Raw genomic sequence first — 106314 nt, 5'->3', positions numbered from 1 at the left:
TCACGCGCCAGCACAAATGAGACAGGATCGTGTCAGCAGAGAGAGACCAGCAGCTTCCAGGCAGAAGGTCTCAAACTGAGAGGCTGCTGAGTCCACAGGAGGCAACACCGTCACTCGGTTATGCAATTATGTAACGGCCATATATCAGCATGTTTCACAAGTCGGAGTGGGGTCAAAGTAGTGTCACTGGGTCTTTTTGTTTGTCTTATTAGTCATGATAAAGGTTAAAGACAAAAGGAGAAATATGGTATTACCCTGGATTTTGCTCCTGTTCAAACGAGCTAGAAAAATACTTAAATTAAAATGACTACAACCATATACTCGGCTTATGTCATCGCTGATTAGCCTTCAGTAGAATCACATCACATTTCTAATGTATTACCTTTTGTACTGTCACAAATCCCACTTACAATTGCTGATATGGATTATAAATTGAAAGAACAATGGCAGTTTAGTCTGGTACAGTAAGAAGATGGCTTTTGTGTCACTGTGAGTTTGAGGCTTGTTGAACATTTCCATCAACACAACAAGCAAACATGCCTTTCACATCAAGTGTGTGGGTACCTGTGTGAGTCCACAGAGATGTGTAAGAGTATATCAAGGTCAGTCCCAGTGTATCGAGAATCACACAGGCCACGTCCTCAGGTCTCACCTAATAGGTTGTAAGCAACTGATATGAAGCCCATGGTTGTTTTCAGACAAAGGTCCACTTCATGGGGAACGGTAGTCTGAGCCAGCATTCAGCACTTTCCTATCATGCTTCTGCAGAGGAAACTAACTCATGAATGGCAACAACTTTAAACAACACCTTTTTATAAAGTCAAATGGTAACATCTAACTGGCAAAAAAACTATCTATTTTGCAGTAAAGGAATTAATGCTAGAAATAAATATAGTACTGCACACCATTTCCCCTTTAGTTAAAATGTAAGTTGCTTTGAAGATGGTATTGTTGTTCTGATCTTATGTGCATTACATGTGTTGTTGTTATTGTGTGTCATAGTGGCTGACATTGCCTGTTTTTACAGATTATTTGACATTCAGAGAAAGCACACAAATTAAAATGCAGATGGGATGAGGAGGGTTGGGGGGGGGTGATCAAGCTCTATGTTCTGAAAAGATGGCTTAGTGGGGATTTTGTTTCAGGGGACTGAAGCTGAGTAAAATATGATAAGTAGCTCTATATCCACACATTCCTTGCTGAATATCACTGTTGCAGTTCCTGTTGCGCAGCAACTTGTCGGGCCAGCAGAAATTTCCCCTTACATGAATGTGATTAAAGCATCATGGTTTATGGAGATGCCAAGAGCCCGCTAAAATGCCCTGTCTGTAATTCTATGGTGACTTACAGAGTTTCTGTGTTTTAGGGCCGTCTGTCCTGTCGTCTGTTCCTCCAGTGTGTTACTTGTGTTTAGACAGTAAATCGTGCAGAGGAGGAAAAAAACAAGAGAGAACTCCATGACAGTATTCACTACATGTCGACACTTTGTGCTTTGGCTGGTCTACGCAGTCATACGCTGACACCAACCAGCTCAGATGACTTGAAAAGGATTAAATACCATGTGAGAGAACAAGGACAGTGCTCCAAGGCTAGTGCAGATGTTTGTTTTACTGTGGTCTGGAAGGAGCAGACAGACTGGGAGGCAGTGGTGCCTCCAGCTCACACTGTCTGGTTCTCAATGTCAGCAGTGTCATGATAACTGCAAACCATGCAAACAAAAAATCCAGTCATTCAGGGTACACAAGTCATCTAGTATGTTTTGTGTGCTAATAATGACCAAAGATTTGGCGTTGCATTGTTTGAGTTAATGAATGGTCAAGATGCTCACTCACAGGATATTCCCCATACTTAATGAGGCTTTTAAAGCAATGGCAGCCTTGATGCAGGAACAAAGCAGGAGACAATCCCCCATCTACATATTAAAAATGGATGTAAGGTAGGCCGGCAAGTTAAATGAATGTCCCCCATAAGAATACAGCTCTGATGATTCCACTGGCGGAAGTGCATGTGCATCCAGGCATGATGGAATGGCTGCAGTAGAGGACAGGGTATTGGTGAATCCCGATGTCTTGATAGATGTGGCAGTGAGAGCGAGAAAGACCTTTGAACAACTGGGGAAGTGGGCCATTGTTCCACAGGCGAGTCAATACGAGTTAATTCAAACAGGGAATGCATACGGTCTGACAAGTTCCAAGTAAGCTCTGCATTGGCGCATTATTACTGCCCACAGATGATCGCACCGCTTACTGTGATATTTATATGTATCTTTTATGTGTTGAGTAATGTATGTCTGTCAAAATAATGTTTCTCAGCCACGAAATACAAAATATAATATGTACACAGAGAGATGTATCTTATTGTAACAACCATAAATATGTTTAGTCTCACACACAACACACCTTTACTTAAGTCTATGTAACATCAGACAGTCTGCCAGTTAAAAAGCAAAGATAAAGGCTTACATTCCAGGCTTGCCTGATGTAGCCAAATAATAAATGAATGGAAAACAGAGGTCAAAGCTACAGAAGAAAAAAAACACTTCAGCTGCTTTGCACTATTAATAAACTGCTGGAAATGAATAAGTATCACTGTTGTTCAAAAAGATGAAAAGAAACCAAGTGAGCTGCCAGTCTAACATGTTTAAAAGGAGTATGAGCCATGAAGTCAATGTTGCTAAGCAGCTGAACAAAGTACATTGGGCAGCTGCATCCATCTTGGATGGTTTGGCTGCCGACCAGCTGCTGCTGAAATAAGGTTAAAGAGCCTCCACGGATGTACTGTCAGACATTTCTATCATGTATCCCTTCCAGCGAGGCTGGCTTTCTAACAAGCAATGACTCAAGGGTTTTCATGTCATCTAGTATGACTCGACAGGAGGATCATGCTAACGGTTGCGTGTGCGCGTGAGTCTGTGTGTAAGTGAGTGTCCATTGCTAATCTTGCATTCTGCTGTAGAAAACTGCAAACTATTTTGGGTTTACTGTCATGGCTGCATGCTCAAGGCCCTCTTGTGGCTGCAGTGGCTCACACTTTCTCAGAAATAACCTTTTATTGCCTATTTTCTACTGCCAGTGGCCGCCTGCTGAGTCCTTACCCACTAGTCCTAACCAGCCCCTGTAGGGGCTGCTAATGATAACACTATGTGTGTGGTGTGTTTGATAAACGGCTAACGGAACCAGCAGCACACACACTGCTGTGCCTCTGCTTGCAGCTTTTAGGCAAGATTGTGTTCTACTGAGTGCACCTTTCTAGTTACAATATGAGTTTTAAACTGCCCACTCTTTACTGAGTTTTATCAAAAAGGTTTTAGCTGAAAAAGCATCGAACAGTAGATGTTCTGCAGAGGAAGCTATTTCTATTTACACACATCAATGTCTTTTGATATTATGTGTTTAGAAACTGAGAAACATGCAGAATTGAATATAAATAGCAGAAGGAAAATGGCACACAAACTCTTTTCACATGGTGCGTTTTAAAATGAATAGGCAGTTATTCAGTTAGCCAGAGCACAGTGACCTCCGACAGTGACCCCTGTGTGGGTGCTGAGAAGAGGACAGATATAAGTGCTTTCATAACAGTTCTAAAACTTTAAACCTGACTCGACCCCTGTTCTCTTCTGGCTTGGCAAGGACAGTCAGAACTAAAGTTGTTCGTTTTTTATGATTATCGTAATATATCACAAGTCTTAACATGATTCATAATGCTGAGCTCTAGCATGTTCGATCTGTTTATATGAATTCATTTATGAGAAACTTTTGAAATATCACAACAAATAATTACATTTGCATTGAAGAATACTATTGCCATAGCTATTTCTGTCCATTGAGTGAAAACATGTGCAGCGCACTTCAGATGGAAGAATAACCAATACCAGCCACTGCTCATAGCCTATTTCCCTCTTCCTGACCTAAAGAAAGCAGAGCCCTATTAAGGACAACTGATGACAACCAGTAATAGACACCGACAGGAGTCAGCAATAAGATGCACCACAAACACGGTGCATATTGTAAAACTAAATCCTGTTCACCAAGGTACCACAGAAATAAAAGATTGATAAATGATGAGTTCATTCTTGACCCAGGACCCAAGGGGTGATACAACAAATGCATATCTCTGAGCCTTTTATATCAATAGAAAGCTCCAGAACAGCTATTAAATGCACCTTGTGTTGAGATTGTTTCGTCAACTGCTGATTCCAAGGACAGGAATTCATTTTTAATCTCGATTTTTAAAACATGGATGAGAAACGCTCAGGAACCATCTACAATTCCATGACAACTGGGCAACTTCATCTGTCGAGGAAGATCATATGATACGATTTTCAGCTCCAGAAAAGCTACTAAATCTACTTTTTGTTTTGACTGTTATATCTGACAAAATCATGAATAATCCATTTGTTAAATAAGTTTGAAATAATATTATTTAAAGACTACATTGTAGATATGACAAATTAATAAATGAGAGAAATGTCTCAAATTGTTAGTATTATTCTTTAACTCTCGTAAATATAGTTAAAAATGCTCACACACAAAACATTTACCAAGCAAACCTGCAATAAAGATGCAAAAAGAAGACAATTTATTCTTTAATGTCAAAGGCCATGGTTTGTTTTATTTTTTACAGCATTACTCCTTTTTTCTGTTTCTTTAATAATCTAGACGAAAGTAGGAGAAGGGGTTAAAGTCTCGCTGGAAGACAAAGGGGTAACGATAAAAAGAAATCCTCTGTGAAATAAAGAAATATATATATATATACACATTACATTATATGATAATATCAACCGCTTGAAACAATAATCGTTAAAACTGAACATACAAGCGGATAAAGGGGGGCATTTAAGGCCACTGCCAGATAGCTGAGTTTGCACAGAAATAGTCTCAGTCATTCCCCTTGATAAAGTCAATGCAGTGGGCGATAGTTACTGTCCGCTATGTAATGAGATGCCTTGATACACTAGACCTGTGAATGGAGGGGTGGTATGGTGGAATAGATACACCAGCTCAGGTACATAGGGAACAAGGACGGCCTACTAGTAAATATTACAGGGACTGGGCAGTTGGCTTGACAGAAGAGAAATGGAGCAGGTGTCTTGTTGCGTTCACTTTCTCCTGTTTCATTTTGGGGAAGTGGCAAGTAGTGTTTTGTAAAAGAGGCTTGTTAATATCAAAGACATTTTTGTTAGTAAAAAACAGGGGAACCTGCAGTGGTCTTGGGACAGAGAAATGCGTGGAGTTATAATGTCTGTTTCTGTCTTCTGAATTTAGCTTTTGTCCATTTTTGGTGCATCAAGGAAGTACTGATGACATAATTGTTATGTTTGAATTTTAACCTAACCGACCAATCATCCGACCAGAGTTGATAATGATATTTTGCAAGCTAGTTTGAAATTTTTTACAAGTTTGTTCAAAGATTGTGTAACTTTATAGGTTGAATGAAAAGTCGCTCAGGTGAAACCAGCACCCCCTTCTGGCCAAACAGAGCAGAACATTTTTTTAGACAGTAGCTTAATAAATACAGTAATATGTTTGTGATAAAAGGGAGAAAGAAAAAGGAAAGGGGAGGCAAAAATCTCATTATTCCACATTCATATTTCAACAATTTTTTCATTTATAATTTTCAAGGAAATAAAGTTCATCTTTGCAGCCGTCACCACAATATAACAGAGCAATGTATACCCTTTTTAGTCATTTATAAACTACATCAACTGTTCAAGCTGCTTAAGAGAGTAAAATAAAACTTAAACTATTCACAGAAATAAAAGGGGAGACTAAATAAAATAATTCAGCGACATGTACATATCAACAAATGTATATATTACAGTACAGAATAAGGATGTAGTTCAGTGGAAATATTGGGACACAGAATATTGGTGGTAGGAGCTTTAAAAAAAAAGAAAAGAAAAAAGAAAGACAACCAGAGAGTAAAGCTCTTACAGTCTGCTGTTTTTTGAGATAAATTAAGAAGCGGTTTGACAATCTGTGGACATCCACGTTGAGTGGTGCTGGATCAGAGAGTAATTTCCCCCGTGATCTTTTTTGTTCTCTTTTTACCTCTCCACTCAAGTCTGTCATGTCTTTCCGGTGAAGACGCGTCAACCTGAGTGTCCTGTAACCCCCTTTTAGTGTCTCTACACACCAGTCTCGGCAGCGCAGTTCTGCCTTTTTCCAGGTACAGTATAACCTCTGGAGAGTCCAAGCAGTGTGTGTAAGCATCCTTCTGAAAACAGCAAGGGCAGGCCAGCCCAGTGACTCACCATGTCCCATCATGTTCTTCATAACAATCTGACCCGAGACCAATACTGGCCTCTGCACTCATGGGCCCTGAGTTGGCTCGCCTCTATTCACCAAGAGGTTGCATTCATAAAGAACGTCCTTTCGGGTTTGGAAAGGAAAGGAAAGAAGAGAAGAAGAGAGAAGTTGTGGTCCGGTGGTTTGTTTGTCTCGCTGTCTATCAGGAGCTCCATCTGTTTATATTCCCGATGTGGCTAAATGTTGGTGAATGACATATTATTACCCTGCATGGCAGAGAGAACATTTCCCGGGCTTTGGTTTGGATTTGTCAAAGCGTGTGTGTGTGTGTGTGTGTGTGTGTGTGTGTGTGTGTGTGTGTGTGTGTGTGTGTGTGTGTTTGCATCTGCATGCGTCTGTATATGCATGCGTGTCTGTAAATTGTGTGCACATAGATATATGTGTGTCTGTGTCTCTGCATCTACTGGAAGTGTCTTACTAATTGTGTGTCATTCTTGCAGCCTGTTACAGTACTCCCAGCTGTTTGGAGAGACATTTGATGTTCAACACCGCTCTTTAAAAATAAAAATAAACGTCATCCTGTGCAGTATCCTGAGAACCCCACCCCCATTTAAAAAAAGAAAAGAATAAAATCTTAAGTGTGAACGTCCACAGCCAACACACGACACATCCACCTATACTGACAGCAGTCGCTGATGTTAGGACAATAGCAGCCACTGCTACACACATTGTTCCACACTTGTCCAGAAAATAAATAACACTGCAGTCACAAACAAGATCTCCAAGCTCACACACCACCTGAGAGACAGAGGGAGAGAGAGGGGGGACACAGAGAGTTAGGAGTCAAAATTACTGGGACAAAGAAAATGTAACACTGCACATTTTATAAGATTGTATTATTCTAGTATTTAGCAATGTTCCAGCAAATCTGTCAGCAATCCACACTCATTAAAACAACTGTAAGTTAATTGGTACAGTATACTCTTAGGTATAGACTGTTTTCATATTTTGCAGGAGTGGTATAGTGGCAAAATGCTGACATGGCTAAATGCTAAAGCACCAGATATTTTTCTCAGATGTAGTTGGAGACCAAACTTTGCCAAAAAAGGTGAAAACAAGTAGTCTTCTGTAGCTGGTAGAACAGCTACAGCTGTGCAACAAATTAGCAATAACAGCTTCCCCAAGTGATAATATGTCCCTGTTGTTCTCAAAGCTTGTTGCGCTGCCACAAAGTGGCTGAAAAAACAACAACGAAATGTTTCTGCAAGACCATTTGCAATCACCCAAAGACTGTATGCATCATTTAAAAAACACATGTAGAAACATGGGTTAAAAGTCAAGAAATGTCAACAAACAATTGCACAATGGAGAGGGAGAGATGATGATGTTGATGGCACTGTTTGCTTTCCGAGCTGCCTGGAAACCTTTCAAGAAGCCAAAAATTATATACTGAAGAAATATAGAAAAATAAAACATGAACGTTAACAGCAATGCCTCAGTGGAAAGATGTTGAGAGTGCAACGATAAAGAAGGAATGACAGTTGAGTATTTCAAAGTGAGGCAAGGTGAAGCTACTAAATGTGGAGGAGGGAGAGTGAACAGACCAGGGTCAAATTAAGTGTGCTTCTGGAAAGCACTGGTCCTCCCAGTGGTCACATTGTGATAACAGCAAAAGAGCAGCCTGTTCCAAATGTCGCCGTTCCACGTTCTTTTTTCTTTTTTTTTCAATATTAATCTGAGGATTAAGTGCAGTCCAAGATAAGTATTTTGACTTTATTGTACAATGTATACTGCTCTCAATGTATAGATAAATAATGGCATTATTTTTGTTGAAATGTAGTTTCCTTATATTGGCATAATAAGTAAATACCTAATTTAATTATTTTAAAACTATTTTTCTAAATAAAAATAAATGACCACCTTTTATTCTGTAGGTCGTAAGCACATATCAGAAAGTCTTAATAATGCAACAGAAATGCATTGGTGCGTGCTTTTCAAGGCCAAGTCAGTATTCCCAGTTTGTACTGTGGCGGCTGCACAAAGCCAAAACACTTGCTATTCAGGTTTTGCTTTAATGGAAAAGTATTTGACCGAGGTCCAGAAGAGAGTCGGTGGTGGAGTGAACTTTCTACTCAAAGCCCTCAGGACTCACCTCTGCTACAGGACACGCCAAAGACTTCAAGGCCAAAGGATAAAGGCAAGAGAAAAGAACAAGAACAGAAACAGAAACTGGAGGGAGAAAGAAAGAAGAGATGAAGAAGGGACAAAGAAAGTGAGAGGATTAGAGGCATACTCAGGATATGTTAGTCACAGCAGAGACAGAAACACAAGTTCACTGTACAGGGAATCTAATAATCTAATTTTATTTTGAGAGTAATTTCATTCACATAATGTGAAAAGAAATAGAATAGAAATACACCCAAAATTCAATTTGATATTCATTCCACAGGCTTGAGATGAACAAGTCTATGATCTTGGCTGCCTATCCGCAAAGATATTTAAAAGTATCAACTTGGTAGTATTTCAGTTTGTAGTCAAGCTTAGTTAGTGAACGTATTTATTGTTTTAGAGAAAGACATGAAACATGGTTTACCTTTTCCTCCAGGTCTTTAATCTGCCTCCTCTGGATTTCCGTCTTGTCTTCAAGGTCACGAATCCTCTGCAAATATCCACAGAGAAAACTGTCAGGATTTGTAATTGTCTCAAATGAAACGCACAAAACACACAGAGCTCACACACACAGAGCTCACACACACACACACACACACACACACACACACACACACACCTGGTGTGCCTGGTGCAGCAGCTCCATCCTCTCCTGGAGGATCTGGCAGTCGTACTCCCGACTCTTCCTCAGCATCTGCCTCCTCAGCTTCTCCACCGCCGTGCGCAGCTCGTCCTTCTGAAGTTCATCCAGAGGCTCGCCGTACTTTATCACCTGGAGGAAGAAGACGGGCATCAGACACAGTATATCACCCTTTTACCCTATTAGACATGTATGTGACATTGTCAGAAATAGCATCTGTATTCTTGAATTATGGTAAAAAGAGAAGAAGTGTTTTGTGAGGTCACGGTGACCTTTGACCTCAAAATTCTCATCAATTAATTTGCATATCATGGTGGACGTTTGAGCCAAACTTGAAGAAATTCCCTTCAGGCTTTCTTGAGATCTAGTGTTTACAAGAATGTAACGGACGACCTAAAAAAATAATGCCTGTGGCTGTCTGTGGCGTAAAAAAACCCACTTAATTTAACACACTTTTCTAATCCTAAATCCTAATGGTTTTATGTGAACACTCTTATGTTATGTTTCCTGGAAGCCATAGTTTTTATGGTGTGTATTTATAATCACAAAGTTTCTATAGTTGTTAGAGAATGAATCTGCAAGTAACCTTATAAAATGCTCATGTGGACTCAATGTTCCAGATTAGTGGGATGTGCATGATCACAAGGTTGTACGTCAAAGTTACATGAATAAAAAAGAATTGTGACGCATTTCTTGACATTTAAATTGATGTCTTAATTTCATAAACTTCACCCCTTTAGTATGAGATACCAGCATTGATGTTTTACAAAGTAAAAACTGTTTTGTTTGAAATTTACAATAGTTTTCGTTACGATAAGTCTGTAGTGTGTTGTGACAGGAAGCACCTTGTCCTGCTGTAGGGCGTTGTATAACGTTGCTTCCAACTCCTGGATTTGCTGTAGAGAGGAAAACACAGGATTGCTTTTTAGGTCAGACACACAAAAATATGTACAACTTCATATTAACTTACCTACATTGCCTGCAGGCTCAACCCATGCATAACCCCAAACCTTCATCTGAAGCTAGTCACGATTCTAACAAAAACCTAAAAACCAAGTTTAACTCGGAAAATAAAAATGAAATCTTGTGAGAACCTGAATATGAGTCTCCATAGGGGAATTGAGCTCCAACTGTGAATAGATTCTGGCCCCACAAAGTGATGCATACATGACACACAAACACACATGTACCATGTAGGCCTGGTCCATGGCCTGTTTTCTGTAGTCCAGCTCCTCTTCTAGATATCCTTTCTGTTTACAGAACATCTCCTGAACAGAACAAGCAGGTCAGAGACATTAGTTACTGAATTATATTTACTGTGGTGTAATTGTTGTGTCTTTTTAACATCTGTTTAATTGATTGTTTTTATCGTTTTATTTGATTGTTTTCTTCTTTTTAATAATATCTAATTTGTGTAAAGCACTTTCTAAATTGTGTACTATGAAAGGTGCTATACCAAATAAACTTCTTATAATTATCTTATATTAAACCAATATTTTACAACTATGGTCTAAGTGCTCTAACATTAAAAGACACAGGATTGTTTTGACTCACCATCTCTATCTCCAGGTCCATCATCTTCTGGTGCAGCGATGCCTCCGTTCCCTCAATCTGTTGAATCCACTAGAGGGCAAGAAACAGCAAAACGTCAGCACCAACTAATCTGTGTGTGAATTGTTTTCATGTTATAAGAAGAACCATGATGTGGTTTCAAAACGTACCTTTTCTGCTAACGACAAAACAGTGCTGGCCTGAATAATGGCCACTTGCTCTTCATTTCTTAAATTCTATTCAAAAAGGAAGAAAAAAATGTTTTAATAACGGGTCTGTTTTGGCATCATATGTTGATTTGTTAATTCAATCTGAATTACCCCATTGTCTCCCAGGATATCTAGAAGTTTGATGAGATCTGGTATGCACACGTCCTGTAAAGAAAACAGAATAATCAGGAGCATACAAAAAAGACATTTACATTTAATTTGTACTTGTTTCCACTATAAATGTTCAGAGTCCGTTGACATTAAAATTGGACTAAAAACAAAAGTCCAATTTTGCGCTTAAAAATGTAATTTAAAAAAAAGGCTCTTCACAGGCCCTACTTTGATGTGGTCATAATAATTGTTGTATATGACACAGCGGCATCGCTTGCTTTTATGATTAATTACTCAAATGAAAGCAGACGAGTCCTCTCACTGTGTACCTTGACCCCCTCCTTCATACAGTAGATCTGCAGAGCACTGACTCCCTCAGAGAAAGGATGCATCCTCAGGTGGTTGAATGGAGGAGACTTCCTCTCGCGCTCCTACGACAACAAAAGCAAAACATTTGATGGTACAAAGTATGATCTATAACTGAAACGTTCATCACAAGCCTCTCTTGACTGCGTTTTTAAACCTGGATGAAACAGCTTAAAATCAATGTTGACATTCAGAGCAAAACACAGTTCTGTGAACCAATCCTTGTTTCCACTTGTGCACTTTTATATTTTTTAATGATGTTGTTTAAGTCTCAGTAAGTGCTGCTCTTTGCTTTGTTTAACCTTGAAAGTGCTGTCTCCCCATATTTCAGACAAATTGCTACACTGAAGGAACATCAAACAAATGTCTGATAGCAACAATGAAAGCCTTTAATATCATTTAGGGATGAATCACTGTGAACCAGTGTACTGAGCACAAACTGTTCTCCTCTCTGATCACTAGATGGCAGCTTTGGCCGTCCCAAGCTACCGTCAGTATCTGCACTGCAGCACAGATGAATCACAAAGACCACTGTCAGTGAATAATCAGCCTGACTGACGGACTAGCGGGCATCCTGTCTCCATGGCTGAATGGCTAACTTGGTAGGATTTCCACTTAGTTACTTATACAAAGGAAAGGTCACTCACCTCCAGCTCCAGTATCCTAAACTCCAACAGTTCATTCTGATCTTTGGAGTCTTGCAGCTCCTGCTGCAGTCGACTGCAGTCTGACTCCATCTTTTCCAGCTGGATACCAAAGAGAGACAGAATTAATTAGACGAGGCAGTTGTCCACTACTTTAGACTGTTGTTACAGTCAGTATGTTATGTAATATGGTGGTGATACAGTGGCAATTAGGCAAGTCATAACTGTAGGAAAGTACCTAAAAGTTGTGAGGCTTTAAACGATAAATACCAAATGTACCACCTGTGACAGATGTAATCAAACTGATAACAAAACACATTGTTTTTCAGACAATTATAATGCTATTTTTAAATAATTCTGCACAGAAGAAAGTAACTAATCGTGAGAGAAAACATTAATATAAATCAAGATTCTTTAAATTATACTTTTTTCACACAAACATCTTAAGAAAGACTGACACTGTTTGATTATTGCAAATAAAACTCAGGTTAAAGTCCAACCTTATCATACAGCTCCTGATTCCTTCGTAAGAAGAGCTGCTTCTCATCCACCCATCTGGAGTCCTGATAAGAGGACAGAAACACCTAGTGCATTAAACCAAAGCTATGGAAAGACAGTAGAAATGTAATTTAACACATTTTGTTTCAAGAGATATCCCCTGTTAAGCAAAACAATAAGCTAAACTTGTCCAGTGATGGCCTGAAAATGAAACAGCTTGCTACTTTGATTGGAGGACAAGAGGAATCACAAGACATTGATGAAGAGACATTGAATGTTGTTATATTTTAATTAAATCTTTTTATTGTTGTATAAGTTGCCCTTAATGAGGAAATGAAATACAGCACATACAACGTATGTCATATAACTAGTCCTCTGTATCAACACTGTAAACAGTAAACATTGTAATTCTGCCCTCTTCTGTTAAGCTGCCTTCTATAATACAAGTACATGTTTTGAGTGTGTGTGCTGCTAATAATTACATATTGTGTGGTATTCCTATTGTTTTGTCCACCACCCTACATGTAATTTACCTTCATTCACGCGCGTGCCTGTGTGTCCTACCTGTCCCTTCAGGGTCAGTTCCTTCTCCAAGTCCTCTATTTTGGCTTTATACCTGAGGGTGTCTGCTTGGAGCTGCTCCTGAGCCTGAAACATAAGCAAAAAGAACTTTCATTAGCTTTAGGGGGCTGTTTCTCAAGTGGCGGTCCATGAACTTCAATGTCCTGGTATTGCAGGGGACATTTTATTTAAAATAAATCATTATCAGATCACAAAAGACACTCAATTTGTGTCTAATTTCAATTTCTTGGAAAGTAACCTTTCATGTACTTGTTTGTCATTGGGTCCTTGAGACGGATTGTTATTTCCATGTCCATACAGGTCGCTGTGTTTGTGAACTACTCATCCAGGAAGAATCTTTTTTGAACTGACATGTACATTACTTTTACAGATATTGTCATAGGTGTTGCAGCTGCAGATGTTGGCGGGCAAAATTGACCACCAGCAGATTTACTTTATTTTATGTAAAATTCCACTCTGGTGACCTTTATTAGAAAGGTGACACATGGTTAACTAACATTTTCCTGAAATTATCAGTCTAACAGAGTAAATGAATAAAAATCACATGCTAGCATCAATGTATAGAGTATAGAGATAACCAAATTGTGGTTAACTAAATTACCGGTATACACCCCTAAAGCAGCCATATGACCTGACCATGAATGTGCCATCAACCTACCCGAAACATTAGATTTTTTTATGCATTTTCTTCGAATGGATTGCAAAACAGAATGATATTGATCAAATCCTTTATAAAGTCTAATTTAAAATGTGTTTATCACGGTAACCTTTGGGGCTGCAAACTTGTACTTAATCAATTCTTAATGTATCTTTCTGAGGACAAAACACATAACAAACACAAACAACCGCTTCCAATTGCTTGATTGAAAATATCAAGCAAATCGAGCGATTTCACTAAAGTTCAATGTTGTCAGATGATAAATCCTGTAAGTTTTGTATTGATTGGACACACTGTTTTTGATCTATAGTATTTGAATGAAACTTTTGTGTACATATCCTGTAGGTTTTTTCAATGATTGGTCAAATGGTTGTTGACTTTGTTTTAGTTATGTGCTGATGAGCCAGCTCTTATTTTCCTGTCTTCTTCTGTTCAGCCTTCAGCCTAGCTGGTTTGAAGGAGAAGCTTTCATCCAATCAGATTTTTTTCTCCGGTCTCTCTATGTCAGCAAAGCAGTTTAAGCAGGCCTTTGCAGATTAAAGTACACAGGGAGTGGATGCTGTGGTTGATTGTCATGGACTTCAACAAATCAGATCTTTAGTTTTACAAGCTATTCTATGACTGCTATGACTCCTGTTGGCCACATATTTCTTGAGTTTCTAGCTTGCTCCAGCTCACAGGAAATTGAGAGGCAGTAGAAGACGACTAATAATATCAATAACAAACTGACACAAACTCGATAGGAGTTAATTAGGGTACACAAATAGATTGGATAGGAATAAAAGAAAAAAACACTGTATGTACCCTGGCCTCCATCTCAGCATCCAGAATGCCTCCTTTCTGTTCCTGCAGCAGGGCGTAAGCTCGCTGTAAAGCCTGATACTCCCTGGTCAGCTGACGGAAACGCAGTTCAGACTCCTCGTTGGCCAGACCCTTGTTTGACACACACAGGTGAGAGGTCAAAGTCTATGGCTGAATTGTTTGACAGGATTTCCTTCTGCAGATGTAGCTGAATGGGTATTGAATCAAAACAATTCGCTGTGACTAATATGAAGTTCTCACCTCCTCCAGGTCTTCGTCTGGTGTCGCAGGAGTTCTGTCCATTCGGAACGAAGCCACGGAAGATGTCTCCGAGTCCATAGACTCGTCATCGTACCCAAAGAAGGTGTCCACTACGATATGCCTCTGCAGAAGAAGAAGTTGAAAGATTTACAGGTCTAGAAATCTCTGATGATAAATGTCTAACAATCAATATGCCTCGTTAACATCAGATCAAAGTCCTCTGTGTTTTTTCACCGTTCCTTTCCTTTTATATTATTGTTTTCAGCTAGATACACCTTTATGGCACTATCAGAGCCTAGAAATGATATCATCAAATCAACAAAGTTTGAATAGAGTTGTTTTAACATAGACCAATATTGTTGGAAGCTTTTGAAGAATTACTTTTCCCAAAAGTGGTGAAAGATTTAATTCCGTCACAAAATGTGTCTCCTGGTATTAAATAATATCAGCCACACAAAGTACACTTCAAGATAATTAGATAGAACCACATTTAATTATTTATACCTTTATTGGCCTCGAACTTCTTTTATGCCTTTTCTTTCTCAGTAGTTTTTCTCGGTCCTAGAAAAAGAAGATAACACAACACTGTAAGATGATCCTTTTTTATTCCCTTCTTTTTTTAAGTAAATAACATAATAGAAGAAGAAAAAATGACAACACAACAGTGAAATAAACCTCACAAATTACAAAATGTAATCATACCAATTTTAAGATGGTTAATCATCTGAAAACTTAAATTCTTACACTTTTCTTATGTCTCACGCTATAGTGTGTATGTTTTACTCCAGTTTCTTAAGAAGGGTACAAAAGCATCCAATGTCCACATGAGCTCAGGATCGAACACCTTGATCCCAACTGCCTTAACAAAAATCTGATAGCTTTTCCTCTCATTATATCAAAAACAACATACTCTCGTCAGCTCATCAATCATGCTTTGTTGCTCAAGGACTTGAAGCTTGAAAAAGGCTATTTCCTGGTCATCATGTGCTTGGTCCAGGTCATTCAGAGACTTCAGCTTCTTCAGTGGAGGATGGGAACTGATCTTATCCTTCTGCAGACAAACAGCACACAGGGAGGAAAGTCCTCTAAAGTCACAATATCACACCTATAAATCAGTCTGTCCCTCAAAACTAAATGTATTTATGATGACAATGTGACTTTGTGCTGACCATCTCGTGGTTCTCCTTGGCCAAGTGCTTGAGTTTGTCCTCCAGCTTCTGGATAGTCAGAGTCAAATCATCATTCCTCTTACTGAGCAGCTTGTTCTTGTCCAGCAGCGGCTTACACTGCTTCTCTGACTCCCGAACTCGCTTCAGCTAGTGGGGAGAAAAGCCCACAGGGATATATTGTTACTGACATAAGGATAGTGGACAGGGAGACACAGAGTCTGGGAGATTTGAAGAAAAGATAAGTGGCAGAAAGAAGAGAGAGAAGGAGATCCATCTTTAACTAAATGATTTTGTCGTACCAGTTCATTCCTCTCATCGACCAGCAGTGAGTTGCGGTCCTCTAATTTGCGTATGGTCGAGTTGAGTTCAGCAAGACGCCTCTGGTTTCTCCTCAAGTCCTGAAAACAAACAAATGAAACAAAAAAACTGTTAATCATTTCAATCAAAAACCAGGGGAAATTGTTCTGTCAGGGCCTGCTAAGCCTTCTCTGCTGGCCTAAACAGAATCACAAAGTTATAGCTTTTTCATAATTTATTAGTTGTTGTAACAAAACTACCACATGAAGTTGGAGTTCAGCATTGCTAATAAGAAGTGGACTTCACACAAAAATATAAATGAGAAGCCAACAGGACTGTAATGTGCTCACATCTCATGGACGTTATAACTTAATCCCATTAGTGGTCACGTTAACAGTGGGTGAGCTCATGACGCTTTAATCAAACTTTGATCAGCAGAATTGCATTTGAGCGTGCGATCCAGACCACTCGATTCGGAGTTCTCTCCGGCTGTCCACACAAGCACACAGCTTGTATATATGGCTCCTCTGTAGGGACACAATATGACTACTGAGATGGAGCTGTGCTTTCATGGTTTAGTTTAAGCTCGGGGAGACAGACATAAGTCAGCATGAGCAGCTTTGATAATTACAAGTGGCGGCTTAAATGTTGTTATACAAGTCTTGTTGTATGCTCAAATCATGCATTACAAAACTAGTCGCGGCGAGTAAAGAGCAAAAAAATGGGGCTCAAGAGGTATGAAATGAATATATTGATTGATTTGAGTGGATCTTCTCCTTACTATGCCTCTATACTTACTGGGCTACCACAGTGCTCAGCTCCATCTCCAGCTCTGCCTGGAATCTCTCTCTTTGGGCTCCCCATGCCACACTCCGCCTCCTTGACGAGGAACAGTTGTTCGTCAAGGGCGTCCTTCTGAAGCTGCAGCTTCTGTAGGAAACCCGCCGTTGACTCCAGTTCCTTCTCCAGGCCAAAGATGGTGCGTTCTTTAGATTTGATTTCATCCACCTATCGTAAAGGAGAAGGAAATGATGGTGTTTCAGAAATTGCTGAAAGGACAATACTTACTTTTTTTGAACAGTGTGTTTCTTTTTCACAGTGAAACAGTGAAAAAAAAGAGGGATTTAAATCAACTATTTTGCATTTAATTGGGACGTGAAAAAGTGGGTGGCCTTAAACTGTAGCGTAATTTGAAGGTACAGAGGACTGAAAAAAAAATATCTTTTTTTATATAAAATAGGAATAAATAAATTGTTTTGGAAAACATTTTGAATATATTGTTAAGTAGATGCACAAAAGGACCAGGGATGTGATCTTACATTTTTTTTAATTCCATCTCAAATCTAACTGAAAACGTGCGATACATGCAGGACACCTAAATATAAGCATGTCATAATATGGTGTCACGTCAAGATGTACTTGGACCTCTTAGACCAGGGGTGTCAAACTAATTTTAGTTAAGGAGCCACATACTGCCCATTTTGATCTCAAGTGGGCCAAACCAGTAAAGTCATAGCATAATAACGCATACATAACGACAATATTTCTCTATGTTTAAATCATTGGTGAAGGTTTTTGGATGATAAACCTTATTTTAAGGTCTTTCTACAATAAACTAGAAACATAAAGACCAAAAATTCAGACATCAGCCTACACTCTGCAGATTCCCTCGCTTTGTGACGCGTTTGTGACGCCACTTTCATGACTTCATGACTTTCTGCCTGAATTTTGTCACAACGCCTGTTTTTCTCTCGATCATTTATGGTGCACCGTCTGTAGCCCCACTGACAGCACGGGTCCAGTCCACTCAGGTCCGGTCCAGTGCTTCAACGAGTGCGCTAAAAATGTAATTAGCTGTAGTGGTGTCTGTCATGGGTACCAACTCAAGGAACTCCTCGGTGACCGCCAAAGTCTCATCAACACCACGAATGAATACGGCCAGTTGAGCAACATCTTTAGTAATGTCTGTGTTCTCATTGATTGCAACTGAAAATGCTACAAATTACTTTACTTTATGCTTCTTTTGGCTATCCAAATCTGCTGAAAGATCGGAAATCCTATCCATCACAGTATTCCTTGTTAGGTTAATGTTGGCAAAAGCCGGTCACTTTTCTTCTTCTTTTTTTTTTCTTACAGTTATCCGGCGGGTCGTATGTTTGACACCTCTGTCTTAGGCTCTGGTTAACCCTGTGTACCTTGTAGTATCCAAAGGTTGCTGTAAATATTCTATTTTAAAAAAGGAACAGCATATATGATTCAGGGGTTATTATATCATATGATACTCATATGACTGAGTGGAGGGGTGTTCAGTTGGATGCAATCTAAAATCTCACCACTAGATGCAACTAAATCCTACACACAGCTCCTCTAAAATTACATAGAGTTGGGGACCTACATTTTATTGAGGTTGTGTAAAGTAGACTCTTTTTTTTAAGAGTAAATGATTCATTCATTCTCTGGATTTGCTCAAATAATTCATGACTGAATTAATACTAGCTGACTAAAAATAAAATTCCACACCTGTAGCTGCACAGACTTGGTTAGGCTCCAAGAACCAGCTAAAGCCACCACTTGCACTCAGTATGTTTAATTTGTAAATGTGCCCCTGTAGCTTGCCAACAAATTTCAACAGATCGCATGAAACAGAAATGTATCAGGAAAACAATCTACAGCACTATGCTCCAGCTCACATCACATGCTGCGTAGATAACCAACATCAGCAGTGTGCCTTGCTAATATTTTGAACAATGTTCTTAATCATGTCAGTTGTAATGAATTTAGTAGCAGTGACTGTGCCTACCAGTCTGCGGATGTCTTTCTCACTGTCCCACTTGATCTTTGAGATCTGCTCCTGGTGGTGCTGGTGCTCCACCCGCAGGTCGCCGGCCTTCATCTTGTCGGACTGGATCATGTTGCTGAGAGCCTCGTCGGTCTGCTTCTTCGTACTCTTCAGCTCCACTATCTCCTGCAGGAGCTTCACTCTTTCCTGGTCAAAGAAGCGGCGCGCGTCCTCCTTGGCTTCCAGGGTCAAAGCTGTGCGCACCTGAAGAAGCAGGATGAAGAGAGAGGAAGGGTTTTTAAGAAGCTTGTCAGGATTTCCATTGTTGTTTTTTATTATTATTATTATCTGGGGAGAAGAAAGGGGCCGTTCTGTCATGGTTTACTTTCACAGTTGCTGTTTGGGGATTTAATTTGGGTGAAAAGTATCCACTTATTACTGTATGTCTGTGCTATGACTGCAAAAGCATACACAAGCTTCACTGCCCTTTGTCAACCTCACCTTCTCTCCGCTGCCATCACGCATGGCGCTAAGTGCGGCTTTGAGCCTCTGGTTCTCCTGGTCCTTGATTTTGGCATGGCGGGCCAGTTCCTGCTCATGCTGCCGTGTTAGGTTTTCCCTCAGAGTCTGGAGCTCCTTTTGCTTTTCCTCGTGCCACTTTGCCCGCTGCTCTGTCAGCATGGCAGTGTGCCGGTGCTGCTCCTGCTCTCGCACCCGCTTCACCTCCTGAAGCTTGTCGCGTTCCAGCTTGCTCACCTTTGAGAGAAGTGGCAGAGGAGGATGAGAGAGGAATTATCTTATTTTATGTCACTGGCATATTACTACTGTACTCCAAGTTTGCATCAGTCATTGTTTTTGAAGATTTGACTCTCTGTTTTATCTTTATTTTCATCTTCCTGGATTGTAGTGTACCTGATTTAGTTGAGGTTAAAAGTTTATTAATAATTTTGTATTTTTGACAACCAACTTTCACATGAATTCCAGGACAAAGTAATAACATGCTTGTATATGAATTTGGGAAATATCAAATTATTGGTATAACAATATTTAATTTCACACAGACACGTGCACGCTCACAGGTGAGCACACACAGGTGAGCAGCGAGAGAGACAGAGAGCGGTGACAAATATGTTGTGTGCTTTTCACAATGGGATTTGCTGCTTTAAGCTATCACTATTTTAAACTATCAGCTATCACGTTTAAAGCCTAATAATTAATGTATTTGCAGGTCAAGACAAACAGCCTGCGGAGCTCCATAAATTACGTTTCTGACTTATCGAGAGGCTTTGGAAATATTCTTCCAAAAGCCCGACAAATACACTGCAGTGACAAAGCCTGCACACTTTGTGGTTGTCATTAAAATAAATGAACACCATGTTTCCTTTAAGTTAGTATATATCAAACTGGGGCGGTATTTATTGCAGGTGGGGCGCAAGAGGAAATGCTGATTTTTAAATGTTTACCGTACGGCGTTAATAGGTTGCGCATGCGCGACGTGACGATTCTTGGCATTTTGCCACAAGCCGATCTTTATGAGATCTCCGTGAGGTCGTCTTTTCTGTTGTTTTGTCTCTCATTAGAAAACAGATTTAAGCTCAACATTGAGCATGAATTGAGAGTGGCCGTATCCAATCTACAACCCCGTTGTAAAAATATTTGTAGAGGAAAGCAGCTCACTGCAGCCACTAATACTGAAACGTGATGCTCACACATCTACACTCATTCGGTTTTGTTTTGCAAAAAAATAGCTTATTGTGTTCCACAATAAGATATTTAGTAGTAACTCAATATTAGTTTGTTTTTTTCATAACTTTATTTTAATTTGTCTAACAAAGTGATAACACATTTATTTATTTTTGTCTGATGCAGCAATCTGGTTTACTTGAAACACTGAATACTGAATACCAGGCATCCAATAATTAGTATGCATTAACACTTCCATGCCAGTAGGTAGCGCAATAATTACCTACCATACAGTGACTTGCAAAAGTATTCATACCCCTTGAATGTTTCCACATTTTGTCACATTACACGCCACAAACATAAATATATTTTATTGGAATTATATGTGAAAGACCAACACAAAGTGTCACACAATTGTGAAGTACAAAGAAAATTATACATGTTTTTAAAAAAAATTCACAAATAAAAAACTGAAAAGTGCAGTATGCAAAATTATTCAGCCCCCTTGAGTCAATACTTTGTGGAACCGCCTTTTGCTGCAATTACAGCTGCAAGTCTTTTGGGGTATGTCTCTACCAGCTTTGCACATCTAGAGACTGAGATTTTTGCCCATTATTCTTTGCAAAACAGCTCAAGGTCAGTCAGACTAGATGGAGAGCGTTTGTGAACGGCGGTTTTCAGATCTTCCCACAGATTCTCGATTCTCGATTTAGGTCTGGACTTTGACTGGGCCATTCTAACACATGAATACGTTTTGTTTTAAACCATTCCATTGTAGCCCTGGCTTTATGTTTAGGGTCGTTGTCCTGCTGGAAGTCTTTTGCAGACTCCAACAGGTTTTCTTCCAAGATTGCCCTGTATTTGGCTCCATCCATCGTCCCATCAACTCTCTGCTGAAGAGAAGCACTCCCAGAGCATCATGCTACCACCACCATATTTGACAGTGGGGATGGTGTGTTCAGGGTGACGTGCAGTGTTAGGTTTCCGCCACACATAACGTTTTGCATTTAGGCCAAAAAGTTTAATTTTGGTCTCATCTGACCAGAGCACCTTCTTCTACATGTTTGCTGTGTCCCCCACATGGTTTCTGGCAAACTGCAAACGGGACTTTTCTTTTAACAATGGCTTTCTTATTGCCACTCTTCCATAAAGGCCAGATTTGTGGAGTGCACGCCCAATAGTTGTCCTTTGGACAGATTCCCCCACCTGAGCTGTGGATCTCTGCAGTTCGTCCAGAGTCACCATGGGCCTCTTGCATCTCTTGTCAGTGCTCTCCTTGTTCGGCCTGTAAGTTTAGGCGGACAGCCATGTCTTGGTAGGTTTGCATTTGTCGCATACTCTTTCCATTTCCGGATAATGGATTGAACAGTGCTCCGTGACATGTTCAAAGCTTGGGAAATCTTTTTATAGCCTAACCCTGCTTTAAACTTCTCCACAACTTTATCTCTGACCTGTCTGGTGTGTTCCTTGGACTTCATGGTCCTGTTTGCTCCCCAATATTCTCTTAACAAACCTCTGAGGCCGTCACAGAACAGCTGTATTTGTACTGAGATTAGATTACACACAGGTGGACTCTATTTAGTCATTCGGTCAACATTCAATCATTTAGCAGTCATCAGGCAACTTCTGAAGGCAATTGAAAAGAAAAGGAAAAGGGGGCTGAATAATTTTGCACACTGCACTTTTCAGTTTTTTATTTGTGAAAAAAAATGTAAAATCATGTATACTTTTCTATGTACTTCACAATTGTGTGACACTTTGTGTTGGTCTTTCACATAAAATTCCAATAAAATATATTTATGTTTGTGGCGTGTAATGTGACAAAATGTGGAAACTTTCAAGGGGTATGAATACTTTTGCCAGCCACTGTATATGCTCTATTATGCTACAATGTGACATTTTGTAATGTTTTGGGGGGATTCTTTTATTGTAGAAAATGTGCCGCAGCTCAAAAAAGGTTGATAAACACTGCTTTGACTGACCAAATGATTGTTTTAAGACAAAAAAAACATTCTTTAATCAGCCCTGAGTAATGCCTGCTGTATTCCTCTCAGGCCATGTTCTCCTCCAACAACCTCTACAAGTAAGGCTTTATCCAAACATTAACCCTGCGAACTTGTGGACTGAACCCTTCTGTTGTTCATAACGTAGCATGTTCAGTGGCATCGTGTCGGGTCAGTGAGTGCACTGTCTTCTTGTGACACGTGTCCTCACTGACATGTTCACAGTTTTCTAAATGTGACGGCAAAGTGAGCCAAAACTGCTGTTCTATACAACATGTGTTTTACTGTCTGTGCAACATCAGTATTTAACTTGGACTGCATACTGTAATTTGGGGAAAGCTGTATATTAACAAGTGCATTGTGAGTGTTATTTGGTGTGGCTGTGTATTAACTCTTTTGGCAACGTGATATAGTTTACTGTATGACTGCACAGTGTACGGTGTAGTACACTGTGCAGTAAAGTAGTACGCAGAGCTTTACCATTAACTGTATTAATGACGGATGCCTAAACATAAGCATGTCATATATGGTATCCTGTCACAAGATAATTGTTCACCTCGAAGACCCAGGTTAACTCTGTGCAACATGTAGTGTCCAAAGGCTGTCATAGTTTTTTGTGACCTCAAGTTATTGAGTGGCTTTCTTAAAAAAGATTATAATTTAAACTTTGTTGATGTATCAAAGTTTAAATCTACTGAGCTTAAATTGTAATTGAGCTCCAGCATTTGAAATATTATGGGCAAATGTATGTATGTTGATGTTATACAGTACCTTGCATTTTTCTTGGTGTAGCTCTATTTGAATGTCAGTCAACTTGGACCTGAGATCTTCATTGGCTGCCTGTAGGGCAGAGATGAGCGCTTCGGGCTTCTCGCTCTTCGTACGCCCTTTCTTGGCCATTGAGTCAAATACTAGAGAGGCTCTTCTAATGCTTTCATTGAGACTTCACAGAAACTTTCCAAGGCGCTCCCAGTGGTTTCCAGTTCCTCCTCTTCCTCATTCTCCTATCAGAAGAAAAGGGCTTGGGTGTGGAGGAGAGACAAAGAAAGACAGAATGAAACATAATACTTTCAATTGAGACTTTTGGTATGTGCGGACAAGCTTCCACGCATGTGTGTGTGTTTGTCAGGGTGAGTTGAGAAGGAGCGATAGTGAAAAGTTACTTATGCGACTAATGACAAGCAGATTGCCGGTTATAATTGTAAATTTCTAAGCGACTAAATCAAAGAGCCTGCAGCCAGCATGGCTCTAGAAGGCTGTACTTTGACACAGAGGTGTTTTGAGCTAGATGCTAATATCAGCTCAAGGCTACATTAACCGCTGCTAGCATAATACAGCTGAATACACCTCTGACTGAACTGTTAGCATTCAAGTTACATTTTGGGGAATGTGGGCACCAGGATTTGACAAGGAAGAAGAATGCATGGAATGTGAAATACATTGTCTCTAGTTCTGCTGCATCAATTAATATACTTTTTCTTTTTTTAAGTATCCATTGTAAGTTTGACAATGTTATAAGACAATGCTTAATTAGTGGAACCCTCTTTTAAGGGATCACCAAAGTAATTACAATCTGTTCTGTGGTGAACACAACTGTCTGAACCACATTTAATAGTAATCAATCTAATAGTTGTACTGACAGCTCACTCAACACCACAAATGTCAACCTCATGGTGTTGCCAGAGGACAAGTCAGGGGATCACCAAAGTGCCCTCTGAAGACCATGAACCCAATCTCATCCCAATTTCACAGCAATTCAGCAAACAGTTGGACCAAAGTGCTGGACCAACCGATTGACAAACATCGCCAAATCTAGAACCATTTCACTATCTTGACCAATAAAACTGTGGGTGAAGTAAGTGAAGCTCTTCAATGGAAAATAAAATACTAAATATAAATATATTCAGAAAGATATTAAGGCTCAAACTGGTCATCTGAACAGTGAATACTGGACATACAAGTCTTAATGACTTAGCTTCCAGTAACTGTCTATTTCCAAACCACTTGAAGGTCTAACACGGTAAAAAGGGCATTGGTTTGAAGAATCTGCACACATAACAAATACCGTGTGTGCTCATTGACTTCGGGTGCCTATTTGATTGTATACTATGCATTTTCTAAATTTCAACATGAAACTGCTGTAATATTTAAAAGCAGATGTTGATACAGAAATGATTTTGCATGCTAATCGTTTCCCAAAGTTTGGTCGGATGGTGTCTGTCATAATCTAGAGATGAAGCAGTCGCGAACATCACATATAGTATACACAGGACCAGTCACTGCAAACAGACTATTGTGTATATGTCAACACATCATGCGAAAAAAAGAACAAAGTAACAATGTTGAATGTTAATGACGTTCAAACACTTTGGTAATGTAAAAGGCTAAGACTTATGCCTGTCATCAATAACTATATTATGAATATGCAACGTTTTGTGGACCTTTCGGTTAACTTGACTTAGTGTGTTACCTACAATGTGTACACTATAACAGTATAATGTCCATTGTCACAAATAAACATAAGGGAATGATATACCTTGAATGCTTTCTCAAATTTAAGCATAACATTGTGGCACATTATATAGCATTTTGGCAACAACTAATATTTTGTCAGGTCATCTTTCAAATTAATGAATTCATCATTTAGCCTACTGTATAAACTGTCTGCCATAGTGACAAGTTACAGTGAGTATAGATAAGTGAAAAACTGAAATGTATTCAATTTACAATGGTATTAAAGAATTAAAGAGCAAGCACGGCTTTGAATTTGAGCAGCTTTTACCTGTTAATTGTATAGTATTTTTCTATGATCAAAAGGTTAAGTTTTAGATGTTTGCAACTTTGGCATTTTATCTTATTCCATGTGAACTTTTGGAGGGTTAGACTTTACGGGATGTGTGTGCTGATAAGAGGATGTACATTATTGGTGTGCTGATTATGGGACCATAATACCCTGAGGCTGTCCTTTCTCTGAAGGCACAATTATCTTTAAGTAAAACTAAGTGGAAAGTCCGTCCTGTGCGATCAAATTATTAAATATTATAGGATTACAGTACAGGCATGTACTAGGACTTGGATTTAAAGATTAGTTTGAGTCACCCTCCTGACAGATATAGTTTGTTTGCATTAGATCACCTGACTGTATGAGTGTGTGCGCAGAGCAATGGTTGTTAGCTAACAAGTGGGGCACGCTCTCATGCACAAACATGCACTAAAAAGAATCCATGGCACACAGTGGGTAAGCGACTTCATTCTCTACTCAGGAAAACATTACACCACTATATCTTTATGTTGCAAATAGTTGTTTGACGCATGTATTAATGCTCTGAATCTGCTATATTGCACCTTTATTCTCTCCTGATGCTGTAGTATATTTGCATAGCATGATAGCTAAGAAAGACTGTCAAAGTTGTAGATTCTTAATGGAACAAATGTTTTTTTTCATAATAACGTTTGTGGTTGAATACAATATGGGCTCATTATTTACCAGGACACAAAACACGTCAGCCTCACAAAGGCCAATGTAGTGAAGAGGAAATCATATCGAAAAAGCTACATGGAACAAGCGGGAAAGGGAATAAATCTAGACAGGATGCTGCCAGGAAAGGGATAGCCAGGCCTTTCTAAATAATTAATATGGTGACAATATTGGCATGAGCCCAAAGAGAAGTGCTTTGATTATGTGTTATCCTCACTCAGCACTATCTTCTCCATCGGACTGCCTGTAAATATAAAGTTGGTTCCATATTAACGCAAAAAGATAAATCAGGAGATTCCTCTCCCATGAAGGAGAGATTTAGCTAATAAAGCTATCATACAGGATAGTTACTTTAGTTACTCTTCCAATCTATATACTGGTGCTGATGTAGTACCATAATCCTGTGTTTTGTATTCTAGATCTTCCAATTACATTTTTTATAGATAAAATATACAACTATTTAATTCTAAAAATGCGTAATCAGCTTTTAAGAATTATTATTTGGTCCCACTTTCTGACATACGGTGCCTTTTATCAAGAGTGTAAAAGATATACCTAATGTTTTTTTTTAAATGGTTGCGAATTCATCTTATAATTCTGGAAACATTTAGGTTTCCAGGCTGTGAAAAGGCCCGTTGGCTGGTGTTTACCCTTTCTTATTTGGAACAAGTGTTTTACAAATGTTGAAAATCCATTAACTACTGCTCAAAGTCCTCGTGAAATGAATATTAGAGCGTGTTCAACTTCTGTACTCTGACCTATTTCACAGTGAAATGGAATATTTCAGCTCTGTACAGTTTTGAGACTAATAGAGACTACTAGAACTGCTAGAAAAAAAATTAATGAATGAATATATACTTTAATTAATCCCCAAGGGGAAATTTTGTGTCGCGTAGCAGCCATTTACACATAAAATGAGATAGGATATAAAAACAACAGGGATGAAAGATATATGCAATAATAATACTAATAGAATGAAGATAAAAATAACAACAACAATAAAAATAAAATAGCTGGATGAAAGAAAGAATAACAGAGTATTAATTTAGGAATTAAATTAAATTAAACTTAAACAGTAGAAGTGCAAGAGTGCAAGTATGTATGTGCATATTAAGTGTGTGAGGTGTAAATAAAAATTAAAGCTGCGAGCAGCTGTGACTGGGCCCTCGCTTCAAGCACGTCGGGGTAAGCCGAAGGGTCGCCGGCTCGTCCGTCCGAGAATGTTCGCCTGCCAGGCGGATGTTCGAGGCCGGGAGAGTCGGCGACCCGCCGGCGTCCCCGACGTGCTACAGCTTTAATTTAGAGGAAGATTATATATATATATATACATACACATATATATATATATATACACACACACACACACACACACACACATATATATACATATATATACACACACACATATATATTATATATATATATACATATATATCAGGGGTGTCAAAGCGTTTTTCACCGAGGGCCACAAACAGAAAAATATATGAAAGTCTGGGCTACTCAGGTAAGGTATATGGCCAAATGAATCAAATGAGGTCAATTATATATATATATATATATATATATATATATATATATATATATATATATATATATATATATAAAAATCACATCAGAGGAAATTTGGCCTTTTCCAAGCTCCAGTAGAAGTCGGTCGGGAGAGAAACTGAAGCTGGTTCTTCAGAGATTCATCACTGCATCTCCATCAGTTCTAGTTCAGACTCTCTTCACTTCTTCTGCATCATCAAGAAGGGAGTCGAGAACAGCTTGAATTCGTTCTCAATGGCAGAAAGATCTGGGAAGCGCAGACTGAGTTCTGTCATTTGATGTGATGACAGACACATATTTCCTCTTTTTCGCAGAAAGGTTGACCTCTGGAAAATGGAATATATGTATATATATTTTGTACATGTAAGTATATATATAAAAGATAAAAATATGTATTAAAAGTGATCAAAAGCTTGAGGTTTCATGGAACGGCGTGGAAGTGGTGTGACGACTATTGCATATGGTTCGTGATCATGCAGCAAGCTGTTGTAACTTCACTGTACTTTGTCAAAACTGTTCCAAAGTTAACATGCTTTATGAGAGGCATGGCTGGAAGACTTCTACATGCCAATATGAACTCATAGTCAGAGCGCCACTTACTGGGAAACTATGGCAATTTGAACTAGAAATGAAGGACGAAAATGAAAATGGCCGACTTCTGGTACGGTTTAGAGCATGGTCCCAAGAGAGTTATTTTTAAGTTTCTATGTGGTACATACGCCTATCAAATATTGTATATCTATGTTGAACGTACTGCAAGGGCTGCTTTGTTGAATTTAGTTGAATTTACCCCTAAGAAGTTAATGGGTCCTTTTCTTTTGAACACAATGAGATACAAACAAGCTTTTGATATATTTTTATGAAATTGAACCTTTAATTATCCACAGAGAATTTTGTAAAAATCGAAGCCAGCGTTTAAGATTTGAGGAAAAAATTGTTTTTATCAAAATTCAAAATGGTGGAAATTCTAAGTAGGCGAACTATAGTGCGACCACGTACTTTTTTGTAGAGCAGACACAACCGGACATGTGTGCCAAATTTCAGGTAAATTGTTGATAGGGGGCAAAAACTGTGGGCTTTCACAACTCACAGGTTGTCAAAAAAAACATGTTTTTTTAGGGGGCGCTATCTGACTTCCTGTACGGTTTAGAGCATGGTCCCAAGAGAGTTATTTCTAAGTTTACATGTGTTACATATTCCTAGCAAGTTTCATACATGTAGGTCAACCGTAGCGCTGGGGCTGATTAATTGAATATTTGTAGGGGGCGCTATCGAGCCGAAGTTCCAGTTTTGAGTCATTCAAGTCATATCAGGCAACTACATCTTTGCCTTTAAATGTGTGTGCCAAGTTTAGTTACGTTTCGAGCATGCTTAGTCCCTCAAAAGTACCTTCGTTGTTGACCGCGAAGGATGGGGCACCACGGCAACAGCGTTACACAAAAAATCAAAAGCTTTAGGGGCTGACATCAAGAAAGTCTTATGTTTGTCTAGAAGTAATTGGAAGTTGATCTGATTGACCGACTAAGAGAAGCAAGCCAAAGTATAGAAATATTTACTTCATGTTGCCATTAGGTGGCGCTATGACTCTAATTAAAAATTAGACTGCACATGTCTTCAGGCCTGGAGGCTGATCAAACATGTGAAACCTGGAAAGGATCTTATCATGTGGAGTCGAGTTACATCGGTTTATTCGGTCATGGCGAAGGATCGAACTTCTGCGATGGACCGACGCTATGCCGTTCAACGGATCCTTACAATCTTCAAGGTGATGCATCATCAATGTCTTAAGTCTGTTCCGACGCATTTTGAGAGGGATCTGAATAATCTGTGAGGAGCACGGTGTACAAGTAGAAAACATGTAACTTCCTGTTGCCTCTAGGTGGCGCTATGACTAGGATGAAAATTGATCATATGGATGTCTTCAGGGTCAGGAGGTCATGGCATATGAGAAATATGGAGTAGATTCCATCATGTACGGCCGAGTTAAAGCAACTTCCATTTTCATGGAAAATGGTGTCTCTTTGTGAGCTACGGCCCAATCTGACAAACTGTGGTCTGCCTGTGAGGTAGTCAGTGATCCAGGAGATGGTGGACGAGTCTACCCCCACCACCCGCAGCTTCTCACCCAGTAGCAGTGGTTGGATGGTGTTAAATGCACTGGAGAAGTCAAAGAAAGTGACTCTCACAGAGACACCAGTACCATCCAGGTGCGACTGAGCTCGTTGCAGCAAGTAGACGATGGCGTCGTCCACACCCACATGAGGCTGGTAAGCAAATTGTAGAGGGTCCAGCGACGATTTCACCTGCAGTCGGAGGTGGGCCAAGACCAGCCTCTCCAGCACCTTCATCACATGGGAGGTGAGGGCTACCGGTCGGTAGTCATTGAGGATGGATGGAATCGACTTCTTCGGGACAGGGACCAGGCACGACGTCTTCCACAGCACCGGAACCTCCTCCTGCCTCAGGCTCAGGTTGTAGAGGTGCTGCAGGACACCAGACAGCTGGGTGGCGCAGGTCTTTAGGACTCTGGGGCTGATGCCATCAGGTCCTTCAGCTTTGCCTTGGTGGAGTTTCTCCAGCTGTCTTCTCACCTGGTCAGTCGTCACAGAGAGAGGGGGTAGGGTGGAGGAGCCCATTGTTGTTGAGGGCTCATTGGAAGAGCCATTGGGTGTTGAGGGCTCAGTGATTGTGCAGCTCAACAGGGGGGGCAGAGGGGGAGGTGTGGAGGTGTGGTGAGAGGAGGAGACGGATGAGGGCTGTGAACTAAACCTATTGAAGAAGCAGTTCAGCTCGTTGGCCCTCTCCAGGGAGCCCCCTGGTTGTCTCCCTCCAACCTTGAAGCCGGTAATCTGCTTCATCCCGGTCCACACCTCCCTTGTGTTGTTCTGCTGGAGTTTGGCCTCCAGCTTCCTCCTGTAGGTGTCCTTGCCCTCCCTGAGCTTCACCTTCAGGTCGCGCTGGACTCTCCTTAGCTCATCTCTGTTTCCAGACCTGAAAGCGTCTTTCTTCTTATTAAGAAGAGCCTTCAGGTCCCTGGTGATCCAGGGCTTGTTGTTGGGGAAGCAGCGCACAGTCCGGGATGGTATGGTGGTGTGTTCACAGAACTTGATGTATTCTGTGATGCAGTCGGTCATACTGTTGATGTCCTCCCCATGTGGTCCACACAGCACATCCCAGTTCGTCGACTCAAAGCAGTCCTGCAGGGCGTTGTTAGCCTCCTGAGACCACCTCCTAAAGCCTAGTTTATGGTTCTCCGTCAGGTCGACGGCGTACCTTCGCCGTAGCTACGCCGTCGACGCAGACCCCTACGCCGTAGCCTGACGCGCACCTCCAAAAAATCCTAACTACGCGTCGCGTTGACGCGGACCGTAAGCGCTGTGATTGGTCCGCTCAGAACGTAATCTTCGGCAGTTGCTTTTTCCCAGCCTCGACAGGTTTAGTGGTCTTACAGACCACCTCCGCAAACGTCTTCTCTGTCGCCTGCGCTTCAACATTTGCAATACAAGCATTTGCTCTTCAATATTGATGAGCTCCAACTTTAATGCAGCCGCTCCAACTTAGTCGCCATTGTTTACTGTGACCGGAATTCGGCTATAACCCCTGTAACCACACAGACACACCCCCCTGGCGGCATGGTGGTTAATTGCAGGCAACGCGTTCCCTCGACGCAGAACTTCGAATGGTCAACGTGACGGAGAACCATAAACTAGGCTTAACAGTCCTGGAGGTCGCGGGCAGCCTCTGCACCAGAGGAACATACCTGGGTGTCAGCAGGACCAGGTCGTGATCAGACCTGCCAAGGGGGGGTGGGGGGGGGGGCAGTGGTCCTGAATGCATCCTTAGTATTTGCATACAGGAGGTCCAGAGTTTTATTGTTAAAATAGTGGGCGGGCTTCGAGTTTAGTGCCATACTGAACTACAGAGGACTGTTGCATCCACACTGACTTCCTCACCTGTTGTTAAATCAGGAGGAGGCCGAGGGAGAAATGAAGGAGAAACTTTCATTTCATCGCCAATTTTCAAGCAGCAAAGTTTCCCTTGAATGAATTAGACCACAACCACATTATTTTAGAAATTAGGTTTTTGCCCACTGATATCTAAACATAAATCTCTTCTTATCACTCCATAATTCAAATTTAAACGGTGAAGAGGGGTTTCATAATGCTGCTGTTGAAGTCTCGTTTCATTGGATATGTTTTTCCTAAACGCTCCTAATGCAGGATAAGTCATCCAACATTTGATTTTGTGTTAATTAGATGTTGTGTTTTACAGAGGAGAAAAGACAGGGACATATTCTGACATATACAGTATGTGGCATATAACAAGATATAAATGAACAATTGATACAGGGACACAGGATTCAAACTGGGAATTTTTCATTTCACTGAGTCTTAACAAGTTGTTCAGAAATGGATTTTGGTTGAGATTCTCTGTGGAAGATATAATCAATCAAAAGGACCTAATAACCCAAATGTCAATGGCTGCTCTATAAAGCTTCAGTAAATGGTTTATTAACCATTATCAAAGACAATAATTACATTTTAAAAAAAATGACACAGTGCGGCAAAGAAAAGTTTATTAAAAAAAACTGCAATTATTTTGATCGTCAATTAATTAATTAATAATTAATTTAAGCAAAAATGGCAATCATTCTCTTGTTTTCCTACGAATCTACGAAGTAATATGTGCATAAAGCTTTAAAAACTGATGATTCACGGATACACCAAAATCTGAATATACCACCATCAAGCGAAGCCAACCACAAGTCAGATGACTACTAATACTGTATTAACCTACAAACTATCCGCAGCAGCCTGCAGGTACTGCTCTGAAAGGGGAGACCAGACATGAATTTGCTGTGAGCCCAAGTCAATCCTATTACTGTCATATTCCATTTTCAGCCTGCACTGTGAAGTAATCCGCTGGCTAGTCAAATGAGCGTAACACAGTCACAGACAGGCATTGTGGGCAATACTGGGCGATGCAACAAATGTTGCTTCAATTTTCAGTCTAACCTATTTTGACTTCCATTTCTATTTCAAATGTCTTACTTTCAGCATTCATCACTCAGCTCTGTGGACACAGATTGCAGGGTTGTTGCTTTTAACAAACAGCAGGAATCCTTCTTCCTTTCTATTTCTCCCAAGTATATACAAACAATATTCTTACCCAGTGCTCCCCTCTATTCACTCATCGGGCTATGCATGGCAATAGCTTTAACCTCTACACAGGAAGTTATAGCAGGAGATATCTCTTTTTCTAAATAATGAATTGAAAGCATCTTAGGCACACTGCAATAATGTTCTTTGCTATTTTCATCTCTCAACTCACAATCTATTTCAATAGACCTTATCTTCCTCTAAAGTTTAGATATAGCCAAGAGGTGACAAACCATTTAGCAACTAAACATTTGCCGCAAACATAGCAATAATAATGAATTGCTGATTGCAATAATATATTTTTTGAAATGCCACAACACCAATCATCTCTCTAGCATCTCTCCAAAAGCAACATCATGGGTCAACATCAGTGCAGGACCTTGTCAAAAAGAAGAAACATGTCTTAAAGACATAAAAACCTGGATGACCTGCAACTTCGTGCTACTGAACTCGGACAAGACTGAAGTCATTTTACTCGGCCCAGAACACCTCAGAAATCAATTATCTGATGATATGGTTTCTCTGGATGGCTTCGCTCTGGCATCCACCACCACCATAGGGAATCTCTGAGTTATTTTTTGGCTCCCACGTGAACCAAATCTCAAGGACTGCATTTTTTCACCTACGGAAGAACTAAAAAAATCCAGCACATCCTGTCTCAAAGCAATGCAGAAACGTTGATCCACGCATTGTTTACTTCAAGACTGGATTACTGTAACTCCTTATTATCAGGCTGCTCCGGTAAGTCGGTAAGGAATCAAGACAAATTTATATGGACTTCAAAGAAATCTTAAAGACTGACATTAGTTAATGAAATAGCTATTGTGATGCCAGAGAGGGTATCAAGAAGTTGATCTTGCAAAAGCTGGTTACGTCATTCCTCTTAGAACTAGCGAACCGGTCAAGTAGATAATGCATAACACTGTCAACCCTAGAAATAATTGAAATTTCCCAAAAATGGAAACTTTTGCAAAACAATGCATTCATTACCTGCATGGTTTTCCAAAATCATAAAGAGAAAAATAACAATAGAAAAATGAAATGTGCAATGAGCAACATGTCCTTCCACTTATGCTAAAACAAGCGGTCCAACAACAAGGATTTCCAAACACAACATGTTGCTAACTCACCAAGCACCACTTAGCTGTAGCTGAGCAGAACACTGTAAGGTGATTATTTAAAGCTAAATTCACTATATGGTTTGCCGGTGGTTCTTAAAAAGTTGACATGTTCCTATCTGAAAACATTGTTAGCCTACACATCCATCAGACACAGAGCAACATCAGCATTCATTTGGAGTAATATTAATACTGATAAAAGTTCAATAACAACCAGGCCTTTTAGTTCTTTTTTGGTCTGAACCAACTCCTGAGAGAAATGGCTGTATCTTTCAGCTGCTTAACGCTCGGCGCATACTTTCTCTGTCTGCCATTTGGTGGCTTCTTTGTACTGAAAACAGTTGCAAATCACCACCTTGTTAAATTGATATGTCTAACGTGATGACAAACAGTTGCCTACTTATACAACCAGCTGGCACTGGGGACTAGGGGTGGGGGAAAAAATCGATTCAGCATAGTATCGCGATGGTTTGCGTGGCGATATTGTATCGATACACGGAAGCCAAGTATCGATCTTTTTCTTATGTAATCAATTATGGGAGGCATCGGAGAAAGAAATGAGTAATGCGCCGTCCGCGTGTAAATCAAACGTCTGGACTTCCTGTCACTTGTAGCGGCGCTGCTGCACAGCTGTTGCACGTCGCACTGGACAAAGTCCGCGACACGGCGCTGTTCAAAGACGTTAACTCAAGCATGAATCAAACTGGCTGCTGGTGCTCTCGTAGCGCTAGAGGCGGCCGGTGTTGCTGATTAACAGGCGGCCGTGTTAACTGCCGACTTTTGGCCGGAAGTCACCAGTTAACATGGCTGGTAGCCGGCCGTTTGATTCATGCTTGAGTTAACGTCTTTGAACAGCGCCGTGTCGCGGACTTTGTCACCGTCATCCTGACGCAGTTCCTGGAGAAGTAATATTATGAACCCAGACACAGCGGCGTTTGATGCTCCGACCTCTTTGGGATTTCCACAACAAGTATAACGCAGAAATAGTAGTTATTTTCATGGTTGAGGCAGAAATGGAAACTCTTTGAGATAAACCACAAAGATAAGCCCTGCCCCCTCTCTGGCGTCCAGCTCGAATGACGCGACAATGCAGACTGTAATACAAGCAGTTCAGTTTGTCAGGTGCAACATTTATGAAAGTGTTGGTCAGTTTGTCTGCTTGACAATCACATTTCGCTTCAATAAAACTGATTGAAGTGAGATGAACAGACTGAAAACGTTATCTTCTTAGATACAATATGTTGACAAAGTTTTCCTTTGGGGACAATTTGCGGTGAAAAAAAGGGAATAAAATCGCAATATTCAATATATCACAGAATCGTGATAGTATCGAATCGGGACCCAAGTACCGTGATAAATTTGAATCGTGGGACCTCTGGTGATTCCCACCCCTACTGGGGACCATTATCATTCACATTGGGTCATGCGTTTGGCCCCCTGAACAATGCAAGACTAATACTCATTCTCAATTTGAATAACTAAGTTATTAACTAAGTTATATCAATAAAATAACTAATTGGGTCTTGAGCTGCTAGATATGTAACATTCCTCAGCAGCAGGTAGTGTTGGTTGGATTTATCAGAGTGATTTTTCACTGAAAACAGCTACTTACTGCTGCTAGTAACTAGAAAGTAGGTTGATTAGAGCACGGATACATTGAAATTGCAGCCTGTGAAATAAAAATAAAAAGAGCATTGGCACTGCAGAGTTGAATGATAATTATCTTTCACATGAAACAGAACTGGCACCATGACACACATTTTGGGTATTGGCGATGGAGTGAACCAGGATACTCTCAGAACAGCAAGCCTTGCTGCTGCCTGTCGGCTTTAATCTGATGGCCCTCTAGTAGGGCTGTGCGGTATACCAGTTAAACCCGTTTCAGTTTTCCGTATGATATGAATTTTTCATATACTGTCATAGCGGTAGCTGCTGTTTGGCAGGCTAAACATTTAATGTTCTTAGCTTGAAGCTGAAGGAGCAGCGGACCGAGCTACTTATGTCTCATGTTAACTCACTTGACTCAGGGTGTGCAAGAAATGACATCGCCAAAATGCATGATGGGTAAATGACACCGCCCACACAGGAAGACTTTTCTTGTGCAGGAAGAAGTATTTTCCTGTGCAGCAAAGTGGGCGGGCTTTACCCATCATGCATTTTAGCGATGTCATGTCTTGCACACTCTGAGTCAACCTCTATCCGTGAGACGTAAGTAGCTCAGACCGCTGTACACGTGACTGTAAACATTAAATGTTCCTGCCTGCTGAAGAATGACAATAGTTGTTATGGCTGTGCATGCGCCACTAGTATCAAGGAATTCCCCATGGTCCTAAATCCCTCCAAGTTTAGCTCCCTATGTACCAATCTAAACAGCTGTTGGCCAGTTGCGAGCAAGTGGTGAATAACGATGGCGGTGGCGGTCCTTTTCGTCAATAAATGAATGTGTTTATTTGGGAAAAAAAAATACCGTGATACTGCCAGAATCTTACAAAATACCGTGATATGAATTTTTGGCCATACTGCACAGCCCTACCTAGGATCTTACGGTTAAAGCCATGTAAGCTTTTATGTTGGGTTTTAATGACATATTTTTTCTCTTTTTGGAAGACTCCCAATCTTTTATTATGATAATTTGGACTTCATGCCAATGCTACATTTAGCAATATCAGTTTTGATAGTTTTGCCAAATTGGGCTTGTTCACTACTATTCAATTTTTCTTGTCACGAAAAAAGGCAAGAGACAGCTACTGTGTTGTACTAAGAAATGACCACTTCAGTATGTAATAGTCTAGATTATACATAAGTGGACATCTTCCTTTCTCTTCATAAACAAGAGGCTTAAAAAAAATCCATTTTTATAAATGTTTTATAATCCTTTATTAATCTCACAGTGGGGAAATTATTTTCTGCATTTTAACCATCCTTAGTAATTAAGGACCAGTGTGCTGCTGTGAAACACTTGGGGGTTCAGTGTCTTGCTCAAGGACACTTTGGCATGCAAACTACGGGGAGAACAGGGATCGAACCGGCTACCTTGTGGTTTCAGGACGACCACTCTCCCCATGAACATGATATTGACATACAACGTCATTAATAAATACATGGAGAAATGCCTGTACTTTATGTAATTTTTACGTTACGCCGTTAACAGGTTACGCTTGCGCGACTCGACGATTTGCTGCTGTTGCATCTCTCAAAACAGAATATAGATCTAAGCTCAACATTGAGCATTAATTGAGAGTGGCCTTATCAAATCTACAACCCTGTTTTAAAAATATTTGTAGAGGAAAGCAGCTCACTGCAGCCACTGATAAAACGTGATGGCTCACAAATCTGCACTCATTTTGTTTTGCACAGGTTGAACTATTTGTTATTATCTTGAGAAGATATTTAGTGCAAAACAGGTTATTTGCAGCCACAATAGGTATTTCTTTTGCCAAATATTAATTATTTTTTGTACAGATAGAACTTCATTTGCATTGTTCTAACAAAGTGATTGCACATATTATTAGTTTTTGTCTGATGGAGCAATCTGGTTTACTTGAAAGGGATTTCAATTTTCTTTATTCTATCATTTGAAAAAGTTGGACCATTTTGTTACAATTTTGTTGGGGCGGTGGGGCACGAACATTGTTCTTCCTCCAAAGTGGGGCGTGACAGAAAAAGTTTGAGAACCACTGGGTTAGTATCAAAGGTTAAATATAAGCTTTGGTTGCTTTTGGGGATCATATTTGGAGCTTACATAAGCCTTCTAGAACTGTGTTGAGGCAGGAGTCAATCATCACTCTCCAGCTTGTTTTGGGATAATGTTTGTCTGCTTTTCAGCCGAGCCAAAAATGACTTCTAATCCATCTGTATAAAGCCAAAATACCAACACAATGTATGAACAGAACTCTACTATTGCTCCAAAATGCAGGAAAGTGCAAAACAAATGTTAAGGTTGGCATGTGGCTTGAAGTATTTAATTTAGATAGTACTTTTATAGTATAGTTCTCAAACAATCAATAGAATGAAAATTCACTGTGTTGGTGGTCATAACCAAACACTGTATGATGCAACAGAGTGATGTTGAGACTGTTTTGACTAGTCAGATTGTTGCCAGCGCTGCCTCTGTCAATGAACCACTTCAGTTTAATGAGTCTGGTGTTGGTTCAAAGAGTCATCAAACAGATCTCTCCCTCTTGTTTTTAAGATCACATTTGACTGCTTTTTGGTTCATTACATTACATTTAGCTGACGATTTGAAAGACAATGGAGCAGTCCTGGCGCCATCACCCACAGCTCCATCAACCAGCCCCAGACCATCAGCCCCCCTCAAGATCCTGTTTGTGGACTTCAGCTCTGCTTTCAACACCATCATCACATCTCTGCTGCATGAGAAGCTCTCCCAGCTGCATATGCCCGACTCCAGCTGCAGGTGGATCACAGACTTCCTGTCTGACAGGAAGCAGCACGTGAGGCTGGGGAAACATGTCTCAGGCTCTCGGACCATCAGCACCGGTTACCCCCAAGGCTGAGTTCTTTCCCCTCTGCTCTTCTCCTAACAGTTACCACCTCCAGTCACCAGTCTGTTAAGCTCCTAAAGTTCGCGGATGACACCACCCTCATTGGACTCATCTCTGGTGGGGACGAGTCGGCCTACAGGTGGGAGTCTGACCACCTGGTGCAGCCAAAACAACCTGGAGCTCAACGCTCTGAAGACAGTGGAGGTGGTTGTGGATTTCAGGAAAAACACAGTGTACCAGGGTCATTATTGTGATAATTGAGCTCACGTTCCAGTTCAAAATGATTCATCCAAATCAATCCCAGTCATTTTTTGTATTGTATCCTCTTGTTTCACATTGCTCCATCGGTGTGCTATTGAATGGCCCCCTCTTTTCCAAGTCCAATCTGTAAACTATTACCTTGGGGGCAGTCCCCAGCCTGCATCTGTGCTGACCCCAAACCTGTAGTGTGCCAAATGCCTTCCCAGCAGGGGTGGTGTGTGATCAATCAGGCCAGTGTAACACCCTCCGGCAGTTACAGGCTGCAGACCTTGTGCCTCGTCTGGAGGCCCTGTCAGCCCACCAGTGGACTAGCATGCTCATCACTGCAGCATCCCTTCAAAAGCACGGCCAGTAATGCGTGATGACCTGTCAAGCAGGGGGGAAATGCACCTTCAGCAAACCACACCGCGCGCGTACAGGCCTAATTATGTCGATCAGGATTCACCTGGAGCGCAATCACCAAACAGCTGAAAGCTTCCTCTGCACAACAAGTAGCCGGCCCACGGCTCCCAAAAGCCCACCGGCCGCAGAAATACAAACACGGAGATGATGCTCGAGGTGCGTCGTGAGCATGCGTCGTAAGAAAAAGAAAAGAAGGACAATGCCCACACAAGCTCTGTCCTCGTCGGAAGGCTTGCTAGTGCAGGCCGAGCTCGGCCGCTTCCGACATGCAGGCTGAGCCGATGCTACGCGCTCAAGAACGACCCATGTTTTGTGCTTGTGCTATTTAACACGGTGAATGCACGTGTTACTGCAGTGCTACCTGTTTTCGGGGTGGTGTTAAGCGGAATTTTAAAAAACGAGCCCAATATGTATCTCGCACAGCTGCTGGGATGACCAACCTCAGGCCTGCTAGTCCCAGTAACTCCCAATTCAGACGGTGTTAAACCTAACAACGGCCGTATTTACAAAACACCTTGCGTTACCTCAAAATCGAGTCTCGTCGCGCGTGGAGTCCTAATCTTCGTGAAATCGTGTCCATGGCATTTTTTTTTTAAAGGTGGGAAGAGAAAAAAATAAACGTCCCGTCCGCTATGGTCGCAGCATCAGCAGCAGCCTCGTACAATGAAGCAGCGATGGCCGGTGGTGATGATGCTGGGAGCCCCGCCCTCTTCCCTGAGCAGTCAGAATGAGCTCACTGGTTTCCAGCTCAGCCGGCTCCTGTGCCGCCGCAGTCCATCAGCGCGCGGCACAGACTCTCCATAACGTGTCTTAAAGGTTCTGCATATGAAAGGGAAACATTGCAACGTGTCTATTACTACAAAACTGTGTAACGTTATATGTTGTGTTGTCGTCGGTTCTCTTTTTTTGTTCTTCATATTTTCCTTTGGAGAACGCCTCTGCAACGTTTAATTAATTAGTTTTCTTCAATTTGCATTCAGTACAATGGTATAGTTGCCCGATGTAGTTTTAGGAAAATAAATCACCAAAGTTTTAGTTTTTTTTCCTTTTTCCTTCAATAATCTCAACTTTTTTTATGACGTGGTATTTAAAACGGATAAGCGGTTCGGATAATGGAATGTAAAATGTAAAACTAAATGTAATTCTTACATGTGAAATAGTGTTGGTCCCAAAAGAAGAATTACATTATTTAGCCTTCCATTTAGTTGATGTGTTACATGATAGGGGAGGATACTGTTGGAACTTGGAGTTTCAATTGGATTTCGAGTCCACAGAAGTGTAAGTGACTCTGATACCATTACTGAACCACAAAAGTGCAGCTGGGCTCTGAATCATTTTAAGGAATCCATTTATCATGGCTAACCCTAGACTACACCCTTTTATTTATATTGTGAAGTTTGAAGAATAGCGTTGGTAAAGCAACACGCCTGTTAATACCAGCTTGTTAGGCATTATTGTGCATGTTACGCCCCCTGATTTAACTCCGCCCTCTTGCTGTGTAATTGTTGCAGATCTGGTGCACCTGGAGCAGCGGGAGACCACCTGAGAGACATCAGGCAATCAGTGGGCTGGAGATATATAGACCCAGCTGCAGTGCTCTCTCTCTCTCTCGTCATCGCTGAGCGGTCGGACTGGAGCTTGGATGGCGCCTGAGTGCAGGCTACCATTTATGACATTTTGTGGGAAGCTGTGTAGGGGGTTCTCTGCCATTTTTGTTGTCACTTCTGTTTTCTCCTGTTTTGTGGCTAGCCAGGGAGGTCAGTATTGTTGTTCCACGATAGGCAAGAAATACTTTGTGTTCTAGCTAGTATGGGATTTTTTGTTTGTTTTGGCCTTTGAGACCCTGGGGCCTATTGCTTCCATTTGAGTTATTTTACCTTTTTGTTGGCAGTCAAAAATATATATTTATTGCCGCTTATCTCACCTGCCTTGTTGTTTCCTTTCCTGGTTCCACCTTTGCCGACACTGTTTTCCCTTTGTGTGTTGTGTTAGGCCTGTGTACCCCTAGGCACACTAGGCAGGCCGTAACAGTGCATAAGGCACTGAAACAGGAAACCTGTTCTATGCACGTTTTGATGCTAAAACACAGGTGATTTACTATTATTATTGAAATTTTGCTCTGAGGGATCCTTGTATCTTACTGCCCTTTCAATTGTCAGGTTGAACTTATTTTGCAAACCCTTCATTAAAGTATGTGTGAACAATGACTTTCTGCAGCCTAAGCATGAAAGACAACTCAAAAATATAGTATAGTCCTCTCAGACAACTGTCTGTCTTGATTATTCAAATGTAAAAAAAAAACCGATGCCAATCCATTTGTTCCCATAACATTATAGCATTGTTTTCTGTCTTGTTTTAATGCATGCTTTTGTACTGGGCTTCTGGAGGACCGCATCGATTCCACCTTTTTATAGTTTAAAAAGATTAAACCATTTGAGTTACTGTTTGTCATCGGTCCTAATGTAATGGGGGTATATGAGTGTAGGGCAGTTTGAAGAAAACAGACACAAATGTATTGGTGTTGTCTGCCTAAATGATCTGTAACTTTCATAAAATAATGTTTCAGATGGCATTGATTACATATTTTTTTGTTTAACAAATTAAGCTAAAAATGTACCATTTCATATGTATTCAGTTACAATGTATTCTCATTGCTACATGTTTTGCATTACAGAAGGTGTAATTGACTTAAAATTACTATATAATGTAATTTGTAACTGTTTGTTTGTGCTTTCTGTGCTGTGCAATAATGTGTTGCACTATACACTGCCACCTAACGGTCAGTTCCAACATTGTTGGTGTTTTCTCTTTTAGTTGATTTCTCCAGACAAACAAATCAAAGATTAATATATACTATTAGAATGTTATAGTGCATGCGTCATTACTTGTGTCATCCTTAAAGCTTGATTCTCATCACATTGTTATTATACTGAACTGAATCATGTGTAGTGCTGTCTGAGTTAAAGAACCAAGGAAGGCAAACAACTCCCCGATGACGTTTGGATAGGGATCCATACGTATGCCCCCTTTAACACCCTCCCCTATTGCCCATACGTATCTGCAACGTATAGTGTTTAAATAAAGTGAAAAGACAAAGCCGGCGCAACGGCGGATCGTCTTTCTGGCAGTATTGCGCATTCTCCGTGCCAGCATTCTCACTTCAGCTGTGCATTCACGCGGTGCAGTTATCTGAAAGTGCGGTAGGTAGGTAGAACCGTCAAACCGTCAAAGCCTAAAGTCTTGGGTACGAGGCAAAGTGGGCGCTGCCAAGTAATTCTAGGAAACTAACGCGGTTAAGGGATTTAATGGAGGGAAAGACTGTCATGAACGGAAAGGATGCCACCTGCACAGTTTCTGTGGCAAACAAACATCCACAGAAGACAGAGGTTCCGACCGAATTAGAGGGACGGGGTCATTGGGGGAATAAAGCCGAATTCATCCTGACTGTGATGGGCGCAATCATCGGACCTGGCAATGTATGGAGGTTCCCATACCTGTGCTACAGAAACGGCGGAGGCGAGTGATTTTAAGAAGCTGTTGCTGCATATGTATATATATATGTATATGTGTATATATATATATATATATATATATATATATATATATATATATATATATATATATATATACGTGTATATATATATACGTGTATATATATATACGTGTATATATATATATACGTGTATATATATATATATATATATATATATATATATATATATATATATATATATATATATATATTGTTTGGTGCATTAGGAAGTAAAACAATCATTTTGTTGCAGGTGTGTTCTTCATACCATACATCTTGTTCATGTTTACATGCGGAATCCCCTTATTCTTCCTTGAGACTTCCTTAGGACAATACACCAGCCAGGGAAGTGTCACGTGCTGGAGAAAGATTTGTCCACTTTTCCAAGGTAAATAAAGTGGCTTATGTGTCTTTGCAAACATTGTTGCTAAATTTTTAAGTGGCTTGTCATATTTTTAAGCGGACATGGATGTAAATGGTGCCCGTAATTAGGCACGAAGTCCTTTTGACCATATCCTTTTTCACCCGATTGTCTTGGAGCGAATACAGTAATTTGTGCTTTTTCTTTAATCATATTATAATGTTTATGTTCTACGTTATTTACGTGTTGCACAGGTCACTCTGTAACCAAAAGACAGCAGTTGAAGCGAATATTATCTGTGCGCAAAAACTCACTTGTATTTATTTTTTTTCTTCTTTTTTTCAGGCATGGGCTATGCCAGTCAATTAATCATCACATTCAGTGCCACCTCATATATTATCATTATTGCATGGGCGTTCTTTTACCTGTTCTCATCCTTCAGCGCGGATTTGCCTTGGGCCACATGCGGACACGACTGGAACACAGGTACGCTGTCCTCCAGCTTTTGGCGAGGGCTTCAGACACCCGTAGGTGAAAAATATAGTTCATAAAAGTACCCCAATAATTTGTATGAAGACGTTCCTCTTAGCGGTGATGTTGGAAGTACAGATTTGATAACACGTTTTACTGCAATGTTGTTGGGGGGCAGTGGTTGTTATATACAATGCTGGGGATGTAATGTGTAACTCTTGCAGTAATAGTTTAAGAGCAACACCGATCATTTTTTTGGTGCTTTTTCAGGGTAATACAATTGTTTTCATGATTAGCATGTCATTATCTCGGGACACAACAGAACATGTTTTAAGTTCACCTTTATTTTGAAAATGAGCCTTTGTTTACTCCCAGCATGTTGTTTTCTTATATTAGACTCATGTCTGGACATCCACCATCCAAATCTGAGCCTCAGCATGACATCCAGACTGAATACCACTCTTCCTGTTGTGGAGTTCTGGGAGTAAGCATGTCAAACAAGTTGAATTGAATGCTAATTTTTCTTTCAATCCCTTTCCTTTCTCCTCCACTCCCTTTCTCTTTTCTCAACAGTCAGACAGCCTGACTGGGTCTGCCACTGCCCAGGAGGGACAGGGGGGGTGCACCAGCTGCATGCAACAGCTTGCCGAAAGTGTTCAAACATGTAGTGCAGCTTATATCATTGTTCCGACTCACCCACCATCTCATGCTGATGCTCAGTTTTCCAGTCTCCCTCTAACCCTTCCCTTACACCTATAATTATATGTTTTGCTCTCCCTCTCACCCACATCATTGCTCCCCCTGTACCTTCTCTGTCCAGGCGCCGGGTTTTGAAACTCTCTAGTGGTATTGAGGAGGTCGGTAGCTTGAGGTGGGAGCTGGTCTTTTGTCTTATCCTGACCTGGGTCATCTGCTACTTCTGCATTTGGAAGGGCATCAAGTCAACAGGAAAGGTTGGTTATTTTAAGACTGAACAACGTTCATACATGTTTTACATATTTTTGTACAAATTTCCCCTACTCGTATGAATTAAGTATTATTTTCATGAATGTCAAGTTATTTAAATCAAAGTCAAGTTATTTTAAAATGATTATTAAACCTAACATCTGCCCATCTAGTTCAATAGGACATTATCTCTCACTGGCTTAGTGGCTTCCCAACATAAATAGTTATGTTGTTTACAATGCCCTTCACATGCTGGCGCCCCCACTGCCAGCAACTGTTACCAGGTCTCTGCAGGTTATTACATCAGCAGTTTTGTATTACCCACTACTCACAGTTGTTACATTATCCCCCTTTGTATGGTGGAGGGATTTGTGTGTATACCTGTGAATCTGGGAGCTCTGTCGTGGGGGGGTAACGAGCCCCTGGTAAGGTCGTCCAAGCAAAATGTGTGCCTGGTGAGGTGTCAGACTAAGAGTGAATTTTGAACCCCAAACTGCAAATTACAAATGGGACCAAGTGAGCTATGTTTTGGCCTGAGGCTACAGGAGTTTGGATCAGATCTGATACTTAACTTATGATCCTGCAACTGTCAGCACTACGGAAATATGTGATGTCCAACAGAACAGTTTTGAATTGACCATACAAGTGGCAAAGAGTTGGTTGGGGGAATATCAAGGATTAGGGTTAGGGAAGCGATCATGCTAGGTAAGAGGAGTTTGGTGTGTCTTTAAGGCCAGAATAAATATTCACAATATCACAATCCAATACACTCAGACAGATAGTTTCATGTAAGCCTGACCAGTGTTGCCTAACACACGTGAATTAAAACAGTACAGTGGCTGAAGCTAATGTACGGTGCAGTCATCCAATTGGTGCAAGTTTAACATGTCTTACTAAATAATGTATTGGTTTAAAATCAGATGCTACAGAATTAACTACAATATTTAGCTGCCCACTACCTAATTAACCATCTACACTCATATGTTGAGAAGTTATTGTTTCAAGATCAATACACCCCAGGAGTGCTGAAAAAAATAGTTGATTAGTGGGTTGGTGAGAAATTGATCGGCAACTACTTTGATAACCAAAGTAAAAGCAAGTATTAAGCAAATATGTCTATCATATTGCTGACCTGTTACACCGTAGGTTGGTGCAAACTGGCTAAAACTGTCTTTGTTTCTTTTTTCCTTTCAGGCAGCTTTCTTTACAGCCACCTTCCCCTTTGTTATGCTGTTTGTTTTGCTCATACGTGGTGTAACCCTACCGGGGGCAATCGACGGGATCACTTACTACCTCTACCCTGATATCTCCCGCCTTTCAGATCCCCAGGTAAGTACACACATAGGATCTTTGGTGCAGAACCACTGGAGTGTTTTTTCCTACAGAGAGTCATCATGCACATAAACACACTTGTTTGTTTGACATTTTCAGGTCTGGATGGATGCTGGCACTCAGATCTTCTTCTCCTATGCCATCGGCCTTGGATTCCTCACCTCTCTTGGGAGTTACAACACCTACAATAATGACTGTTACAGGTAAGCACAGGCTAATCTGTCCAAACTGTCCAGCTGGAAATATGTCCCTGTAGAAAAAGTGAGTGTTTCTTGTTCTTTATATAATTTTTATGGCAACATTGCCCGATTACAATATTCTCTAGTCAGAAATATGGTATATTTCATCTGACTGACTGAAGGAATGTATGCCTCCACACTAGGCATTTGGACATATACAATGAATTGTACATTGAATTGTATTGACATGAAAAATGACAGCCCATGGGGAATTAATATGTAAGCCCCACATTTACATCTGCTCGTTGAACATAATGTTCAATGAGCAGATGTAAATGTGGGGCTTACATATTCATGTGGGGGATTACATATTAACACCCAACACTCCCCACACCTGTTTTAGGTAGATTCTATTTTTTTTAATATAAATGTTAATTTAGAAATAGTCTGTTATGATTGTCCTTTAAAGTCCTTTCATATCAGTAGTTTGATTTTCAGTCTTAACTTTAGTCAAAATAATAGGTGAATTGTATTTCTTATACTGAAAGACAAGCGGTATTATTTCAGGTCTATACATCCGAAATCCCCAAAATAAGTGTAGAACTTGTAATAATGAAGTTTGTTAAAGATGTCCCACATCATCTGGAAATAATTTATGCTCTATGTTTGCTTTATGAACACTTAAAACCGACACCAGAAAAGGAACAAACATAACATGAGGATTATGGGAAATGTCATGCAAGACAAACTTTTCTTCCAACGGATATAAAAGATCTGATGATCACGTTTAACACAAGCTAGTAAAATGAGAACTCCTTACACCTTTCTGGAACTGTTTTCATTTTTCTTCCAGGGACTGTTTCTACTTGTGTCTCCTGAACAGTGCCACCAGCATTGTGTCAGGCTTTGCCATTTTCTCCGTTTTGGGTTTCATGACCAACGAACAAGGGGTGGATATTTCTGAAGTAGCTCAATCAGGCAAGTACTGACCGAGCAAAACTCAACTAAAGAGTGAGCAGAGAAGAGTGAAAGAGTGATACATTTTCTGTGCAGCTTTTTCGGGGAGCTTGTATTATAAATTGCCAGACACCGTTGTTCCCTGACACTACCTGTTGAAACGTGGAAACTGTGCCAAGTTATGCCCTGTTTCTTTATCCTTATCCCTTCTATCTTATCTTCTCAAGCTAAGAAGCTTACTGACAGGCGCATACCTTATTCTGTCATCTTTTTTTCTCCTTTGATTTGTCTTTTTTTCTTGTATTACATTACTCATACCAAGTGAGCATGATTCATGTTAACTAGCAAGCAAAGTTAAAGGCAAAAAAAGAAGAAGATGAATGAGTCAGTTTTCTTATTAATCATGACCTTCATTTTATCAATCATAAATTAATTAATGATTTATGTTGTTATTTTGGCAACCGCTCAGAACTATAACTGCATCAACAGATCTGCTACTCGCATTGTAGCTGAATCAAAGCGTCAACCATCAATCATGATTCCCATTTGAAACAAACGTAAAACACTGAACACACAGTTTAGCTTCATTGACTCCTGTGACTGCTTTGCTGCTGGCAGCCAGAAAATCTGGACCTTCCAACAGCGACGACACCTCCCATTTGGGGAAAAGAACGTAATTAAATCTGATATTAACACTAATGCCAACAATTCAGCTAGTTTCATAGTAGATGGACAGAGTTTGTTATCTCCTGCGGGTGTAAACCTTGGGAGAGGTTATGTGTTCTGCGTGTGTCATCAGGTCAAAATTTGTCTTCAAATTCCATCATATGAAAAACATTCAAATGACAGTATTTTGACTTTTAATTTATTTTTGTGTAGGTCCAGGCTTGGCATTCATTGTCTACCCACGTGCTGTAGCCATGATGCCCCTGCCTCAGGTGTGGTCGGTGTGTTTCTTCCTCATGATTATTCTGCTGGGATTGGACAGTCAGGTACCGGCCGAACATCTCTAAATGAATAAACAGAGGAATTAATGAATGAACGCATGAATAAACGAAGCACTGATCATCTTTCCTCCCACTGGTTCCTTCCAGTTTGTTGGTCTGGAGTGTCTCATGACATCACTGACAGATTTGTTCCCGACTTACCTGCGCCAAGGTTTTAGACGCGAGCTGGTTCTACTGGCTATCTGCAGTGTCTGCTGTTTGCTGGGACTCTCTCTGGTCACTGAGGTGTGTACAGTTCTTCGAGCTAGACAGTTGGAAAAATCCTTTCTCAATGTTTTCTAATATATTATTTATGACGCACTTCATGTGCTTTATAAACTTGTAAATTATTACACAAAGCAGAGAAAGTAAATGCAAAAAAAAGACTAGAACCCCAAAATAAATCAGTCAATTTAAATAACACACAAAGTAAATGAAAAGAGGATAAAAACAAAGGGCTCTGTCTGATAATAAAATATTCACCAGCACCTCTAACGTGCACAATTCAACATATTGTATTTCACATGCGTATAAACACAAATTTGTCGGGGGGGGGGGGTTACGGGGGATTATGTGCTGAACTATTTCGTGGCCAGGAGGCAGTGGCTGCATACTTTATGCTAAGCTAAACTAACCGACTACTGGCTCAAGCTTCAGATTTAAGCATCGCACATATCGCTCTTAGCAAGAAAGCTAATAAGCGTGAATTTCTTTCTACTCCTTTGAATCTATATTCTTTCCTCCAGTGAAATAGCACTGCTTCACTGCTGTTGTAGCGGTTACCTTTGCCCTTGTGTTCAGGGAGGGATGTACCTGCTCCACCTGTTGGACCATCATGTCTGCAGCGGAACCACCCTGCTCATCCTCTCCCTCTTCCAGTCTGTCAGCATTGCCTGGGTCTATGGTAAGTCAGAGACAACACAACCAACCACACAACGTCTTTATCCTCTTGACCAAAATCGAATGATGAGAAACTTGTCTAACAATTTATTTCAACAAGGCAAAAACCACGGTATGGACATTTTTATATGCTGAGAAATTCCTCTAAAGTCTAGATTAACCTAATATCTTTTCTTTTCCCCAAGGTGCTGAGCGCTTTTATGGCAACATCACTGACATGATTGGTTATCGTCCATACCCTTTGATGAAGTACTGCTGGCGCTACATCACTCCCTCCTTCTGTTTTGTAAGAGTCGTTTCGTTCACTGACATTTCTTCCATGTATGTTTCTATCTGTCTACTGACTGTTCCAGAAAAGGAGGACCAACCACACTGAGAATTGCAGATAAATCTCCGGTAATGTACACAGCCGAGAATAGAGACATGAATAATAACTGGAGAATCTATATGTAAAGCACCCGTCTTACTTCATCCCCTTTTGAATCTTTAGTTTAATTTGCAATTCCTCCTAGCATAACTTCACAGGTTTGAGGTTAGAGTTATTTAAGTAGGTGTCTTGTCTTTTGAGTTCCACAGTTATGTTAGTACAGGCTGTAACATTTCACGCTAATCCACTTTGTCTCCTCTAATCCCAGGGCACTTTCATCTTCTCCATCGTCAAATACACCCCGCTGAAGTTCAGTAGCAGCTATGTTTATCCACTCTGGGCTAACATCTTGGGTTGGTTCATAGCATCTGTCTCCCTCTCCCTCATCCCTCTGTTTATGGTCTACAAAATAAATCAGGAAAAAGGCCCTCTTCGACAGGTGAATATACTCCTCTTGCTTCCCTCTGATTTGCTTTAGCCATTTCTTTTCACTGATGTTTGGTAAAACTTTTAACCTCTGATAAAGATTATGGTTATTTTGTGTTTGTTGGCAGTTAAAGAAGAGGTTCTGAGCATTATTGGAGGTTCTTGTATTTTAAGAGCAGTTTGCAGAAAACATCTGTGGGATTATATTACTTGAAAAACACATGTTGCAATTGCAATAGTTACTTTTAATTGAGTAATGTTTGCTTAAAACAACAGTGCCCAGCTGCTTTCGGAAATTATTGCACTTTAAAACATGTTTTAATGATTTTCTGAAAACATCTGCAGGTGGAATTAATGGTTTGAGGCTGATATCCATCGAGTTGGAAAGTAATGAAAAGATGGACACACATTGTTGGTTTGGGGCTTTTCATATGGGTTTGTCGACAATAGCAAAAATATAGAATCTCACCTCATTCTTCCCTTATTGCACAGATGCACAAAGAGCAGCTTTTTACTTAAGCAATAAGGTAAACTCGAGGCAGTACTGTATCGTCAATAATGTACAGTTCAAGGGTGTTGTTAGCAAACCTTTGAACAGTACATTATTGTTGATACGGTACTGCCTCGAGTTTACCTTATTGCTTTTATAATACGGTTACCTGCGACATTATTAATAGTAAGTAAATATTAAGCTGCCTTTCAGCACAAAATAGTTGTAGCCACTAAACGTTGTGTATCGCATTTCAGTGATAGAGAAAATAGTCCCGTATGTGTGGCGGTTGCTAGGGAAAGACACACACACACACACACACACACACACACACACACACACACACACACACACACACACACACACACACACACACACACGAGAAAGAGAGAGTCTGTGATTTACTGACCAGGCCGGTTGAAAGGCCTCGCGTCGGGAAATTACCGACGGTGATTATCTCTCACTGGGAATCATCACGCTTTTGTGATCAAACCCTTTTCATTCCTCATCTTAGTTTCTGGTTTTAACTACGACTAATTAGTCTGCTCGCTCAGAGCGGTATCTGCTCTCCTCGCCCCCATTATTCACCGCTGCCATTCTCATCAAAAGTCATTCCCCCCAAAATATCAAAGTTTACACGAAACATGTTGTTTGAAATGACAACTAACGGTCGTGCAAAATCTACCTGTTATTTTGAGTGCGCAATGATATGGAACGCTCTGGTAAATGTAAACAGGCGTACAGTACATTATGGCTCAATTAACGTACACCCTGTGATTCCTTCTCAACCAATCAGAATGCTTGATTTCATCTACCCGTATTATAATGGACCTTTTAGTATATCGCATCGGTTGGGTGCAAGAATATCACTGTTTTTTAATGTTTCATATGATTAAATTATACTTGAGTGCTGCAAAGCAGTCCTTTCATTCCAAGGTGGAACTTAATTATACAATCTTAAAACATCGATGCAAAATATAATTATGTGAAAAATACTTTTAAAAGGCAGAATAATTGTACCGTACACTATCATCATGCAGACATAAAGGAGTAATGGTGCAAAGCATCACTCCTGGTTATGCACAAAGTAATGAAAAATGCAATGTGTTTCATCCTCAGCTCAACTGAATTTCACATCACTTTTGAATCTTTTTTTCCCCTCAGCGATTCTTGTTGCTCTGCCAGCCTGTGGACTTTGCCTTGGATCAAAAACGTTTTCCCACAATGGGGGCCACTGCCCTTACAGAGCTCAAACCTTTATTCCAAAATGGAGAACTCACTCAGGGAGCACAAACCGTAGTAGTCAATCATGAGTAATACGACATTGAGAAGTCATTCCAAAACATTTATTTTGTTTCTGTACTGTAGCCAGCAAAGATAGTTACAGACTATTCTTCTTTCATGTAATTTTTTTTTCCATATCATTTGGCAGAAATCATGAAACTGTCACATTTGGTAAAGATGTATTTTGTTTCAAAAGAACATGTCTTTGCTTCATTCTGAGGTACAATACATGCACAATTTAAAGCTTACACATATGCTTAGATCTCAAAGGTCAGTTTGTTGATCACTGACTGACATGTTGCATTTGAATGTGTTTTTTTATGATTTCCCTCCTTTTTGTTGTAACTTGAGCTGTTTGATTGTACATGATACATTCTGTATTCTAAAACACATACTGGCTATGTTCTTTTAAGCTTTTCATTCAGTGAAGTTGGTAACCTCATCTTGTGTGTGGAAGATGTGTGTGTGTGTGTGTGTATATATATATATATATATATATATATATATATATATATATATATATATATATATATATATATATATATATATGTGTGTGTACCGTACTTGGGAGCGTTTTAGTGAAACGTTATAATCGCAGTGATATCACTGGCCATAAAAACCTGCCTATATAGTGTGACAAAAAATCCAGGGCAAACAAATAACTCAAAACTGATTAAAGTTTTGGACTGAGTTCAGTTTAGCTCCAGGGGACAAGCGGATGTGTGAGATCCACACCCTTTTGAAAGGGTGTGTGTGAGAACTACAACAAAACATGCATGAAGAATGTTTTTTAGTTTGAGAATACTTCCCACCTCAATGAATCAGTGTGTTAATTGGAACAGCAGTGCTCTTCCTTTCTGTTGCCCCCCCCAATATGTTCATGGTGCCAAGTTACCCAGTCAATCGTGTCCCCATGTGATCCAGTACATATTCCAGCTCCAGTAGGTCTGCTTGTTTTGTAAACCTACCCACATTCCTTTTGGGTGTGAACAATGCAGTCACATCAACAGCAATCACATTAGATAGGCTATACTGTTCTAAAACTAAAACTGTGCACAGTAAGTGTGAGTGAGATGAGTGTGGAGTTTATATTAAAACAAAAAAAAATGTGACCTTAAGAATAATGTTGGTGTAGCGTTAAAAAAAGAGCTGAATTTTCAAACTGAACTGTGAGTTTAACTGATTGCAAGGTGAAAACCTGGCCCAAACTGTGTAGGTGTGAAGAAATGTGAGTGAAATGAGTCTGGAGTTTATACCAAAACTGAAGAAATGTGACCCCTAGAATAACTCAAAACATGTTCAAGTTTGCCAATGTTGGTATATAAGCGTAAAAAAGAGCAGATATTTTTTAACTGAACTAAAGTTGACCTTGTGAGTTTAGCAGAGAGCCAGGAGGCCTTAGAAGGGCTGTTTGTTCAGTGTGAATATAGCTTTACATGTGCATATCCACATGAAAACGCTCAAAATGTTCCAGTGGTTTTGAAAACAAAATCATTCTTTGTGGATCTGGCAGAAGGCCCGAGGGACGAAATGTCCTCATAATAAAGAGATACATATGGAGCCAGAGAATGTAACACTTTTTTCCTGCTTGCAAAGAAATCAGTAGTGATGGCGAGATGAAGCTTCCTGAAGCATTGAAGCTTTCCATCCAATTGGTTCGCTCATGTACCGGAGCTTCATGGAGCTTCATTTGCTCTACTGCGCCACCAAGTGGACAATAGATGTAAAACAGGCAGAGTGATCATAACGACACCATGGCTTTGGTGTGTGAAGCTTTAAATGGAATAAATTATGTTTGTGACGCCAATACATCAATTATTAACGTATTAATATTGTGTCTATCTTTATGATATATTGGCGGGGTCAAAATCAAAACTCGAAACAAATTGGGAGAGGGTTGTGATGTGACTGTGGGTCAGTGGTTAGAATATCTGACTTTCAGTCAGAGGATTGGTGTTTCAAGCCTCAGCTCCGCTTGTTGATGTGTCCAATTGTTTTAAATTAAAAATAAGAACTTTTCCACTGTGCTGGGCTTTTTGAGACTATTTCGCCTGCTTTATAAAATACCCTTTCACAGGCACACATGAAGCTGGTACAGAGAGGAAGGGGGGAAATCCATTGAGTTTCTCTGCCTCTTATATTTCAAAACGCACGGCAAACCCACAAACTATTTTCTGAATCAGTCACGTGGTACGGCCGGCTCGCGAGGCTTCGAACGTCACCGCATACGTCATCGACACAAGCCTCGCTACGCGCTTCACCAAAATCTATCTGGATTACTCGACACGCGCATCGAAGCCTCGACACGAAAGGACACATCACTAGAAATCAGAGCCTTGAACCCACCAAACCGCTAATCTATTTTTTTATTCTTTTAAATGCACATTTCAGCTCTGGCCATTATTGTGTTTAAGTGAGGTGCTGGAAAAGAATTTGCCTGCAAATACTCTCCATTGGCTGAATATAAGTTCAAGACATTTGGCATTTGGTCAAATAATAGAAAAGGATCTCCACCGAGTCTTGATGACATCGTTACATTAAACGTGACAAACATTTTTGGCCTTTAAAAAAAATTGAAATCCCATTTGATTGTGTCAGTCATCACTTATTATTATCATCAATCATTTCATCTCTCGTGACCTGTCAGTATCAGTTATAATTTGCTGCAGAGAAATTAATCAAATAACAGCATTGTGTTGACATCCAATGTGCAAGTGAGAAGGAACATGTACAGACAAATGCTAGGTTAAAGAGGACCTGGCTGCCTGACAGCTACAGATGTTATTGAGGGATTGTGTTGCAGCAACACGGCAGAGTCAACAGGATTGTGCCTGAAAGTTGTTAGGGAAATAATATAATTACATTTGTGGAGAGTCTGATGCGCAATAATTTGTAAATAAGATGTGAACTTAACATTGAACAGGCGCGTCAGGCATTTGGGTTGAAGATAGGACAGAACGAACGTTTCAGGCAGATTGAAGGTTGTTTTAAAAAAAGCTCCAACACATACTGTCTTTACAGAGAAAGACATGCAGGTGAATGACCAAAGAATTTGTTAGATTGCACGACCCAAGTGAACACGCAAAGTACATGGAAATAACAGCATAAAACAGCCTCATGACAGAAAGATCAAGACTAAAATATGGAGAGCTTTAAGTCAACATGGAGATTTCAGTGAAGGAAGGGGGAGGAAGTAAAAAAGCTAAAATTGGTAAAGTTAGGAACAAAGGATTTGACAAAGGCCATAAGACCGTGATTAATATTGGACCTTATTTTTTGTATAAAAAGTCTCAGGATCAACTAACTTTACCACAGGACGACACATCCCTGTATACCTTTGCCTCGGCGGAGCTCTGTGTGACGTACCTGACCTAAACCTCGAGAGCCTCGAGTTCAAGCATCCCTGCTGAATTATGCACGAAGGGTATCTGATTAATCACCGGCCTTCTTTTCAACTCTTTCTCTGATTTACGCCGCCGGTCATGTGCACACATTTCTTACACATTCGAAATCCTACACCGACACACATCTGCTCCTTTAGCTATCCTCCCGCTGCTTCCACCCAGGCGCCTGTGCTTCCTATGCTGCAGTCTCATCCCAAGTAAGCCACAAAACGACTGAGACGAAACACAATACTGTCATTCTTTCACAACATGGGATGAGTTGTGCATGAGAACAGGCTACAAACTTTCTGTTCCAGTATGATAATATATATTTTAGCCCCTCCATCAGACATCCCTTTATACTATATGTGAGACCATCATCATTTGAGACTCCATATGATGTTTTCTGACCGCTCCCTACCTCATGCACACTCTGTTCCCACGATAAAGCTGTTCTCTCTACAAAGTGTGAACTTTTCTTTCCCTGCTATTTAAAGGACAAAATGATTCGCATTAACCTAGTATCGGTGACTGGATAACACATTTGATCAGATTATTGATATGAATACTGTAATGGAAAATGTAACTTGTCAAAATTCCTTCAGTGGAAAGCAAATGCGATGTGAAACACTTAAATGTCTTTAAGTATTTATTAAACAGAAACTAGTAAAACATTCAGCTGAATGGGCAGAGCTCTTCCCCACAAAATGGTTCAGAGGTCTGACCCGGAAAAATGGTTCACATAAGTTTTATACATCAACAATTATTTTTGAAATGGTTGCCCTCTCCCCTTTCCCCTCCCCACACTGCCATCCGCGTGTAGATAGGAGAGAGTCCACGTGCAGACAGGGGACCGTCCACTAGTGATGGCGAGATGAAGCTTCCTGAAGCATTAAAGCTTTCCATCCAATTGGTTCGCTCATGTGCCGAAGCTTCATAGAGCTTCATCTGCTCTACTGCGCCACCAAGTGGACAATACATGTAAAACAAGCAGAGTGATCATAACGACACCATGGCTTTGGTGTGTGAAGCTTTAAATTGAATAAATTATGTTTGTGACGCCAATACATCAATTATTAACTTATTATTATTGTGTCTATCTTTATGATATAATGGCGGGGTCAAAATCAAAACTCGAAACAAATTGGGAGAGGGTTGTGATGTGACTGTGGGTGAGTGGTTAGAATATCCGACTTTCAGTCAGAGCATTGGTGTTTCGAGCCTCGGCTCTGCTAGTCCATGTTGATGAGTACAATTCTTTAAGTGAAAATAAGAACTTTTCCACAGTGCTGGGCTTTTTGAGACTATTTAGCCTGCTTTATAAAATACCCTTTCACGGACACACATGAAGCTGGTACAGAGAGGAAGGGGGAAATCCATTGAGTTTCGCTGTCCCTTATATTTCAATTCGCACGGCAAACACACAAACCATTTTCTGAATCAGTCACGTGGTGCGGGCGGCTCGCGAGGCTTCGAACGTCACCACATACGTCATCGAGACAAGCCTCGATACGCGCTTCACCAAAATCTACCTGGATTACTCGACACGCGCATCGAAGCCTCGACACGAAAGGACACATCACTACCGTCCACGTCACCCAGCTGGCGCCTGCCACTTTGTCGCGGCCCTGAGAAAGGAAAAGTGATAGCCAAAAGGAAGAAAACAAGAAAACAGAGGAATCCAAAACAATAGGAAGATACCCTTGCTATCATCCCAAGGATGGCTCGGTTCAGTCTGGGCGAACTGACCTCACCAAATGGTCCACATGTTTAAGAATAATACCTTCTAAATAAAATCTCCACCACAAATACGTTACATTCAATTACCAGTTGCATTTTCCTACCACACAAGACTAATTAAATTACAAGTGTTTGTATTGTAATTGATATGTAATTTCATTAGGGGAAACATTTTTATAATTATTGCTATTGATGAGTGGTATGTGATTTAAATAGCAAGCTCCTTTGAGCTAACTGAGGCATACGGTCTGAAATGTTTTGATATAACAATTTAACAGTTTTATTTTATTTCTGACTTGTTTATATAAGATAAGTTACATTTATGATATAGATCAAGGACGTCCTGAAGCACTTCCACATCATGTATGAAGAGAGACAATAAACAATTCCAAGTCCGTATTTGCACAACCCAGTGTGAGTAAAGGTAAAATAAAGAGCGGCCTCTAATAGCATATTAATGGAGGATGGCGAACAAAACTCACAACAATATTATGTCCAAGAAATCCTTCTTCGGGATTTGTCTCCAAAGTTTCTCAGTCATCCAGCAAGCAGCTGCCAGCTAGCTACCCAGCAATGTAATTACATTAATGCTTGTATGACACAAGTTACATTTGTCACCTAAGTTAAAAATACAACTTCAAACATAATGCACATAATAACTCAAACATAAGATAAAGCACTTAATAATTGTCTTAGAAGATGTATTAATCATAAAGTCAGTTAATTATGTCAGGGGTATCCAGAGATGACATGGCCATTCATCATTTGCTGTCATTTTGTGTATTCTACCCCACAGGTCCATTATGCAAGAATAAATGGTGATTTAGAAATATTTGGATAGATGGATCCCAGATGTAACGCACATGAAACACACACAGGGAACACAGCTTGGATCTATATAGTGTAAAGGTCACAGACTATTTAAAAGATGGATAGTTAATCAGTTTACAGCAGGGAAATGCAGGCGAGATATACAGCTGTTTGACAAGCAGACCAGATATGTTGCTAGAATAAAAACAGACATTATACAAGATAACAACTGAGTGTGATATTTTATGGATACTAGCACATACAGGAAGTAAGGAGATGAATGAGCAGATCAATTTGCAATAGAAGACACAAAAAATAACCACACTTACATAACAGTTACCTTTAGTAACACAGAAGTGGAGAGTGCAATCAAGCACAGATAAAGGAAAGGTGGCAGAGGTAGGGGAAGGAAGAGACAACGAGGTAATGCTTTTTAAGGAATTTCAATAAAAGGTCAGAAAAATGAGCGGTACAGGAAGAAGTAGGAGAGAGGAGGCAGTAATATTCATATGAGGATTTAGACCAGGGGTGTCAAACATACGGCCCGCTAGGGGGTCCAGTCCGGCCCGCGGGATAATTGTTAACATTTACCATCTTAGAGTGTAAAAGTTAAGTTTGGACACATGAAGGCAAGAAAGATAATATTATGGTATAAGCTATTCAATTCAAGACGACATTGTGGCTATAATGTTTTTTTTATTTTTATATATTTTTAAAAACAAATATAAAAAGGTTAAGTTGTGTTGGTGGGATAGTATAATCATAATGGACTCCTCATAATAATAGAGTAGGCCTATCGGACACTGGACTTGAACATAAACAAAAGCTAACACATTCATTTACAGTGATCTTAATACAACTTCACCCTGTGGACCCATCACTCTCAAGGAGAATTATCGGGGTCGGGTGCTATGTAGACCAGGCGGCGGGCCAGGCAGGAGGCCTGGGTGAGCCGATCGCCGGCAGCATAGACTAGCTCTAGGGACGTGGAACGTCACCTCGCTAGCGGGGAAAGAGCCGGAGTTGGCGCAGGAGGTGGAGCGGTACCAGCTAGATATAGTTGGGCTCACCTCCACGCACAGCATGGGCTCTGGAACCAGGCTACTGGAGAAGGGTTGGACTTTGTCTTTTTCTGGAGTTGCCCAGGGTGAGAGGCGCCGGGCGGGAGTGGGCATACTCACGAGCCCCCAGCTAGCCACAGTTTGTCCATAACGAGCACCATGTTTGAGCATAAGGTGGCTCATAAGTGTGCCTGGTACCAAAACACCTTAGGCCGGAGATCAATGATCGACTTTGTAATCGTATCATCTGATCTGCGGCCGTATGTTTGGACACTCGGGTGAAGAGAGGAGCAGAGCTGTCAACTGATCACCACCTGGTGGTGAGTTGGATCAGATGGCGGGGGAACCGACTAGAAAGACCTGGCAAGCCCAAACGTGTAGTGAGGGTGAACTGGGAACGTCTGGCAGAAGATCCTGTCCGGGAGGTCTTCAACTCCCACCTCCGGAAGAGCTTCTCACACATCCCAAGGGAGGCTGGGGACATGGTATCCGAGTGGACCATGTTCAAAGCCTCTATTGTGGACGCGGCTGCTCGGAGCTGTGGTCGGAAGGTCATCGGTGCCTGTCGTGGCGGAAACCCGAGAACCCGGTGGTGGACACCAGGGGTGAGGGAAGCCGTCAAACTGAAGAAGGAGGCCTTTCGGGCCTGGCTGGCCCAGGCGTCTCCTGAAGCAGCTGAGAGGTACCGGCAGGCCAGAAGGACTGCAGCTACGGTGGTCGCGGATGCTAAAACTCGGGCATGGGAGGAGTTCGGGGAAGCCATGGAGAAGGACTTTCGGTTGGCCTTTCGGTTGGACTTTCGGTAAGGAGGGTAAGGAGGTTCTGGCAAACCATCCGACGGCTCAGCAAGGGAACTGGCCAAAATATGTGCTAATTGTCAGCCATTTTGCATTGGGCCGAGTGCTAATTGTGAAAAATGTGACACGGTGTCTTCGATATTTGACAATTGGGAAAATATGACAAATGGAACACATTTACATGGCGCCGATCGGGAACAAAACTGACAATTGGCTACACGAATGACAAATGGGGCATGAAGGTGTGTTGAACTACGAAATCCTGCGGGGGGCGACATTTTACAACTAATTGATCCTGTGACAGATTGGAACTATACTGACAATAGGACTAAAGTATTTTGTTTCATGCAAATGTGGGAGTGTATTGTGACGTTTAGGGCCATTTGTGCCAATTGGAACAAATATTCCTCAAATCATCTGAAAGTCCTTGAAAGTCCTTGAATGACCTTGAAAAGCTTGAAAAGGTTGGAAATTTGTTATTATTCCAAACTAATATTTTAAATCAGGTACGGTGGACAACAGAGGACTCTCTTCAAGCATCAGTTGGTTTTAACTAGCTAGCATGCTGATACCGGAAGTTAGCTTTCTAGAGGGTCTACAGACTTGTGCTTTTAGTATGTCATTTAGGGCATCCAGGGCAATGGTTCCACCAAGTTTCAAGCACTTTGGAACTTTTTCTAAGGGAGCTTTTGACCTTTGAATGTGTGAGTTTGGGTGTTTTGGTTTTTTTTAAACCACTCCCACGCATCGATGCTAAGGGCTAGCGTGGTATAAATGACATGGTTGGGCCCCATTTGGGAGTGGCTACAACGTGAAAAAGAAAACTAAGCTCTGACCTGTTTAGAAAAAAATGACCTTCAAACTGAACAATATCAACCCCACGACCTCATTGTAGGCCCCTTGCAGAGTGTCTGTGCAAAATCTGGAGTCTTTAGAACAAATCTGTGAGATATTATGACCATTCTTAAAATTGACTGCCGTATGGGACCATTTGTGACGATTGAGCTCATTTTGAGTAAGGAATCAAGAATCCTTGTAATTCAAAAATGACAATTTGACTACATTAACATGGGCAAAATAGTTAGTCTTATTGTCCCTGTCTGTGACAATTGGGTCATTTTCAAAAGTGCATTTTTTGAAAAAGGCCTTTCAGAGGCCTTTCTCGACTCGAGTGAGATTTTGCTGGGTGCACTTGAAAACACTTTTTTGTGCAAAAACACTTTTTTGCACAAAACTAGAGTATGGTGGACAACAGAGGACGCTCTACTAGGGCCAGTTAGTTTTAAGTAGCTAGCATGCTGCTACCGGAAGTTAGCTTTCTAGAGGGTCTAGAGACTTGTGCTTTTAGTATGTCATTTAAGGCTTCCGGAGCAATGTTCCCACCAAGTTTCAAGCAGTTTGGACCTTTTTCTAGGTGAGTTTTTCACCTTTGAAAGTGTGAATTTGGGTGTTTTTTGGGTTTTTAAACCACTCCCACGCAGCGTGGCTAAGGGCTAGAGTGGTATAAAGTACATGGTTGGAACCCATTTGATAGTGGCCACACCTTTAAAGAAGAAAGCTAAGCTCTGACATGTTTAGAAAAAAATGACCTTCAATCTGAACAATATTAACCCAATTACCTCATTGTAGGCACTGTCCTGAGTGTCTGTGAGAAAAATGGGAGTTTAAAAATGAATATTTAGGAAATTATTGCAATTTTTACACTTGTCAAAAAAACAGAAGGAATTGGGGTCAAAGGTTACACGTGACTGTTTTGGAGGCCTTAACTTGCAGCTTTTGGCCCCAGATTTGAGGGTATGTATGTTGAGAAGCCCCTCTTAATTTAGGAAAAGAATCCACATCTCTAAGTGGTTTTAAAGTAATTAATTTGAATTAAAAGACTGTTGAATTGTCTTTTTTACGAATTATAAGGATTACTGATTTCTTACAAAATGACAATTCGACTACATTAACATGGGCCAAATACTTAGTCTAATTGTCAATTGCCACTGACAATTAGACTAAGTATTTGGCCCATGTTAATGTAGTCGAATTGTCATTTTTTGAATTATAAGGATCATTGATTCCTTATTGAAAATTCAGCCACACGTGGCAAAGTCCAAGTGTGTGTTTTAAGATGGTTCCTGAGGTATTGGATCCAAAATGTTCGCCATTTAATGCTGATTCGAGATATCTATGTCTCATTGTGTAGCTTTTCCAGATGTCAACTACAGCTATCGGTCCCAGATTGGATGCTATCTATGTTGAGAAGCCCCCCTATCGCTACCAGACTGAATGGTATCCTTGGCTGGGTACAGCTGAGTCAATGAGACCCCCCCCCCCCCCCCCCTGGAGGTCCAAGACCTTTATAACGGACTTAGTAGACCTGGTCCGGGTCCCACCAAAGTGATAAGGACCCCCGTGCAGGTCCAGACCTGTACCCAGACCAAGTCCTCCTTGGCTGGGTGCAGCTGAGTCATCAGGAGCCCCTGTAGGACCAAGACCTTTATGAGGGACTTAGCAGACCTGGTCCGGGTCCCACCAAAGTGAACAGGACTCCCATGCAGGTCTCAGACCTGTACCCAGACTTAGTGCTCCTTGGCTGGGTGCAGCTGAGTCATCAGGAGCCCCTGTAGGACCAAGACCTTTATGAGGGACTTAGCAGACCTGGTCCAGGTCCCACCAAAGTGAACAGGACTCCCATGCATGTCTCAGACCTGTACCCAGACTTAGTGCTCCTTGTCTGGGTACAGCTGAGTCATCAGGAGCCCCTGTAGGACCAGACTTAGCAGACCTGGTCTGGGTCTTAGATAACCAGGGGCCTGGGACTTAGATCACCAGGGCTCTGAGGGTCTTAGATAACCAGGGGCCTGGGACTTAGATCACCAGGGCTCTGAGGGTCTTAGATAACCAGGGGCCTCGGACTTAGATCACCAGGGCTCTGGGCACTTAGAAAAAGCAGGGGCCTGTGACTTAGATTACCAGGGCTCTGGGCACTTAGAAAAAAAACAGGGGCTTGGGACTTAGATCACCAGGGCTCTGGGGTTCTTAGATAACCAGGGGCCTGGGACTTAGAGAACCAGGGCTCTGGAAATGGAAAAAAGTTGTAAATCAGACAATACTTAGTCTAATTGTCACTGACTGACAATTAGACTAAGTATTTTGCCCATGTTAATGTAGTCGAATTGTCATTTTTTGAATTATAAGGAGCATTGATTCCTTACAAAATGACAATTAGACTAACTATTTTGCCCATGTTAATGTAGTCGAATTGTCATTTTTTGAATTATAAGGATCATCGATTCCTTACAAAATGACAATTAGACTAACTATTTTGCCCATGTTAATGTCGTCGAATTGTCATTTTTTGAATTATAAGGAGCATCGATTCCTTACAAAATGACAATTAGACTAACTATTTTGCCCATGTTAATGTAGTCGAATTGTCATTTTTTGAATTATAAGGATCATCGATTCCTTACAAAATGACAATTAGACTAACTATTTTACCCATGTTAATGTAGTCAAATTGTCATTTTTTGAATTATAAGGAGCATCGATTCCTAACAAAATGACAATTAGACTAAGTATTTTGCCCATGTTAATGTAGTTGAATTGTCATTTTTTGAATTATAAGGATCATTGATTCCTTATTGAAAATTCGGCCACACGTGGCAAAGTCCAAGTGTATGTTTTTTAGATGGTTCCTGAGGTATTGGGTCCAAAATGGTCTCCATTTAACGCTGATTCGAGATATCTATGTCTATGTCTCTATGTTGTGTAACTTTTCCAGATGTCAACTACAGCTATCGGTCCCAGATTGGATGCTATCTATGTTGAGAAGCCCCTCTTAATTTAGGAAAAGAATCCACATCTCTAAGTTGTTTTAAAGTAATTAATTTGAATTAAAAGACTTTTTTTAAAGATTCTGCCAGTGACAATTCGGGTAAATTTGGGAGTTTGGCACTCAGCCAATTCCCTCTTGTGAATGATTTGGAGGGAATTTCACCTCATGACCTCATTGTAGGTCATGTCCAGAGTGTCTGTGCAAAATCTGGAGTCTTTAGCACTTACCTTTGAGATATTATGGACATTCTTACATTGGTAAAAAAAAAAAACACAAATATGAGGTTATTTTCGTCACTTTTTACACTTTGGACCCGTGTTTGGACCCTTTGACTTGCAGCTTTTGGCCCCAGATTTCAGGTTATGTATGTTGAGAAGCCCCTCGTGGGTTAGGAAAAGACTGCACATCTCTAAGTGGTTTTAAAGTAATTAATTTGAATTAAAATACTGTTGAATTGTCATTTTTTGATTTGTAAGGATCACTGACTGTGACAATTAGACTAACTATTGAGCCCATGTTAATGTAGTCGAATTGTCATTTTCTGAATTATAAGGAGCATCGATTCCTTACAAAATGACAATTCGACTACATTAACATGGGCCGAATACTTAGTCTAATTGTCACTGACTGTGACAATTACACTAACTATTGAGCCCATGTCAATGTAGTCGAATTGTCATTTTTTGAATTATAAGGATCATCGATTCCTTACAAAATGACAATTAGACTACATTAATGTGGGCCGAATTTTATGCTAATTGTCCAATGCATTTTTTTTTATCCATTTTTTACAATTTAACGCTGGTCCGAGATATCTACGTCTGGACGCTGTACGAGGAACGGCGGAGGAGATACGGCACTTTAAAATGTTTACGCGCGACCCGCCGGCCACTGCCATCGATTGTCACTTTTGTGCCCATTTGTCATTCCCATTTGTCATAAGACAAATGGGAACAAAAGTGACAATTAAGGGCAGGCTACCCCGAATGTCACTTTTTTTCCCAATTGTCAGAGCCCATTTGTCACTATTGTTCCCATTAGTCTTGTGACAAATTGGAACAGAAGTGACAATTAAGGGCAGGCTACCCCGAGCGTCATTTTTGTTGCCAATTGTCACGGCCCGATTGTCACTTTTGTTCCCAATCGTCTTTGAGCCCTCGCCCCCTGGTGGCGGGGTGCGAGATTGCAATTTTCCGACCGCACTTTCAAAAATCGCCACGCGCTCTCCGTCGGTCCGATTTGCCCGGCGTTTGCCCGTCCCGAAGTCGAAGGGTCGAACTGGCCCTCCGCGAAACCCGCTTATTTTTAAAGGGTTCCTACACGTTCGTTAGGAAGCCCCGAAACGAGGCCACTTTTTCCAGTTCTCCGTAATGTTAATGTGTGCCAATCGTCACGGAGGGTCCTAAGGAAGGGAAAGCAGGGCTTACCCCAGGCTGTTCTCAGCACGGAGGTGGGGGGGACTACTGACCCGGACTGGGGACATCGTCGGGCGGTGGAAAGAGCACTTTGAGGAACTCCTAAACTTGGCCAACATGTGGAGAGGGGGGCAGCGCCTGAAGACTTTGAGGTGGTCGCACCCATATCCCTGGCAGAGGTCGCTAAGGTAGTCAAAAAGCTCCTTGGTGGCAAGGCGCTAGGGGTGGATGAGATCCGCCCTGAGATGCTGAAAGCGCTGGACATTGTTGGGCTGTCTTAGCTGACACTCCTTTTCAGTGTTGCATGGGGGTCGGGAACAGTGCTCATGGACTGGCAGACCGGGGTGGTGGCTCCCATCTTCGAGAAGGGGGACCGGAGAGTGTGCTCGAACTATCGTGGTATCACACTGCTCAGCCTCCCGGGAAAAGCTTATGCCAGGGTGCTGGAAAGGAGGCTCCGACCGCTTGTCGAACCTCAGATTCAAGACGAACAGTGCGGGTTCCGTCCCGGTCGTGGAACAGTGGACCAACTCTTTACCCTCGCAAGACTACTTTAGGGATTCTGGGAGTTCGCCCAACCAGTCTACATGTGCTTTGTAGACTTGGAGAAGACCTTCGACCGGGTCCCTCTGGGGTTTTTGTGGGGGGTGCTGCAGGAGTATGGGGTGCCGGACCCTTTGGCACGGGCCATCCGGTCTCTGTACGCCTGCAGTAGAAGCTGTGTTCGTATCCTCGGTAATAAGTCAGATACGTTCCCGATGGGTGTTGGCCTCCGCCAGGGCTGCCCTTTAGCACCGGTCCTGTTCGTGACTTTCACGATCAGGATATCTAGGCGCAGCCAAAGGGCGGAGAAGATCCGGTTCGGGAGTCTCGTGATCGCCTCTCTGCTGTTCGCGGATGATGTGGTCCTATTTGCCTCCTCGGTATTGGTCATATTTAGTTCCGTGACCTCCAGCATTCACTGGGGCGTTTTGCAGCCGAGTGTGAAGCGGCAGGGATGAGAGTCAGCACCTCCAAATCTGAGGCCATGGTGACTCATATTGTTCTCCAACTCCATAGTTAGCAACCTGAAAAAGAAGATTTATATATTCTTTTTTTTAGGCAAAGTCATCATAAACATTACACATGAGAGTTTGTCCACTCTTTACATTTTTTGGATATGTATGAATACCTATATGTTACCAGAAGTATTTTTCATTACTCTCAGTATTTACCTTGTACAATAAATAATATACTGAATATCCATTTCTTATTTTATTTCCAGAAACAAACACTTTCCTCCAAGAGAACAGCGTTCATACATTACAAATGTGAGAATGACTGCTTTCTACACAATATTCTGAATCCGTCTTTAAAACAAAGAAGCTAAACTTCATCACACAACCGATATGATAAGCTCATGGCCAAAGATTTTCTTCTCGGTATTGGTCTTATTTAGTTCCTGAAAACAATGATATTTAGTCTATGGAGAACAGTCTGATAGCAGGTTGATAGCAGGAACAATGCTGTGAATACATCTGAGTGGTAAACACAGTAGATATTCAGAGGTTTGAGTGCACTTTCTTAGAGATATTTTTTTTTGCTGTGTGTATATATATATATATATATATATATATATATATATATATATATATATATATATATATATATATATATATACACACAGCAAAAAAAAAAAAAAAAAAAATATTTTTAGCACTGTTTGAAATGTTGAAGCCCAGCCTACCACTACTACTAGAGCAGGGCCCTATTTCTCGTACCTGGCTTACTGAGTTAGCGGGCTAATTGTCAGGATAAGATGACGTAGGTCTGGCTTTCTCGGTTACTCGAAGCAAGCTTAGATAAATCACCATAGCAACACATCCAAAAATTTAAACCTGCTCCCGGGCAGGCTTACTGAAATTCACTGGATAAGCTGGACACTCCCACGGACAAAAAAGGCAGCTCACTTCCTCAATGATAAAGGAGCGATATTAGTTATATTAGTTTTATAGGGAGAGAGTTCTTTCAGATCGCCAGGATCCATTCTTTACATTATCATGACTTCCTGCACGCGGCGATATAGATTTTGACGGCAAGAAATAATTTATTTACGAGAGCTTCTCGAGCCGCGGACATTGATCACCACAGGTGAAGCTGATCGCCCGTCTCAGACACAGACTATCAGCCGCTGCATGCCGCTGTTCTTAAGTTTATTTAGCTTTTCAGAAACTTATGGATGTGTTGAAAGCACTCATAATTATATGACAGTGCTATTAGTACACCATACATATCATTATTGTAGAACATGATTAAGGTGATCGTGATAAGAATACAGATAATCACACACAATTTATTTTCACTGCTTCAATTGATTGAATTTCTGATTATGAATAATACATATATACTACATACATATATACCCATATTCAAACTCCTAGTTATATGGTAATCTACACATACATGTATATACACATATATAGTACATGATTCATACGCGCATACAGTACATATATCCTCATAAGTATATATTTATTCGTAAATATAATCTGATTGATTTGGGTGATGAAGCACTTAAAATTAGCCGATACATTTTCCCAACACTGACGTATTTAACTTGTCTGATATATTTGCGACGCTTATGTCTGGCAGCGGGCGCTGTTAAAGTTGCGTTCACGGCAACAATGTTGCAACAACTTTGGAATATTCGCAATGCGTTTGCTGTGAATGACTACGGTATTGACTTCCTCATATGCCTTCATGATCATCTCCTGCTTCTCATCAGAAAAATAAAGAGGTTCCTCTGAGTTTATTTGCCATTGTACTGTTAACATCGTGGTGTCAGTGCTCGATTATTATCCCTTCTGAAGAGGAGCGGGCGCGCGCATTTATCCAGATGACTGACGTCTGGCTAGAATTAACGAGACCGTTTCAGCGCGGATCAGCCGTGAAGAAACCCAGATAGTCTGATGTCAATCATCTCGCTAATTTAAGATGGAGATTAAGACATTTGCTTGACTTTGTTTAGCCAAGTACGAGAAATAGGGCCCAGGTTGGATTGTAATTAAGCAAGATACAATGGCTTGTCTTTGTTCAAGGTAAGCATGCCTGGTCTGGCCTTGGGCGGGGTGAAACATACCTCATTTAACCTAAAGAGGAAAGAGTCATACAAGGTATAATATAAGAATACAGAAAGCACTGTTTAGGAACTGAACTGTCACGTGCACTTGTTTGCAGGTCGACCATGTGTATCTTAGTACTTCGGATTAATAAGGACCCTTTATCTATCAGGCTAACTAACGCTGTAGAAATAATGCCGCCCATAAGAACAGCATAATATCGGACGATATTGATGAACCTTACCAGTTCTATCGTCACTGTCTCATATTTTGTTTTTGTTTTATGTCTTTGACTGCAGAGGGCCCAAAATATTTAGAGCCTAAGTGCACCATTCTATTTCAAGAATGAGCGAGGGTCATTTATGCAAATTCAAAAACGAAGAGTATTTGAGGGGAAATAGTTGGAACAGTAATCGTCCCCTGACATGCAACACTGAATTATACTCCTTTTGTCTCTAAAATATTCATCATTGAACACACACACACACACCTCAATGTGCTTCTAGTTGTACCAGTGTTTTACGATACTCTTACAATACTTATTATTGTCGTTCACTATCTTTATAGTTGTTGATCCTGTGATTGACCAACACCCATCCCATTTTAAGCATAGCAATATGCTTTAAACTCTGATTAACAGTACACAGACACAGAAATTAAGAAAATGAACACAGTATGTACACTTTTAATGATAAAAGAATATTAAAACATAAAAGTTAGAATGAGTAAATCAGTCATAAAAAAAGTGTTGTCTCCATAAAGACATATTTCTCTGAAGCCTTCTTCTTATTGTAAAACAGTTTTAGTGCCTTGAATCTTCCACTGGTTTCCATTCCGCTAAGTATGCCATGGCCACGGAGGTCAGTTTCAACATGTTCTCCCTCTTTTCTCTGTTTGGTGCCCAGTTTGATTGTGTGAGTTTTTCAGATTTCTTTGAACCTGGAATAAAAGTATTTGAGAATGACTATTAGACATGTATAATGCAACCAAATACAATAACCCTGTAAGATAAAAATCATTATTATATTTCCGTTTAAAGCAATAGTTTGACATGTAATAGTTTGAAATACACTTATTTATCGTCTTGCCCAGTTTGATGAGAAGCTTCGTATAGAGACAGAGGGAAACATCTAGCTTGGCTCTGTGCAAAGTAAACACAACTCCTCCCTACTAATACCTCTAAAGTTCCTTCATTAACATCATGTCTTGATTGATTCATCTATATAAAAACTAAAATAAATGCATTACGCCAATTTGTGGTTTTAGAGGGAGTTACATAGTTTAACTCTTTTCTGTAATGAATACACATTGATCAGTCCTATCCGCACATAACTCCTCACACAAAATAGAGTTTTTGCATTTCTGTTTTTTTATTGTTATAAACAAATAATATAGAACATGTTCATCAGCTGAACTTTGGACATGCTTGTAGGGGGATTTCTGCTTCCCCCTGCCTCCTGTCTTTAAGCTAACCTACGCTAATCGCCTCCAGCTCTGTACTTAAAGCACAGGCATGAGAGTGACATCGTTGCTTCCGAGAAAAAGAAAGTAATTTGAAGTTGAATGCCAAACCAAGTGCTTACGACATCTAACACTTCCATCTTGTGCTACATTCCTTCTAATGTATACATCTTTGCATCAAAATTAAGACTGCTCCTTATTGCAGATGTATTCAGAGAAGTATTTCACAGGCTGTCACTTCAGGGTGTAGCGCCATGACAGCTTCCCAAAAGTCGAGCCAAAACATCACAATCTCCCACTGGGGGCTGGTTGTTAGTTTAGGAAGGCTTCGTTTGATATGCAGCAGTTTTATCTATGAGCGGAGCGGGGATTTTAGACGTAAATATCGCAGTCGATCGTGTTCATTTATTTGTGGGAAGGCAAAAATATTCGTCAACTAATATTAAGGATGCAAAAATCAGACTTTTTTCAGTCCCCAATACTGATGCCAATGGCTGGGTTTTGGGTATTGGCTGATAACGAGTAGCGACCCGATACCACTGTTAAATTATTCTTTTATGTGTAAGGCTATATCAGGCTTGACTTAAACATGGCATCCTAACTTTGTAAAAAATGCAACAAATAAATATATCTATACAGATTTACTGAATTATTATTTATTAAAACAATGGTATCCTAGACTAAATCAGCTTATTCTCACCGATTCCCAATCCAGCTACTTGAGTTAGTATCGGACTGATATCCAATATCAGTATCGGTGCATCTCTATCTAACACGCATTAGTTGATCAGCCCTACTGGTGGTGGTGGTACTCACCCTCTGGCTCGGGTGCCACGTCGACACCAACCACACGCTTCTTTGTAAACAAGCCTAGACAAAAACTGAGGACGGACGGACAAACAAACAAACACACAAACAATGTGTCAGTCAGAGTGTTGTAATTGGACTGGAATGAGCAGTAAAGACTTTAAAGCCTAATATTTCAAGCCATGCTGTGTTGTAGTGGGAGAGATTAAAGGAATCAATAGATAAGAAGGTGTTTCTGACCAGGCAGGCTAAGAGGTCAGAAGTGATGAGCATGTAGAAGACGTTGTTCCAGCCGGTGGGAGAGATCACGCCGGCTAACAGAGGACCCACCGCAGCTCCTATGGAGAACACACCAAGGTCACTCACTGTCAGTTTCTTTTAATATGTCACATCAAAAAAAAGTTTTCACAGTTTTAGACTTTTAAAGTAATTTACCAGAGAACATTACAAAGTGCTGAAATGTTCTCATTCAAAAGCCAAAGGTTAAATTAAGGGAGGAAGAACGGAAAACAAAGATGATTTAATAATCTTAAAATGTCATTTTTGTTCAAATTGTCTTGTATACTTTCTATTTATGTTCAAAGTTTCCTTTTCAATTGTACAATTCAATGTCAAGCTACTACAAGGAACTTTCATGTTGTGGTTGATTTTGGTGGTCCCTGTGTTTCCGAGCATCAAATTATTTTAAATTTTTTAGTTTTAATTTGAACTCTGGGTATAATCGTCCGATACCTAGCTGGTGATAATGATAATTTAATGCATTATCAAATAAAGATGAGAGCAGCTTTAAAAGAGTTGGCAAAAATAACTTCATACATACCGACTGAACCAGTCCCGTCAATAATTGCTGTCACTGTTGACAACGCCCTGGAGTTACCTCTTAGACTCTCATGTGTTCCCTGTTGCAACAAAGACATCAGATATTTTACTTAAGTAAAGGAATTATACCACAGTGTAGAAATACTCTGTTACAAGTACAAACCCTGCATTGGAAATCTAAATAAACTTAAAATACCAAAAGTAAAAGTACTCATTTTGCAGAATGGCCCATTTCAGAATGATATACTATTTTACCGAATTAGTATTATTATTGATGCGTTATTGTGCTCATGACTTTAATGATGCAGCTGTAATAGGTGGAGCTCATGTTAAATACATAATGTACCATAAAGTATTTAAAGCTGCCAAATAAATGTAGTGGAGTAAACAGTACAATCGTTGCTTCCAAAATGTAGAAGTATATGGTTGCATAAAATGGCCAAGGATGTAAAGTACCTAAAAATGAAACCTCAAAAGGTTCAGTACTTGAGTAACTGTACTTAGTTACATTCCATCAATACAACCAGATTATGCAAGTAGAGAAAGCATGGTTTAAATGTCTAATCTATGTCTACTATATGTCATCAGGATCCTCAAACTGTATTTCACAACACAAGTGTTGCTTTTACTGGATAATTTGTTGACAGACGGCAGGGGCATAAAACAGTGGGTTTCCCATGATGCTTCAGGTCTTACCAGGTCAGCAGATACAGCAGTAGTGATGAGGGCGTATGGCCCGTTCACCAGGCCTCCGCACAATAGCAGCATACCTACATATGGAGAAGAAGAAAAAACACAGACACAAACAGTTATTAAAGTACATTGTATATACATTTCATAGTAGTTTCTGATGACTGACGACTAACTTTGTACTTTTAAAGAGACCTACTCTGCTTTAGATTCAGACAGGTGTGATGAAGGTGAATTAATTCAATTAAATGACAAGTTAATGTAAAGAAGACGATGATGCAACTTTGACTGCTGCGAACATCACAAGCACAGCAACCAAAGACTCTGAGGCAGCAAAAGCCTCACATAAGGATTCGGAGGCTTTTGCCGCTGCTAAACCTTCACAAATAAGACCAAAAGAAAGTATAACAATCACATTTGATCATTTTATTTGATCCTATTAGACATTTTTAGTTAAATTGTCATAATTAGACTCGATATGAATCAGCCAGAAAAGAGTTCCTCGCACCTTGTCCTGCAAAAGGGATACTGAGGCCCCCTTCTGGAGCTGGAATGGGAGCTCACCGGTAGGCGTGTGATAGCAGGGCCTTGGCACATGGGGCTCAGCCAGGCGCAACTCATGTTCTCCTAAATACACTGCAGCTAATGAATGTCAACCCCCTCATTACAAAGTGGTGCCATTCATTCCTCACCAACCACACCCAGCAGGTCAGGGTGAACAGGACCTTGTCTGAACCCTTGACCAGCAACACTGGCTCCCACAAGAGATGTCAGTTCCCCAGTCCCGTTCACCATGTAAACTAATAAATGCACATTTGCATGATATTTTTCCTTCCTAAAATCCGATTAGGTTTTTTTTAGGCTCATTCTAGCGAGAAAAAACTAAATGTTAAAAAAAGAAAAGAAGTCTTACCGACTGTAGTACCGATGCTCCTTTGTCCGATGTAATTATAGAGGAAAAGCTGGAACATGAACAGAAAAAAAACAAGGTTTGTATATCAGTCTACTGTTTGTATGTAACACATACACTACCATTACACTACCATTAAAGAGTTTGGAATCAGCTGTTATATTGATGTTTTTCATCTTTCCTTAATCAATAACTATTTTAACAGGAATCAAAAATAGTATAATTCAGACACCAAATGTATTATTTACAGTTTAAATAGTTTTAGCACCAAAAGAAGAAGAATTATATCATTAAACTTCCATTTGGTCCATGGCCTCTCAGTGTTGCATGAAAGGGGAGAAGAATATTGTTCGAATGTGGATTTTGAATGTTTTCCAGCCAGAAAAGCACAAGTGACTAAGTATTGAGTTTTCCACTTTCTTCTTTATTTATTTTACTGTCAGAGGTTTCTTTGTCTTTTTCTGTCCTTTCAATGTTAGTCTTTTTCAACCGTTATACAATATTTTGTACAAAACAAACCCTCCATACAAAGTAACCTCTATTTGAAAAGAGAACTTTCAAAAAAGCATGAAAGACCATTCAAACATAAAGAGTGGCCCTCTCAGATATCAATCAAGCTTTAGTGGCCGGACATTACAAACTTTTGAATTTTAGCGTGTAACCTTTGGAATCAGGCCAGGGAGCCACTGGTTAAAAGGGTGACCGTACCACCATGAAAATATTTGATTTATTAGATGTCACTCACCATTGGGGCAGCAGTCAGCAACATGACGCAGCAAGTTGTCGCTCTCCCACCCGTGTAGTCAGACACAAGGCCCGCCATAATGCCACCTTTTGACACAAAACACATTTAAGTCAGATCACGTCTTCCTCGCAGCACTGAGATCATCATTAGTTTAACTTTCCTATTTTCTAGTCAAACTAGGATGTAAGGAGGGAACATGTGTAAAGGCTGTTAAAATAAATAAAAACATAAAACCACAAAAACAAAGGATTTCAATCTTTCAATGTAAAAAAAATGTCATCCTTATGTATCACTGGAGACTACATTTTTTTAATCAATTTGGCTGAATATGGAATACATTTTGCGAATGGTGTGAGGTTTATTTTCGAATTTGGGGAGTTCAATCTAAGCTCCTCTAATAAAGTTTTAATAAACGGTTACGCCAAAATACAGACACACAAAAATATCCCCACTGAAACCCAATTAAAATGTGTATTCCACAGCCAGTACAACATTAAATCCTGTCCTATTATATCAGACTTTTAATCTAGAGTCCTGGCATTCATTATTTTCTCATGTTTACCCTCTGGGGTAAATTCATGTTATCTTCCTGGTTTCTACCAGGGGCTGGAATATGGAGCACTGCAGTGTTTCAGTGTTGCGCAATATTCTACAAACTATATTCAAGGTGATCAAACTGCCAAAAAAACATGGTTGCTCATGTGGGGCCCATATTAACATTGCACCTGTAATAAGAACTGGACATGGACCCCCCATATTCTCATTTGTTTATTATTTGTATTGATTGTTAATTATTTTGTTTGTTCACCTGGCATCTGTTTGTTTATCTGTTTATCGGAGGTTTGAATGATGTGAGGTTAATGTCGGTTACATGGATTTAAGTTCAGGCAAAGACATGGGTCAGCTCAGGGGTCCTTTGGGGAAAAGCGAGGGAAAAAGCTGCGCTCGCGCTATTCAGATTGGTCTAGAATAGTATGTAGTGTGGAGCTGATGAGTGTCTTTCTGTACTTTTCAGTGTGTTCGTGTACTGTTGCTCTTGTGAGTAAAGACATTCTTAAAAAAACATGCACGCCTGGATCGCCTGTGTCCAAGTGCGCAACACTCAAATTGAACTGAAAAAATTCAGACATTTAAATTTAACTGACAAAATCTGTGGATGCAATCTGTCCAGAGGGGGGGATTGAAACCAGATAGAAGGCATTGTAAAATAGTTTAATGATTTAAAATCACAATGATATATATTTAAATTTTAACATCAGTAGTGTTTAAAGTTATTGAGTTTATTTAAAAAATATAATTATTAAGGCCATTATTTGCTTCCCTCGAAGACCAAAAGTACACTGCCAAGATGTACATCCATCATATATTTTGTATTTGATGTATTTCTTTCTATTTCTTTTGTCATAAACATTTCGGAAAATTAAATCCTGTCAGATCAAGGGTTATGACTGATCAGTTGAGGCTCAACGCTTACCCACAATTCCTCCTACATCAAACAGTGTTGACATGTCTCCTGCCTCTTTTGCGTCAAAATGTGCTGAAAAGGAAAGAAGAAGAAAAAAAACTTCAATCAACTTTAATTTATGTGGATTAAACTACAATGTATGAAGTATGATATTCTCCTCAATGGAAAACAATTAAGTATGTGTGTAAATACTGACCAACATTGGAGATGTAGAGAGGAAGCCAGTACAGGAAAGTGTAGCTGACCAGCTTGGCGAACAGCAGACAGAGAGAGAACTCCACCACTCCCTGAGTGAGACATGAAAACACCATGAAAACCTTTCATCATCTCAAAATGCCTTAATTATCACAGAGCTATCATTCACAATGAACTGCCCTCCCCCTTTTCTGTCTCCAGTCTCTTTTACTAGGGGTGTAACAATACATCAATCTGGATTGATATATCTGATGAATGATTAACGATCCATTATCACCGATGCAAAGTGAAAACATCAATACGCCTCCTCTTTAAAGATACGCCTTCATTTTTAAAGTTCCCGTGGCATGTCTGTGTCCCCAACTTTCATCCAAGCGCCACTCCTGCCTACAGGACTAATATCGTATCTGGATGAATCTTGTGATTTACACCTCCACCTTTTACATTGAGTCCGCAATACCGCTGAAAAGAAGAGTCCGTTGCTATTTTTCACTGAACCAAACAATGGTGGAGTAACGCTGCTGTGATTTTAGGCCTTCTGGAAGCAGAAGAGGCCTGACGTTTGACACAACGTTGGCCTATAGTGTGTTTGTGCATGTGGTCCCTTCATGCTGGCTGTCCCTTTTACACAGCCATTGCCTCGGCTCCGTCACTACCTTCGAGATATCTGCACACTTAAATCAACGCAGTGTTTCACAGACCTTCATCAGAGCGTACAGGGTTTGTTTGACCGAAAGCTCAAAATAAAGTATAACACTGTATGAATCCAAGTGAGCGGACTTCCTTTCTATCAGTTTGGACTCAGTGGTGCTTCCAGCTGTTATCATCCGGCAATAAAATTAAATACATAAAAGACATTTGGATGGTTAAAAAGAGTTGTCTCCACTCACCGGTATACTGAGAGCTCCAATGAAGCTGATGGCCTCTGTGTGCTCCTCAACAACCTCCACAGGCTCAGCGGTGATGGAACCGTAGGCGTTTCTGTCAACATGGGACGAGTTATTTGCGCTAGGCTCCGTCTCGTCTCCCTCCTTTTCACTCTGAAAACACAAAGAATATGCATGAGTTCAAGCAGTCTACAAATCTCCACCACTAATGTAGAAAAGTAAAGAAATATAATGGGGACCTTTTGATGCTGCTACAGTGTTTATTGATGTTTATAATACGGGTAGATCAAATCAAGCATTCTGATTGGTTGAGAGTGAGTCACGGGGTGTACTTATTCAGCCATAAAGTACTGTACAGCCTGTTTACATTTAGAGCGTTCCATATCAGTGCGCACTTAAAATAACAGGTAGATTTAAATTGCGCGACCGTTAGTTGTCATTTCAAGCTTGACAGTTACCAAACATGTTTCGTGTAAACTTTGATATTTTAGGGGGAATGACTTTTGATGAGAATGTCAGCGGTGAATAATGTATTTGTGGTCGCTGTTCCTGCTGTACAGTCAAACGTTACAATCAGGAGAGCAGAGCAGATAACGCTCTGAGAGCAGACTAGTTAGCGGGGAGTGAGTGCATAAAACCGGAAACTAAGATGAGGAATGAAAAGGGTTTGATCACAAAATCGTGATCATTTCCAGTGAGCGATAATTACGTTGGTAATTTCCCGACGCGAGGCAAGTTCTCTAAACATCATGGAGGAGAAAAATGATGGATAAAAGACGGACAGAAGCAGCGAGAGCACTTTTTTTACATCGGTGGCTGCGTGTCATCCTCCACCCTGCTTTCAACCAGTTTTATAGTCCCGTATGTGCATGGCGGCAACCATACACATGTGCTGAAAGGGAGCTTACTATTACTATTTATAAAGTCACAGGTAACCGTATTATAAAAGCAATAAGGTACGAGAGACAGTATCGTGTCGTCAATAATGTACTGTTCAAGGGTGTTGTTAGGTCCGACGCGCAAACCCTTGAACACTTAAATGTGTATGCTGCTTCAAATAATTATTATTATTATTTAGAGGGTTATTTTTTTCCATTTTATGTTATGCATCTATGTTAATTTGTCCTTATTGTAAAGCACAATGTGCTGCATTTCTGGTGTTAAGCAAATTAAGTTTATTATTATTCAGGATGAATTAGGTCGATAGAAGTTTGTTGCTTTTACTCACATGGTGCTGAGGAGGAGTGCAGTTGACGTGTTCAGGTTCTGAGTAAGAGAGAGGAAAAGATGCAATTGGGACTTAAAAGCAACATTTAGGTTTGACGAGAGATGTAATGTGAAGACAACAAGATAAAACATGTAAGTATGACTAATTCTCAAACTTAAATCTGTACTGAGGGATGAAATTAATAATCAATCTTTTAAATCTAAGCACATCCTCACTTTTTCCCGACATGCACATAATTGTTTTTATTTCATACTTCATAATGTGGACTTCTGCACATTACTCAGTCTATATGTTTGCACATTCCTGCAAACAACTGTACTGTAGCTCTTTGAATTTAAGAAGAGATAATTTAGTCATTTCTTATTATTTATATTTTCTATTGTACATTTTTCCCCAGACAGAGCTAGAGTTTGCTCAGCTTTGAACAAGGCAATTGTACTGTAGGTCAGTTAAACACCACACCTTTAAAGTTACTGCAAAAACATTTGCTTTACAAACAAGTCACACATGATCCTGCACGAGCAGATCTGTCAGGGATTTGTCCGACGGAACAAAAATAAATAAATTTCTTTGGATATAAACCTTCCATGAGGCTTTTTGTCTAATGCACTGTGAGAGAGATAGGTGAGGGTTTCACTGATGAACAGAAACGTACTCTCAACCAGGAAGAAGAAGCACAGGATCCCAGTGGAGGTGATAATGAGTCCGGGGACGATGAAGGACATTCCCCACTGCGAGGACACGAAGGCTCCTGCGATGAGGGAGCCCAAGATGTTTCCCACTGAGGTGTGGGAGTTCCACACACCCATGATGAACCCCCGTCTGATGATCAAACACAAGATCAATTAATCAATTAAGTCGGAAGTCACATTAAAGTAGAAGTTCAACATTCCAGGGAAGACGCTTATTCTCTTTCTGATAGTGGGATTAAGGTCATTATCATGCCTGTGTGTTGAGTACGGAGTATCGTTAGCTGAGCTACATGTGAACATAGCTAGCCTGGCTCCTCCTAAAACCAACAAATCCAGGTTTTTACATTTCTGTTTGTGTGTTAATTAAACAAACAAGACACAATGTGTTAACTGCAAAGTCGTTTCCCCTACGCTTACAGTCTTTATGCTAAACTAAACTAACTCCGCCCAGACTAATGATATTCTCATCAGAATTTAATTATTCCTTCCATGATCAATAATTGATCAACTATCTAATCCTTATGATGTGGGTTTGATGGTCTGAGATAAATCAAACCTAGGTCTGTCAAAACATGAGAAATGTGCATGTGTGACTCAACCAGCTTCAATAGAATAAGCATCTAATGCTGCATAGTCAGCAGGACTGCACGCCCGGTGCACGTCGAGCAGCACTCACTTCCCCTTTCCAAACCAGTTGCCGATACAAGCCACCACTGCAGGCCAACCGGTGGTCTGCATGAGCCCGTTCATGACCTGCAGAATAAAGCAAACAGAGGGAGAAACCAGCCCGTGTTAACCGACTACATCAAAGCCTCTTAACTCTGGTGTAACGATACAAACTCTACTTAAAGAAGGAGAATAAGAGGAGACAAGTGAGCCTTGAGTCTTAACATTCCCACACCAAAGGCACACAGCTGTAGTCATGTGATGCAGCTGTGCGTCATGTGATAGATGTGAGGAAAGCCTGACTAAGCCACCATGAGATCTCTACATCTTTTTAAAGAGAGGAGATGATAAATACTGTCTGTACTGAACCACAGAGCTCACAGTCATCACATCTGCGACGTGGTAAAAGGGTAGTCAATCAAAAGAATAAAGCAGAGATTTCTTGATTGCTTCATGAAGGCGTTGCAGTCTTCAAAATCTCTGGCTTTAATATTGCATATTGATCTCTCTGAAGTCAAAGAGAACCATTCTTTTTCTCACAACTCATACATTTAATGGGTGCAAGTTTGACTTGTTCTCATCTATAGAATGAGTGAAGTTTCTAATTATAGTTTCTGAAACGTTGTTGAATTCACTTGTGGAATTTGACTCCAGGGAATGGTCATGTGATGTTCTGAGGCTCATCTGACACTTCAGAGCTACTAAACAGCATTGCATTCATGAGCCAAGTACAAACTTTAGAGTATACTCCACACACAGAGATCAGTTAGTGCGGTTTCAACAGAATTGCCAAGGTTAAGAAGAAAAAAAAGAAGAAAGAGACTGTGACAGGTGGATGAGCCGCCTTCTGAAAAGTTAATGTATATTGTTTGGCAGTTGTGTTAAAATGTTTAATATCAGCGCAAATGGAATATCTTTGGGTTTTAAAATGTTGATAGCAAACGCTATTTGCAGACAGCACCCTGAGCTCTGGGGAATTGTGGCAGCCATTTGTTTGACTCTTTGTTTGACATTTTAGAGACTAAACGAGGAGAAACGGCAAAATAACAATTGTTGCAATTGCAGCATCATTACTCTACATGGGAAGGGAAAGTAGCTTGTGTCCAAAACTGGTTTCTTCACTTGTCCCATCTCTCACGTGACCTAAACCTGCACAATAGACAAAGGGACTTAAAAAAAAGACTGAAGTGAAACAAAACTCTTGTGACTGTGTCTTAACTTGTACTGAGTGTGCACACTGAGACCAACATTAATTTACTTTGGAGTCAAGGACTACCAATAAAGCCTGCCGTGTGTGTGTGTGTGTGTGTGTCATGTGCGTATGTGTGTGTGTCGTGTGCGTGTGTGTGTGTGTGTGTGTGTGTGTGTGTGTGTGTGTGTGTGTGTGTGTGTGTGTGTCTTGGTATGGGTGTACATTTGTTGATGAGTCAGCAATAAACAGCTCATCTGATCTCTGCGCTACCCTCTTTCTTCCCTAATATGAGTTTCATGCAGTAGGCCTGCCTGCCAAAATGGATGAAACTTTGTTTAGCTAGTCAAAGACAGTGAGACAGGATGTAAACCTGTTTGCAAATTACAAGCAGATATTTTGCTACACAAGTACGACACTAAATTGTTCAGGGAATAGTGGAAACATTTCAGATGGAGAAATGAGATTTGGACACAAACAGAAATGTAAAAAAGTCCATTTGAAAAGAGTTATGGTCTGTGACTATTTTTGTGCCGAACAGTTTATCCATCCATGCAGAACTTCTGGGCAACGTATCCAACTATAGTGTGGGTTCACAGATATGGTCAGAGACCATAGCTGTTGATCTCTGCAAAGGCATGATAGTACCAAAACTGGCAACCTCACTCCATCGAGTCACTGGGTCCAGATGTTGTTCACCAAGAACTTGTTATACCAAGTATCTTAACCCTAAAGCCACAAACAGTCGCTTTTATATTTCAGTTTGTGTGCGGCTTAAAAAAAACAGGTTCCACTGATTCTAATTCAGAAAATGTCACGGTAATGCGGAAGTTAGATTTATCGATTTGTTGAGTGCAAACTCTGTCCTGATAATGGCTTTAGAGGAAAGGTCAGGGGGTTATCTGTGTTTAAAACCGGTCAGGGAACAAAAGAAAGTGTACGGCTTGGGGATATTGTGTCTTTACCTGGATGGCGGCATAGTACCCTAATGAGTGGATGTTCAAGTAGAAGCCGAGGCCAAACAGACATGTGAACAATCCACTCATCACCATCCCAAAACTCAGGTAGTACCGCAGAGGCAGGCGCTCTCCAAAGATCCCACTGTCAACACAAGAAATGAGTATAACTCAACAAAGCACAAACACACAGAAAGATGATGATGTCTGCAGGCAACGGCACATACGAACCTAAAAAACATGCCAAAGGCATAGGCAACCAGAAAGGAGTTATCCAAGACCCCAAACAGTGTCTGGTAGTTGTCCTGGCCTAGAGGGGCGACACAAATTAAACTATGAGCTTTCTCCATGTCATCATTTAGAAATATGGTTTCAGTTGGAGTTGTACAGCATCAAGCGCCCCTAGCAGGTTTCCACACACCAACACGGCCACTTGTGTTCACAGAAACGCACATCTGAGCCAGGAACTTAAACTGGGAATTGAACCCCTGATCACTGAGATGACCGGAGAGTCTGCAAAAAATGTTGGTGCAGAACTTGCAGGGTTGACATCATATTACGTAGAAAGACGGTGGACGAAAGTAAATGTGGAGTAATGTTAAGAAACGCTTGATTGATTAACGTATTGCATATACTTTTTTTGCTAGCATGTCATTCGTGATACAAGTAAGAAAAGTCATTAACAAGTCAGGTAAAGCAATATTTGAGTGGTTTTAGGCAACAAGTCTGGGACCAAATTACAGAACGTCAACAAGCGTTTTTTTAGTAATGCATATTACCCGTTTTGAATATACTTTACTTTTTCTATAGTACACACTCCCAATTTCCCAGTCCAGTGCTAGTCTGCATTATCTACTCATAAGTGAAGTGTCAAAGTTGGGAACAAATAGAGGACTTACCAAAGGGCGCCCAGTCACACCAAGTAGCATTGTTGGTTATGTTAAGGTCTGCAGGCCGAACAACTGAGGAACAGTTTCTGTGCAGCTCACTCTGATTATACAGAAACACATAACAGGAAGCAGGTGAAACGACCCACATACATCTCTCACAGACACGCTAGATATGTTTAGATATTGGTATTGTCATACAGGGGCTGCAGGAACTTGTGAGTGCAGACATCTGAGGAAATCTGAGGACAGTTGCCTTTATTTAATGTAGAAATTGTGTAAATCATTGTCTTTGATGAAAATAATCTGTATTATTAAAAGGACCATACCACTGCTGCATGTTCTTAGATGATTGACTTAAAAAACTAAGATCCAAAATCTAAACAATCAAATTCTTTCTAAGCATCTATAGAAATGGCTGTAGATGAGGTATATATGAGATCAAAAGCATGAATAATGTACAATAAGTGTCTGGTATTATCTGTAACATGGGTCCAGAAAATTCACACAAACAAATGTTTAGCCATAAATAACTGAATGCAACAAGTGAACCAGGTGAAAACAATCCTCTTTTAAAAGAGAACTGCATCATAAGAGTGAGAGACTTAATTGACGACATTTGCATGAGACAGAAAATCTTCAATTGTGAAGATAAAGATTTTGTCTAACTCTCCGAAGAAAATGTTTGATGTTTTCAACTGTTAATTGATCTTCTTTCTAATCCTTTATTTTGTTCTTTATTGAGTATAGAGGAAGGGATTATGTAGAAGCCAATGTGATTTCCTTGAAGGGGCCCCAGCGAGCGTCTCACAGGCAGCTTTTTACCCCTGACCCAGACTTGTCACGTTCCTGCAAAGAGCCTGTCGATAAGAAGGAATTGAATTGTCACAGTTACCTTAACAATGCTGATAGGTTTCCGTGAAAGATGGTATGCCGTGTAGAAGAGGAAGGTGAGGGCAAGAGTGAAACCGCGATACCTGCAACACAAAAAAAGATGACATAATAAAGATGTGGGGGCAAAGTCTTTCTGATAAGACAATACAAATTTATGGAAAAGTTATAACTAATAAAACTGCACATTGCGACGCAAAATAAGAAATAAGGCAAACATGGCGATTTATGTGAAATGATTTTGCTTGTTAATCTTTTTTTTTTAAATGACGTGAAGGATTGGTCATAAAACAACAGTTTTTATATAAATACAAAATAACACAAAAATAAGCAATGTTTACATGCTGAAAACTTTCAAGAAGCTTTTAAAATGCAATGCATTGGTAAAGAATATACCAGTCATCCCTATCTATTTATTTTGTAAACACAAAGATTAGAGAAAAGTATTACAGATTTTTGTTTAATTTTGTTTTTGTCCTCTTTTCTACTCGATTAATCATCTTATGACCCTTCAGGTTTATCTTGTGACCCTTTTGGAGGAGACTGAATGTTACGTAAAGATTAGTTAATCAGTATTTTATGAATAATGTATCAGCCAAAGGGGCCAGTTTACTTTTGATACTTCAATTACTACAACATAAACTACATTTAGCTGACACAATCATTCTGTACTTCGAGTGTAATGACTCTTCAATGTCTGCTTTCTTTAGCGTTTATTATGTGTTTATTATCACATGCACTAGAAAGATGGCAAGGCATTGAGAGTTTCAATTACACAAACCATTCATTACTCATAAGTATTTTTGCAACAAACACGCCGCTAGAAATACTACTGAAAGAATAACAAGTGTAAAAGCACAGGTACAACCTTTAGTTGAAGTACTCTGACTATTTTGATAATTGATTAATCTTTGCAATCAATTTTCAAGCAACATTTGCAAACACTTGATGGTTAGATTCTTAAATATGTGGATTTGATGCTTTTTCGTGTTTTTTGTGTAACAATATTGTAAATTAAAAAAATATGAGTTTGGAACTGTTGGTTGAGAAAAAAAAAGAAGTAATTTGAAGGCTTCCATTTTGGCAAATATAGAGATAAGAGATAAGAAAAGCAACTATTTGCAGCCCTACTCAGATGATCTCATAATGATGAGAGTTCCATTATTCGGGCTGAGAAATAGTAAGTCATAGTCACAAAATACAAAGTCATTATTTAGTCATAATATATATTTTTATCAATCTTACTTTTTCATTTGTCTTAATTTTTGTCTTTGTTTACTAAACTGCTGGACCATTGGGTCTTGATTGCTATAAATCAAAACACAAAGGAAATAAAAGATCCCCACATTGAAAAGAGATATAAGACACAGAGGTTATTAGAATAACGTGTCCCTGGTATTTTCCCAAATTCCTTGAATTCTGGATTTTTTTGTCGATGACCGTATCGATTCGTTAAAGTTCAAAACTGTGTTGATAAGAGAGGGGACTCTGCATTTGTGTTGTTTTTAATGGAGTTCTGCGTGTTTTCCGATGCTCACATCACAACCCAAACGTGTGTTGGACATATATGGAAAACAAGCGGTATAACGCGTTTGTAACCGGCAGCAGCACATATGAGTGTAGGTATTTAGATAGTAAACACTGGGTTTACAATAAACCATTTCAAATTCACAGAATGTGCTGATCGAGCCAATCATTCACAGCAAAAACGGGGGGGAGATAACGCAACATAACGACCCAACAGTTGTAACCAAGACGCCATTAATTAACCGGCTTGTTTTTGGAGGACAATAGGAATGAACGATAATGGAAACTTACCAACTATCTCGAGAAAAGGACGTGATTAATCGTATCCCGGGAGCCAGGGGCGACTTCATTGTTCGATCAAACTGGTGTCAAACTTTAACAGCAAAAAAACCACTCAGATTCTAGGCATGTCCTCAGGAGAGCAGACGGCTGGGATCGGACAATAAAAAAAAAAGGCACCGCTGGAATGTTTGCAGCCAACTTACCGGGTATTTTATGATTGGGTTGTTATCGGACCCGGGACCACGGGCTCTTGTTTTGTTCTGCTAACTGAAAGAATAAAGCAACCACCGCGCAGCTTCTTGGTGCGTAAACATCCAGTTCTCCATTCTGTGCCGGCTACGACTTTATATTACGCGCGGGAGCCAGCCTACCTCCACGTGTAGGTTCAGAAAAGAAGGCGTCCGTTGTGATAAAAATAATATTATTGATAGCCTATAAATATGTTATTCCGTAAGATTTTCCAGACGGGAGACTGTCGGCGGCCATGTGATCACCCCCCACTGACGTCACAGGAAACAGCTGAGTGTGATGAGGGAGAGGTTGATGCTCCCCTAGTGGTTCTCAACATCGGAACGTTATAATAACATAAACAACAATAATAACAGTAATACAAAAAATATAAACCATAATAATAATAATAATAACAACAACAACAACAACAAAGAACTATATACCTTTCCAAAACAAGGGTTACATTGTGCTTTATGGGGTAGGTAAAAAAAACATAATCATGCATGTACATTCAATTATGGATTAATCAGCCCAGCAGAATATAAATTAATTTAAATGGTCTCCATCTTTAACAGCTGCAACATTAAAGTGAACACATTAATGGGTCAATCATTTGAATCCAATAATATAATAGATATTATTCTGAAATGGCTGGCTCCTTCTGCATAATGAGTACTACTACTTTTAGTATATTTTGATGCCAACCGTTTTTACTCTTACTATAGCAAACATTTTTAATGAAGGAATTTCACTAGGGTGTGGTTATATTCTGACTAAAGTAAAAGATGTCTTCTTCTGCTACTTAAAAATGTTCGCTGACAGTGTTTTACTAATATATGACATTTTTGTATTAATATTACTGCTGCATTTGTTGGTCACATTTTACGGCTCTTAATATTGCTGTGCTTATTTTAACTCATTATTATTGTTATTTAATATACAGCAATGCTTCTTCATATTCTATATAATTATCATATGATATGAGATATTTCTCAATACATAAAGGAGCATTTCTTTAAATTCAATTAATTTCAATTCATCAGACATTTTCCTTGTTGAATTGTATTTTATTATACAGAGAGGTTTTTGTTATTTAGCCATGATATAAATAGGGTGGACAAAACAAAAGAAACACCCTATAATTCAGTTAAGAGTGTCAATTAAATGAATGCCCGGCCACAAAAGCCAAACTTGTGAGGTATGTGTATGATATTTTTAATAGATTTAATAAACAAAATGTGATTCTGAGAATTTACATCTGTGTCTTCTGCTGCCAATCTAATAGTTTTATCAACAGCAAACAAAATACTCAGAGCAAATGCAAAGCAATGACAAGATTCTGCTTAAAAATGAAACTAATCCATTTGAATTAGTCATTCTCTAACCTGTAAATAAGTTTAAATCCTCATCAAAATGAATATGGTTAAAGCAGAACATCGGTAAATGCATCTGTATTTATCTAGTGGATCACCAAAGTCTTTAAGATACATAATCTCTGAGCCATCAATGTCTTTACTAAATTTTGCGCCTAACCACCCGGTAGATGTTGAGATATTGGGTCCGGTGGTGGCAATAGATGAAAAGTCTGGAATCACCCAAGTCAGTTGCATTTATCTTGTGGAAAACATGAATGCCAAAACAATTTGTCATTGCAATCCATCTCATATTTACACATATATACACAACCTGGACGGATATAAAACTGATATCGATCTTCTCATCGGACTCCGGGTTTGACAACGCGCTGAATTTCCAAAACTGTTGGACTGTTCTTTTAAACACACAGGAGGAAGTTCAGTTCATCAGCTTCCTTTACTGCAACTCCAAACTCAACATTGTTGAATGTAATGCCTTTGCATACGCTGTGGAGGATAAAAATGCTACCGTCAGTGTTTTCCATGTTTTCATGTATTGTCCTACTAAAACTCAGCGGGGGGAGGGGGCGGTGTCTGTGAGGCCGGTGTGCAGCACATACCTTTCGGATTGTTGTAGAACACACAGTTGTTAGCGCAGGTGTCGGGGTGGGAGTCCCAGAAAGATGATGCGCAGAAGCAGAGAGGAGGCGGCTCCGGCTTACCCTGAGACAGTCGCTCCTTCATCTGAGCTCTGAGAGCCTCAATGAACCTGTCGAGAGTTACAATCAGCCTATTCATCGGCTTTGCCGAGGCATTTACACTTATTTGAGCCATAGTTCACTGTACTGAACTTTATAATACGGGTAGATGAACTCAAGCATTCTGATTGGTTGAGAATGTACTGTACACCTGTTTACATTTACCTGAGCGTTCAATATCAGTGCGACCGTTAGTTGTCATTTCAAGCTTGACAGTTACCAAACATGCGATCTAGCCACAATAAAGGCCTCACTGATCCGACCACACGAGAGGGTCTAGTTAGAAAAGTCTGGTTCGATATCCAACTGCACTTTGGGCAACGAGGGAAGGAGGGTAACCACCAGCTAACCACAGGGTCATTCGCTGTTTTCGCTGATGAGAATGGACAGATGTATGCCAGCATGACATTCAATGAGGAGACAAAGAATCATAAAGATCCACAGGAGCGCAAGAAGGACAGTCGGCATGGCTACATGTATTCTCTTCCAGGAAACCCCCCCTGTCGCCTCCTTGGAAGAGTATTTGTCACACCTACCCCCCAACGCATCTGCACCCAAAGAAAAGCGCGGCCGCTTCGGATGACAGTAAATTAAATATGATTTTATCGAAAGTGTCCCATTGTCATTTTTGTTATTTTAATGGCAACTTTTAAAAAATGAGCAATGTGAATGAATGAGATGGTGCGAGATCTAGCAAGGCTAACAAACGTGACGTTCCCAAAGCTGTTTGTCTGTTGCATACCAACAGACAAACCTACAGGGACCATTTTCTCTAGGCTACTGAAATACGATACACAACATTTGGTGGCTACAACTATTTTGTGCTGAAAGGCAGCTTACTGTTTACTTACTATTTATAATGTCGCAGGCAACGGTATTATAAAAGCAATAAGGTATTCGAGGCAGTACTGTATCGTCCATAATGTACTGTTCAAGGGTGTTGTTAGGCCCGACGCGTAGCGGAGGGTCGGCAAAAATGTATTCATCTTCTCTGTGTCACAGTAATAACAGATTTTCAGCATTAAAAAAGACTAGTTTACCCCAAAACAAGATGAATTCATACTCAAGTGACATCACTTTATCAGACTTATCCAAGCTTCCTGTGGAGCACCAAAGGTTTTACACTACTTTTTTTCACAAATGCACTATTACTCCCCAAGACCTCTAAACCAACTTCCATGTGTAAAATGAGTAGAGTTTGCCTTTTAGTCTTCATTAATTACCTTGAAGCTACTTTCCCTTTCTCCTTTCTTTTCCTTCTCTGCAGCTGCACATCTCTCTCCTCCTCAAGTTTCAGACGCTCCAGAATCAGCAGCTCTCGCTCCTCCAGCTTCTGTCTGGCCTCCCCGAGCCGCCGAACTCTCTCCAACTTCCTCTCTTCCTCCAGACGAATCTGTTCTTTCTCAACTTTGATCCTTCAGTGGAGACGGGGCCAAATTAGAGGAGACTAAGGCGAAATAATCCCTTGTAATTTGTATTCATGACACTATTTTAGTTAGTCTAAACATTGAAAGAGTATTGAGGCATATTTGGGCAAAATAAAGGATATATTCGAAAAAGATTTCACCAGTGTTTTGCGTTATAAATTACTTCAAGCTGATGAAAAACATGCAACAGCTATCAAAAGGTAAAGATTGTTGGTACTTGTTGTTGATTTATTCTAATCACACCAATAGGAGGAAGTGATTCAAGAGAAACTACTGTGGCCTCGTCACCTTGCCGTCCTCTTCAGGTGTTTCCTGTTCTGTTTGTTCTCCTTCACTTGCTCTCTCTCGATTTTCATGTACAGACGACGGTGCATCAGGAACTGAGACTGACGCTGCAGAGAGAGAGAGAGAGAGAGAGAGAGAGAGAGAGAGAGAGAGAGAGAGAGAGAGAGAGAGAGAGAGAGAGAGAGAGAGAGAGAGAGAGATGCTATTTGTAACATTTGATCTGACAGTACAGGGCTTCCAACCCGTCAAGTCAAAGCTTCATGCACATGTCTGACGATGTCTACCTGTCTTTTCAGTTCCTCTTGGTCAGTCAGCGGCCACAGGGCCTGTGAGACTCTGGCTATGGACTTGAAAGCAGGAGGCTGTGATGTCTCAGAATCCCATCGCATAGGTCCATTCACCTGAAACAAACACACAGTCAAAATCTTCAAGCTCGGCACAAGTCTGGTGATATTCTATATTGCGGTTTATGATGGTAAAGATTAGGATTACCACGGCCGGGGTTTAGATCAGACACAATAAACCTGATCGCTCAAGCATTTACATTCTTATAAATCTGCGTCAAAGTTTGGGTGCAGATAAATTAATCCAGGCATCAACTGCATAGTTTATTGTTGTTGTTCCTTGTTAGTATCCTAGACATGTAGAGAACTACAAGGCCTTAGAGGGAAATGGAAGTTCTAGGAATATATAACCATCAACCTTGTTCACTGCCATCATGTCATCCGTCATGTGGTGAAGTGAAAGATCCCAACTTGTACCGTAAACTCTGGTATTATGGATCATGTCCCAGTTATGCTCTCGTAATTACATTCTGTCAGCTGTTTGGAGGCAGTATCAAGGTCATAACGTTTGAGCTATTTTGGTTTACGAGTTGATGAGAGCCACCTGAAAACAGTGTTTGCTACTTTTTAGGTGCTGCGCTGCTGGGCTGTCTCAAGGACTCATATTCCCCTGAACTGGGACACAACTACTCTTCATAACTCACATGACATCTGGTCTATCAGTGCTCTTAAGATCTGATGACAAATTATTTGGCCATACAAAATGCTGAGTTTGGCGATGAAAGAACTTTCAACTTTACAGATGTTCACTAACTTGAAGCTGGTCAGACTTCTCATCTGCTATAAAGTTACAAAGTGTTGATACAACTCAAAGTTTGAGGAACAAACTTGTCTTATGTCCAAATATCAAACTTGAAAATATCTATATCTCTTTGTTTTTTTTAGACTTTATTTGTTTACAATTTGGCAAATAGGTTCCAAGTCAGCTGTATTAGCTGTATGAATATTGTAAGTACTTTGAGAGCAATTAAAATCAAATTCCATGAATGTGCATACATACTATAAAGCTGATTCTGATAAGTAAGCAGAGGTACAGATAATTGGTAGAATACTTTTGATTGAGGAAAAACTCTCAGGAAACTATGATTACGAGGCCAAATCTGAAGTTGTGTTTGATTTCCAAACAGATTTAGGAATGCAAAACCGGAACCACTAAAAAGAACAAAAAAAACAAAAAGAAAGAGGGAGTTTTTCTGATCCAAACAGAATGCATACAGCATAAAGTCTGCTTGTGAAAATGTGCAACTGTTGCACTGTGGGTATTCATTAACCTTCTGCTGAACGAGGGGACATTCATGTTGACTAGTGAAGAGATGATCCTCATTCTTTTCTTCATCCTGAACATCATCCTCCTTCTGCTCTTCCACTTCCTGTTCTGGTTTTAGCACATGAGTTCCAGCTTTCTGTTGGGTGCAGAAGAAAATGTGTTTTATTAAACACTGGCTGTGCAAGAAAACACACACAAACAAGTATGTTTCTAAATAATGTATTTCTAAAAGAGGAAGAGGGGTGAGACACAGACACTCACATGTCTGGTTGGAGAGATGTTCCATTCGCCTCCGGGAAGGTCTGACGCCATTTCCCCATGCGGGACCATCCGACAGGCGGCCAGTCTGAGTCTGACCTGCCTCATGCCTCCTCTAGACTGGAAAACCATGGGAATAAATGATCCGGCAGATTAATCACGGTCACATTATTCAATCACTCACACAAGGAAACAATGCAATCATTCTGACCGCCAAAGAAAACACACCTTGCACAATGTACTGAACAAATGTGTACAGTGTGAAAGATTTTTTTAGGCCAATGCAAATACTGATATTCAAAGTTCAAAATACATAAAACAATGAAAAGTTTTAAAAAGGAGGGTTAGGGTTAGAAAAATGTGGTTGTTTTAGAACTGTGACCAAGATTGAAGCAGTGTGAGACATTTCACAGTTTAAGTATTCCCCAGTGCCCTCTGGTTGCCACAAAGGTAAAACCATAGAAATAGAATGAGTGTAGAACTGACGTTGAACTGTTTGGCGTATTAATTTGAAGAATTCTAAATCAAATGAAGATTGTCGTTAGTTGTTATAGTAAAAACACATCAGTTAGGCCGTAAAGTGTGTCACCTAATCCGGCAGCGGAAGACAGCCGGCACTCCATGCATACACTCAGTAGACGCAGGCATTGATACATTCACGCAAGTGGGTTTAGAGTGAATTTAGGGAAGTTGGCGCGCTACGGTCTTTGCAATGGCAATAATACACATAAAAAATGCCACTGCTCTGACCATCCTGCAATGTTGATTTTAACAGGAATGTCTGTTCTACTCTCATTCTATTTCCATGGGTAACACTTTAGTGTATATTATGATATTAATTTATGTGGGGAACACCAATTATTAAAATACAAATCAGTGACAGAAAGAAAAGTATTCAATTGATAAAGCCAAGTACCTGTTCAGTACAGTTTTCTGGAAAGTGCACACATCAAATCAGTAAACAAAACAGAGATTTCTTTCATACAACTTCTATAATTGAATAATATAATACCCTCTGACCTGGTGAGAGCTCCTCTCACTCACCCTCTGTTGTGCAGCACCTCCCGTAGACATTGGCCTCTCCCCAGCAGACACATGCTGGGTCAAGACCTGATGCTGCTGTTGTGGGGTTCTCCTGTCAGGTTTTACCTGGACATAAACACACTTTTACAATAAGCTCAATCAAGCTGGAACAACAGCAGTACGGGCAAACAGGGGGCTCAGTCATGCTTCATACTGTGGAGTGCCAAAACAATTAGTGGATTATTTGATTAGTAAGTCAGACAACAAAGCAATAATCAACAGTATTAATAACATGAGGCTTTTTCCCTTTTCTCTGTTTGTATCATTGTAGACTGAATGCCTTGAAGCTTTAAACAGTTGGTTGGATAAGGTAACACAGACAAATTATGTAAATAACTGTTATTCAATGTGGAAAATACTCAAACGTGTGTGAAAACACTCCCTGATCCCTTTTTTGATTTTTAGGAGTTCATACTACTTCACTACTACTTCATTACTACACTGTCAGTGACAAACACGGTATCTTTACCATTGAGTCCGGCTGGTGCTGCTGTCTCTTCTTGCTGACTTGTGCTTGTTGTGCCACACGATGGCGTACTTCATCTTGAAATCGTTGAAGACCCTCTTCAGTCTCCCTCCTTTTCTCTGACTGGATCTCCTCGGTTAGCAAAGCCAGAGCCTAAACCAAAACATGTTTGGATTATTTCAGGAAATATCCGAAATCTAAAGTCATGTGAACTTTCCATATCAGCCCATCAAATTGGAGCTGCAACATCAGTAGATAAATCAATTAATTCGACGACTAATTGATTATTGTTGAATCATTTAACTACTTATTTTAAAAAACAAAAGCCCCTAAATGTACCGGTTTCAGCTTCTTAAGTGATAATATTTGTTGATTCTCCCGTCTTCTTTAATAAACTTATTGGGGTCTGGAATGTTTGTCTGACAAAGTAAGCAAATGAATATGTGAAATTAGGCTTTTGATGATTGTGATGGACATTTATAAATATTTGTGAAAGTTTTGGGACCAAATAAAATAATCTATCAATAACAAAAAGAATAATTATCATTTGTATTTTCTGTTGTTGGAGTTTAATATTAGCAGATATCTGTATTGGTGTAACGTTACATGTTTGCACATTTAATCAAGTACTCAATTATGAGGTATTTGTAGTCTGATTGAGCATTTCCATCTCACACTCGATTTGAAGGAAATATTTGAAATATTGTACTTTTTACAGCACTAGATTAATTTATTTTCTATGGTTATCTTTCACTTGGTAAAGATTAGCAATAAAAAATATCAATCAACTAATTGGTTATGTTGTATTACTGTACATTTAGTTGCCCAGCAGTAACTTTATAACAAAGTATAGAGCAGTATATTGTATACAGTAATTCAAATGAATGAATGAACATTATTGCATCACTAACTACAAACCAGTGATAACATATCTGCTATGTGATGAGTGCTTATTAAGTATATTTTGATGCGGATACTTATGTACTTTTTACTTGAGTGCGATTGTGATGCAGGACCTTTACCTGTAACCACGTATGTTTACACTGTAGTACTGCTATTCTTACTCAAGTAAAACATTATAATACTTCTTCCAACCACTGGTGAACGATCATTGTATCACTAAGCGACTCACCCACGGGTGCTCCAAGTCTTGTCCGCCTTCCACCCAGGCTCCCACCGCCACCACCGCCGGGTTCCTCTCGGCAAGCACCTTGCTGGCACCTCTGGGTGCTTGGTGCTCCTTACTCCGGCTCATAGAGACTTTGCACCTGCAGCGTGTAGAAGTTACAAGGCGGCTGGCACTCATTGTTTACGTTAGCCTCGTTAGCCCGACGATAACCCGCCTCTTTGGATATCTTCTCCAGTTGGCGTAGTTTTCCGTTGACGTTATTTCCGTTGACGTGATGGGACCGCGGGTCTGTCGGCAGCACAACACGCATATATTTGAGCGGTCGAATAAATACAACATTAATGAACTTAACGTGTTTATGTGTTGACAGTACAATGCCAACCGGTTTGTTTGAGTTTCACTCACTTCGTCTTCTTTGAATTTCCGGCGTTGGAAAAAGAGCTGGCGCATTACTGCCCCCATCCGGACAGAAATATATCTACCTATTGCTATATGTAATGTATGTTAAGAATAAGTTACACCCCAGCTGAAACACTAAAGTGATTAAAGTAGCATCAATACGGCAATAATATAATCATAACAATTTAATATAATACACATTATTTAAAAATGGGATAGCATCCATATGAAGAACTTAATTAGTATGTGTGTACAAGCTGTGAAAACCAATTTCCTCTGACAGAGGACAACACATTATCTATTCATCTCTTACTTTTGGTACTTAAAGACTATTTTAATGGTAATGTTTTTGTACTTTTACTACAGTAAAATATTGAAAGCAGGGTTTTTACTTTGAGTATATCCACACAATTGCTACGTAAGTAAAAGCTTCCACCACTGCCAGCTCCTCATATACGCAGCAGGCAGAGTGAACAGTTGAGTTTAGACTCAGGGTATTTGTAAAAGGTCTCAGCAAAAATAAATATTTATTTTTATTCTCTCTCTATTTTCGGTAGTCTTTGTTATGTTTGGTCTTCAGTTTAGTCAGACCATCTGCATCTGCATATAAGTTGCACTGGGTTAGTTAAGGTTTTGACTTGAGAATACCTCTTTTTGTGCCGGAGCATTTGGACAACCAAACACAGTAGCGATGCAAACTTTTATATATATATATATATATATATATATATATATATATATATATATATATATATATATATATATATATATGTTAAAGGAGCCCAGTCCTATACCTGGGCTACAGAGGTGTTTTTCCCTTCGGGTATGTCTGGCTGACGCTCTATATGATGTGCCTCGATCAACAGTGTTCCTTTGTCCTCTTTTAGTGATCCACGACAAGTTGTATCGAGTAAGATGATTTATTGTCTTTCAATTAGGACATGGATAGGCTTCCTAGTTGCCTAACAATTACCCTTTCCCAACAGTACTGTCGAAGCGGTCAAAACCTTTTGCCCTTTTCGCCTTCAGAACTGCCTTAATTCTACGTGGCATTGATTCAACAAGGTGCTGAAAGCATTCTTTAGAAATGTTGATAGGATAGCATCTTGCAGATGATGGAGATTTGTGGGATGCACATCCAGGGCACGAAGCTCCCGTTCCACCACATCCCAAAGATGCTCTATTGGGTTGAGATCTGGTGACTGTGGGGGCCATTTTAGTACAGTGAACTCATTGTCATGTTCAAGAAACCAATTAGAAATGATTCGAGCTTTGTGACATGGTGCATTATCCTGCTGGAAGTAGCCATCAGAGGATGGCTACATGGTGGCCATAAAGGGATGGACATGGTCAGAAACAATGCTCAGGTAAGCCGTGGCATTTAAACTAGGGCTGCAACTAACGATTATTTTAATAATCGATTAATCGGTTGATTATTTTTCCGATTAATCGATGAATCGGATAAAAAAATGTTTTTATCAAAAAAGCGTTCATTTCCAACCCTTTATTCAAAAACAGAAGTGACAGTGCAAAACATCTTCAGAAAGTGCACAAACAGGTTGCTCCTTGAACATCCCTGAGCTGTTAATTAAAACAATAAAATGGACAAACACTAAAAACATACACATGTATGCTTCATATCTGCCAAATGTGAGCCCTTTTTACTGTAATTGATCCCTCCAGAGGCTGCATTTAGCATACCCTGCTTTATCAATATGTATGAAATACTGGGACAGAGGGAAGCTGTATTGCTCCATATAGAGCGTCCTCTTCCTTAAACTCTTTCATTCTGGGTCTCTTATGACCACGACGTCACGTTGTTGGCTAAGCCCAACTACGGGATTTGCTTCATTCTACTTTGAGTAAAAAAAAAAAATTTTTTAAAAAAACCTGCAGCCAGATCCGCCGGTGTGCCGGTTTAACGTTAACGAGTGACAGCGTGAACTGAACCAGACCGGGGGGTGACGGCATGTTTCATCACGTTACGGTTTTTTACAAGCAAGACTGAAATGTAACGGAACATAACGTAACTTTAACGACAATACACAACCAAACACGTTAGCTAACGCGATAGCAAGCTGGCTAGCTTCCATTAACAACAAGTTTGAGGAACATGAAGACGCTGATTGGCCAAGACTCGACTTGTCAAAGATCTTCTATTTTTGAGAACATCACGACCTCAGCTTTTGTCGTGTCTCACTCCAATCTCAGAAACGCTGGCCGGCCAGTTGCTCTGCTGCGCTTTTTTTTCTTCTCCGCGACTTATTGCCCGGCGTAATAATCGCGCGACACAACGAATCGATAATGAAATTCGTTGCCAACACTTTTGATAATCGATTTTATCGATTCGTTGTTGCAGCCCTAATTTACACGATGCCCAATTGGCACTAAGGGGCCTAAAGTGTGCCAAGAAAACATCCCCCACACCATTACTCCACCACCACCAGCCTGCACAGTGGTAACAAGGCATGATGGATCCACGTTCTCATTCTGTTTACGCCAAATTCTGACTCTACCATCTGAATGTCTCAACAGAAATCGAGACTCATCAGACCAGGCAACATTTTTCCAGTCTTCAAATGTCCAATTTTGGTGAGCTCTTGCAAACTGTAGCCTCTTTTTCCTATTTGTAGTGGAGATGAGTGGTACCCGGTGGGGTCTTCTGCTGTTGTAGCCCATCCGCCTCAAGGTTGTGCGTGTTGTGGCTTCACAAATGCTTTGCTGCATACCTCGGTTGTAACGAGTGGTTATTTCAGTCAAAGTTGCTCTTCTATCAGCTTGAATCAGTCGGCCGTTTCTCCTCTGACCTCTAGCATCAACAAGGCATTTTCGCCCACAGGACTGCCGCATACTGGATGTTTTTCCCTTTTCACACAATTCTTTGTAAACCCTAGAAATGGTTGTGCGTGAAAATCCCAGTAACTGAGCAGAACCATGCCATTTCTTTCCTATTCTGACATTCAGTTTGGAGTTCAGGAGATGTTCTTGACCGGGACCACACCCCTAAATGCATTGAAGCAACTGCCATGTGATTGGTTGATTAGATAATTGCATTAATGACACATTGAACAGGTGTTCCTAATAATCTTTTAGGTGAGTGTGTATGTATGTATATATATATATATATTTTGATACATCATTCTTTTTTAATTCAGAAATCAGTGGGATACAAACACGATGCAATGTGGATTTAAAGTCTTTAGTTTTACTTTATAGTTTTTTTTTTTTTTGCTGTGTTGAACCGTTTGTCTACTTGTTCATTAAATCAACTGACAAATTGATAACCTGTTATTTTCTGGATAAAAAAACATCTTCATAATGAAAAGAGGGGAGAGGTTTACAGAGATATTGCATGATGCAGGCACACTGTAGCTCCCTTTCAGAATACATTGGATTAATTTGCTAATCAGAAATTTGTCAGGATTATAATTCTCCTTTTTTTGGAAACTAATGGGACTCCTTATCTTGAGGGCAGGAGAACACAATTAATATAGTAACTCATTAAACTACAGACATTTACACAAAGACTTTCTTTACTTAATTTATTACAAAATGACAGTAAAACAGTAAAATAAAATAAACTTGCACTGCACAGAGTGCAACATAGCCATTTTTAGATGTAAAGATTACTCTGGATGTTGGTGGATCTGACAAACTTGCGTAGGACGTCTGTGGTTGGAGACGGGTCCAACTGTGGAGAGAAAGAGAAAGTGGGAGATCAAAATGTTAAAAAGGAGAACAGGGAAACACTGCAGATGCAGTTTAGTCATACTCAGATCTTTAATCGCCCCCTAGATGGAAATAGAAAAGCAGCTCACCTGTATCGACTTGCCGAGCTTGGTTAGTGCAGGTTTGAAGGTCTCCATGGTGACAGAGTCAGGGCCGGTGACGTCACTGTAACACTGATAAACAACCGTGGCGATGCAGTGGACCTCGCAGTGGTTCAGCACTGAAGAAACGGCCCAAAAGAAGGAGAATGAAACCATCAGAATTGCTAAAGACTCAACAGTTTGAGTCGATCTCCTGAAAGTGTTAACAGCTCTTCATCCTGACGATGTGTCTTTGTTTGGCGTTCAGCGTCTTTAAAAAAGGCAGTATTTCTCAAACTGTGGGGCGTGAACGTCTATTGGGGAGCAGAGGTATTACAGGTCTTGTTTCCTTTACTTTCAAGAACTTCATTGAGGACATTACATACATTACACACAAAAGCGAAATGCCTGTACTTTCGTGTAAATGTTCTCCGTGATATCGGCTTCTCTGCTGTTGCGTCTCAAAACAAAATACAGATCTACGCTCAACATTGAGCATGAATTGCCGTATCAAGCCTGAAACCCTGTTTTAAAAAGATTTGTAGTGGAAAGCAGGCTCATTGCAGCGACTAATACTGATGAAACTTGAAGGCTCACACATATCTGCATTAATCCTGTTTTGCACAGACTGCATGTTATTTTTGTTTAAAAAAGATATGCAGTGTAAAATTTAGTTGGGGTGGTGGACCATGAACATTTTTCTTCCTCCAAAGTGGGGCATGACAGAAAACGTTTGAGAACTACTGCTTTAAGGGCACGAGCACCAAAATGACCAAATCAGGATTAAAGACTATGTGAGCTCAGTTGAGTGAAGAGCAGCACTAATGGCGCAACATTTCATTCAGCTGGCAGATGCTTGGTCCAAAGCAACTTATTGTCCTCCCCCTCCCCCTCTCACATACACAAATCAGGAGAAATTTGTGATTACATTTCTCGCTCAAGGACATTTGAGGAAAGTCAAGAATCAAACTTGGCTAAAACTGGATTTATAGTTCACGCAAGGGATTAATGGGAGCTTTCCCAAATCATTTAGCTTTACACACTTTCATTTACATCCAGTTATCTTTACTACTGTGAAATTACAGTGTTTGGTTCATTAATTCATAGAGAGCGTTGATCACATGCGATCGATGTGCGTTACTGAAAAGGAGAAGACGACGACAGAGCTTCTTCAACTTGTTTCATGCGGTTTTATCATTAATCTCTTCATGCATCAGAAACTTGAAGGAGGAATCACAGCTTGTTACGTTTTCCAACATAAAACGACACACGTAACACAGCTCTTCAGGTCTCCACATGATGTCTGGGACTAGTCAAGTTGAAAAGGAGGCAATCATGCTCAAAATGAATGGAGGTGCAGAAATGTCACCTTTTGTATTTTTTTTTTAAATCTTGTTTCTTTTTCTGATTAAAACGTTTAACATTTAGCAAGTGGATCCTAACTCCACAATGTATCAACATAAACACATTTTCAGATTAAGTCCATCTGTCTGGACTATAATAAAGGCAAAATGGCCAAAAATAGTATTAAAGAAAGGTCGACTTGAAGCACAGAGTTTCAACAGAAGTGGACAGCTGATTTCTTTCTTCTCGCGAGAAGCACTGGCACGCAGTGCGTTCGAGCCAAAAATGCACGACAGCCTGTCATTTTCATATTAGATATTTATTGTTTAGGTTGTTTTAGATATATTTTTCAGAGGAGCAATTCTTGACATTAATGTGGGCTAAAAACCTGGCAGCCCCGGGAACAGCTGATATTACAGCAAGCTGACATGTCACTCAAGTTTTCACTTGATTTCTCCCTCTCAAAAATGTAATGCAGCACCATCAGCATTAGGTGGCGCTATGACAATGTGAACATATACTGTGCATCATTCTCTACGTGAAGAGTAGACCAGGTCATTTCAATTGCATGGAAATCCGATGCCGTTTTGATACATTTTGTTTAACCAGTAGGTGGCGCCAGTAGGTGGCGCTAGTAGGTTACTATGAATATATAAGTCTTACATTTAACCAATAAGGTGCCATGTGATTTACTGATCAGGCCGGTTGAAAGCAGGGTCGAGGATGACACACACATACACACACACACACACGCACATCATGTTTCTCTATGTGAAGTGGAGACCAGGTCATGTAAGTTACATGTAGTGATGTGTCCTTTTAGTGTCGAGGCTTCGATGCGCGTGTCGAGTAATCCAGGTAGATTTTGGTGAAGCGCGTAGCGAGGCTTGTGTCGATGACGTATGCAGTGACGTTCGAAGCCTTGCGAGCCGGTCGTACCACGTGACTGATTCAGAAAATGGTTTGTGGGTTTGCCGTGCGATTTGAAATATAAGGGGCAGCGAAACTCAATGGATCCCCCCCCTTCCTCTCTGTACCCAGCTTCATGTGTGCCTGTGAAAGGGTATTTTATAAAGCAGGCGAAATAGTCTTAAAAAGCCCAGCACAGTGGAAAAGATCTTATTCTTACTTTAACAAAATTGGACACATCAACATGAACTAGCGGAGCCGAGGCTCGAAACACCGATCCTCTGACTGAAAGTCGGATATTGTAACCACTGACCCACAGTCACATCACAACCCTCTCCCAAATGGTTTTCGAGTTTTGATTTTGACCCCGCCATTATATCATAAAGATAGACACAATATTAATTAAGTTAATAATTGATGTATTGGCATCATAAACATAATTTATTCAATTTAAAGCTTCACACACCAAAGCCATGGTGTCGTTATGATCACTCTGCCTGTTTTATTGACAATCTGAACATTGCTCATGTACTCAGGCCAGGACCAGCATCATGCATGTGGAGTATGAAGCATATTGCATCATGTATCTAGGAGTTACAACAGGGTTCTCTCATATAGCGATCAGCACAAAGTAGGTGTGTCTTTGGGTCCCCGTCACGTCAAGGCCGTTCAGTGAAAACGCGCACGGAGCACAAGCCATACTCCTGAGGGTCTTGAGAACATCTTAGAACAGAATTGAAGTTGATTGTATAACATTTGTAGGAGGAGTAGTATTTGGCAGAAATGCAAATATAGGCTAAAATGAGCAAAAACGGGACGAAAATGCCAAATTGGCCGAATTACTGTAGCGCCCCCTAGTGTTTAAATCGGACGACTGATTTATTGCAAGTTTGGGGATGCAATGTGCACATATACCCCAAGGTTGGAGTCGTTTGTCCAAATAGTTTTAATGTTATGAGTGTTTAAAAACAAGACACGCCCCTAAGAGGTTAATTGGTCGATATCTCCTCAACGCAATGAGATATCAAAGAAATGTCAATCCGGTATTGATGATCCAGCTTCAATGATGATAAGTACCATGTTTGGTATGAAAGGGACCAAGCGTTTAGGAATAAACTACAATAATGTGTTTTTCACTAAATTCAAAATGCCGGAACATTTTCATAGGCGGACTTTATGGGTCTGAGAGGCTTTTTTGTAGAGCAGGTGGAGCTGGACATGTGTGAATTTTTTTAAGTCAAAAAAACATTCTGGGCGAGGGGCGTCGCCGGTCCAACTTGTAGGGGGCGCTAGAGTCATTTTTGGGAACTTTTTTTTCCAGCTTTGACAGATGTCTATTTTCACCACGCCTGACAAGCGTTAAAAATTTGGTGAGTTTTCGAGTATGGCATGTACCACGAAAATGCGGCCAAAGGGGAAAAATAAAAAGATGGCGGAATAATAATAAGAATCCCGGCAATTTCAATAGGGTCCTACTCGGACTGACTAAGTCAGTCGCTCGGACCCTAATGACCAATTACTTGGCTATCGGCTTTTTCCCGCTCCAAAATATCTTGATTATAAATCATTGGTTGACTTCTACTCAAGAGGCTAAAGAAGACAAGTTGTGCAGATTTGAAGTGTATAGTATATATATATTTTTTTTATGCGTGTATATTTAAGGACAAGGACAAACCTGGCCTGTAGACCCTCAGTAATGCAAGTTTGAGATATGAGAATTAGAGACATTTTAGGTGTAAAACAATAGTAGTACCTGCAGCTGGAAGTCCAGTGAATATGTTGGGTTGCTCCAGTGACTGGCAGACAGGCTGGCCACGGAAAGCAGCGGTGTGGAGCGAGCGCAGGAAGGGAGCGGAGCTACTGCACAGATAGTCTGCTCTCTTGTACTCAGCCACAGAGCTGTCCGACAGCACGGTCACATTCAGCTGTCTGTGCTGCAGGCAGTCAAAGACCTACGAGAGAGAGAGAGAGAGACACACACACCATCAACCTCACACAACATCACCTGTATTGTATGTCGATCATCCCTGAAGCAAAATCGTATCAAATGGGGGCCTCTGACCTAATGTGTATCACTTCAGGAGCCCTTGACACAAAAAAGGTTGAGAGAAACTAGAGTGGATCACCCTAAAAAATACCTGCATGTTTGTGACTTTGTTCGTGAATCTGCTATCTGTTTGCAGGCTGAAGAGGGACAGCTGCCGCAAACGGTCTCTGCATAACAACATAATTTAATCACAGTGCCATCCAGATTATTTACATACCTTTTCCGTCCATTGAAAAAGTTGGTCTTCTGCAATGTGGCACGTCGCCTGGCATATCAAAACCTTCAGGGAAAAGAATGCAAGAGATGTGATGCAACATTGAACATACAAGTGTAACTTGAAAAGAGAAGGGTTTGATTATACGGATGGATGACAAGTTAGAGGAAAAAACAACAAGATATCTTTTTTTGTAACGGAACTAAAAGCTCAGATCCTAGAATCGCATTTTGCTCGACTAAAGACGATTTACCTTTCTATAATTTCCATCTATTAATTAACCAAATTGTCTCATCATTGCAGCTCTATACCATACGTACTCTAACGCCAACATTCCCCCTTAGTTTCCAACTGGGTTGCCTCTCTACCGTCCATTCTTAATGCAAGCAAAGTATCAGAAAAATAGTTAAAAGAACACACTTTCCAACCTAAAGATGCACTTAAATCATCATTAAATATTAAGGTTGTAACAGATATTGTATTACTCAGCGATCTATCAATTGATGGCCGATTGTTACGGTTTCTGCCGTCCACAGCTAGTTTAAGTGTATGAAAATCTTCTCCTCCAGCTCATTAAATTCCTGCAGCCGTCTGAAGGCTGCCGTTGTGTGATAAATCTGATACTTCACACACGGCCGTTTATCTTGATTAAAATCACGTGCAAACAACACCCGGCTGATAGAAAATGGAGGTCGACCAATAGTGGATTTTTAAAGGTCGATATAATAACGCTAGTTTGGAGGAGGAAAAATCAGATAGCTGACTAATTGGCTGATACCCATCAACCTGCCGGAAAGGTTTAGCCCAAATTTTCTAACCCTATTATTATTACTAGATTATGATATTATCAGGATGTAATTGCATGCACATATGAGCGGTGGCGGCTGAAAGTCCTTTTCTCCAATTTATGAATGGTTTTTGGGAACATGTGTTATAAATATGCAATAAATTAAACAAATATTGAATAGAAGCTAAGCAACTCATTAAATTAAATGATTATTATTGAGTTACAACGCTCAAGGGCTTTTTCTGTGGGATAAATCAAACAGCAAACACACACAGCTTTGCTCAGTGTGTCACTCACAGATGGGTTGTTCTTGCGTCTGTAGAAAACACATGCCGACTCCTCGCTTGTTATCCCAGTTACAGCCCGGCTCCTCTCGTTCCACACGGTTGCATGTCCCACTGCGTCCCAGTTTTCAGAGGTGAGAACGTACACTGACAAAAACCCTGTGAAGAGAGATCCTCTCAGTATTCAACAACAGCTCACATGTGACAGGATTCTTTTCTTTTCACACACAATGAAGTGTGTGTGTGTATATATATATATATATATTTTGACAATCAATCATTTATGTCATCTTCTTTGGCAAGGGGGATGTAATACGTCACAGAGCGGGTGGGCTATATTAACAGGTACTAAACTAATTAACTTGATCGTTTTAACTACAGAATCATGGAAACACATTGATTTGATTTATTGATAGATCATCTTGAGCTTCAGCAAAATTTGATGGACATTTTTTAAGACATTCCCAACATTTTATAAACAAAACAATCACTGGATTAATTGAGAAAATTAATCAGCGGATTAATCGGTAATGATCGACCTTCTGTCATTAATGGCTGGCCACGTTACATTTATATCGTTCTGGTTTACTGTAAGTAGCTTTCTTTCATATTAATAGCACCTGTAGGTTTAAAAAAGGTGTGCTGATTTGGAGAGAATATTATGTTTAATATATTGTGTTTATTACCAATCAAAGTATTTGCTCGTTACTTAGTTTATATCTTTAAATCTTTTAAAGAAGATGTAAAAACATTCCTGTGAATCTGTGTTATTGCAGAGCTAACGTCACTGGACTCTTCTATGTTCTAATTTCCTCTCAGGGAACATTAAAGTTTCATTTGATCAGTAATAATATTGGGTGTTCTGTTAGACATACTCATTACAGGTAATGTAGCATTCAGCTGCTGGCAGCCACTTACTGGCAGCGTTGTGTCCCACAGCGAGGATGAAATCTGAGCACTGCAACTTGTTTCCGGACTTCAGCGACTCAGCGACTTCAGGGCTCCAGTGCAGATGAACCTCCCTTATGAATACGTGACACGGGTTAGATAGGGATGAACAGATGTGGAAAACTAAATATTTAAATACTTTTTTATTAGATTCCTTCTGGCTTGCAGATACCTGCATATAACTAATGTAGCTTCCTTACATCAAGAACGTCCACGTCGGTCTCCCAGCAGATTGCAACCAACATTTAAATTTGTTCTCACGTTTTCCTTATATTTCATTATTAATGTAGTATGTATATACACAATACTATATTATTAAACCTCTTTCAGCCACAAAACATTAGCTCAAGTACTTTATTTTCAGTAAATATTGCGCTCGCGCACACCTACACACCAAGTCAGCAATAGGCGAGCGGTAATTCAACGCAACTTTCTTAATATTTTTATCAAATGCTATGATGAGGGCCTTAAGGTGAAACTGAAACCTGTGAGGAAGAACAATCTGTGTTGAGTTAAATTTGTGGTGCATTGTGTTTGTCAGAGAGCTGTTGTATCAATGTGTTATCATTTTGGAGGCTGTTGTGTGTGGTGCTGTTGAACTACATGGCACAGAGAGGTGTTTCTGTTATTTAGGCTTCTCTCCCTGATATAAATGGGTGGACAGAATAATGGAAAAGCCTGTCAGTATAAAACTAATGCAGTTCAACAGCACCAAAAACCACAGCCTACAAAACGATCATGATGTTTAATCAAGAGCTCTCTACAACAGTTTCAACTAAACCTAAACAAATAGGATTTACTGCAAGACTGTTGTATTAGGCTACATTGGTTTTGGCTTGGTGGACCACTACCTTTTGTACCACTATTACCCCCACCATGACATTACTTACTGAAATGGCATGTGTCATGTTAGCTAGCTTGAGCTTCCGTGTGATGCTCACTTAGTTAACTAACTTGACTAATCTAATATCTCCATGTTTTCCTGACTCCATGCTAGCTGGTTAATTATCTAACCGTTACCTCTTTTCATCCAGTTCTCTGCGGATTTCTTCGTCTTCTTCGTTTTCGTCGAGCTCCTCGTCGTCTTCTTCTTCCACGGCCCGAGAATATACCGACAAAACTTCACCGAAAAACGTCGCCATGATCACTTCGTTTACCGGAGGGAAAGCGAAAGCTTAGCTAGCGGCTCGGAACCCATGCAGCCATGGCGCACATCCACTACTTCCGCTACTTCAGCACCCCTTCACAATAAAAGCTTCACATTTTGTGTCCTTCAGAATAAAAACAATACAAATTGTGGAAATATTAAATATATGTACAATATATATGCATAATAAGTCCAGTTATGCAACTGGAAAATCCTGATCGAAATAGAATATACGTACACATAAATGTGTGTAAATATCCTCCAGTAATTACAATAAATAGCCAATAAGGACATTTGTAAACAGTAAGACAATATGTTTGCAATGTTACAGACTGCCAAGGATAATGTATTGATTAATGTAACAGGTCATTTTATACATGAGGAAGGTGGATGTGACATTTTACTTTGTGACAAATTATGCTCACAAATTCTAACAAATGTGATTTGACTAAATATTTCAAATGCACAGAAATACCTTCAGTTGAGCCGTTTAAACAAACTCTGCACATGCACACAAAGACATGCAACACCCGCTGCTTTCCACAATCCCTGTGGGAAGCTCAAAGCCCCGGGCTGCATGCATGAGTACTGCCTGTCCGATGTATTTCAGCCTGAGCTGCTCACTTAAATCAATTTATCATTTAAGGCCTGTGTCTCTCCAGTGGAGTTACATGCTGAGTGGTTATACAATGCATATAGGGGCTTGAATATGACATACAATTAGTGCAGGAGTGCCTGGTGTGCTATTTTTGGCCTTTGTGTCAATTAGGGGTAAACTTGACACACCACATGACTCCACCAGCTTCTTAGGGGTAATACATAATTAATATGAGTGGAGGAATGCAGGAAAACATAATTCTTAAAGGATGCCGTCAGATCATTCAGTCGTAGATCTGCAGGATAGAAACATAAGACAACTCATGTTAGGGCAAATCGGCCTCAAATTGACTGCAGAACATCCATCCTTTCCATTGTTGTATAATTTATTTCACTATGGCTCGTAGATGAGGAGACAAACAGAGATGTGATGGCATCAGCACGGCCATGAAAATACTTCATTGTCACCAGAAAAAAAATGGCCGGTGTTGGAAAGACAAATTGGATTGCAGGGCAAAGCCTGGAGTAGAATAGAAAGTAAGCTCTATTACCAGTGCAATACAATAGTGTAGCAAGGAACCATAAGGTTTCCTGTCACGACATGGAGCAACATGCTAGAAGGAAGCTTCAGGCTGCTGTTAATATAATTGATAGTGGAGGAAGAGATAGAGCAAGAGTGGGAGACATATTCTGTAACTTAACAAACACTAAAGCCTCCAAGCTCAAGACAACAAGAGAAGAATGTCAACAACAGGACAAACAGGAAATGTCACAACATCATTGACTATTAAAATAGGGAAGAGGACAGTCAGAGGACGAAACCATCCCGAATGAGTCTGTCTTAACAGATCATGAGGATGGTGATAGTCGCTGGCTCCATCTGTCAGTCTGTCCTACACTTGGGTAAAGAGCACCAGATCCCTCCTACTGGCCAGACTGCCATGCTGGTTGGCATCGACAAGCAGACAATGAGATGGAAAGGGACTTAATTACAAAAGGCACCCTCCTCCCTGTCCCCGCCCCCGCCCCCTGCACAAATGAAGTAATTTAAGGGCATAAGTTTTCCCATACATGGAAATTGTCTTTGTGAATAGTCTAAAATGTCAAAAAAAGTTATAATTATATATCAAAAGTCCCTCCCTTTTCTACAGATAATGGCAGGTGTCCTGGAGAGAGAAAACAAGTTTACACTAATGAATACATTCATGTTCCTAAATTAAAAAAATTGCATGCACAAAATACTGATTTATTGTTTGGATGATTGTCTGCAATCTGCCATCTCTCCAGGTCCTTGGGGTATGCAGAAAAGATTGTGGAGAAGAAGATTGGCTTGAAAAGGAGCTTACAATCGAAATATCAGAACAGACAAAGCAGTCGAGCAATAATACCAACAATATAGGGAAGAGGGAAAAGATGCACGTCCCTGACA

At 40.2% G+C, this 106314-nt stretch overlaps 5 protein-coding genes across 6 annotated transcripts; 1 reads left to right on the top strand and 4 right to left on the bottom strand.

Moving 5' to 3' along the window:
- Positions 1–8426: 8426 nt before the first annotated feature.
- On the bottom strand, positions 8427–23569 carry jakmip2 (janus kinase and microtubule interacting protein 2; the record flags this gene model as incomplete). Of its 2 annotated transcripts, XM_079214274.1 has the most annotated exons (22): positions 8427–8477; positions 8842–8907; positions 9037–9189; positions 9903–9953; positions 10248–10325; positions 10612–10680; positions 10779–10844; positions 10929–10982; positions 11258–11359; positions 11942–12040; positions 12439–12501; positions 13001–13084; positions 14481–14609; positions 14739–14861; positions 15243–15299; positions 15649–15789; positions 15908–16054; positions 16207–16305; positions 17003–17212; positions 19005–19247; positions 19485–19739; positions 23441–23569. In XM_079214274.1, the coding sequence occupies 22 exons, from the start codon at positions 23567–23569 to the stop codon at positions 8427–8429; spliced, it is 2469 nt and encodes an 822-aa protein (XP_079070400.1). The 2 variants fall into 2 exon arrangements, with proteins under 2 accessions (XP_079070400.1, XP_079070401.1); XM_079214275.1 differs by lacking the exon at positions 12439–12501.
- Positions 23570–42463: 18894 nt separating this feature from the next.
- Positions 42464–51750, top strand: LOC306753904 (sodium- and chloride-dependent GABA transporter 2-like; the record flags this gene model as incomplete). The annotated part of the gene is made up of 14 exons (XM_079237818.1): positions 42464–42656; positions 42926–43060; positions 43379–43519; positions 43901–43988; positions 44325–44457; positions 45644–45778; positions 45881–45984; positions 46814–46938; positions 47797–47909; positions 48012–48149; positions 48705–48807; positions 48989–49089; positions 49439–49609; positions 51251–51750. 14 exons carry the CDS (start codon positions 42464–42466, stop codon positions 51401–51403), a joined length of 1833 nt encoding a protein of 610 aa, XP_079093944.1. The 3' UTR covers positions 51404–51750.
- Positions 51751–69773: 18023 nt separating this feature from the next.
- Positions 69774–83919, bottom strand: slc37a2 (solute carrier family 37 member 2; the record flags this gene model as incomplete). Its single annotated transcript, XM_079213933.1, has 17 exons — positions 83807–83919; positions 81993–82074; positions 81110–81200; positions 80442–80520; positions 80220–80355; positions 78076–78152; positions 77363–77529; positions 76708–76745; positions 75483–75632; positions 74594–74684; positions 74407–74469; positions 72933–73018; positions 72191–72239; positions 71284–71357; positions 70589–70667; positions 70009–70106; positions 69774–69842 (listed from the first exon to the last, which is right to left on the bottom strand). Exons 1-17 carry the CDS (start codon positions 83863–83865, stop codon positions 69774–69776), a joined length of 1488 nt encoding a protein of 495 aa, XP_079070059.1. The 5' UTR covers positions 83866–83919.
- A 1169-nt stretch (positions 83920–85088) lies between these two features.
- Positions 85089–89879, bottom strand: ccdc15 (coiled-coil domain containing 15). Its single transcript, XM_079213994.1, has 7 exons — positions 89726–89879; positions 89469–89600; positions 88138–88254; positions 87857–87960; positions 87365–87556; positions 86004–86152; positions 85089–85890 (listed from the first exon to the last, which is right to left on the bottom strand). Exons 1-7 carry the CDS (start codon positions 89852–89854, stop codon positions 85841–85843), a joined length of 873 nt encoding a protein of 290 aa, XP_079070120.1. The 5' UTR covers positions 89855–89879; the 3' UTR covers positions 85089–85840.
- Positions 89880–96342: 6463 nt separating this feature from the next.
- Positions 96343–104326, bottom strand: psmg1 (proteasome (prosome, macropain) assembly chaperone 1). The gene is made up of 7 exons (XM_079237676.1): positions 104162–104326; positions 103112–103215; positions 102207–102352; positions 101126–101188; positions 100615–100813; positions 96618–96748; positions 96343–96490 (listed from the first exon to the last, which is right to left on the bottom strand). Exons 1-7 carry the CDS (start codon positions 104281–104283, stop codon positions 96413–96415), a joined length of 843 nt encoding a protein of 280 aa, XP_079093802.1. The 5' UTR covers positions 104284–104326; the 3' UTR covers positions 96343–96412.
- Positions 104327–106314: the final 1988 nt, after the last annotated feature.

The sequence above is a fragment of the Taurulus bubalis genome (genome assembly GCF_910589615.1).
Source record: "Taurulus bubalis genome assembly, chromosome: 2".
In the NCBI taxonomy this organism is placed as follows: domain Eukaryota; kingdom Metazoa; phylum Chordata; class Actinopteri; order Perciformes; family Cottidae; genus Taurulus; species Taurulus bubalis.
This window is presented reverse-complemented; position numbering and strand designations above follow the sequence as displayed.

Coding starts and splice junctions, on each gene's coding strand:
- ccdc15 (XM_079213994.1), bottom strand. CDS start 89,854: ATGGTTTTCCAGTCTAGAGGAGGCATGAGGCAGGTCAGACTCAGACTG. Junction 87,557..87,856: donor CACCTGAAGAGGACGGCAAG/GTGACGAGGCCA, acceptor TCTCCACTGAAG/GATCAAAGTTGAGAAAGAAC. Junction 85,891..86,003: donor GTTCTACAACAATCCGAAAG/GTATGTGCTGCA, acceptor TATCCTCCACAG/CGTATGCAAAGGCATTACAT.
- psmg1 (XM_079237676.1), bottom strand. CDS start 104,283: ATGGCGACGTTTTTCGGTGAAGTTTTGTCGGTATATTCTCGGGCCGTG. Junction 103,216..104,161: donor AGAGAACTGGATGAAAAGAG/GTAACGGTTAGA, acceptor CGTATTCATAAG/GGAGGTTCATCTGCACTGGA. Junction 101,189..102,206: donor GACGCAAGAACAACCCATCT/GTGAGTGACACA, acceptor TTTTCCCTGAAG/GTTTTGATATGCCAGGCGAC.